This window comes from Pseudopodoces humilis, chromosome 3, assembly GCF_049639895.1.
Source record: "Pseudopodoces humilis isolate 2021_Gansu_Grassland_sample_001 chromosome 3, ASM4963989v1, whole genome shotgun sequence".
NCBI lineage: Eukaryota > Metazoa > Chordata > Aves > Passeriformes > Paridae > Pseudopodoces > Pseudopodoces humilis.
This window is the reverse complement of record NC_142202.1, coordinates 112,492,263-112,635,561: the sequence shown is the minus strand read 5'-3', so window position 1 is coordinate 112,635,561 and position 143,299 is coordinate 112,492,263. Positions and strand designations below refer to the sequence as shown.

Sequence of the window (143,299 nt, the reverse complement as noted above, 5' to 3'; positions counted from 1 at the left end):
GCGGCAGCGGCAGCGGGAGCGGGAGCGGGGACCCCGCGGGGGCGGCGATGGCGGCGGAGCTCGGGGAGGGATCGCAGCTCGCAGCTCGGGGAGGGATCGGAGCTCGGAGCTCGGAGCTCGGGGAGGGATCGGAGCTCGCAGCTCGGAGCTCGGGGAGGGATCGGAGCTCGGAGCTCGGAGCTCGGGGAGGGATCGGAGCTCGCAGCTCGGAGCTCGGGGAGGGATCGGAGCTCGCAGCTCGGAGCTCGGGGAGGGATCGGAGCTCGGGGAGGGATCGGAGCTCGGAGCTCGGAGCTCGGGGAGGGATCGGAGCTCGGGGAGGGATCGGAGCTCGGGGAGGGATCGGAGCTCGGGGAGGGATCGGAGCTCGGGGAGGGATCGGAGCTCGGAGCTCGGGGAGGGATCGGAGCTCGGGGAGGGATCGGAGCTCGGAGCTCGGGGAGGGGAGCTGGGGGACAGGACAGGGCCGGAGCTCGGAGCTCCGGGAGGGGACGGAGCTCGGGGAGGGGAGAGCACAGGGCCGGAGCTCGGGAAGAGGAGCTCGGGGAGGGGACAGGGCCGGAGCTCAGGGGCAGAGCACAGGGCAGAGCTCGGGGAGGGGACAGGGCCGGAGCTCGGGGAGAGGAGCTCGGGGAGGGGACAGGGCCGGAGCTCAGGGCCAGAGCACAGGGCAGAGCTCGGGGAGGGGACAGGGCCAGAGCTCGGGGAGAGGAGCTCGGGGAGGGGACAGGGCCGGAGCTCAGGGCCAGAGCTCGGGGAGAGGACAGGGCCGGGTCCGGAGCTCGGGGAGGGGAGCTCGGGGAGGAGGCCGGAGCTCAGGACCAGAGCTCGGGGCCGGAGCCGGAGCGGGGCCGGAGCTCGGAGAGGGGATCTCGGGGAGGAGGCCGGAGCTCGGAGAGGGGAGCTCGGCGAGGGGCCTGAGCTCGGTGAGGGGAGCTCGGTGAGGAGGCCGGAGCTCGGGGAGAGGGGAGCTGGGTGAGGGGAGCTCGGGGAGGAGGCCGGAGCTCGATTAGGGGTGCTCGGGGAGGGGGCTGGAGCTCAGTGAGGGGGCCGGAGCTCGGTGAGGGGACAGGCCCGGACCTCGGGGCCGGAGCTCAGTGAGGGGCCTGAGTTCGGTGAGGGGAGCTCTGTGAGGAGGCCGGAGCTCGGAGAGGGGAGCTCGGAGAGGAGGCCGGAGCTCGGAGAGGGGAGCTCGGTGAGGGGATCTCGGCGAGGGGATCTCGGCGAGGAGGCCGGAGCTCGGTGCGGGGAGCTCCGTGCGTGGGCTGGAGCTCCGTGAGGGGGCCGGAGCTCGAGGAGGGAACGCAGCCGAAGCCGGAGAGGGAGGAGGCGCCGCCATGGCCGGGCGAGCTCGGCGCTCGGCCCCGTGACAGCTCCGTGAGGCGCGGGCCCGGCTCCGCCCGCGGGCCCCGCTCGCTGCCGCCGCCGCTGCCGCACTCACCTGCAGCCGAGGCCGCGGCGCTCCGCGCTCCGCGGCCGCTCCGAGGCACCGCGGGGCTGTCGGCGGGGCAGGCGGCCCCGCTGCCGCTCAGGGCTGGCCCCGGGCCGGCCGGGGCCCCCGGGCTGCGCGGAGGCTGCGGGGCTCCGGCTCGGGCTGGCCGCGATCCGCCCTCCTCCCGGCGGGACGGGGCGGAGCTCGGCATGGAGGGAGGACGGGGAGGGGAGGTGGGGATGGGAAGGGGGGAGGGAGGGAAGGAGCTTCCTCCTCCTGCTGCTGCTGCTGCTGCTGCTCTTCCTCCTCCTCCTCTTCCTCCTCTTCCTCCTCCTCCGCTTGCCGAGGTCTCGGAGCTGCTCCGCGCCGCCGCCGCCGCCGCCGCCATCTTCGGCCGCCAGCCCCGGGCTGGGGAACGGGAAAAAAGGGAAAAAAGGGGAAAAAATGGGAAAAGGGGAAAAAAAAGGGAAAAGGGAACGGGAAGGGATGGAGGGAAGGGAAGGTGCGGGAAGGTGCGGGAAGGTGCGGGAAGGTGCGGGAAGGTGCGGGAAGGGAAGGGAAGGGAAGGGAAGGGAAGGGAAGGGAAGGTGCGGGAAGGTGCGGGAAGGGAAGGGAAGGGAAGGGAAGGGAAGGGAAGGGAAGGGAAGGGAAGGGAAGGGAAGGGAAGGGAAGGGATTCCGGGAAGAGATTTATGGATGGGATTTAGGGATGGGATTTTGGGAAGGGATTTTGGGATGGGAATTCCCTTTTCCTTCTCCCTGTCCCCATCCCGAGCTCGCTCCCGGCGCTGCCCCGGCCAGGCCCGAGTTGGATCCTGAAATTCTGGGATTTGGGAATGATCCCCGTGGGATTCCTGGAGCTTCCAACCCCATCCCGACCCTGCCAACTTTTCCTTGGGTGCTCCCAGGGATTCTCTGGGAATTCCTTCCCAAATTTCTCCCCAATTCCCAGGGAATTCTCTCCATTCCCAGCCTGGGGTTGGATCCAGCCCCATCCCAAGGGAAGGGATTTTGGGAATTCCCTGGGAATTGGGGACTGCAGGAAGGGTCTCCCTATCCCAGAATTCCATAAAAATCCCTTGGGATGGATCCTGAGCCTCCCGGATCCCGGAATGACTTCAATAATTCCCAAATAATTTCTGAATAATTCCCAAATAATTCCCAAAAAATTCAAAAATAATTCCTGAATAATTCCAGAATATTTTCCCAGTAATTCCCAAATAATTCCCCAATAATTCCAAAAAAAATCCCAAATAACTCCTGAGTAATTACCAAATAATTCCCGAATAATTCCCAAATAATTTCAGGTTCATTCCGGATCCAATCCCAGGCTGGGAATGGAGGGAATTCCCTGGGAAAACGGGGAGGGATTTGGGATTTGGGAAGGAATTCCTGGGGTATCCCAAAAAAAAACCCCAAATCCCAGAAAATCCCCGGATTTCCTTTCCAGGGATTCAGGTTGGGATTAGTGGGAATGGGATGGGATTGGGAACCCATGGATCCCATCCCAAGGAATTCCGGGATTCCATCCCGAGGGATTTTTATGGAATTCAGGGAAAGGAAATCCAGGGATTTTCTGGGATTTGGGGTTTTTTTTGGAATACCCCAGGAATTCCTTCCCAAATTCCCGTTTTCCCAGGGAATTCCCTCCATTCCCAGCCTGGGATTGGATCCGGAACGAACCTGGAATTATTCTGGAATCAGCCAGGAATTGTTTGGGAATTACTGGGGAATTATTTGGGAATTATTCTGGAATTATTGGGGAATTATTTGGGAATTATTCTGGAATTTTTCAGGGATTATTCTGGAACCATTTGGGAAATTTTTCTGGAATTATTCTGGAATTATTGGGGAATTATTCTGGAATTATTTGGGAATTACTGAAGCCATTCCGGGATCCAGGAGGCTCAGGATCCATCCCAAGGGATTTTTATGGAATTCTGGGATAGGGAGACCCTTCCTGGAGTCCCCAATTCCCAGGGAATTCCCAAAATCCCTTCCCTTGGGATGGGGCTGGATCCAACCCCAGGCTGGGAATGGAGGGGATTCCCTGGGAATTGGGGAGAAATTTGGGAAAGAATTCCCAGAAAATCCCTGGGAGCTTCCAAGGAATTTCGGGAATCTCAGGATTAATTCCCAGCACATGAAAAAAAAATTCTGATTTTTCCCTTTTTTTTTTTTTTTTTCCCAATCCCGATTTTTTTTTCCAGGATTTTTTTTTTTTTTTTCCCCCGGAAAATTCCATGGAAAGTTTTGGTGGAAAAGCAGGGATTGGATGGGAGGGAGCCGGGATTGTGCTGCCCTCTGCAGAGATTCCCGATGGATTCACGGGCGGGGAGCGGGAAAACAACGGGAAAATAACGGGAAAACAACAGGAAAAACAATGGGGAAAAAAATGGGAAAAAATGGGAAAAACAACAGGAAAAAAATGGAAAAAACAACGGGAAAAAATGGGAAAAACAACGGGAAAAATGGGAAAAACAACGGGAAAATAACAGGAAAAACAACGGGAAAAAAAATGGGAAAAAACAAGAAAAAATGTGAAAAACAACGGGAAAAAAAACAGGAAAAAAATGGGAAAAGCAACGGGAAAAACAACAGGAAAAAATGGGAAAAACAATGGGAAAAAATGGGAAAAACAACAGGAAAAAAATGGGAAAAACAACGGGAAAAACAACAGGAAAAAAATGGAAAAAACAACGGGAAAAAATGGGAAAAACAACGGGAAAAATGGGAAAAACAACGGGAAAATAACAGGAAAAACAACGGGAAAAAAAATGGGAAAAAACAAGAAAAAATGTGAAAAACAACGGGAAAAAACAGGAAAAAATGGGAAAAGCAACGGGAAAAACAACAGGAAAAAATGGGAAAAACAATGGGAAAAAATGGGAAAAACAATGGGAAAAAATGGGAAAAAACAGGAAAAGATGGGGAAAAAATCGGGAAAAAACGGGAAAAACCGGGAAAAACAACGGGAAAAAACAGGAAAAAATGGGAAAAATTGGGAAAAGCAACGGGAAAAACAACAGGAATAAAATGGGAAAAACAACGGGAAAAAATGGGAAAAACAACAGGAAAAAAATGGAAAAAACAACGGGAAAAAATGGGAAAAACAACGGGAAAAAATGGGAAAAGCAACAGGAAAAAAATGGAAAAAACAATGGGAAAAAATGGGAAAAACAACGGGAAAAACGGGAAAAACAACGGGAAAATAACAGGAAAAACAACGGGGAAAAAAATGGGAAAAAACAAAAAATGTGAAAAACAACGGGAAAAAACAGGAAAAAATGGGAAAAGCAACGGGAAAAACAACAGGAAAAAATGGGAAAAACAATGGGAAAAAATGGGAAAAACAACGGGAAAAAATGGGAAAAATAACAGGAAAAATGGGAAAAACAACAGGAGAAATAATGGGAAAAATAACAGGAAAAATGGGAAAAAAAAAAACGGGGAAAAAAATGGGAAAAAAAACCGGGAAAAAACAACGTGAAAAAACAACGGGAAAAAATGGGAAAAAATTGGGAAAAGCAACGGGAAAAACAACAGGAATAAAATGGGAAAAACAACGGGAAAAAATGGGAAAAACAACGGGAAAATAACGGGAAAAACAACGGGGAAAAAAAACAGGAAAAAATGGGAAAAGCAACGGGAAAAACAACAGGAAAAAATGGAAAAACAACGGGAAAAAATGGGAAAAACAATGGGAAAAAATGGGAAAAGCAACGGGAAAAAAATGGGAAAAACAATGGGAAAAAATGGGAAAAAACAGGAAAAGATGGGGAAAAAAACGGGAAAAAACGGGAAAAAACAACGGGAAAAACAACAGGAAAAAATGGGAAAAACAATGGGAAAAAATGGGAAAAGCAACGGGAAAAACAACAGGAAAAAAATGGGAAAAACAACGGGAAAAAAATGGGAAAAACGACGGGAAAAAATGGGAAAAACAACGGGAAAAAACAGGAAAAAATGGGAAAAGCAACGGGAAAAACAACAGGAAAAAATGGGAAAAACAACGGGAAAAAACAGGAAAAAATGGGAAAAGCAACGGGAAAAACAACAGGAAAAAATGGGAAAAACAACGGGAAAAAAATGGGAAAAACAATGGGAAAAAATGGGAAAAACAACGGGAAAAAAATGGGAAAAACAATGGGAAAAAATGGGAAAAACAACGGGAAAAAAATGGGAAAAACAATGGGAAAAAATGGGAAAAACAACGGGAAAAATGGGAAAAACAACAGGGAAAAAATGGGAAAAAACAGGAAAAAATGGGAAAAAAAACGGGAAAAAAAGGGAAAAACTGGGAAAAACAACGTGAAAAAACAGGAAAAAATGGGAAAAATTGGGAAAAGCAACGGGAAAAACAACAGGAATAAAATGGGAAAAACAACGGGAAAAAATGGGAAAAACAACGGGAAAATAACGGGAAAAACAACGGGGAAAAAAATGGGAAAAAACAAAAAATGTGAAAAACAACGGGAAAAAACAGGAAAAAATGGGAAAAGCAACGGGAAAAACAACAGGAAAAAAATGGGAAAAACAACGGGAAAAAATGGGAAAAACAACAGGAAAAAAATGGGAAAAACAACGGGAAAAAATGGGAAAAACAACGGGAAAATAACGGGAAAAACAATGGGGAAAAAAATGGGAAAAAACAGGAAAAAATGTGAAAAACAACAGGAAAAAAATGGGAAAAACAACGGGAAAAAATGGGAAAAACAACGGGAAAAAATGGGAAAAACAACGTGAAAAAATGGGAAAAACAACAGGAAAAAATGGGAAAAACAACGGGAAAAAATGGGAAAAACAACGGGAAAAAAATGGGAAAAACAACGGGGGAAAACGGGAAAAACAACAGGAAAGCAATGGGAAAAACAACAGGGAAAAAATTGGAAAAATCAGGAAAAAATGGGAAAAACAACAGGAAAAAAATGGGAAAAACAACGGGAAAAAATGGGAAAAACAACGGGAAAAATATGGGAAAGGAAAATGGGAAAAGAGATGGAAAAGGAGAAGGGATTTAGGGAAGGAAATCAGGGAATGGATTTAGAGAAGGGATTTGGGGAGGAAATCTGGGAGGGGTTTGGGAAAAGGGATTTAGGGAAAGGAAGAGGAGAAGGGATTTGGGAAGGAATTTAGGGAAGGAAATCTGGGAAGGGATTCAGGAAAAGGAATCTGGGAAGGGATTTGGGATGGGATTGGAGAGGGAAATCTGGGAATAGATTTGGGAAGGAAATCTGGGAAGGAATTTAGGGAATGGAATCCGAGCCAGGGAAGGATCCGGGCCGGAGCAGGAGCCGGGATGGACGGGGATCCCTGGGAAGGATCCGGGACAGAGCGGGATCGCGGATGGAGGAGGGAGCAGGGGAGAGACGGGAATTTGGGATGGACGGGAATTTGGGATGGATGGGAATTTGGGATGAATGGGAATTTGGGATGGATGGGAATGTGGGATGGATGGGAATGTGGGCCAGGCCGGGATCCGGGAGATCTGGGATGGATCCAGGACAAGCACAGATCCAGGAGGAGATCCCGGATGGATCCGGATCCAGGACAGGATTCCGGGATGGACTGGGATCCGGAATCTGGGACTGAGATCCAGGATCGGGATCCAGGACAGGGATCAGGATCTGGGACTGGGATCCAGGATTGGGATCTGGGACAGGGATCCAGGATTGGGATCTGGGACAGGCATCCAGGATCGGGATCCAGGACAGGGATCAGGATCTGGGACTGGGATCCAGGATTGGGATCTGGGACAGGGATCCAGGATCAGGATCCAGAATCTGGGGCAGAGATCAGGGATTGATCGGGATCCAGGTCAAGGATCAGGGGTGGATCTGGGATCCAGGACAGGGATCCGGGACAAGATTCTGGGATGGATCAGGATCCAGGACAGGGATCCAGGATGGATCTGGGATGGACCCGGAATCGGGACAGGGATCCAGGATTGGCACCAGGAAAGGACTGGGATCTGGAACAGGGATCCAGAATCCAGAGCAGGGATCCAGGACAGGATTCCGGGATGGATCTGAGATGGATCTGGGATCAGAGATCCAGGACAGGGATCTGGGACATGGATCAGGATCAGGGATGGATCTGGGATCCAGGACCAGGATCCAGGACTGGGATCTGGGATGGATCAGGGATGAATCCGGGATCAGGGATGGATCCGGGATTAGGGATGGATCTGGGATCCAGGACTGGGATCCAGGATCGGGGATGAATCCAGGATCAGGGATGGATCCGGGACAGGGATCAGGGATGGATCCGGGATCCAGGACTGGGATCTGGGATCCAGGACTGGGATCCAGGATCAGGGATGGATCCGGGATCCGTGAATCCCCCGAGCGCCGCCCCCGTTGCTGTGGCGATTCCGGAGCTCCCGTTTGGCGGTGCCGGATTCCTACCGGGAATTCGGGAACAGATCCCTGCATTTCTTTGGGATCTGGAGGGCAAATCCCAGATCCTGGGGGGGTCAGGGCCGGGGGGATTCCCAAATATCCCAAAAGGATCCCGGGAATGCCGAGCCACGGGCGGCACAGCCGGCTCGGACCGAATTCCGGGATTTGGGATTGCAAAGTTTGGGAAAAGAGGCTGGGATGGGAGGAGGAGCTGGAATTTTGGGATTTCCTCAAAGAGGGAATGGGTTTGGGGGATCCCGGTGGGAATGGGGTGGGAATCTCATCCCAATCCCAAATCCCATCTCAATCCCATCCCAATCCCAAATCCCATCTCAATCCCATCCCAATCCCAAATGCCATCCCAATCCTGAATCCCATCCCAATCCCGAATCCCATCCCAATCCCAAATCCCATCTCAATCCCAAATGCCATCCCAATCCCAAATCCCAATCCCATCCCAAATCCTTCCCAATCCAATCCCAAATCCCATCCCAATCCCATCCCAATCCCGTTCCCTCGGGATGATCCCGTTCCCAGGGATGATCCCGTTCCCAGGGATGATCCCGTTCCCAGGGATGATCCTGTTCCCTTGGGATGATCCTGTTCCCTTGGGATGATCCCGTTCCCAGGGATGATCCCGTTCCCAGCCGATCCCGTTCCCATGGATGATCCCGTTCCCATGGATGATCCCGTTCCCAGGGATGATCCCGTTCCCATGGATGATCCCGTTCCCAGGGATGATCCCGTTCCCAGGGATGATCCCGTTCCCAGGGATGATCCCGTTCCCAGCCGATCCCGTTCCCAGGGATGATCCCGTTCCCAGCCGATCCCGTTCCCAGGGATGATCCCGTTCCCAGGGATGATCCCATTCCCTCGGGATGATCCCGTTCCCAGGGATGATCCCGTTCCCTCGGGATGATCCCGTTCCCAGGCGATCCCGTTCCCAGCCGATCCCGTTCCCAGGGATGATCCCGTTCCCAGCCGATCCCGTTCCCTCGGGATGATCCCGTTCCCAGCCGATCCCGTTCCCAGGGATGATCCCGTTCCCTTGGGATGATCCCGTTCCCAGCCGATCCCGTTCCCAGGGATGATCCCGTTCCCAGCCGATCCCGTTCCCTCGGGATGATCCCATTCCCAGCCGATCCCGTTCCCGGGTGTGTCCGGGTGCGGGGTCCGAAGGTCCCGGCCGATCCCATTCCCGGTTAATGATTTCCCGGGAAATCCTCGGGATTGAGCTCCAGGAATCTGCAGGACTTGGAGAACCCCAAAAGGAAAAAAACCAAACCCAAAAACCCCAAATGGACAAAAACTGAACCCCAAAAATTCCTAATGGGGAAAAACTGAACCCCAAAACCCCAAATGGACAAAAACTGAACCCAAAAACCCCAAATGTGTCTGGAACAGGAACCTCGGAACCCCAAAACCCAAGTGGGGCTGGAACGGGAACCCGAGAACCCCAAATGGGCCCAGACTGAACCCCAGAACCCCAAATGGGGCTGGGATTGAACCCCAGAACCCCAAATGGGGCCAAACCCCAAATGGGGCCGGGGCTGAACCCAAACCCCAAATGGGGCCGGAACAGGAACCCTAAAACCCCAAATGGGGCCGGGGCTGAACCCAAACCCCAAATGGGGCTGGAACGGGAACTTCGGAACCCCAAATGGGGCCGGGACAGGAACCCCAGAACCCCAAATGGGTACAGAATGGCAGCCCCATAACCCCCAAAACCCCAAATGGGGCTGGAATGGGAACCCCAAACCCTAAATGGGGCCAAACCCCAAATGGGGCTGGAACAGGAACCCCAGAACCCCCAAAACCCCAAATGGGGCTGGAAGGGGAACCCCAAACCCCAAATGGGGCCGGAACGGGAACCCCAAACCCCAAATGGGGCTGGAACGGGAACCCCAAACCCCAAATGGGGCAGAACAGGAACCTCAAACCCCAAATGGGGCAGAACAGGGACCCCAAACCCCAAATGGGGCAGAACAGGAACCCCAAATGGGGCAGAACAGGAACCTCAAACCCCAAATGGGGCAGAACAGGGACCCCAAACCCCAAATGGGGCAGAACAGGAACCCCAAACCCCAAATGGAGCCGGGACAGGAACCCCAAATGGGGCTGGAACGGGAACCCCAAAACCCCAAATGGGGCCGGAACGGGAACCCCAAATGGGGCTGGGGCTGAACCCCAAAGCCCAAATGGGGCTGGGATGGGAACCCCAAACCCCAAATGGGGCTGGGATGGGAACTCCAAACCCCAAATGGGGCAGAACAGGAACCCCAAACCCCAAATGGGGCAGAACAGGAACCCCAAACCCCAAATGGGGCAGAACAGGAACCCCAAACCCCAAATGGAGCCGGGACAGGAACTCCAAACCCCAAATGGGGCTGGAACGGGAACCCCAAACCCCAAATGGGGCAGAACAGGAACCTCAAACCCCAAATGGAGCCGGGACAGGAACTCCAAACCCCAAATGGAGCTGGGACGGGAACCCCAAACCCCAAATGGGGCCGGAATGGGAACCCCAAATGGGGCAGAACAGGAACCCCAAACCCCAAATGGGGCCGGAACGGGAACCCCAAACCCCAAATGGGGCTGGAACGGGAACCCCAAACCCCAAATGGGGCCGGGGCTGAACCCAAATAGGGCCTGAACCCCAAATGGGGCCGGGGCTGCAGGAATTCCCTTCTCCCCATCCCACTCTTCCAGAATTATCCCTAAAATCCAGCAGGGAAATCCCAAAATTATCCCCAAAATCCAAAACAGAAATCCTAAAATTATCCCCAAAATCCAGAACAGAAATCCCAAAATTATCTCCAAAATCCAGCAGGGAAATCCCAAAATTATCCCCAAAATCCAGCACAAAAATCTGGGATTTATCCCCAAAATCCAGCGGGAAAATTCCCAAATTATTCCCAGAATCCAGCAGGAAAATCTGGGATTTATCCCCAAAATCTGGGATTTTATCCCCAAAATCCAGGACGGAAATCCCAGAATGATCCCAAATATTTTCCCATTAAAAAATCCCAATTAAGAATAAAATTAAATAGAAAATTTAAATTTCGATGTAAATATGGAAATATAAAATGTGAATATAAAATTAATTAATAAATTGTATTAACTAATAATTAGTAAGTTAATAATTTGTAATTAATCATTTCTAATAATTACAATGAAATTTAATAGGAAATATAAATTTCGATGTAAAAATAAAAATATAAAATGTAAATATTGAACTAATTAATAAATTCTATTAAATAACAAAATAATTTCTAATTAATAATTTATAATTTATTAGCATGAAATTTAATAGAAAATTTAGATTTTATATAAATGTAAAATGCGAATATAAAACTAATTAATAAATTGCATTAAATAATAATTTATAATAATAATTTATCATTAATAATTTATAATAATTAGAATTAAATTAAATAGAAAATTTAAATTTCGATGTAAATATATAAATATAAAATGTGAATATAAAACTAATTAATAAATTGTATTAATCATTTATAATTAATCATTTCTAATAATTTATTAGAATTAAATTTAATACAAAATATAAATTTCAATGTAAATATATAAATATAAAATGTGAATACAGAACTAATTAATAAACTGCATTAAATAATAATAATTTATAATTAATCATTTCTAATAAATAATTATAATGAAATTTAATAGAAAATTTAAATTTCATGTAAGTATAAAATGTGACTATAAAACTAATTAATAAATTGTATTAAATAGTAAATTAAAATATAGTTTATTTTAATAATTATATTATTAAAATAATAATGAAGTTATTAAACATTGTTAAATTTAATTATAAACTAAAATATAGTTTATTAATAAAATGTATAGAATGAAATCTAATAGAAAATTTAAATTTCGATGTAAATATATAAATATAAAATGTGAATGTAAAACTAATTAATAAATTGTATTAATCATTTATAATAATAAATAATTTATAATTAAAAATTTCTAATAATTAATGAAATTTAATAGAAAATTTAAATTTCATGTAAATATAAAATGCAAATATAAAACTAATCAATAAATTGTATTAAATAATAAATTAAAATATCGTTTATAAAAACAATAAATTATTAAACTAATAATTAAATTATTAAACTAATTAATAAATTTCATTACAAACTAAAATGGAGTTCATTTATTAATACAATTTATATAAAATATTTTTTTATAAAATGTTTTGTAAATATAGAATCAAATATTAACAATTCTATAAAATCCTATAAAATAGAACAAAATCTAATAATAAAATAATAATAATAAAAAGTAAATAATTCTTTAATAATAATAATTAATATAAACTAATGTGCATTATAAATATTACTATAAATAATGATAAAAATAAATTTAACCTTGTCTATAATAAATAAATAAATAAATAAATAAAATAATAAAATAATTCTATTAAATAATAAAATCAAATTTAGCAAAAATAAAATATATTAATGAATCTATTAATGATAAAACTTTGTAAATGTAGAATAAAATATAAATTCTATTTATTCACTTAATAGAATTTATTACTTTATCATTTCAATTCTAAATATTTTTATTATTTAATTCTCAATATCATCTTACCAATTTATAATTTTTATCATTAATCATTTTAATGATTTTTTTAATGATTTATCCTTTAATACTAAATATTAATTCTAATTCTAATTAAAATCAAATAATAATAAATTTTAATCAAAAAATCATAGAAATAAGTCACAAAATAGGATGAAATGTGTGGAATAATAATTAATAAAATAATAATTTTAGAAAATCATAAAAATAATTAGAATATTATTAAAGTAATAATTAATCTAAGAAATAGATAAGAGATAGAATAAATTATGTAGATTAATGACTAATAAAATAATAATTAATCATATAAAATAAACACTAAGAAATAGGTAATAATTAATTCTAGAAAATAATCGAAATAATTATAATATTAAGATAATTAATGAACTGTTAATAAAACTGAATAAATTTGATATAATAATAAGAAATAATTAATAAAATAACAATAATTATTAATGAACTGATAATTGATGAATAGGTAACAAAACTGAATAAATGATGTTGAATACTAAATAGTAAAATAATTAATTTTTAATAAAATAATTAATTTTAAAACTCATCAAAATAATTGCAAAATTATTAAAGTAATTAATAAATAGGTAACAAAATGGAATCAATTATGTAGAATAATTAATAAAATCATTAAGTCTGTAAAATAATAAAAATTGTTATTGAAGTAATAATTAGCTAATAAAATGGAATCAATTATGGAGAATAATAATAAAATAATAATTCTAAATAATAATATTAATAATTATAATGATAGTAATACTAATAACAATAATAATTTTATTAAATAAAATAGAGAATTACAGGATAAAAAATTCCAGGATTTCAGAGGAATTCCCGGATTTTGGAAGAATTCCCTGATTTAAGAGAAATTCCAGGACTTTGGAAGAATTCCAGGATTTTACAGGAATTCCCAGATTTAGGATAAATCCCAGGATTTGAACAGAATTCCCGGATTTCAGAGGAATTCCCAGATTTAGGATAAAAATCCCAGGATTTCAGAGGAATTCCCGGATTTCAGACCTTTCCCGATGGACGCCGTTCTCTCCCATTTCTCCCATCCCGCTGAAAATTCCCGGATTTTGGGAAGAATTCCATGGATCTGTGAAGAGAGGAAGGAGCTCCGCTGGAAGTGCTGCGGGATCGGGAAATTCGGGATTGGTTTTCCCGGAATTTTTTCCCAGGATTTTTTTTCTGGAAATTCCCAGAATTTTCCTGGGATTTTTTTTTTCCCGGAAATTTTTCCTGGAATTTTTTCCCTTTGATTTTTTTTTCCACAAGGAGAGAGGGGAACCCAGAGCCCGGGAACGAGGGGAATTCGGGAATGACGGGAATTTGGGAATGACGGGAATTACAGGGATGAGGGGAATTAGGGAATTATGGAATGGGGAAATGAGGGAATTACAGGAATTTGGGAATTATGGAATTGCAGGATGATGGGAATGAGGGAATTAAGGGAATTGTGGGAATTAGGGAATGAGGAATGAAGGAATTGGGGAATGAGGGGAATTAGGGAATTTCGGGAATTATGGAATGACAGGAATTAGGGAATTACGGGAATTTGGGAATGGGGAATGAGGGAATTACGGGAATTACAGAATGAGGGAATGACAGGAATGGGGGAATGACAGGAATTGGGGAATGGGGAATTATGGAATGACAGGAATTAGGGAATTACGGGAATTTGGGAATGGGGGATTCATGGAATTACGGAATGAGGGAATTACAGGAATGGGGGAATGACAGGAATTGGGGAATGAGGGAATTACGGGAATTTGGGAATGGGGGAATTATGGAATTCTGGAATGACAGGAATTAGGGAATTCCGGAATGAGGGGAGTGAGGGAATGAAAGGATTGAATGGGATCAGGGGAGTGGGGGCGTGAGGGGGAGGAGGGGAGTGAGAGGGATGGGAGGAAAAACGGGATGGGGGGAATGGAGGGAGGAGGAGGAGAAAGAGGGAATGCAGGGAATCGGGGAATGGGGGGAAAAGGGAATCAGGAATGAGGGGGATGAGGGGAAGAAGGGAATGAAGGGAATCGGATGAGGGAAGTGAAGGTGAAGAAGGGAATCAATCAGGGATGAGCGGAATAAAGGGAATTGGGGAATGAAGGGAATCAGGGATGAGGGGGATGAAGGGACAGAGGGGCTGAAGGGATGAGGAGGCTGAGGGGGCTCCAGGGCTGGAAGGCCTGAGGGGACCAAAAGTGCTGAAAGGCTGAGGGGGTGAGGGACAGACAGAGGGACAGAGGGACAGACAGAGGGACAGACAGAGAGGGACAGACAGAGGGACAGACAGACAGAGGGGCTGAGGGACAGACAGACAGAGGGGATGGGGGACAGACAGAGGGGGCTGAGGGACAGACAGACAGAGGGGATGGGGGACAGACAGACAGAAGGACAGAGGGGCTGAGGGACAGACAGAGGGGCAGAAAAGCTGAGGGATCGAGGGGAGGGAGGGACTGAGAGGACTGAAAGGCTGAGGGCGCTGAAGAGCCGAGAGCGCTGAAAGAGCGCGGCGGCCGCTCCGGCCCTGGGGGCACGGCAGACTCACAGAGCCGCTGAGAGCACGGCAGACACACAGAGCCGCTGAGAGCGCTGCAGACTCACAGACCTGCTGAGGGCACTCAGAGCACTGCAGATCCATTGAGGGGCACGGCAGACTCACAGAGCCGCTGAGGGCACTCAGAGCACTGCAGATCCATTGAGGGGCACGGCAGACTCACAGAGCCGCTGAGAGCGCTGCAGACTCACAGACCTGCTGAGGGCACTCAGAGCACTGCAGATCCATTGAGGGCACTGAGAGCGCTGCAGACCCGCGGCCTCTCTGGCCCTGAGGGCACCGAGCGCTGCAGATCCATTGAACGGCACTGCAGACCCACTGAGGCACTCAGAGCACGGCACACCCGCTGAGGGCACTGAGGCACTCAGAACACTGCACACCCGCTGAGGGCACTGAGGCACTCAGAACACTGCACACCCGCTGAGGGCACTGAGGCACTCGGAACACTGCACACCCGCTGAGGGCACTGAGGCACTCAGAGCACGGCACACCCGCTGAGGGCACTGAGGCACTCAGAACACTGCACACCCGCTGAGGGCACTGAGGCACTCAGAACACTGCAAACTCGCTGAGAGCGCCGCAGACCCGCTGAGGGCGCTGCAGACCCGCGGCCGCTCTGGCCCTGAGGGCACGGCACACTCACAGACCCGCCGAGAGCGCTGCAGATCCATTGAGGGGCGCTGCAGATCCACTGAGGGCACCGAGAGCACTGCAGACTCACAGACCCGCTGAGAGCAGAGCAGACCCATTCAGGGCACCGAGAGCACTGCAGACTCACAGACCCGCTGAGAGCACTGCAAGACCCATTCAGGGCACCGAGGGCGCTGCAGACCCGCGGCCTCTCTGGCCCTGAGGGCACTTCAGAGCACTGCAAACCCGCTGAGAGCGCCGCAGACCCGCTGAGGGCGCTGCAAACCAGCGGTTGCTCTGGCCCTGAGGGCACTCGGAGCACTGCAAACCCACTGAGGGCACCGAGGGCGCTGCAGCCCCACTGAGGCACTCAGAGCGCTGCAGCCCCGCTGAGAGCGCTGCACACCCGCGGTCTCTCTGGCCCTGAGGGCACCGAGGCACTCAGAGCGCTGCAGACCCACTGAGGGCACCGAGGGCGCTGCAGACCCGGGGTCTCTCTGGCCCTGAGGGCACCGAGGGTGCTGCAGACCCGCTGAGGGCACTGAGGCACTGAGCACTGCAGACACATTGAAGGGCACTGCAGACACACTGAGGCACTGAGAGCACTGCAGACACATTGAAGGGCACTGCAGACACACTGAGGCACTGAGAGCACTGCAGACACATTGAAGGGCACTGCAGACACACTGAGGCACTGAGAGCACTGCAGACCCGCTAAGGACGCTGCAGACCCGCGGCCGCTCTGGCCCTGAGGGCACTGCAGACTCACAGAGCCGCTGAGAGCGCTGCAGACCCATTGAGGGGCACTGCAGATCCACTGAGGGCACCGAGAGCGCTACAGATCCATCGAGGGCACTCAGAGTACTGCAGATCCATTGAGGGGCACTGCAGATCCACTGAGGGGCACCGAGAGCACTGCAGACTCACAGACCCGCTGAGGCACTGAGAGCACTGCACACCCGCTGAGGGCGCTGCACACCCGCGATCGCTTTGGCCCTGAGGGCACTGAGGCACTCAGCTCTGCAGCCCCGCTGAGGGCGCTGAGGCACTCAGAACACTGCAGACCCGCTGAGAGCGCCGCAGACCCGCTGAGGGCGCTCCACACCCGCGGTCTGTCCGGCCCTGAGGGCACCGAGGGCGCTGCACACCCGCGGTCCCTCCGGCCCTGAGGGCACTCAGAGCGCTGCAGACCCGCGGTCTCTCCGGCCCTGAGAGCACCGAAAGCGCCGCAGCCCCGCTGAGGGCACTGAGGCACTCAGAGCGCTGCAGACCCGCTGAGGGCGCTGCACACGCGCGGCTGCTCTGGCCCTGAGGGCACAGAGGCCGCCGCAGCCCCTCTGAGGGCACTGAGGGCCCCGCCCTCCTCTGACGCCGCTCGCGCCGCGCCGCCGCCACGGGCGGCTGCGGGGGGCGGAGCTTTCCCAGCTCCTCCCCTCGCCATTGGCCGGAGCCGCCCCGCCCCCTCCCATCTCCCCGGCGGGCGGGGCCGCGAACGTGCGGCGCGAGCCGTTCCCGGGAACGTGCGGCGCGAGCCGTTCCCGCGGGCGGGGGGCGCGCGCGCAGCCTCGTGGGGAACTGCACGTAACCGGGGCGGGCGCGCGCCGTTCCCGCCAAGGCCCCGGGGAGCGGGAAAGGGAGCGGGAGAGAGGGGGAGCTCTGAGGGGAGATCCGGGGAGGTTTTGGGAATGGCCGCCATGATTGGGAAATCATGGGGGTGTGAGGGGTGTCCATGAGGGGAGATCATGGAGGAAGATGAGGGGTGTCCATGAGGGGAGATCATGGAGGAAGATGAGAGGTGTCCATGAGGGGAGATCATGGAGGAAGATGAGAGGTGTCCATGAGGGGAGATCATGGAGGAAGATGAGGGGTGTCCATGAGGGGAGATCATGGAGGAAGATGGGAGATCATGGAGGAAGATGAGGGGAGATCATGGAGGAAGATGAGGGGAGATCATGGAGGAAGATGAGGGGTGTCCATGAGGGGAGATCATGGAGGAAGATGAGGGGTGTCCATGAGGGGAGATCATGGAGGAAGATGAGAGGTGTCCATGAGGGGAGATCATGGAGGAGATGAGAGGTGTCCATGAGGGGAGATCATGGAGGAGATGAGGGGTGTCCATGAGGGGAGATCATGGAGGAAGATGAGGGGTGTCCATGAGGGGAGATCATGGAGGAAGATGAGGGGTGTCCATGAGGGGAGATCATGGAGGAAGATGAGGGGTGTCCATGAGGGGAGATCATGGAGGAAGATGAGGGGTGTCCATGAGGGGAGATCATGGAGGAAGATGGGAGATCATGGAGGAGATGAGGGGTGTCCATGAGGGGAGATCATGGAGGAAGATGAGGGGAGATCATGGAGGAAGATGAGGGGAGATCATGGAGGAAGATGAGGGGTGTCCATGAGGGGAGATCATGGAGGAAGATGAGGGGTGTCCATGAGGGGAGATCATGGAGGAGATGAGGGGTGTCCATGAGGGGAGATCATGGAGGAAGATGAGGGGTGTCCATGAGGGGAGATCATGGAGGAAGATGAGGGGTGTCCATGAGGGGAGATCATGGAGGAAGATGAGGGGTGTCCATGAGGGGAGATCATGGAGGAAGATGAGGGGTGTCCATGAGGGGAGATCATGGAGGAAGATGAGGGGTGTCCATGAGGGGAGATCATGGAGGAAGATGGGAGATCATGGAGGAAGATGAGAGGTGTCCATGAGGGGAGATCATGGAGGAAGATGAGGGGTGTCCATGAGGGGAGATCATGGAGGAAGATGAGAGGTGTCCATGAGGGGAGATCATGGAGGAAGATGAGAGGAGATCATGGAGGAAGATGAGGGGTGTCCATGAGGGGAGATCATGGAGGAAGATGAGGGGAGATCATGGAGGAAGATGAGGGGAGATCATGGAGGAAGATGAGGGGTGTCCATGAGGGGAGATCATGGAGGAAGATGAGGGGTGTCCATGAGGGGAGATCATGGAGGAAGATGAGGGGTGTCCATGAGGGGAGATCATGGAGGAAGATGAGGGGTGTCCATGAGGGGAGATCATGGAGGAAGATGAGAGGTGTCCATGAGGGGAGATCATGGAGGAAGATGAGAGGAGATCATGGAGGAAGATGAGGGGTGTCCATGAGGGGAGATCATGGAGGAAGATGAGGGGAGATCATGGAGGAAGATGAGGGGAGATCATGGAGGAAGATGAGGGGAGATCATGGAGGAAGATGAGGGGTGTCCATGAGGGGAGATCATGGAGGAAGATGAGGGGAGATCATGGAGGAAGATGAGGGGTGTCCATGAGGGGAGATCATGGAGGAAGATGAGAGGTGTCCATGAGGGGACATCATGGAGGAAGATGGGAGATCATGGAGGAAGATGAGGGGAGATCATGGAGGAAGATGAGGGGAGATCATGGAGGAAGATGAGGGGAGATCATGGAGGAAGATGAGGGGAGATCATGGAGGAAGATGAGGGGAGATCATGGAGGAAGATGAGGGGTGTCCATGAGGGGAGATCATGGAGGAAGATGAGGGGTGTCCATGAGGGGAGATCATGGAGGAAGATGAGGGGAGATCATGGAGGAAGAGGAGGAGAGATCATGGAGGAAGATGAGGGGCACCATGGTGCTGGTTTGGAATATTTTTTCTCAGGTGTGGCAGCAGAACCTGCTTCCTCCCAAGGTGAGATCTCAAGGCAGTGGATTTCACAGGCACCTCCTCTGCCTATTTAATAACTCAAATTAAAAATTAAATTAAAATTTTCATTTTAATTTTCATTCCAGCACCTAACGAGCCGACTGAGAAACCAAAGCCTGAGGAGCTTGGGAGGAAATTCAGGAGCGCTTCTGGAAATAGATTTTTTTCTCCTGTTTGAGTGCACTGGAGAAGGTATTTGGTTTAAAAATTTAAAAATAAAAATACAGATTTTTGGGAAATGGCATCAAATTTCATCTTTTAAATCACAACTGGGTTGAAACCCCTTCTTTTACCTCAAAGGAAAAAGGGAGTAAAATCCCACTTTTGGGGGGTTTGTGTAAATTCCCTGGTAGTAAAAATAAGCATTTTTATTTTATTTTTATTTTATATTAGGGCCCGGTGTTTGTAGAGCAGCTCTGCCTTAAGGGGCTGGAAAAGGGAAAAACACCAAAATTAGGGAATTTTGTCACGGTGACAAAAAGCTGAAGGGGTTGAAGGGAGGGGAAAAACAACGCCCTGAAGTGAAATAAACCCCAAAAGGAACGTTTCCTGGGAATGGGGGAATTCCTTGGGAAAGGGATCACAGGGATCCCAAATCCTTGGGAAAGGGATCATGAGGACCCCAATCCCTTGGTAAAGAGGTGCAAGAAGATTCCAAATCCTTAGGAAAGGGATCATGGGGACCCAAATCCCCTGGGAAAGAGGAGCAGGAAGATCCCAAATCCTTGGGAAAGGGATCATGAGGACCCAAATCCCTTGGGAAAGAGGTGCAGGAAGATCCAAATCCCTTGGGAAAGAGGTGCAGGAAGATCCCAAATCATTGGGAAAGGGATCATGAGGACCCCAATCCCCTGGGAAAGAGGTTCAGGAAGATCCCAAATCCTTAGGAAAGGGATCACGAGGATCCCAAATCCTTGGGAAAGAGGAGCAGGAAGATCCCAAATCCTTGGGAAAGGGGATCACAAGGATCCCAATCCCTTGGGAAAGGGGTGCAGGAGAAGGGGGTGGAAACTCCCAGCCCCGCACAGACAGAAAAGCCCAAATTTAACCCATCACTAAACCCGGGGCTTTTTAAACCTCAAAAAGCCACGCAGGAAGCGACAAAACAGCGGGAAAAGGAGCAGCGGGAAAAGGAGCAGCGGGAAAAGGAGCAGAGGGAAAAGGAACAGAAGGAAAAGGAACAGCAGGAAAAGGAGCAGCAGGAAAAGGAACAGAGGGAAAAGGAACAGAGGGAAAAGGAACAGAGGGAAAAGGAACAGAGGGAAAAGGAACAGAAGGAAAAGGAACAGAGGGAAAAGGAGCAGAGGGAAAAGGAACAGAGGGAAAAGGAACAGCGGGAAAAGGAACAGAGGGAAAAGGAACAGAGGGAAAAGGAACAGAGGGAAAAGGAATTGGGGGAAAAGGAACAGTGGGAAAAGGACAGGGAGAAGGAGAAGAAGGAGGGGGAGGACAAGGGGGAGAAGGAGGAGGACAAGGGGGAGAAGGAGGAGGACAAGGGGGAGAAGAAGTACAAGAGGGGGAGAAGGAGAAGGAGAAGAGGGGGAGAAGGAAGAGGAGGAGGACGATGGGGAGAAAGAGAAGGAAGACGGGGAGGATGAGAAGGAGAAGGAAGAGGAAGGAGGAGGATGAGAAGGAGAAGGAAGAGGAGGAGGATGAGAAGGAGAAGGAGAAGGAAGAGGAGGAGGATGAGAAGGAGAAGGAAGAGGAGGAGGATGAGAAGGAAGAGGAGGAGGATGAGAAGGAGAAGGAAGAGGAGGAGGATGAGAAGGAGAAGGAGAAGGAAGAGGAGGAGGATGAGAAGGAGAAGGAGAAGGAAGAGGAGGAGGATGAGGAGGAGGCCCCGCAGCAGCCCCAGGCCGGGGGCAGAGCCAATGCGCGGGAAGGGGCCGAGCACGGGGAGAGTTTCTTTACAGCAGCCCGGCCCCGGGAGCTTTAACCGGGCCAGGGGAGCCCCGAGCGAGCGCTCGGCTGCATCCTTGTGTCCTCTTGTGTCCCTTTGTGTCCCCTTGTGTCCCCTTGTGTCCCCTCCTGCAAATGGAACATCCCAAATGGAACATCCCAAATGGGAAATCCCAAATGGGAAATCTCAAATGGGAAATGCCAAATGGGAAATCCCAAATGGGAAATCCCAAATGGAACATCCCAAATGGGAAATCCCAAATGGGAAATCCCAAATGGGAAATCCCAAATGGGAAATCCCAAATGGAACATCCCAAATGGAACATCCCAAATGGAACATCCCAAATGGGAAATCCCAAATGGGAAATCCCAAATGGAACATCCCAAATGGGAAATCCCAAATGGGAAATCCCAAATGGGAAATCCCAAATGGGAAATCCTGGGAATGGAACATCCCGAATGGAACATCCCGAATGGAACATCCCAAATGGAACATCCCGAATGGAACATCCCGAATGGAACATCCCAAATGGGAAATCCCAAATGGAAAATCCCAAATGGAACATCCCAAATGGGAAATCCCAAACGGGAAATCCCAAATGGAACATCCCAAATGGGAAATCCAATCCCAAACGGGAAATCCCAAATGGGAAATCCTGGGAATGGAACATCCCGAATGGAACATCCCAAACGGGAAATCCCAAATGGAAAATCCCAAATGGAACATCCCAAATGGGAAATCCCAAATGGAACATCCCAAATGGAAAATCCCAAATGGAACATCCCAAATAGAACATCCCAAATGGGAAATCCCAAACGGGAAATCCCAAATGGGAAATCCTGGGAATGGAACATCCCGAATGGAACATCCCAAATGGGAAATCCCAAATGGGAAATCCCAAATGGGAAATCCCAAATGGAACATCCGAAATGGGAAATCCCAAGTGGGAAATCCCAAATGGAAAATCCCAAATGGAACATCCCAAATGGGAAATCCCAAATGGAAAATCCCAAATGGAAAATCCCAAATGGAACATCCCAAATGGGAAATCCCAAATGGAAAATCCCAAATGGAAAATCCCAAATGGAAAATCCCAAATGGAACATCCCAAATGGAACATCCCAAACGGGAAATCCCAAATGGGAAATCCCAAATGGGAAATCCTGGGAATGGAACATCCCGAATGGAACATCCCAAATGGGAAATCCCAAATGGGAAATCCCAAATGGGAAATCCCAAATGGGAAATCCCAAATGGAACATCCGAAATGGGAAATCCCAAGTGGGAAATCCCAAATGGAAAATCCCAAATGGAACATCCCAAATGGGAAATCCCAAATGGAAAATCCCAAATGGGAAATCCCAAATGGGAAATCCCAAACGGGAAATCCCAAATGGGAAATCCTGGGAATGGAACATCCCGAATGGAACATCCCGAATGGAACATCCCAAATGGAACATCCCAAATGGGAAATCCCAAATGGAAAATCCCAAATGGGAAATCCCAAATGGAACATCCGAAATGGGAAATCCCAAGTGGGAAATCCCAAATGGGAAATCCCAAATGGGAAATGCCAAATGGGAAATGCCAAATGGGAAATCCCAGGAATGGCAGATCCCAAGGAATGTCTGGGATTTTCCAGCAGTGGCAAAGCAGAGACGGGGCTGGGATTCAGGAATTGTGACAGCAGCGAGGAGGCCACCGGCATTCCCTGGGAATGGGGATTTCCTGGGAATGGGGATTCCATGGAAATGGGGATTCCCTGGGATTGGGGGATTCCCTGGGAATGGGGGTTCCATGGGAACGGCGATTCCCTGGGAATGAGGATTCCATTGGAATGGGGGATTCCCTGGGAATGAGGATTCCATTGGAATGGGGGATTCCCTGGGAATGAGGATTCCATTGGAATGGGGGATTCCCTGGGAATGAAGATTCCATTGGAATGGGGGATTCCCTGGGAATGGGGATTCCATTGGAATGAGGGATTCCCTGGGAATGGGGGATTCCCTGGGAATGGGGATTCCATTGGAATGGGGGATTCCCTGGGAATGAAGATTCCATTGGAATGGGGGATTCCCTGGGAATGGGGATTCCATTGGAATGGGGGATTCCCTGGGAATGGGGATTCCATTGGAATGAGGGATTCCCTGGGAATGGGGGTTCCATGGGAATGGGGGATTCCCTGGGAATGAAGATTCCATTGGAATGGGGGATTCCCTGGGAATGGGGGATTCCCTGGGAATGAAGATTCCATTGGAATGAGGGATTCCATTGGAATGAGGATTCCCTGGGAATGGGGATTCCATTGGAATGGGGGATTCCCTGGGAATGGGGGATTCCCTGGGAATGGGGGATTCCCTGGGAATGAAGATTCCATTGGAATGGGGGATTCCCTGGGAATGAAGATTCCATTGGAATGGGGGATTCCCTGGGAATGGGGATTCCATTGGAATGAGGATTCCCTGGGAATGGGGGATTCCCTGGGAATGGGGATTCCATTGGAATGAGGATTCCCTGGGAATGGGGGTTCCATGGGAATGGGGGATTCCTGCTTCCTCTTCCTCCTGCTCTTCTTCCTGGTTTTCCTGATTCCTGATTTTAAAGCATCAGAATTCCTGATAAAAAAAGGGGGAAATCAAATGTTGGGAGAATCCAAAATCGGGAATCTCAGCCAGGCCTTGGAATTCTTTTCTCGTGGAATTTTCTGGGAAATTCCCTCACTCGGGAATTCCAAACCTTTTGGAAATCGGGGATCGAAGCAGAGCACGGAAAAACGGGGAGGGGAAAAAGGAGAATTTTTGTTTTCCTCAGATTTTGTGTCTTTCTCCCTGGGATTCAGGGATTTTATTCCGTGTTTTTCGTGGCCCACATGGATCCGGCTCCTTTTTTCCTACTTTTTTCTCCTCCTTTTTTCTTCCCTCTTTTTCCCTCTCATTTTTCCCCCTCTTCCTTTTTTCCCTCTCCTGTTTTTCCTCCAATTTTTCCTCTTTTTTCCTCCTTTTTCCCCCTTTTTCCTTTTTCCTCTCCTTTTTCTCCTTCATTTTTCCCATCCCTTCTTTTCTTCCTCCTTTTCCTACCGTTTTCCTCCCTTTTTCCTCTTTTTCCCCCTCCTTTTTCCCTCCTTTTTTCTCCTTTTTCTCTTTTTCCTTCTCTTCTCCTTTTTCCTCTCCTTTTTCCTTCCTCTTTTTCTCATTTTTTCCCCCATTTTTCCTCTCCTTTTTCCCTCGTTTTTCTTTCCTTTTCCCCTCCTTTCCCCCCTCCTTTTTTCCTCCTTTTTCTCTCCCTCTTCCCTCCTTTTTCCCTTCATGTTCCCTTCGTTTTTCTTTCCTTTTTTCTCCTTTTTCCCTCCTCTTTTCCTCCTTTTTTCCTGTCCCCCATTTACTTCTCCTTTTTTCTCCTCCCCACCCTTTTCCCTCCCTTTTCCCTCCCTTTCCCACTTTTTCCCCCTCCTTTTTTTCCCTCCCTTTTCCTCCTTTTCCCCCATTTTTTCCTCCTTTTCCCTCATTTTTTCCTCCTTTTCCCCCTCTCTTCCCCTCCCTTTTTCCCGCCTTTCCCCCTCCTTTTTTCCTCACTTTCTCTCCCTTTCCCCCCTTCTTTCCCCTCCCCTTTTCCCTCCCTTTTCCCTCCTTTTTTCCCCTTTTCCCTCATTTTTCCTTCCCTTTTCCCTCTCCTTTTCCCTCCTTCTTTTCCCTCCTTTTCCCCACATTTTCCCCCTCCTTTTTTCCCGCTTTTTCCCTCCTTTTCCCTCCCCTTTTCCCTCCTTTTCCCTCCTTTTTTCCTTCCCTTTTCCCTCCCTTTTCCTTCCTATTCCCTCATTTTTCCCTCCTTTCCCTTTCTATTTCCCCACCTTTTCCCCTCCTTTTTTTCCATCCCTTTTCCCTCCCTTTCCCTCCTTTTTTCCTCCCTTTCCCTCATTTTCCCCTCTCCCCTTTCCCTCCTTCTTTTCCTTCCCTTTTCCCACCTTTTCCCTCCCTTTTTCCACCTTTTCCCTCATTTTTCCCTCCTTTCCCCTCTCCTTTTCCCTCCTTCTTTTCCCCTTTTTTTCCCTCCCTATCCCTCCCTTTTTCCACCTTTTCCCGACTTTTTTCCTCCTTTTCCCTCATTTTTCCTCACTTTTCCCTCCCTTTTCCTCCTTTTTTCCTCATTTTTCCTCCTTCTTTTCCCTCCCCTTTCCCCTCCTCCTTTCCCTCATTTTCCCTCCTTTTCCCTCCTCTTTTCCCTCCTTTTTTCCTCTTTTTCCCTCATTTTTCCCTCCTTCCCCTCCCTTTTCCCCCTCCCCTTTTTCCCCCCTTTTCCCTCCCTTTTCCAGCTCCTTTTCCCTGTTTTCCCTCCCTTTTCCTGCCTTTTTTTCTTCCCTTTTCCCTCCCTTTCCCTCCTTTTCCCTCATTTTTCCCTCCCTTCCCCCTCCCCTTTTCCTGCTTTTTTCCTCATTTTCCCTCATTTCCCCCTCCCTTTTCCCTCCTTCTTTCCCCTCCTGTTTTCCCTCCTTTTCCCTCATTTTCCCTCCTTTCCCCTTCTCTTTTCCCTCTTTTTTTCCTCTTTTTCCCTCATTTTTCCCTCCTTTTCCCCCCTTTCCCTCCCTTTTCCAGCTCCTTTTCCCTGTTTTCCCTCCCTTTTTCCTTTTTTTCTTCCCTTTTCCCTCCCTTTCCCTCATTTCTCCCTCATTTTTCCCTCCTTTCCCCCTCCCCTTTTTCCCTCTTTTTTTCCTCCTTTTTCCCTCATTTTTTCCTTCCCTTTCCCCCCTTTTTTCCTCCTTTTCCCCTCCCTTTTCCAGCTCCTTTTCCCTGTTTTCCCTCCCTTTTCCCTCTGGAATTCCGCTGTCTCTCCCGGCTGTGGCCGCCAGGCCGCGGTGTCCGCCCGCCGCTCCCTCCTTCCCTTCCTCCTCCTCCTCCTCTTCCCGCTTTTCCTTATCCCAAAAGAATCCCCAAACCCAGCCCTCAATCCCGGAATTTCCTGGGAAGGAATTCCGGGATGGGCCCTTTTGGGAATTCCCAAAATCCAAACCCCATCTTCTCCCATCCCAGGAAATTCCCGAGGGGAGAATTCCCGAAATTCCCTCTTTTCTCCGGGCTGAGCCCCTCCGGCTCCGTGGCCTTTCCCAGTTTTCCGTCCTGGAGAATTCCGTGGGAATGTGGGGACAAAAATTCCGGGATTTGGACTTGGAAAAGTCCCATGGATCCGACCTGTCCTGATCTCTCTGGAATTCCCAAATCCCACAGATCCAACTTGTCCCCATCCCTCCGGAATTCCCAAATCCCATGAATCTGATCCCTCCGGAATTCCCAAATCCCATGGATCAGACCCATCCCAAATCCCAGGGATCCGATCCCTCTGGAATTCCCAAATCCCACAGATCCAACCTGTCCTGGTCCCTTCAGAATTCCCAAATCCCATGGATCCAGCCTATTCCAATCCCTCTGGAATTCCCAAATCCCACGGATCCAACTTGTCCCCATCCCATGGATCTGATCCCTCTGGAATTCCCAAACCCCACGGATCAGACCTGTCCTGGTCCCTTCAGAATTCCCAAATCCCACGGATCCAATCTGTCACTGATCCCTCTGGAATTCCCAAATCCCATGAATTTGACCAGTCCCAAATCCCAGGGATTCAGCCTATCCCAATCCCTCTGGAATTCCCAAATCCCACAGATCCAACTTGTCCCCATCCCTCCGGAATTCCCAAATCCCATGAATCTGATCCCTCCGGAATTCCCAAATCCCATGGATCAGACCCATCCCAAATCCCAGGGATCCAATCCCTCCGGAATTCCCAAACCCCATGGATCTGATCCCTCTGGAATTCCCAAATCCCATGGATCCAGCCTATCCCAATCCCTCTGGAATTCCCAAATCCCACGGATCCGACCTGTCCCCATCCCTCCGGAATTCCCAAACCCCATGAATCTGATCCCTCCGGAATTCCCAAATCCCATGGATCAGACCCATCCCAAATCCCAGGGATCCAATCCCTCTGGAATTCCCAAATCCCACAGATCCAACCTGTCCTGGTCCCTTCAGAATTCCCAAACCCCATGGATCCGAACCCTCTGGAATTCCCAAATCCCACAGATCTGACCTGTCCCTGATCCCTCCGGAATTCCCAAATCCCATGGATCCGATCCCTCTGGAATTCCCAAATCCCATGGATCCGATCCCTCTGGAATTCCCAAATCCCACAGATCCAACCTATCCTGGTCCCTTCAGAATTCCCAAATCCCATGGATCCGACCTGTCCCAAATTCCACGGATCCGATCTGTCCCTGATCCCTCTGGAATTCCCAAATCCCATGGATCCGATCCCTCTGGAATTCCCAAATTCCACAGATCCAACCTATCCCCATCCCATGGATCCAATCCCTCTGGAATTCCCAAATCCCATGGATCAGACCCATCCCAAATCCCAGGGATCCAATCCCTCTGGAATTCCCAAATCCCACAGATCCAACCTATCCTGGTCCCTTCAGAATTCCCAAATCCCATGGATCACACCCATCCCAAATCCCACGGATCCAATCTGTCCCGATCCCTCCGGAATTCCCAAATCCCATGGATCACACCCATCCCAAATCCCACGGATCCAATCTGTCCCTGATCCCTCCGGAATTCCCAAATCCCACGGATCCGACCTGTCCCAAATCCCAGGGATCCGATCTGTCCCGATCCCTCCGGAATTCCCAAATCCCAGGGATCCGATCTGTCCCGATCCCTCCGGAATTCCCAAATCCCAGGGATCCGATCTGTCCCGATCCCTCCGGAATTCCCGAATCCCACCCGCCTCATCCCATGGATCCAAGCTGCAGGAGAATTCCACGGGCAGCAACATCCCAAAACCCAAAATCCCTGGAATTCCCTCTGGAATTCCCTCTGGAATTCCCTCTGGAATTAACCCACGCTGGCCCGGAGCCCTCTGGACGCGGGGATAAAAACCGGGAAAATTCCGTTGGATCGGAGTTTTCAACGGATGCCGAGGACGGAACCGGGAAAGGGGAGGGAAAAGGGGGGAAAACCGGGAAAATCCCTTCGAAATCCCAGGGAAGGCCAAATGGACGGAATTCCCAGAATTCCTGAGGGGCCGGGAAGTGCCGGAATCTCACCCCAATCCCAAAACTCCGGGAATTTCATCCCGATCCCAAAATTCGTGGAATTTCATCCCAATCCCAAAATTACAGGAATTTCATCCCAATTTTGGGAATTTCATCCCAATTTTGGGAATCTCACCCCAATCCCCAAATCTTTGGAATTTCACCTCAATCCCAAAACTCCGGGAATTCCATCCCAATCCCAAAACTCCGGGAATTCCATCCCAATCCCAAAAGTCCAGGAATTTCACCCCAATTTTGGGAATTTCTCCTCAATTTTAGGAATCTCACCCCAATCCCCAAATCTTTGGAATTTCACCTCAATCCCAGAATTCCAGGAATCTCACTCCAATCCCAAAATTGTAGGAATTTCTCCCTGATTTTAGGAATTTCATCCCAATCCCAAAATTATAGGAATTTCACCCCAATTTTGGGAATTTCACCCCAATTTTAGGAATCTCACCCCAATCCCCAAATCATTGGAATTTCACCTCAATCCCATAACTCCGGGAATTCCATCCCAATCCCAAAACTCCGGGAATTCCATCCCAATCCCAAAATTCTCCCCAATTTACGGAATCTCACCCCAATCCCAATTTTAGGAACCTCACTCCAATCCCAAAAATCCCCTCCCAGCCTCTTTTCCCGATCAATTTTCAACCACCAATCCCAAAAAAAAAAAAATCTGGGAATTCCGCCCCGTCTTCCCCTTCCTAAAATCCCTCAGAATCCCGAATTTCCAGCCGGAAAATTCCCGTTTTTCTCCCTCCAAACCCTTGGATTAATCCCATTTTTTTCCCCCCCTCGCTCCGTAAATCCCGGAATTTTTTTTTTTCCCGGAATTTCCCATTTTTCCAGCCGTTAAATCCCGGGAATTCGGGGACGCAATCAGGTCGTAGAAAGCGTAAACCGATTTATTTTCCGATTCTTTTTTGCTATGTACAAGTTTAATGGAGAAATCTTGGTAGGAAACAATTAAAAAAAAAAAAAAATTGGGATTATCCTGGAATTTTTTTTCCCTGTTTTTTTGTTTTTCCGGGTTTTTCCCATCGGGATCATCGCGGCGTTCGGGGGTTTTGGTTTTTTTGGGAGTTTTTACCGACGGCGGCGGCGGCGGGAACGAGAATTTTGGGGATTTTATTGGGGATAAATCGGGAAGGAGGGAACGGTTCGGGTTGGGATTTTCCTCCTTGGGAAAAACGGGAAAATCCCGCTTTTTTTTTTTTTGGGATTTGGGACGCGACGGGCGCGGAGCGAAGGAGTCGAACCCGGAGCGGTTCCGGAAATTCCGAGGAAAACGCTCGGAAAACGGCGACAGCGAAACGAAAATGAAAGGGGAATTCAAATAAACGTCCGGAATTCTGGGAGATTTTGGGACGCGAACCCCGAAATTCGGGAACGAATCCTGCGGGAAACCAAAATCCTCTCGGAGACGCTGAAAAAATTCTTTGGGAATTTGGGATTTTTTTGGGGGGTTTTTTTTGGCCAAAAAAAAAGGAAAAAAAAAAAGCCCCAAAAATCCAAATTTTTTTCTTTTTTCTGGCAAAAATTCCGGGGTTTTTTTGGGATTTTTCCCAAATTTTACGTCGATTTTTCCGCCCATTCCGCGCGGATCCCTCCCGGCGCCAAAAAAATTCTCTGGGAATTTGGGATTTTTTTGGATTTTTTGGCCCAGAAAAAGAACAAAAAATGCACCAAAAATCCGATTTTTTTTCTTTTTTTTTCTGGCAAAAATTCCGGGGTTTTTCTGGGATTTTTTCCCAAATTTGACGTTGATTTTTCCACGCGCGGATCCCTCCCCGAGCTTCTCGCCTCGCGAAGCCGCCGAAAAAAACTTCTCTGGGAATTCTCGATTTTTTTGGGGGGTTTTTTTTGGCCTAAAAAATGCCCCCAAAAATCCAAATATTTTACTTTTTTTCGGCAAAAATTCTGTGGTTTTTTTGGGTTTTTTTCCCAAATTTTGTGTCGGTTTTTCCTTGCGCGGATCCCTCCCCGCCCTCCTCGCGTTGCGATGACGACGAAAAAATTCTCTGGGAATTTGTGATTTTTTGGGGTTTTTGGCTCAATAAAAGAACAAAAAATGCCCAAAAAAATCCAAATTTTTTTCCTTTTTTTTGGCAAAAAATCCGGGGGTTTTTTTGGTTTTTTTGGGGGTTTTTTCCCAAATTTGGCATCGATTTTTCCACGCGTGGATCCCTCCCTGCGCTCCTCGCCTCGGGATGACACCAAAAAATTCTCTGGGAATTCTGGATTTTTTGGGGGGTTTTTTTTGGCCTAAAAAATGCCCCCAAAAATCCAAATTTTTTACTTTTTTTCGGCAAAAATTCCGTGGTTTTTTTGGGTTTTTTTCCCAAATTTTGTGTCGGTTTTTCCTTGCGCGGATCCCTCCCCGCCCTCCTCGCGTTGCGATGACGACGAAAAAATTCTCTGGGAATTTGTGATTTTTTGGGGTTTTTGGCTCAATAAAAGAACAAAAAATGCCCAAAAAAATCCAAATTTTTTTCCTTTTTTTTGGCAAAAAATCCGGGGGTTTTTTTGGTTTTTTTTGGGGTTTTTTCCCAAATTTGGCATCGATTTTTCCACGCGTGGATCCCTCCCTGCCCTCCTCGCCTCGGGATGACACCAAAAAAATTCTCTGGGAATTCAGGATTTTTTTGCCCAAAAAATGCCCCAAAAATCCAAATTTTTTACTTTTTTCGGCAAAAATTCCGTGGTTTTTTGGGAGTTTTTCCCAAATTTTGCGTCGGTTTTTCCGCGCGCGGATCCCTCCCCGCCCTCCTCGCGTCGCGATGACGACGAAAAAATTCTCAGCAATTCTGGATTTTTTTTGGCCCAAAAAAAGAACAAAAAATGCCCAAAAAAATCCAATTTTTTTTCCTTTTTTTGGCAAAAATTCTGGGGTTTTTTGGGAGTTTTTTTGGGGTTTTTTTGGGGTTTTTTCCCAAACTTTGCGTCGATTTTTCCGCGCGCGGATCCCTCCCCGCCCTCCTCGCGTCGCGATGCGTCGGCTCCGGGGTAAAATGAGGATTTGAGAGGGTGAAGAGCAAAGAGAAATTTTTTTTGTGTGTTTTTGGAGGTTTTTGGTGGTTTTTGGAGGTTTTTTTTTTTGTTTTTTGGAGGTTTTTTGGAGATTTTGGAGGTTTTTCGAGTCGGAAGCGCTTTGGGGTCCGGCAGAGAGGACGGAGCAGGAGCTGGAATTTAATTTTGCCTGTGCCGGGCTGGGAAGCGGTGCCGGAACGCTACAAAAAAATACAAAAAGAAAATGGGGAAAAGAAAGGGGAAAAAAGGAAAAAAAAAAGGAAATTTTGGGAGGGAAAAAAGAAAAAAAAAGGAAATTTTGGGAGGGAAAAAAAGGAAAAAAAAGGAAATTTTGGGAGGGGAAAAAGGGAAAAAAAAGGAAATTTTGGAAGGGGAAAAAGGGAAAAAAAAGGAAATTTTGGAAGGGGAAAAAGGGAAAAAAAAGGAAATTTTGGGAGGGAAAACGATTGGGATGGAGGGAGGGAAAAATGAGAAAAAAAGGAAATTTTGGGAGGGGAGAAAAGGAAAAAAAAAAGAAATTTTGGGGGCAAAAAAGGAAAAAAAATGGAATTTTGGAAGGGATAAATGAAAAAAAAAAGGAAATTTTGGGAGGGGGGAAAAAGGAAGAAAAAGGAAATTTTGGGAGGGAAAAAAGGGAAAAAAAAGAAATTTTGGGAGAGAAAAATGAAAGAAAAGGGAATTTTGGGAGGGGAAAAAGGAAATTTTGGGAGGGAAAAAGATTGGGATGGAGGGTGGGAAAAAGGAAAAAAAAGGAAATTTTGGGAGGGAAAAAGGAAAAAAAAAGAAATTTTGGGAGGGAAAAATGAGGAAACGTGGAATTTTGGGAAGTAAAAATGAAAAAAAAATGGAATTTTGGGAGGGAAAAAAGGAAAAAAAGGAAATTTTGGGAGGGAAAAATGAAAAAAATGGAATTTTGGGAGGGAAAAAAATGGAATTTTGGGAGGGAAAAAAGGAAAAAAAGGAAATTTTGGGAGGGAAAAATAAAATGGAATTTTGGGAGGGAAAAAGGAAAATAAAAGAAATTTTAGGAGGGAAAAAGATTGGGATGGAGGGAGGGAAAAATGAAAAAAAAAGGGAAATTTTGGGAGGGAAAAATGAAAAAAAAGGAAATTTTGGGAGGGAAAAATGAAACAAAAAAAAGAAATTAAATAGAAAAAATAAAGGGGAAAAGGGAATAAAAACGAGGAATGGAAAGGGAAAATTTTTAAAAAAATGAAATAAAATGGAAAAATGAGAGGGGAAAAATTAAAGTAAAATTAAATTAAATAGAGGAAAGAAAGGGAATAAAAAGGAAATAAAATGAAGGAATGAAAGGGGAAAAATGAAAATAAAATGAAATTAAATAGAGGGAAAAAAGGGAATAAAAAGGAGGAAGAAAAGGGAAAAAAATTTTAAAAAATGAAATAAAATAGAAAAAAAAGGGGGGAAAATGGGAATAAAATGGAGGAAGGAAAGGGGAAAAATTAAGAAATATAGGAAATAAAATGAAGGAATAAAAGGGAAAAAATTAAAAAACCCAAGAGGAAATAAAGAAAAGAAAGGGGAAAAAAATAGGAAGAAAAATTGAGGGATGAAATGGAAAAAATAAAAATAAATCCAAAGTAAAATAGAGGAAAATGGGGAAAATTTAAAAGAATAAAAAATAAATGAGAGGAAAGAGAAGGGGGAAAAAATAGGAAATAAAATAGAGAAAAGAGAGGGGAAAATGAAAAGAAATAGAAAATAAAAGGGAGGAAAGAAAGGGAAAAATAAAAAAATGCAAAATAAAAGTGGAGAAAAATGGGGAAAAAATGGGGGAAAAAGGAAATAAAGAGGAAAAAATTTTAAAAAATTTAAAGAAAGGCAAAATAAAGAGGAAAAAAATTTAAAAAAAGGGGGAAAAAGGGGGAAAGAAAAAGGGGAAAAATAGGAAATAAAATAGAGAAAAGAGGGGGGAAAATGAAAAGAAATAGAAAATAAAAGGGAGGAAAGAAAGGGAAAAAATATAAAAAAATACAAAATAAAATGGAGAAAAATGGGGAAAAAATGGGGAAAAAAAGGAAATAAAGAGGAAAAAAATTTAAAAAAATAAAAAAAGGGGAAATAAAGAGGGAAAAAAAATTTAAAAAAGGGGGGAAAATGGGGAAAAAAAGGAAATAAAGAGGAAAAAAATTAAAAAAGGGAAATAAAGAGGAAAAAAAAATTTAAAAAATTTTAAAAAGGGGAAATAAAGAGAAAAAAAGTTTTAAAAAAGGGAAAAAAGGGGGGAAAAAAGGGGAAATAAAGAGGGGGAAAATATTTAAAAAAGGGGGGAAAATGGGGAAAAAAGAAAATAAAGAGGAAAACAATTTTAAAAAATTTAAAGAAAGGGAAATAAAGAGGAAAAAAAATTTAAAAAGGGGGGGAAAAAGGGAAATAAAGAGGAAAAAAAATATTTAAAAAGGGGGGGAAAAGGGAAATAAAGAGGAAAAAAATATTTAAAAAGGGGAAAAAAAAAGGGGAAATAAAGAGGGGAAAAAAAATTGTTTAAAAAAGAAGGAAAAAGCAAAACCAGCTGAGCCGAGAGCGGAGGGAGAGGGAATCTCGATCCCAGGAATCGGGACGGAGGCGAATCCCGGAATTTTGGGAGACGCCACCCGGGGAGGGGCGAAAAAAAATGGGAAAAAAAATAATAAAAAATAAAGGAAAAATGGGAAAATCCTCCCAAATTTGGAATTTTTTGGGGGGACCCAGGGGGGTCTCGGCGGCTCCCACGGCCCGGCCCGGAGGAGGGGACGCGGAATTCCGGAATTCCCGAATTTCCTTGGGAATGGCGGAGAGTTCTGGGCAGGAATCGGTCGATTTCTCAATGGAGAAATTCATTATTTCAAATGTTTAATCCAGATTTCTTTTATATTTCATTTTATTTTTAATTTAATTCACGGTTAAAGCTGATTTTTAATATTTTATTTCCTTTTATTTTAAATATTTTCGCTCTTTTTTTTCACCTTTTAAATAATTTTTGATCCCTCTTTTATTTCTTTTAAATAATTCCCATGAATTCTTTATTCCTTTAAAATATTTTTATTTCTTCAGAATATTTTTCAGATCTATATTTTTTTTTAATTCCTTTTAAATATCTTGGAAATTTAATCTTTATTCCTTTAAAATGTTTCTGAAAATTCTTTATTCCTTCTAAAATATTTTGGGGGGGATTTCTCTTTTATTTCTTTATAATATTTTTAAATTTTATTCTTTATTTTAAATACTTTTCAACTCAGTTTTTTATTTTTTTAAAATATTTTCCCTTCGTCCTTTTGAAATTATTCACTTTTAACTTTAACATTTTTGTTCCTTTTCCCTTTTATTTCATTTTTATTTAATTTTAATTTTTAAAGTTTAAATCTCCTTTTTTTTAAAACCCTTTTTGGTTTGATTTAAAACAAAAAACTCGATTTTTTTAAAGACTTTTCCCGGATTTCTTTGGAATTTTGATTGGGTTTTTCCCGCTTTTTTTTTTTTTGTTTTATTTGGGGGGAACCGACCCGTGCTGGACGTGGAGCGGCGACCCCTCGGTCCCTCCTCGCTGGCCGGGGGGTGACCTTGAGGTGACCCCGAGGTGGCCACGGGGTGACCCCAAAGTGACCTCAGGGTGACCCTAAAATGACCTTGAGGGTGATCCTGAGGTGACCCCAAGGTGACCTCAAAAGTGATCCCGAGGTGACCCCAAAGTGACCCCAGGGTGACCCCAAAGTGACCCTGAGGTGACCTCAAAGTGACCCTGAGGTGACCCCAGGGTGACCCTAAAATGACCTTGAGGGTGACCCCAAGATGACCTCGAGGTGACCCCAAGGTGACCTCAAAGGTGACCCCGAGGTGGCCACGAGGTGATCCCAAACTGACCCCAAGGGTGACACCAAAGTGACCCCGAGGTGACCCCAGGGTGACCCTAAAATTACCTTGAGGGTGACCCCAAGGTGACCCCAGGGTGAACCCGAGGTGACTCCAAAGGTGACCCAAAGGTGACCTCGAAGGTGACTCCGAAGTGGACCCTGAGGTGACCCCAAGGTGACCCTGAGGGCAACCTTGAGGTGGCCCCAAGGTGACCCCAAGGGTGACACCAAAGGTGACCCCAAGGGTGACCCTGAGGATGACCATGAGTGATGACCCTAAGGTGACCTCGAGGTGACCCCCAAGGTGACCTCGAAGATTACTCCAAAGGTGACCTCGAAGGGTGACCCTGAAGGGGACCCCAAGGGTGACCATGAGGGGGACACTGAAGGTGACCCCAAGGGTGACCCCAAGGGTGACCCTGAGGTGTCCCCAAGGTGACCCCAAGGGTGACCACAACGTGACCTTGCAAAGTGGACCCTGAGGTGACCCCAAGGGTGACCTCAAGGATGACCCCAAGGATGACCTCAAAGATGTCCCCACGGGTGACCCCCAAGGCTCCCTCGCCGTCCCTTCCCGCGTGGCCCCCGCGTCCCTCCCCGGCCTCGGCGCTGCCGTTCCCGCGCCGTTCCCGCGCGGTTCCTCTCGGTGATGGCCCCCGTGTGGGATGGCACCCATGGGATGTGGCGGGCGGGGTGGAGGGTGGCTCAGATCCCGCTCAGATCTCGTTGTTCCGGCCGGCGCCGCCCGGGCCGTACTCACTGGAGCGCGGCGCCATGCCCAGGTACTGCTTCAGGAACTCGCTAAACCTCTTCTGGTTGTTCCACTTCCGCGCCGACTTGCGCACCCCGATGAAGCCCCCGTACCGCTTCTGCACCCCCTTGGCCGCCCGGCCCGCTCCCAGCCGCCGGGAAATGTCCTCCCGCTCTTCCTCCTCCTCCTCCTCCCGGCGAGGCTGCGGGAAGGCGCCCGGCGCGGCCCTCTCGGCGTCCGGGCGGCGCGGCCGCGGGGCGGCTCGGCCGGCGGTGGCCGCGCACAGCTCCCAGGTGGCCCTGGGCACCGCTTGGCCTTCGCACTCCAGGATGCAGATCTGCGAGGGAAAGGCGGACGGACGTCAGGGGATCGGTGGGGTCGGATCTCCGGGAGATCTCTGATGGCTTCCCAGACCATCCCGACCCATCCCGGTCCATCCCGACCCATCCCAGACCATCCCGGTCCATCCCAGACCATCCCAACCCATGGGGAGGTGCCAGCAGCTCGTGGTGAGCGTTCCCCGGCCTCGCCCCGGAGGTGTCACCTCCCAAACCTGGTCACCCAGAGGGGCTGAAGGTGCTGGGGACGCTCAGCGTGGCTCTCCGGCCTTGCCCAGACTGGATTTGCTAATCCCTGCCCACATTCCTGTTTTCCCGTGGAATTCCAAGCTCCCGCTCCAACATTTCCAGCTCTGCTGGGCCCTTCAAGCCAGAAATCATCCGGTGGAGCTGGGAGGGGATGGTGGAGCTGGGATGGGATGGTGGAGCTCAGAGGGGATGGTGGAGCTGGGACAGGATGGTGGAGCTGGGATGGGAAGGGACGGTGGAGCTGGGACCGGACAGTGGAGGTGGGACGGGACCGTGGAGGTGGGACGGGACCGTGGAGGTGGGACGGGACCGTGGAGGTGGGACGGGACCGTGGAGGTGGGACTGGATTGTGGTGGGACAGGACCGTGGAGGTGGGACGGGACCGTGGAGGTGGGACGGGACCGTGGAGGTGGGACTGGATTGTGGTGGGACGGGACCGTGGAGGTGGGACGGGACCGTGGAGGTGGGACGGGACCGTGGAGGTGGGACGGGACCGTGGAGGTGGGACGGGACCGTGGAGGTGGGACGGGACCGTGGAGGTGGGACAGGGCCTCTGGCCCATTCCCACAGCAGGTCCTGGTGCCTGGAGCGTCCCTCCCCAGGGATAGAACTTTGCTGTCCTTGCTGCTCTTCCCAAGGTTTCTCCAGCTGGGAATGTTCCTCTGGATGGCAGCAGAGCTCCGTGGGGTCCCACCAGCCCTGTGGCACCCGCTGAGGTCCTCCTGCCCCTTTATCCTGAGCAAATCCTGGTCCTCCGGGTTCATCCACCCCAGGATTGTCCTCCAGGATGCCACGGGACACCGGGATGAAGATCAAAGCCACGAGCACCACTTCTCCTCCAGAAACCCACCCTGGCTGCTCCCGGTGACCTTCCCGTCCCCCACTCCTTTGGAACGGCGCTGAGGATGAGGATGGGAATTCTCCACACTCCAACACCTCTCCAAAGATCCACGGGAAGCTTCCAGATCCTCCTCCGTCCTTCCTGGAAGGCAGGCGGGACCTGCGGCTCCTCCCAACCCCAGGAGCGGCCATTCCCACCACGTCCCTTCGTCACCTCCGGCTCCCGCGAGTTCATCCCACCGCGGTCATGTCTCATCCCTTTCCCAGCCGGGATTTGGTGCCACCAAACCCATCCAGAAGAAAATCACGGAAGAACCGAACGGGATAAACGTCAGGTAGAACCACGGGTGGAAGGCCCAGAAGGGAAGGGTTGTCCTCCTGCAGGTGGAATCATCTCCATCCTGACTTCTCCCTCACGGTGGGGTCGTTCCAACGCTGAGCCCCAGCTGGGTTCATCAGAGCCAGGTGGGAATTCCCGTTCTCAGACCCTAAAACCCCATTTTTTATCCCTTTTTCCCCTCACCCCACCCCTCGCTCCATCCCGTTCTTCACAAGGGGTTTGTCCTTCCTGCGGCTCTCCGTCACGAGAACAAATTCCGGATTCATTCCTGGAAATGCACCAAAACCTCCTTTCTTCACCCCCTAAATCCAAGGAATTCCCACGGGATGGGACAGCGGGGATCTGCTCACACCCAAGCCAGCTGGAGAACATCTGGGGGAGGTCTCATGGCCACCTGTAGGTCCCAAACCTCTGCAGAACCTCTCTTCACCTTGGGAACCATCGCCTTGGCCAGCCCGGAGGTGCCACCAGTCCCGGCGTGGTCCCTCAGGGCCGCAGCTCCGTGGGTTCTTCCCAATCCCAAGAGCTCCGTGGGTTCTTCTCAATCCCAAGAGCTCCATGAGTTCTTCCCAGTCCTGATGGCTCCATGGGTTCTTCCCATCCCTGAGGGCTCCATGGGTTCTTCCCATCCCTGAGGGCTCCATGGGTTCTTCCCAGTCCTGAGGGCTCCATGGGTTCTTCCCATCCCTGAGGGCTCCATGGGTTCTTCCCAGTCCTGAGGGCTCCATCAGTGCTTCTCATCCCTGAGAACTCCATGGGTACTTTCCGACCCCGATGGCTCTGTCAGTTCTTCCTGACCCCAACAGCTCCACCGGTTCTTCCCATCTCAAGGCTTCCATTGGTTCTTCTCAATCCTAAGAGCTCTGTGGGTTCTTCCCGGTCCTGAGGGCTCCATCAGTTCTTCCCGACCCCAAGAGCTCTGTGGGTTCTTCCCAACCCCAACGGCTCCACTGGTTCTTCCCGAGGTCTCCATGGGTTCTTCCCAACCCTCATGGCTCCATCAGTTCTTCCTGACCCCAATGGCTCCATCAGTTCTTCCCGACCCCAAGGTCTCCGTTGGTTCTTCTCATCCCTGAGGTCTTCATGGGTTCTTCCCAACCCCAAGAGCTCTGTGGGTTCTTCTCATCCCTGAGGGCTCCATGGGCTCTTCCCGACCCCGAGGTCTCCGTGGGTTCTTCCCAACCCCAATGGCTCCACTGGTTCTTCCCAAGGTCTCCATGGGCTCTTCCCGACCCCGAGGTCTCCGTCGGTTCTTCCCGACCCCAATGGCTCCTCCGACACAGAACCCAGAAGAAGGAGAATTGTCCCCAAGCGAGGCGGTGCCGAGGGTTCTGTGGGATGTGGAGACCCCCTGTGCCGAGCCGAGGTCCTCTCCCGGCATCTCCAAGGCTTTGGAAGGGGCTGTGCTGCTGGAAGCGATGGGTCCCATGGAGGTGACAGCTCCAAGGCCATCTCGGGCTGTGGTGTCCATTCTCCTGGAAGCAGTGGAAGGTGGCACCAAATCCCACCAGGAGGCTCCTTCCAGGCCAAGCCGAGCCTTGGGAGACCCCAAATTCCGGTTCTATCTCCTCTGGCTTTGGGATTGGACCTGCCGTAGGATCCGTGGGCCACCGACCGTCCCAGCTCCTCTCCAAGGATCCGCTTGGAGCTCCAGGAGCGGGAAAAGGGGACCCCACAGAGATTCTGGTGCCTTCAAACCGACATTTTGGGGCCCAACCAGGGTGGTGGCACCCCAGATCTTGGCGGCAGTGACGTGCCTCGGTGGCACTGGGGTGGCTCCAGCATCTCCTGGAAGTTTCCGGTTCCTCCTGGGATTTTTTTTTGGGATATTTCCCACCCCTGGGAGCTTCCAAGCTGTCGGCTCCTCTCAGGGAAGGGGAGGAACGGAATCCAGCGGGATTTATTATCCCAAATAAACGGGGGAGGTGATGGATGATTCCCTGGGAACACCGGGACACGGCCACGGCTCAGCGGAGGGGAAAAGAAAGGATTTAGGAGCTGGAAAATTCCGGTTTGAGGGCTCTTCCCGTCCCGTGTGGGATGCAAACGGAGACCCGGAGGAGCTGGGGGTTCTCCGAGCTCATCCCACAAAATCCGAGCGGGATTTTGGAGGCTCCTCAGGAGTTTTGGGCTTGGGATGGGTGAGGCAGTGATGGGGGATGGAGGTTGGGGATGGTTTGGGGTCTTGGGAGCATCCTGGTTTGGGATCTTCACCCTGATTTGGGACCTTCACCTTCCCTTGGGACCATCCTGGTTTGGGACCTTCACCTTCCCTTGGGACCATCCTGGTTTGGGACCATCCTCTCCTCAGGACCATCCTGATTTGGGATCTTCACCCTGATTCGGGACCTTTGTCCTGACATGGGACTGCCTTGATTTGGGACCTTCACCTTTCCCTTGGGACCATCCTGGTTTGGGACCTTCACCCTGATTTGGGATCTTTGTCCTGATTTGGGACCGTCCTGATTTGGGACCTTCACCTTCCCTTGGGACGATCCCAGTGCCCATTCAGGACCATCCTGGATATCCCCAGCACCCATTTGGGATCTTCACCTTCCCTTAGGACCGTCCTGGTTTGGGATCTTCCCCTCCTCAGGACCATCCTGGTTTGGGACCTTCACCCTGATTTGGGATCTTCCCCTCCTCAGGACCTTCACCTTGATTTGAGATCTTCACCCAGATTTGGGATCTTCCCCTCCTCAGGACCATCCTGGTTTGGGATCTTCACCCTGATTTGGGATCTTCACCTTCCCTTGGGACCATCCCAGTGCCCATTCAGGACCATCCTGGATACCCCCAGCACCCATTTGGGATCTTCACCTTCCCTTGGGACTGTCCTGGTTTGGGATCTTCACCCTGACTTGGGACTGCCCTGATTTGGGATCTTCCCCTCCTTAGGACGATCCTGATTTGGGATCTTCACCCTGATTCGGGATCTTTGTCCTGATTTGGGATCTTCACCTTCCCTTGGGACTGTCCTGGTGTGGGATCTTCACCCTGACTTGGGACCTTCACCCTGACTTGGGACCATCCTGATTTGAGATCTTCCCCTCCTCAGGACGATCCTGATTTGGGACTTTCGCCCTGATTTGGGATCTTTGTCCTGATTTGGGACCTTCACCCTGATTTGGGACCATCCCCTCCTCAGGACCATCCTGGTTTGGGACCTTCACCCTGATCTGGGACCTTCACCCTGATTTGGGACCTTCACCCTCCCTCAGGACCATCCCGGTGCCCCCCAGGGGTGCCGGTGACAGCGGTGGCACCGTCCCCTGAGACCCCCAAACCCCTCCAGGCCCCACAGAGGGACACGGGTGCCCCGGGGCGTTGGGGACACGGGGCGGTGGCGCTGGTGGCACTCACGAGGACGTCGAAGCTGTCGCGGTAGAGCTGGCGGTCGCAGTGCAGGCAGTCGCCGCGGCAGTCGCCGCGCGCGCGGGCGAAGAGGCACAGCAGCAGCAGGTCCCAGAGCACGGCCCTCATGGTGCCACCGGCGCGGCTGCGGGGACAAAGCCCTCAGGAGCCCGGGAAATCCCACAAAACCACGGGAAAGCCCAGAAAATCCCAGAAAATCCCATAAAACCCTGCAAAATCCCACAAAATCCCGTAAGAACCCCACAAAATCCCATAAAACCCTGCAAAATCCCGTAAGAACCTGTAAAACCTCGCAAAATCCCATAAAACCCCTCAAAATCTCACAAAATCTCATAAGAACCCCTCAAAACCTCGCAAAATCCCACAAAATCCTGTAAGAACCCCTCAAAATCTCACAAAATCCCAGAAAACCCTGCAAAACTCCGTGAAACCTCACAAAATCCTGCAAAATTCCATAAAACCCTGCAAAATCCTGTGAAACCCCACAAAATCCCATAAAACCCCATGAAATCCTATGAAATCCCACAAAATCCCATAAAACCCTGCAAAATCCTGTGAAATCCTATGAAATCACACAAAATCCCATAAAACCCTGTGATACCCCAAAAAATCCTGTGAAATCCTACAAAACACTGAAATCCTGTGAAATACCACAAAAATCCCATAGAACCACCAGAAACCCCTGGAAAATCCCATGAAATCCCACAAAATCCCATAAAACCCTGTGAAATCCCACAAAATCTCATAAAACCCCCACTAAACCTCACAAAACCCTGCAAAATCCTGCGAAATCCCACTAAATCCCACAAAAACCCCACAAAATTCCACAAAACCCCCACAAAATCCCATAAAACCCTGTGAAATCCCACAAAATCTCATAAAACCCCCACTAAATCCCACAAAATCCCACAAAACCCTGCAAAATCCTGTGAAATCCCACTAAATCCCTAAAACCCCCACTAAATCCAATAAAACCTCACAAAACCCCCACAAAATCCCATAAAACCCCCACTAAATCCTGTAAAATCCCACAAAACCCCCACTAAATCCCACAAAAACCCCACAAAACCCCCACAAACCCGCACAGCACCCGCACCAAAACGTTCCCGGCCGCTCCCTGCCCAAATTATCCGGTGGGGAAAGAAAGGAGCTGATCCCGAAAGGAGCCGATCCCAAAAGGAGCCGATCCCAAAAGGAGCCGATCCCAAAAGAAAGGAGCCGATCCCAAAAGAAAGGAGCCGATCCCAAAAGGATCCGACCCCAAAAGGATCCGACCCCAAAAGGATCCGACCCCAAAAGGAGCCGACCCCAAAAGGAGCCGATCCCAAAAGGAGCCGATCCCAAAAGAAAGGAGCCGATCCCAAAAGAAAGGAGCCGATCCCAAAAGAAAGGAGCCGATCCCAAAAGAAAGGAGCCGATCCCAAAAGAAAGGAGCCGATCCCAAAAGAAAGGAGCCGACCCCAAAAGGATCCGACCCCAAAAGGAGCCGATCCCAAAAGAAAGGAGCCGATCCCAAAAGAAAGGAGCCGATCCCAAAAGAAAGGAGCCGATCCCAAAAGAAAGGAGCCGATCCCAAAAGGAGCCGACCCCGAAAGGAGCCGACCCCGAAAGGATCGGGTGCGTCCCGGGGGAATTTTTCCGGGAGGGCTCCTGGCGCAGGTCCCGGGATTATTTATGGACGTGCTGGGGCAGAACATTCCCAGCTGTTCCCGGGATAATTCCGGACAATTCCCACCCTCCGCTCCGGCTCCCAGCTGGGATTTGGGATCTGTCACCCCCTGTCCCCGTCCCGGGTCGGTGCTGCCGGAATCTGAGCCCGATTCCTGGAGAATTCCCGGAGAATTCCCGGAGAATTCCCGGAGAGTTCCTGCAGAATTCCCGCAGAATTCCCTGTCCCAGCTGGCTTGGCCAACAGGTTCAGGTGACAATTCAGGGACCAGAGGTGACAGAGATGGGGACAGAGATGGGGACGTGGCTCCAGATTTAGGTGACAATTCGGGGACAGGATGAGGATGTGGCACCGGGATCAGGGGACAATGACGGGACAGAGGGGACACAATGGGGACATGGCACCAGGTTCAGGTGACAATTCGGGGACCAGAGAGAGGTGACAGAGGGGACACGACAGGGACGTGGCTCCAGATTCAAGGGACAATTCAGGGACCAGAGGTGACAGAGATGGGGACGTGGCACAGGTTCAGGTGACAATTCAGGGACCAGAGGTGACCAGGATGGGGATGTGACACCGGGATCAGGTGACAATTCAGGGACCAGAAGTGACCAAGATGGGGACGTGGCACTGGGTTCAGGTGACAATTTGGGGACCAGAGAGAGGTGACAGAGGGGACAGAGAGGAGGATGTGGCACCAGATTCGAGGGACAATGAGGGGACAGAGGTGACAGAGATGGGGACGTGGCACAGGCTGAGGTGACAATTCAGGGACCAGAGGTGACAGATGTGACCGAGATGGGGACACGGCACCACAGGAGAGGACCCCAAATCCCCCATCCCCACTGTCCCACCGTGTCCCCACGGGTCCCCAGGGTCACCTTTTGTCACCAGCGGGTGTTTGGTGACACTTTTGGGCTGTCACCCGCTGGGGACCCGATGAGAGCCGGGGGAGCCGTGAGGAGCGGCCGGGAGAGTCAGAACCCCCCAGAACCCCCCGGAACCGCTCGAGCCAAAATCCCGCACCGGGAACGGCGCCGCCACCTCCTGTCCCTCTGTCCCCATGTCCCCGTGTCCCTCTGTCCCTGTCCCTCTGTCCCATGTCCCTGTCCCTCTGTCCCTGTCCCCATCCCCCTATCCCTGTCCCCCTGTCTCCATCCCCATCCCCGTGTCCCTGTCCCTCTGTCCCCATCCCCATGTCCCCATCCCCGTGTCCCTGTCCCTCTGTCCCCAGGTCCCTCTGTCTCCGTCCCTGTCCCCCTGTCCCCCATCCATTTCTCTGTCCCCCTGTCTCCATCCCCATCCCCATGTCCCTGTCCCTCTGTCCCTGTCCCCATCCCCATGTCCCCATCCCTGTGTCCCTGTCCCTCTGTCCCTGTCCCTCTGTCCCTGTCCCTCTGTCCCTGTCCCCATCCCCGTGTCCCTGTCCCCCTGTCCCCGTCCCCATGTCCCCGTCCCCATCCCTGTGTCCCCATCCCTGTGTCCCTGTCCCCATGTCCCCATCCCCATGTCCCCATGTCCCTGTCCCCCATCCCCATCCTCCTGTCCCATGTCCCTGTCCCCCTGTCCCTGTGTCCCCCTGTCCCCGTGTCCCTCTGTCCCTGTGTCCCCCTGTCCCCATCCCTGTGTCCCTGTCCCCCTGTCCCCATCCCTGTGTCCCTGTCCCCATGTCCCCATCCCCATGTCCCTGTCCCCATCCTCCTGTCCCATGTCCCTGTCCCCCTGTCCCTGTGTCCCCCTGTCCCTGTGTCCCTCTGTCCCTGTCCCTGTCAAACGGGACCGGGAAGCGCTGAAACCCCCCGGGGGGGTCCCGCAGCCCCCACCCCAAAATTCAGGCCGATTTTAGGGGCTTTTCTGGGGGGTCCCAGCCACAAATCCATAAAAAAATTGGGATGAGTTTCCTCCAATCCCCCAATATTTGTTTTCTCCATTTTTTTTCCCATTTCCCCACGGTTTTTTCTCATTATTTCCCATTTTCCCTCAGGTTTTTTTTTTCCCTCCCCCCCCACTCTTTTCTCTCATTCTTTCCCATTTTTCCCTCTCATTATTTCCCTTTTTTCCTCTCATTCTTTCCCACTTCCCCCCACATTTTTCCTCCCATTCTTTCCCATTTTTCCAACATTTTTCCTTCATTCTTTCCCATTTTCCCCACATTTTTTCCTCCCATTATTTCCCTTTTCCTCCCACTTTTTTCTCTCATTCATTCCCATTTTCCCCCTCATTATTTTCCTTTTTTCCCCACTTTTCCTCTCATTATTTCCCTTTCCCCCCTCTCATTATTTCCCTTTTTTCCCCTCATTCCTTCCCATTTTCCCCACTTTTTTCCCTCTCATTATTTCCCTTTTTCCCCCACTTTTTTCTCTCATTCTTTCCCATTTTCCCCACTTTTTTCCCTCTCTTTATTTCCCTTTTTTCCCCTTTTTTTCCTCTCATTCTTTCCTATTTTCCCCACATTTTTTTCTCTCATTATTTCCCTTTTTTCCCCTCATTCTTTCCCATTTTCCCTCTCATTAGTTCCCTTTTCCCCCCACTTTTCCCTCTCATTATTTCCATTTTCCCCCACATTTTCCTCTCATTCTTCCCCATTTCCCCAACATTTTCCCCTCTCATTATTTCCCTTTTTTCCCAACATTTCCCCCTCTCATTATTCCCCTTTTCCCCCTCATTCTTTCCCATTTTCCCCACATTTTCCCTCTCATTATTTCCCTTTTCCCCCCACTTTTCCCTCTCATTCTCCCCCATTTCCCCCACTCATTATTTCCCTTTTTTCCCCCACATTTCCCCTTATTCTTTCCCATTTTTCCCCATTCCAAAATCATTTTTTCCCCACCAACAAAACCCAACCCGGGCCCTCTTTCCCAAAGGATTCTCCCACCTCTCCCTGACCACACCACAACCTCCTCCGAGCCACAAAATCTTCCTTTTCCTCCCCAAAAAAAAAACAAACCCAACCCACCCATCCCCGCTGCCCCGAGGTTAAAAAAAATCCCAATTTTTAATTTATATTTCTATTTTTTTTTTTTTTTTTCACCCGGTTGGAATTCCCCTCATTAATTTCAGAGAGAGGAACAATAAATAAGAAATAAAAAAATAAATCGGGGTGGGTTTTTTTGTTCTTTTTTTGGTTTTTTGTGTGTGTTTTGATGGAAATCCAGCCTGCGCTGGAGAGAAGGGCGGGTTTTTTTATGGGATGAGGTGGGAAAAATCCGGCGGATCCATTGTGGGAGCAGCGGGAATTGGGAATAAACCCCGGGAGAGGAGCTGGGAAGGGGCAGCAGGTGCTGCCTCAGATGGGAATTTTTATCCGCTCCATCGGAGACGATCCCAGCCCTTCTTTCCCATGGGATTCTCCCTCCTTTGGGATGGCCACAAACACCCCAAAAATTCCCGCTTTGGGATCATTCCCATCCCAAAATCCCAATTTTTTTGCCCGAAGCCAAGGCCTGATCCAGAGGGAAGGATCCGAGGGAAAGCTTTTCCCACCCCCCCTAAAAAAAAAAAACAAACAATCAAAATAAAAATCAAATTATTCCCCGAGAGTACCGCTAAAGCCCCCGCCCCGAATCCTGCCGGGATTTTGGGGGGATTTTAGGGAAATCAGAGGGATTTGGGAATGCTGGAGGGGGAGGAAAAAAAAACCAAACCAGCGCTGCCTTTTCGCGGTGCCCCTCAATCAGGTAATTGGCCATAATTGGCCAAAATGAGGCGCCGCGGTGTGACTGGAAACGCAGATGGGAGCCGGGAAAAAAAGCTGCTTGGAGGTAAAAAATAAAAATTCCCCCCCAAAAAACCGGGAATAACATTTTTTTCCCCACAAAAAAAAAAAAAAAAAAAAAACCGGGAATAACATTTTTCCTCCTCAACCTCTCTTTCCTGATTTTTTTTTTTGGTGTTTTTTTATATTTAGGGGGGCTCTAAACCGAACAAAGCAATAAAATAAGATAAAATAAAAATATTTCAGTCTTTTTTGGGGGGTTTTTTTGGTGATTTTAAGGGAAAAATCCCGGCCAAGTCGCGACTGGAAGGGAGAGGAGTGGGAAAACGGGATGGGGAAAAATCGCGGCGTGGCTGCCGCCTTCCAAAAAAAAAAAAAAAAAAAATAAAAAATCCCAAATCCCGATAAATTCCCGTTTATCCCGGAGGAAAAGCGGGCTCCGGGCAGGCCACGCCGCCTCTTGTTGCATCCCTGCGGCTCCGCTCCCGGGATTTTGGGGCTGGAGAGCGAAACTTTTCCTCCGCCGGGATAAGAGGAGGAAAACCGGGCTGAGGTTGGAGATTCAGCGGGGAGAGAAGAGAGGGGCTCAGCGGAGGGTTGGAGAGGGGGAAAAAAAGCAGGAAAAAATGGGGAAAATCCCCCCAAAAAAAGAGGCATTTGTGAAGAGGGATGGATGGAGGGAAGGATGGAGGGAAGGATGGAGGGAGGGATTCCTACCTGCGCTGAGCTGGCGGCTCCTCGGCTCCGCGCCCTGCCCGGCGCTGCCGGAGCCGCCGGGGTTTTATAGCCGGGATCGCGCCCCCCGCCCCGGCCACGTGCGCGCCTGAGCCCACCCACCCCCGGGGCCGCTCCAACCGCCCGCCCCCCGCGCCTTCCCCGCCGCCCCAAAATCCCGCAGCGTCCCCCGAAACACACGGCCCCAATGTTCCCGGCGTCCCCGATCCCAAATCCCGCACCCCGAATCCTCCCCGCAGCCCCAGTCCCAAATCCCGCACCCCGCATCCCAAATCCGGCACCCCACATCCACAATCAGCCTGAATTTTACCGGCGTACCCAATCCCAAATCCCGCACCTCTAATCCACAATCCCGCACCCCGCATCACAAATCCCGCACTCCACATCCTCCCTGCAGCCCCAATCCCAAATCCCGCACCCCGCATCCCAAATCCGGCACCCCACATCCACAATCCCGCACCTCGAATCCCAAATCCCGCACCTTCCCTGCAGCCCCAATCCCGAATCCCGCATCCTCCCCGCACCCTGAATCCATAATCACACACCCCCCACCTTCCCTGCATCCCAAATCCGGCACCCCGAATCCCAAATCCCTCACCCCGCATCCGAAATCCGGCACCCCAAATCCATAATCCCTCACCCCGCATCTTCCCTGCAGCCCCAATCCCAAATCCGGCACCCCGAATCCACAACCCCGCACCCCGCATCACAAATCCGGCACCCCGAATCTTCCTGGCACCCCGAATCCCAAATCCCGCACCCCAAATCCATAATCTCGCACCCCGCATCTTCCCTGCAGCCCCAATCCCAAATCCCGCATCCTCCCCGCACCCCGAATCCATAATCACACACCCCGCACCTTCCCCACATCCCAAATCCCGCACCTCGAATCCCAAATCCCGCACCTCGAATCCCGAATCCCGCACCCCACATCCACAATCCCTCACCCCAAATCCATAATCCCGCACCCCGCACCTTCCCTGCAGCCCAAATCCCGCACCCCGAATCCTCCCTGTATCCCGAATCCACAATCCCGCACCTTGAATCCCAAATCCCGCACCCTGAATCTTCCCTGCAGCCCCAATCCCAAATCCCGCACCCCGCACCTTCCCTACAGCCCCAATCCCAAACCCTGCACCCCGAATCCACAATCCCTCACCCCGCATCTTCCCCGCACCCCGAATCCACAATCCCGCACCTCAAATCCCAAATCCCTCATCTTCCCTGCAGCCCCAATCCCAAATCCCGCATCCTTCCCGCACCCCGAATCCACAATCCCGCACCCGGCACCTTCCCCGCATCCGAAATTCCGCACCCCAAATCCATAATCACACACCCCGCACCTTCCCTGCATCCCAAATCCTGCACCCCGCATCTTCCCTACAGCCCCAATCCCAAATCCCGCACCTCAAATCCACAATCCCGCACCCCAAATCCATAATCCCTCAGCCTGAATCTTCCCGGCGTCCCCAAATCCCGCACCCCAAATCCCTCACCCCGAATCCTCCCTGCAGCCCCAATCCACAACCCCGCACCTCAAATCCCAAATCCTGCACCTTCCCTGCACCCCCAATCCCAAATCCCGCACCCCGAATCCCAAATCCCGCACCCCGAATCCATAATCCAGCACCCCGAATCTTCCCTACAGCCCCAATCCCAAATCCAGCACCCCGGATCCCAAATCCCGCACCCCAAATCCATAATCCAGCACCCCGAATCTTCCCCACATCCCAAATCCCGCGCCCTGAATCCATAACCCCTCACCTCACATCTTCCCCGCACCCCGAATCCCAAATCCTGCACCCCGAATCCCAAATCCCGCACCCCAAATCCCAAATCCCACACCCCAAATCCCAAATCCCGCACCTCGAATCCCAAATCCCGCACCCCGAATCCATAATCCAGCACCCCGAATCCATAATCCGGCACCCCGAATCCATAATCCGGCACCCCGAATCCATAATCCAGCACCCCGCATCTTCCCTACAGCCCCAATCCCAAATCCTGCACCCCGAATCCCAAATCCCACACCCCAAATCCCAAATCCCACACCCCAAATCCCAAATCCCGCACCTCGAATCCCAAATCCCGCACCCCAAATCCATAATCCCGCACCCCGAATCCATAATCCAGCACCCCGCATCTTCCCTACAGCCCCAATCCCAAGTCCAGCACCCCGGATCCCAAATCCCGCACCCCAAATCCATAATCCAGCACCCCGAATCTTCCCCACATCCCAAATCCCGCGCCCTGAATCCTAAATCCCGCATTCTTCCCGCACCCCGAATCCATAATCCAGCACCCCGAATCTTCCCCACATCCCAAATCCCGCACCCCAAATCCATAATCCCTCACCTCACATCTTCCCCACACCTCGAATCCCAAATCCTGCACCCCGAATCCCAAATCCCGCACCCCAAATCCCAAATCCCACACCCCAAATCGCAAATCCCGCACCTCGAATCCCAAATCCCGCACCCCGAATCCATAATCCAGCACCCCAAATCCATAATCCAGCACCCCAAATCCATAATCCAGCACCCCGCATCTTCCCTACAGCCCCAATCCCAAATCCTGCACCCCGAATCCCAAATCCCACACCCCAAATCCCAAATCCTGCACCCCGAATCCCAAATCCCACACCCCAAATCCCAAATCCCACACCCCAAATCCCAAATCCCGCACCTCGAATCCCAAATCCCGCACCCCGAATCCATAATCCAGCACCCCGAATCCATAATCCAGCACCCCAAATCCATAATCCAGCACCCCAAATCCATAATCCAGCACCCCGCATCTTCCCTACAGCCCCAATCCCAAATCCCACACCCCAAATCCCAAATCCCCCACCCCAAATCCCAAACCCCGAATCCCAAATCCCACACCCCAAATCCCAAATCCCACACCCCAAATCCCAAATCCCGCACCCCAAATCCCAAATCCCGCACCCCGAATCCATAATCCAGCACCCCAAATCCATAATCCAGCACCCCGCATCTTCCCCACATCCCAAATCCCGCATCCTGAATTTCAAATCCTGCATCCTTAAATTCCAAATCCCACATCCTGAATCCCAAATCCAAAATCTCACATCACTCACCCCGCATCCCACATCCTGCCCAAATCCCAAATCCCAAATCCCAAATCTCAAATCTCAAACCCGGCATCCTCCCCACATCCCAAATCCCAAACCCCACATCCCAAATCCCAAACCCCACATCCCAAATCCCGCATCCTTCCCAAATCCCAAATCCCAAATATCAAATTCCAAACCCCACACCCCACACCCCAAATCCCAAATCCCAAATTCCAAACCCCACACCCCAAATCCCAAATCCCAAATCCCAAATCCCAAATCCCAAATCCCAAATCCCAAATCCCGCATCAATTCCAAATCCCAAATCCCAACAGGATGAGATGAGAGCCTGGATTGGGGGAATTTTTTTTGGAAAATAAAGTGAGATGAGAGATTGGATTTGGGAATTTTAGGGAAAATAAAGTGGGATGAGATCCTGAATTTTGGGAATTTTTAGGGAAAATGGGATGGGATGAGAGCCTGAATTTTGGGAATTTTTAGGGAAAATAAAGTGGGATGAGATCCTGAATTTTGGGAATTTTTAGGGAAAATGGGATGGGATGAGAGCCTGAATTTTGGGAATTTTTAGGGAAAAAAAAAGGATTTATTTTTTCATTTTAAAAATCAGATTTTTTAAGAAAAATGTCGCTCTGGTCTCTCCTGGGATATTCAGGAATATCAAGAATTCCCTGGATTTTAAGAGGTTTTGTCCTTTCCCGGGATAATTTCCCAAACTTTCAAGGTTGGAAAATTTGGGTGGAAAATAAAATTTTAATTTTTTTTTTTTTTTTTTTTGAAATGGATTTTTTGGGTGTTTCTGTCCCAAATCCAGGTCTGAGAATCAGGAAAATTCCAGGAAAATTCCAGGAAAATTCCAGGAAAATTCCAGGAAAATTCAGGCAAATCCAGGAAAACTCAGGAAAATTCAGGAAAAATATAGGAAAATTTAGGAAAATTCAGAAAAAGTTTAGTAAAACAGGAAAACTCAGAAAAAATCAGGAAATTCAGGGAAAATTAAGAAAAATTTAGGAAAATTCAGGAAAATTTCAGGAAAATTCTAGGAAAATTCCAGGAAAATTCAGGCAAATCCAGAAAAATTCAGGAGAATTCGGAAAAATTCAGGAAAATTTAGGAAAATTTCAGGGAAATTCAGGAAAATTCCAGGAAAATTCAGGGAAATTCAGGGAAATGTGGATTTCCCAAGCTGGGAAAATCGGGAATTGTTCCCCTGGAATTTTTCATTCCCAAGGATTCGGAGCACCCTGGGATCCCATCCCAAGGAATTCCGGGATCCAGGAGGCTCAGGATCCATCCCCAGGGATTTTTATGGAATTTGGGAAAGGAAATCCAGGGATTTTCTGGGATTTGGGGTTTTTTTTGGGATACCCCAGGAATTCCTTCCCAAATCCCAAATCCCTCCCCGTTTTCCCAGGGAATTCCCTCCATTCCCAGCCTGGGACTGGATCTGAAATTATTCTGGAATTATTTGGGAATTATTCTGGAATTATTTGGGAATTATTCTGGAATTATTTGGGAATTATTTGGGAATTATTCTGGAATTATTTGGGAATTATTCGGGAATTATTGGGGAATTATTCAGGAATTATTTGGGAATTATTGGGGAATTATTGGGAATTATTCTGGAATTATTTGGGAATTATTCTGGAATTATTTGGGAATTATTCTGGAATTATTTGGGAATTATTTGGGAATTATTGGGGAATTATTCTGGAATTATTGGGGAATTATTGGGGAATTATTCTGGAATTATTTGGGAATTATTGGGGAATTATTGGGGAATTATTGGGGAATTATTCTGGAATTATTGGGGAATTATTCTGGAATTATTTGGGAATTATTCTGGAATTATTGGGGAATTATTTGGGAATTATTTAAACCATTCCAAGGAATTCCGGGATCCAGGATCCATCAGGATCCATCCCGAAGGGATTTTTATGGAATTCTGGGATAGGGAGACCCTTCCTGGAGTCCCCAATTCCCAGGGAATTCCCAAAATCCCTTCCCTTGGGATGGGGCTGGATCCAACCCCAGGCTGGGAATGGAGAGAATTCCATGGGAAAAGGGGGAGAAATTTGGGAAAGAATTCCCAGAGAATCCCTGGGAAAATCCAAGGAAAGGCTCCCTCCGCTCATCCCGTTATTCCCAGCTCCGATCCCGCCTGAATTCCCCGAAAATAAAAAAAGAATCCCCAAAACCGGAGCTTTTTGGGGCTTTGGGAGAGCAAAAATTTTAACCCGATTTAATGAATTAAATTTAATTTTATTTATTTATTTAATGTATTTAATGTATTTAATATATTTAATTTATTTAATCTATTTAATTTCTTTTATATATTTTATTATTTAACTATAATCATAATTACAGTCACAATTGCAATTATAATTTATAAATCAAATTTAATTATTTTAATTGTAATTTAATGAATTGAAATATTAATTTAATTTATTTAATATTTATTTTTCATGTTTTTAATTGTAATTATAATAACAATTATAAAAACACAATTCTAATTATATAAAACGTATGTTTATTATACTATTATTTATGCTGTATTTATAGATTATATTATATTTATATCATATTAATATTGCATTATATTTATTTTATATTTATATTATATTATATATATTTTATATTTATATTACATTATATTTATTTTACATTTAATTTAATATATATTTATATATTTATAATATATATTTATTTTATATTTAATATTTTATATACTTACATTATAACACCTTATAATTATACATGATTTTAAACATAATCAGAATTATAAAATTATAACCCGATGAATTATCATTTGAACCCCCATTAATTATTATTAATTAATTAATTAAGTATTAATAATTATTATTTTTTAACCCAAATTCTTTGTTATTTTAGCCCAAATTTTCCTCCCCTGAGCCAGGAGGGGATCTGAGGTTGTTTCTCCATCAGGGATAGGGAAAGGAAATTCCCAGAAATCTGGGAAAGGCTGGAAAAGTTGGGAAAAATCCCCTCAGGCGGAACCAAAAAAAAAAATCCAGGCACGATTGGGAATGGAAAATCAGGGAATTGCTCCAATCCCTGGGAAAACGGAGGAATTAAAATTAAAAATTTGAATTTTTAAATCTGAAAATATTGATTTTTGAAGTTGTGCTGGGGACCCCTCTCTTCTTCCCAACAAAAAACTTCGGGAAATTTGGGAACGGGGTGGAAAAATCTCATTTCCAAATCCCCAAAATCCTGGGATTTAAGGGAGGAGCTGGGAATTCCCAGGGGCTGGAAATGGGGAGGGATGATCCAAATTTTGGGATTATGGGATTGGGATGAGATGAACTTTGAGTCCAAACACCCCAAAATTCCAGGATTTGATGATTTTTGACATCACCTCTCCTCAGGGTTATCCACCGGAATTAAATTAATTTAGAAATAGGAATTTTATTTGGTTTTTAACTCGTTTATTGATTTTTTTTAATACATTTATTGAATTTTTAATACATTTATTGAATTTTTTAATACATTTATTGATATTTATAATTTTTTTAAATTTTTTTTTTTAATAAACCGGCTCTACGGAGCCAAGCCAAGGCTACATTTTCCTGCAGTTCCAACCATTCCCGTGGTTGGACAGAGGGACAGAGGGACAGAGGGACAGAGGGACAGAGGGACGGACACACGGACAGACGGAGCCCAGCGCTCCCGCACGCAGCGCGTTTCGACGAGTTTTGCCTTCAGCATGCACCCGTAGCCGGCCGCAGAGGCTGCTGGGAGTTGTTGTTTCTCCCCGTTCGGTTGCACCGCCGCGCATGCGCAGCACTGCCCCTTTCCGGCGTGCGGGGGAGGAGGCTTTCGATGATTGGTAGAGAGCGGTCGGTGGGCGGGGCCAGAGGCCGTGGCGGGAATTGTGGCGGTCGGAGAGTTCGGCGCGAGCGGCACCGGTGGGAGAGGAGAGGAAACGGCTGAGGGGGAGCGCGCTGAGGGGAACGGAACCGAACCCGACCGAACCCGACCGAACCGAACCGAACCGAACCGAACCGAACCGGGTGGCTGCGGCAAGTGGCTGTGAGTGTCGGGGCTGAGGGGAACCGAACCGAACCGGGCGGCTGTGAGTGCCGGGGCTGAGGGGAACCGAACCGAACCGGCCTGAGGGGCTGTTAGTGTCGGGGCTGAGGGGAACCGAACCGAACCGAACCGAGCGGCTGGTTGTGAATGCCGGGGCTGAGGGGAACCGAACCGGCCTGATGGGCTGTGAGTGCCGGGACTGAGTGGAACCGAACCGGCCAGAGCGGCTGTTAGTGTCGGGGCTGAGGGGAACCGAACCGAACCGAACCGAGCGGCTGGTTGTGGATGCCGGGGCTGAGGGGAACCGGTCCGGTCCGGTCCGGCCCGGCCCGGCCTGAGGGGCTGTGAGTGCCGGGGCTGAGGGGAACCGAACCGAACCGAGCGGCTGGTTGTGAGTGCCGGGGCTGAGGGGAACCGAACCGGCCTGAGGGGCTGTGAGTGCCGGGACTGAGTAGAACCGAACCGAACCGTGGGGCTGGTTGTGGATGCCGGGGCTGAGGGGAACCGAACCGAACCGTGCGGCTGGTTGTGGATGCCGGGGCTGAGGGGAACCGGTCCGGCCCGGCCCGGCCTGAGGGGCTGTGAGTGCCGGGGCTGAGGGGAACCGAACCGAACCGGGTGGCTGGTTGTGGATGCCGGGGCTGAGGGGAACCGAACCGAACCGAACCGGGTGGCTGGTTGTGGATGCCGGGGCTGAGGGGAACCGAACCGAACCGAACCCGGTGGCTGGTTGTGGATGCCGGGGCTGAGGGGAACCGGACCGAACCGAACCCGGTGGCTGGTTGTGGATGCCGGGGCTGAGGCGGCCGAGGGGCTCTGGCTGAGGGCGCGGAGAGGGCTCTGGGGTGCGTGGGGAGCCTCAGGAAAGAAGCCGGGAAAGGCTGGAAGTGAGGGAATGGTGGAAGGGAGCGGGGGATGGTAAAAGGGGCTGAGGTGGGGAAGGGGATGAGGACTTGGCTGGGGAGGGAAAGGGAAGAAGCCGGGAAAGGCTGGGAGTGAGGGAATGGTGAGGGCGGGGAAGGAGCTGGAGCTGAGGTGGCCGAGGGGTCTTGGGTGGGAAATGGGGAAGAGCTGGGCCTGGGGAAGGTGGTGGTGGAACGGCCTGGAGTGGGGCAGAGGGTGGGAAAAGGGGCTGAGGTGGAGGTGGGAAAGGGCTCCTGAGATGTTGGGAGGAGCGGAGGGGCGTTGGGATGGGAAAGGGAAGGGGGAAGGATTGAGGGGGTGGTATTTTTATCCAAGTGGGTGCGTGGGGAGATCGGGGTTTGGAGCCGCTCTGAGAAAGAGTGAGGGGCTGGGAATCAGCTGGGAGAGGGCAGTGTGAAAAGATGGGATTTGGGAAAGGAGCTGGGAGAGCTGGACCGAGGCTTTGGGGAGGGAGGGGGATTTGGGAAGGGGAGCTCTGAAGGCAGCAGCAGCAGCAGGTGGGGTAGGAAGTTTGAAGGGGGAAGGATTGAGGGGCTGGGGAAGGAATTAATGTGGTTTAAGGGATAAATTTGGGACGGTGTCAAGGAGCACAGGGAGAAGGGGGATGAGGGGCTGAGAAGGAAGCGGCAGGGAAAGAGGGAGGTGTAGGATTGCAGTGGGAATTTGTACTGGATAACGGAGAAATAACCTGGAATGGGGAGTTTGGGAGCGGGACAGGGAGCTTTGAGGTGAAGTTCGGGGTCAGCTTGCCAAGGGCTGGGGAGAGGGATGAGGAGCAGGGCACGGAGCAATCGGGAATTGGAGCTGGAAGTGCAGGAACACGATGCCGGGCAAGAAAATTCCGAACAGGGAAAAGCTTCAGTGCCAAACCGGCACTTGTGGCCAACTCCATTAATTGGAAAGTCAATCCCGGGGACCCAGGAGGTCTTGCCTTTCCTCTGCCCTCCGCGCAGGGAACGTGCCCACAGAGCCCTTTCCCGTCCTTAGGCAGCTCCCCGCGCCGGGGACGGATCGATGGCGCTTCCCGGGTGGTCGGATCCCGCCGGGATTGTGCCGGAGAGCGGCTCCGAGTTACCATGGATATGGCTTGGGCCGCCTCTCCTCAGGAAACCGTTCCGTTTAGAAGGAGTTTGGTTTGGGTTTAGTTTGGAGTTTAAAAGTTGATTTATTTTTTAAAAAAAAAATTTTAATGCTCTCCCAGTTTTCCCTGCCATGAATCTGAAGCAGCCCTGATTCCTGGGAGGAATGGCCGAGGAGGGAAGGGTCAGGAACTCCTCAGAGACTTTCCAGGAGTTGGAAATGTTCACCTGGAGAAGGGAAGGGCCCTTAAAACCCTTCCAGGAGCTGGGAATGTTCACCTGGAGCAGAGAAGGGTCAGGAACTCCTCAGAGCCCTTCCAGGAGCTGGGAATGTTCACCTGGAAGACTCCAGGGAAACCTCAGAGTCCCTTCCCGAGCCTCAAGGGGCTCCAGGAGAGCTGGGATTTGGGAAAGGGTTGGAGCGCCAGGAGCCAGGGAATGGCTTCCCTCTGGGAAAGGGGGTCTTGGGAAGGAATTTCTGCCTGGGGGGTGGGGAGGGGCTGGGCTGGAATTCCCAGAGAATCCCTGGGAATGTCCAAGGAAAAGCCGGAACACCCTAGGATATCGGGATGGAATGGGATTGAAGGTTCACCCAAACCATTCCGAGGTTAAAAACCCCCAAAATGGGATTTTTTCCCATGAATTTAAAGCCCAGGACATGGAAAAATTTTCCCAAGGGAATTCCCTGCTCTCTTCCCTAAATTTCCAGCGTTCCCACGGATCCGGGATAATAAATATTGAATTTTGGATTTTTTCCTGGTTTTATCTCAGCAGGGATCGAGTCCCACAGGGATCTGGAAGCTTTCCCAGGAGCTGAGGAGCTCCATCCACTTCTGGAATTCTCTGTCAGAAAATTCCTGAAAATTACCGGATTCGTTTCCCGGAACGGTTTTATTTCAATGGACAAAACTTCATTTATTTGTACAGTCACTTTTTGGGAAAAACTCCCAAAAAATCTCATTTTATCCCAAATTTTGGTGGTTTTCCATTTCTGTTCCTTATCCACGGGGATGAACCTCGAGGAATTTCGGTTTTATCCGGGAGGAATTTCTCCATTCCCTCTTTTCAAGTGGTTTTTTGTCCCCGCTCTTCCTGAAAAAAACCCCAGGAGAAACCACCTGGAAATGGAATTTCCAGCCCTGGATTCTCCCTCGGTGGAGAATTTAATTGGAGTTTAATTGGAGATTTTGGGGATTTAATTGGAATTTTTTTGGTGTTTAATTGGAATTTTTTTGTGGTTTATTGGGGGCTTTTTTGGGGTTTAATTGGAAATTTTTGGGATTTAATTAGAATTTTTTTGGGGTTTAATTGGAATTTTTTTGGGAGTTTAATTGGAATTTTTTTGGGGTTTAAGTGGAGAGTTTTGGAGTTTAATTGGAATTTTTGGGGGGGGTTTAATTCGAATTTTTGGGGGATTTAATTAGAATTTTTCTGGGGTTTAAATGGAATTTTTTGGGGGTTTAATTGGAGATTTTTGGGGTTTAGTTGGGGATTTTTGTGGTGTAATTGGAATTTTTTAGGGGTTTAATTAGAATTTTTTTGGGGTTTAACTGGATTTTTTTCGGATGTTGAACTGCAGTTTTTGGCGTTTATTTCGGGTGTTGAACTGCAGTTTTTTGTCTTTATTTTGGGTGTTGAACTGCAGTTTTTGGTGTTGATTTTGGGTGTTGAACTGCAGTTTTTTGTCTTTATTTTGGGTGTTGAACTGCAGTTTTTGGTGTTGATTTCGGGTGTTGAACTGCAGTTTTTGGTGTTTATATCGGATGTTGAACTCCAGTTTTTGGCGTTTATTTCGGATGTTGAACTCCAGTTTCTGGTGTTTATTTTGGGTGTTCAACTGCAGTTTCTGGTGTTGATTTAGGGTGTTGAACTGCAGTTTTTGGTGTTGATTTTGGGTGTTGAACTGCAGTTTTTGGTGTTGATTTTGGGTGTTGAACTGCAGTTTTTGGCGTTTATTTCAGATGTTGAACTGCAGTTTCTGGTGTTGATTTTGGGTGTTGAACTGCAGTTTTTGGTGTTGATTTTGGGTGTTGAACTGCAGTTTTTGGCGTTTATTTTGGATGTTGAACTGCAGTTTCTCGTGTTGATTTTGGGTGTTGAACTGCAGTTTTTGGTGTTGATTTCGGGTGTTGAACTGCAGTTTTTGGCGTTTATTTCAGGTGTTGAACTGCAATTTTTGGGATTTATTTTGGGTGTTTAAATGCACTTTTTGGCATTTATTTTGGGTGTTGAACTGCAGTTTTTGGTGTTTATTTTGGGTGTTTTACTGCCATTTTTTGCCATTTAATCGCAATTTTCTGTCCGCGCCCCAGCTCCATCTCTACCTCCCCTCCCAACCCTTCCGCCAAAACTCCAGGCGGGATCAAAATCCGCATTTTCTTCAATATTCTCCCAGATCGACCCAAAACCTTTCCTAAAATAAACCTGGAGAGTTCTCAACCCTCGGATGCGTCAGCGCCGCCGAGGGAATTGCGCTTCCCGCTGTGTCCCGCCTGCTTTTCCCGGGAAAGCGCCGAGCCCGGGCTGCAATCGTGGCAGGTAAATGGGGGAGCCCAATTTGGGTGGAAAAATGGCTTTAATGGATTTTTAATGGCTTTGGCTTCCCGCCAGGGATGGATCCGACGGCGGCTCTGCTTTTCCAGAGGGAAGGGAGGAGAATCCCAGAAATTCCGTGCAGAGAGGGCAGGAACGCGGAGATTTTGGTTGGAAATTCGGGTTTTCCCCTCTGCTGCAGGTTCTGATTGAAGCAGTGGGGCACAAATCCATGGAGAGGATTTTCCTTTTCCTTTTCCTTTTCCTTTTCCTTTTCCTTTTCCTTTTCCTTTTCCTTTTCCTTTTCCTTTTCCTTTTCCTTTTCCTTTTCCTTTTCCTTTTCCTTTTCCTTTTCCTTTTCCTTTTCCTTTTCCTTTTCCTTTTCCTTTTCCTTCTTTCCCTTTTCTTCTTTTCTCCTTCCCCTTTTCCTTTCCCCTTTCCCTTTTCCTTCTTCCCTTTTCCCTTCCTCTTTCTCCTTTCCCTTCCTCCTTTTCCTTTTCCTTCCTTTTTTCTCCTTTCCTTTCCCTTTTTTCTTTCCCATTTTCCTCTCCCTTTCCTTTTTCTCCTTTCCTTCCTTTTTTCTCTTTTCCATTCCCATTTTCCTTTTTCTTTTCCTCCTTCCTCTTTTCTCCTTCCTCTTTTCCTTTCCTTTTCCCCCTTTTTCCTCTTTTCTTTTTCCCTTTTTTCATTTTCCCTTTTCCCTTTTTCCTCTTTTCCCTTTCCCTCCATTTCTCACCCCTCGCTCTCTGTCCCTGGAACTCCTGGCAGGAATTCTCCCTGGGAATCGCTGCTGTGGGAACAAAACTCATCCCGGAATTCCGGGGGATCACAACCGGATCCGTCTGCTGGGGTCCCCCCTTGGCTTTCCCACCCTCAATTAGGATTCCCCAGCCTTTTTCCCATCCTTAATTAGGATCTCCCATCCTTAATTAAGATTTCCCAGCCTTTTTACCATCTGGAATTAAAAATTTCCATCCTTAATTAAGTTTCCTCATATTTTTTTCCATCCTGAATTTAGATTTTCCATCCTTAATTAAGATTTCTCCACCCTTTTTCCCACCCTGAATTTGGAATTTTCCATTCTTTTTCCCACCCTTAATTAAGATTTTCCCATCCTTAATTAGGATTTCCCATCCTTAATTGGATTAAGATTTCCCCATCCTTTTTCCCCACCTTGAATGAAGATTTTCCATCCTTTTTCCTTTCTGAAATTAAGATTCCTCTGTCCTTAATTAAGATTTCCCATCCTTTTTCCCACCCTGAATTTAGATTTTCCCATTCTTTTTCCCCATCTGGAACTAAGATTTTCCATCCTTAATTAAGATTCCTCATCCTTTTTTTCCATCCTTAATTAAGATTCCTCCATCCTTAATTTTACGATTCCTCCATCCTTTTCCCCATCCTTAATTAAAATTTTCTGTCCTTAATTAAGATCCCTTCCACCCTTTTTCCCATCCTGAATTTAGGTTTTCCCCTCCTTTTTCCCATCTGGAATTAGAATTTTCCATTCTTTTTCCCACCCTTAATTGAGATTTTTCCATCCTTTTTCCCATCTGGAATTAAGATTTTCCATCCTTAATTAGGATTCTTCCATCCTTTTTCCCACCCTTAATTAAGATTTCCCACCCTGAATTTAGATTTTTCCATCCTTTTTCCCATCCTTAATTAAGATTTCCCATTTTTAATTAAGATTTCCCATGCTGAGCTTAGATTTTTCCATCCTTTTTCCCATCTGGAATTAAGATTTTCCGTCCTTAATTAAGATTCCTCCATCCTTAATTGAATTAAGATTTCCCATCCTTTTCCCATTCTTAATTAAGATTTCCCATCCTTAATCAAGATTTCTCCACCCTTTTTCCCACCCTGTATTTAGAATTTTCCATCCTTTTTCCCCACCCTTAATTAAGATTTTCCCGTCCTTAATTAAGATTTCCCACCCTTAATTAAGATTTCCCACCCTTAATTAATATTTCCCATCCCGAATTTTCTCCACCCCTTTTCCCATCCGGAATTAAGATTTTCCCATCCTTTTTTCCCCATCCTTTTCCCACCCCTGACCATCCCGGAGCTCTCCCGGCCCCCGTTTTTCCGGGATGTTTTTTGGATTTCCCACATGAGAGAATTCCAGGATTCAGGAATGGTTTTTTTTCCTCCTTTTCCTCCTTTTTTTTTTCCCCACTCAGCTGCTGGATTATTTTTATTTTTATTTAATTTTATTTAATTTTATTTAATCTATTTAATTTATTTAATTTATTTAATCTATTTAATTTTATTTAATTTTAATAAATTTATTTAATTTAATTTTGTTTAATTTTATTACATTTATTTAATTTTATTTAATTTATTTAATTTTATTTAATCTATTTAATTTATTTAATTTTATTAAATGTATTTAATTTTATTTAATTTATTTAATTTTATTTAATCTATTTAATTTATTTAATTTTATTAAATCTATTTAATCTATTTAATTTTGTTTAATTTTATTAAATTTATTCAATTTTATTTAATTTATTTAATTTTATTTAATCTATTTAATTTATTTAATTTTAATTTTATTAAATTTATTTAATTTTATTTAATTTATTTAATTTTATTTAATCTATTTAATTTATTTAATTTTGTTTAATTTTATTAAATTTATTTAATTTTATTTAATCTATTTAACTTTATTTAATATATTTAATTTTATTTAATTTTAATAAATTTATAAATTTTATTTAATTCATTAAATTAAATTAAATTAAATTTTTAATTCCACTAAACTCCACAAATCAACAAAACTTTGGGAATATTTTTTTATTTCCCGCTGGGAAAAACCGCTGAGCGTTTCCTTGGAATTCCTGACACCTCTTTTTTTTCCTTGTTTTCCCAAGTTTTTTGGGGTTTTCCCCCTTTTTTTCGCTCCAACAACCCCGTGAATTGGAAAAAGGAGCGGATGGAATAATTCCGAGGGAAAGAATTCCTGGATCTCCCTGGGAACAACTCCGGGAGCCGGAATCGCTCCAGAGGCTGAAGGGAGCGGGATAAAAACGGGAAGAGGAGATGATTCCCTGGGATTTTCCCTCCTTCCAGCAGCTCAGGAGTAACAATTTAACCGGGAAAAAACAAAGGGAAAATCCAGGGAAATCCGAAAAATTTGGGAATGGCGGATAGGAAACCTGGAAAACGACGGATTTGGGAGGAAATTCCCAGCTTTTCACTTCCAGAAATCCCAAAAATCAGCCGCGGCCTCAGGAAGCGGAGGAAGGCGTTTCCCAGCGGGATCCGCTCCCGGAATTCCGCGCTTTGGGATGAGAGCGGTGCTGCCGGTGAGTGAAATTCCGATTTTTCCCGGGATGTAATTCCATATCTTTATCCACAGCCTCGCCTCTCCCGAAGGAAAAAGAGGGATGTGGCTCGGTGATTCCTCGAATTCCCAGGTGAAGGCGGGGAAAAATCCCCTAAGTTTTCCGTTTTTCTGTGGTTTTTTCCTGCCTCGGAGCTTCCCGGAATGCCGGAGCTGTGATTCCTCGGATGCCTCAGACCTTTCCGTGTTTTTCTGTGGGACAAATCCCATGGCTGGCAGAGATCCAGGGGCTGCGTTTATCCAGGGAAAGGCAAAAATCCCAGCTGGATCCGCTCCCTCAGTTCCGTTCTCCTCGGAAATTCCGTGTTTGTCCCCAAAATCGTTCCGGGAATCGGAAATCCCGGCTCAGCCCAGGCGGGAAAAGGGATTTTTCCATGTCGTGCTCCTCCGGAAGTGGGGGATTTTTGGGAATTCAGTAAATCCTGGAAGGAGGAGGTTGCCTATGCCAGCTGGGAATTCCTTCCCAGGATCCCACCCTGTTTCCCAGTGGGAAGCCATTCCCAAATCCCAAATCCCAGCTCTCCCGGAGCCCCTGGAGCCTCGGGAAGTGGCTCCGAGGACTCCCTGGATCCTTCCCTGATCCAGCTGCACATTCCCGGCTCTCCCAGCCTGGGATTGGATCCATCCCCACCCCGAAGGAATTTCAGGATCCAGGGGATTCATTGGGAATCTTGGGGCTCCAGGAAGGGTCTCCCTTCCCTTTTCCACCCCTTAATTCCATAAAAATCCCTCGGGATGGATCCTGAGCCTCCTGGATCCCAGAATCCTGGAATTCCTTGGGATGGGATCCACAGATCTTCAGTCCCAGCCTGATCCCAACCTGCTCCGACTTTTCCTTGGATGCTTCCAGGGATTCTCTGGGAATTCCCAGCCGGGAATTCCTTCCCAAGATCCCATCCCAAGCTCCCCTTTCCCAGTGGGAAGCCATTCCCTGGCTCCCATTTTCCCAAATTCCAGCTCTCCTGGAGCCCCTGTGGAAGATTCCTGCCATTTTCCACCTCTGGAATTCCCTCTGTGCCGGGATTTGTGGCTCTCCCGCTCCGTTTTCCTCGGATATCCCGGATTTATCCCTCCCATTCCCACTGTTTGGCTGCTCCATGAATCCCAGCATGAATCCCCGATTCCCGAACCCTTCCCCCTCTGGAATTGTCTCTGCGTGCTGAAATTCCCGGTCCCGCTCCGACATTCCCGCTCCTCTGGCTTCTCCCAAAGCCACGTGGAAACCTTGGGAATTGTCAGCTCCTCATCCCGGGATATCTCCTGATCCCTGTGGATCCCAAGGCCGGATCCGGGATCCAAACCCATCCTTGGACACTCCCAAGGATTCTCTGGGAATTCCAGCCGGGAATTCCCTCCCAAAATCTCACCCGTCCCTTCCCTCTGGATCTCCATCCTCATCCCAAACTCCCGCTGGCGACAGAGACGGAATTCCCAAAAAAAGACAGAAAAATTTGGACAAATCCTCATTTTTCCGCCCCGCGGCGCTGGCTGCGGGGATTTTCCCGAAACCCGACGGATGTGGGGAGGACACGGAATTCCAAAAGAATTCCAGGTGGGAATGAGCCACCGGCTCCAATCCGCTTCCTCTCCAGCAAAATTCCAACAGCAAAATTCCCGAGGAAATTTGTAACTTTTATTTTTAATTTTTTATTTTATTTTTTAAAATTTTTAATTATTTTTAATTTTCAATTTTTAATTTATAATTATTTTTAATTTTTTATTTTTAATTATTTTTAATTTTTCCTCATGGGAATCCGGAGATCTGGGAGGAGCCGGGATCCCAAATCCAGGAGAATCCGGATGGGATTAGAATTCCATCCTTCCCGTTTTCCAGGAATGCCACAGGAATTTGGGTTAAAATCCCCTCTTGTTCTACCCCAGAATATTTTGGGGTTATTTTTTTTTTTTGGGATTTGCCAAAATCTGGAGTTTTCCCCCCAAGAAAATGAGGAGATTTTTCCACAAAAATTCCATAAAAATCCCTCGGGATGGATCCTGAGCCTCCTGGATCCCAGAATCCCGGAATTCCTTGGGATGGGATCCCAGGGTGCTCCAAATCCGTGGAGGATTTCATTGTCCGAGCGGGACGGAGAAGTCCGGAATTCCAGCCGGGAGAAAGGGATGGATCCTTGGGAGAAGACGGAATTCCCATCACCCTGCACTTCCTTGGATACCCGACCTCACCCCAGCTCCCTCCCGGTGGTGCTTGGAATTCCTGGGAATTTTTCCCAGTTTTTCCCCCTGTTCCAACCTTTATCCTGGAAGTTTTGGGTCTTCCCAGCCCCAGGTTTCTCTTCCACAGGCTTGGGATTGGGCAGATCCCGGGATCCGTTGGGTTTTAGGGACAAATTTGAGGTTTTTTTGTCTTTTTGGATGTTTTTAATTAAAAAGTCGTGAAAAATCAACTTTTTTCCATCGGGAAGGGAGGGGGAGGGGCTGGAATTTGGCAGCTCCGAGCTGATTATCCTATGGATTCCTAAGAGTGGGAATTCTCATGGAGCAAGAACCTGAAATTAATCCCCCAAAATTCCAGAGCGCTGGAAAAAACCAAACCAGCTGGAAAATCCCTTGGAGCGGCCCCGGAGCAGGATGAGAGGAAAAAAGGGAATAATTGGGAATTTTCCCAAATTTTTTCCCCGGGAAGAGTTTTTCCAGCTCTGCTCTCCCAATCCCAGCACACAAAACACCGGGAACAACTCAGCGGCCTCGATATCCCAAGGAATCCGCGGCGCTTCCGAAGATCCCTGAGAACCCAGGAAGTTTCTGCGCGGCTGAGCCCGGAACGAGCCGGGAAACAAATGGGAAAAGCTAAAAATAAACCCCCGAGGGCAAAACTGCTTTGTTTCCCGAGCCTGTCAGCTCCCAACAGATCAGCTTCCGACAAAATAAAAAAAACAGGGAATGGATCCGACATTTCCCGGTTTTGCCAGAGGGCTGAGCTCCCAGGGAAGCGTGAGCTTGGCCGGCTCCGGAAAAAAACCGGAGCTGTCACGGCTCCGACGTCAGCGCCGTCCGTAATTGTGTCAGCGGTGACAGGACAACCAATTTTCCGGGAAATTTCACCCATTCCCAGCAGGAATTGCATCTCTCCCAAGGCAGACTTTGTCCTTTGATGGTGTCGACAGCTGAGCCTGGCCCTTTTTTTCCAGGGGATGGAAAAACCCAGTTTTCCTTGGATCATCCCAACTTTATCCCGGGATATTTTGGCGTCTCTCTGACCCTGCGCTCCGGATCACCAAAAGCCTTCCTCATGGAATTCCTCCTCCTCTTCCCCGCTCTTCTGAGCCCTTGGCGCCGGCAAAGCTTCCGAGGGCTCCTGACGGGATTCCAGCCCCACTTTTGGTTGAAATCCCACAAAAAACAGGCGGAAAAGGTCGGAGCTCCGGGCGCTCACTCCCGGATTGAAGTTGAGCTTCCGGAGCTCTGGAATTGCCCATGTCCAGGGACACTCCAACTTCTCCTTGGACACTCCCAGGGATCCAGGGATTCTCTGGGAATTCTCTTTCAGGGCCTCCCCACCCTCCCAGCCAGGAATTCCTTCCCAAGATCCCACCCCAAGCTCCCCTTTTCCAGGGAATTCCCTCCATTCCCAGCCTGGGATTGGATCCAGCCCCATCCCAACTCCTCTCTGGGAAGGAATTTCAGGATCCAGGGGCCTCACTGGGAATTGGGGACTCCAGGAAGGGTCTCCCTTCCCTTTTCCATCCCCGAATTCCATAAAAACCCCTCAGGATGGATCCTGAGCATCCTTGATCTCAGGATCCCGGAATGATTTGGGTGGGATTCATGGACCTTCAATCCCACTCCCTTTTTTTTCCCAAGGTGAAAAAGAACGGGATCGTTTGGGAAGCAGGAGGCTGCAGCAAAGTTTGATCACGATGGGCTCTGCTCCTCTCTCCTGGGATCCGCCGCAGGCGGGCGGTGCCGGAACATTCCCGATTCCCGCTGGGATGAGACGATGGCGGCACCCTTGGAGATACTCCGGGATCACAACCCTGGCCCGACGGGATCAGCTGGGAGAGGGGAGCTCCGAGCTCCCTCAGCTCCTCCCTGGTGGTGTCATCTCAGAGGGACAATCTGGCTTTTCATCCCGATCCCTCCCGATCCCGGGATTTGGGATCGCTTGGGATGGACAGAAGCAGCCGGGCCCGGAGTAAATAAATAAGCATGGAATTTATTCGCTCTTAAAAAGCCGACAGCATCGGAAAAGAGGCGTTTTTCCCACCAGGCCACTCCAGAGGGTCCCCAAATCCTGAAATTTCACCCCTCAAATGCGGCTGTTGGAGCCCATCCCGAGGACTGAGACACCTGGAATGTCCCCGGCTTCTCCGGGGAGAACGGGATGATCCCAGGGCTGCTCTAAAATCCTGAAATTTTATGGAATTTAGGGACCACCAGCATCATCAAGCCCACCTCTGGAGCTCTGTGCGGCCGCGGGCTTTGGCAGAAGCGAGTCCTGGGCTTTATTCCCGGGCCAAGTGTCATTCCCGGGATAATCGCCGTGTCCTTCCCGTTCTCCCAGGATCTCCGGGAACATCATTCCAGCCTTTTCACCATGTAGGGCCCTTCCAGCTCGTAACCGATCTTCCTGTAGTAATTCCTGGTGCCGACACCTGCCAAGAGGAGGAGAAGAACGAGGTTTAATTCCATGGGGACAAAGCTGGAAAAGCCAGGACAGGCCCTTCCATGCAGGAATGGCGCTGGAAGGAGCTCGGCCTCTCCAGGCTCGGCCGCTGTGCCGGAGCGGGGGCGGTTGCTCGTTAACAGCCGGACTAATTACGGTGTTGTTCAGGCAGGAGCTGCAGCTGCTCCATCCACCCCGGATCGTGGCCCCCGTCCTTTGTCTCGGGAGAGGAACCGGCGCGGAAAACCGGGAAAAGCCAACCCCGGGCACAACAAAGCCCAGACAAGGGCCCAGGTGCGGGATCATTCCCAGGAACCCAAGAGCCCTACAACCCCCCGGACTCATTCCAGGGGCTCTGGGAATGAGCTCGGCTCCACTCCAGGTGCTCGAGTGGGCACAATCCAATTTCCTCCTCTGAGCCTCCTCCAAGAACCTCTTCCCTGTCCTTCCTCCCTGGAGGAGCTTTCTCCCGCTGGAAAGGCGGGACGGGCCCGGCTCCGCATCCTTCCCACCTTGGCTAATTAGTCACAGATGCAGTAATTACTCATCAGGGAGGGAGGAGGGATTCGGCATCACCGGCGGCACTGGATGGAGAGGACTCGCCTCTCTGGCAGAAGGAGCAGCCCCTCTTTGCTCCGATATGTCTCCAGCCTTCCTGGAAACTCCTGGAATTGGCTGGAACGGGCAGGGAATGACCCCGGTAACCCCTTCCTGCCCATGGGATTGGTTAAAGCGATCCTCGGCCGTTTCCGAAATGCACATTCCGGGAGTTCCTGAACGGGTTGAGATCCCAAAAAATTCCTGTCCAGCATTCCCGTGTCCCTGGATGGTCTTTAAGGTCCCTCCCAACCCCAACCACTCTTTGATTCATCCCACAATTTCAAACTGGATCAATTCGAGGGCACCTGAAGCCCAGAAATGTCCTTGTGCTCCCCATTCCAGCAGTTGGGAAAACCCTGGAAAACCACAAGGAGCCCCAAACTGGGGAACAGCCGAGCAAATTCACTTGGAATTTTGGAACCTGAAACCATGGGAGAGCCCAAATCTGCTGCAAACATCCGTTCCCCGCTTCCCGATCTCTGCCTGGAAGGATTGGGATCTCTGGCTTGGAGTAAACCATGACCTGAACCAACAGCTTGGCCAAAATAAAAACATTCCCTGGGTTCATCAGCAGAGCAGATGAGGAATTCCGGCTCTGGAAGATCACGAAAACATAAAAGATCATGAAAACGGGAAAGATCAAAAAACCATGAAAGATCAAAATACGAATTTTGGCTCTGGAAGATCACGAAAACACGGAAGAGCAGGAAAATTAAATATCCAAACATGGATTTGGCTCTGGAAGATCACGAAAACATGAAAGATCATGAAAACATGAAATATCAAAAAACCACGAAAGATCAAAATACGAATTTTGGCTCTAGAAGATCACAAAACCAGGAGAGCCCAAAACAGATTTTGGCTCTGGAAGATGATGAAGACACAAAAGATCACGAAAACAGAAAAGATCAAAATGTGAATTTTGGCTCTAGAAGATCACAGAAACACGAAACAGGAAAATGAAAGATCAAAACATGGATTTTGGCTCTGGAAGATCACAAAAACACAAAGGATCATGAAAAATTAAAGATTAAAATACGGATTTTGGCTCTGGAAGATCACAAAAACATGGAAAATCATGAAAAATTAGATTAAAATATGGATTTTGGCTCTGAAAGATCATCTGTGACCCCAAACAAGTCGGATATAAAGAGTCAGCAACACCTCGAGCTGAAGAACAACCGGATAATTCCAGGTGACGATTTTAAAACCATCACCTCCATCCCAGTTCAACAATTCCCCTTTTGAGTTTATCCCTCGGAAAACACGAGGGGTTTGAAGGCAACACCTGCGGTTGCTTCCATGAATCTCAGAGTTCTGAAGAGACGCGAGTTGGTGCCAGGTCTTCTGAGTATCCCGAGGTTCCGAGGGTCTCCCTCATCGTCCCATAAAAAGTCCTTCAGTGGGAAAATCTTCCCATGGACAAGAGCCTTGGGATGCCCAACACTCCTGGAAGATCTCCACAGATAAAGATCCCTTCCCAAATCTTGGCCGATCCGAGCTGCACCCGGCGTTTTCCAGGGAAAAGAAATCCTCCCAAAAACATCCCGAGAGAACAATCCAGCAGGATTGGAAGACTAAAACCAAAATCTTGGCTTTCCAAGCCGGACCTGGCCGATTTCCCCACCCTGCGGCTTTGGGATTTCACGCTAAATATTCCGGATCCAGCCGTGCCGGAGCAGGATTCATCCAGATCCAGATCCAGCGGAAGGAATGGAATGGATGGGAACCCACGGCCAGGTGCCAGGGGAGGATTTTTGGAAGCGATTGCATCCTCTGACAAGTGCGAATTCAATCCCCTTCTGGCAGCACGGGAAAGCTGGAATAACCCTCCAAAAAAAAACCTGGAATTTGCATCCCAAAAATTCATTAAATACATTTTTGGAGCCTGCCTGGAGCAGGGAACGGAGGGAAGTTGCTCAAGCACCAGGGATAAACACAGAGGGACTGGCACGGACACGGGAGCGCAGCAGAACCAGCCCAGAAATCCATAAATCCATAAATTCCCATCTTTGATTCAGCCCTGCCGCGCTGGAATTCTGACACGGCGTCCGAGCGTCCTCCGAGATCCTTCTGGCGTGGCTCACCGGGCACGGAAACGAGTGAAAATGAGGTCGTTCTCAGCAACGTTAATGACCCACTAATAGTTCATTAAATTTCCACGGTGATGACTCGCGGAGACACACGAGGGACTCCGTCTCCGCATCTTCCACCGGAATGTTCTCCCGGGATGAGGAGTCTGGGCACATCCTGACTTACCAGCTGTGATTTTCCAGGTTTTTTTTTTGGGAATAACCACCTGGATCGGTGTTTTGCCTGTGGAAAAGGGAGCCTGGACATCCCAGGTGGGATCTCCGGTGAGTAGGATTGTCCTTCAAGGGTGCTGGGAAAAGGATTGGACAACAGGACAGGAAATGGAGAATTTTTCCAGAGAATCTGTGGATCTCTGAATTTTTCCAGGGAATTTGTGGATTTCCTCATCCCTGGAAATGTTCCAGGCCAGGCTGGATGGGGCTTGGAGCAGCCTGGGATGGTGGGAGGTGTCTCTGCCCACAGAACTGGGCGGGATTTTGGGTCCTTTCCCACCCAAACCATCCTGGAATTCCATGGGAGAATGGTGTGAGGGTCACCAAAACGCTACGGATTTCACCCAGAATGAGCGGCGAGCATCAAGGCAGACACGGGGATTTGGGATGGTCATGGGAATTCGGGATGGTCATGGGGATTTGGGATATCCACAGGAAATTGGGGTATCCACAGGGATTTGGGATATCCACAGGGATTTGGGATATCCACAGGAAATCAGGATATCCACGGGGATTTGGGATATCCACGGGGATTTGGGATATCCACAAGGATTTGGGATATCCACAGGAAATCAGGATATCCACGGGGATTTGGGATATCCACAGGGATTCGGGATATCCACAGGGATTCGGGATATCCACAGGGATTTGGGATATCCACAGGGATTTCGGACATCCACAGGAAATCAGGATATCCACAAGGATTTGGGATACCCACAGGGATTCGGGATATCCACAGGGATCTGGGATGGCCAAAGCTGTTTCTCTTGGCCCCGGGGACACCGCGTCGGTGCCATACGAGCCGAACGTTCTGCCGCAGCCGGAATTCCGCTTTTCATGGAAAAGTCACGGAGAAGGAAGTGACAAAAGCTTTGTCCGTCACCTCCGGCATTCCAAGGACATGGACAACACCGAGCCAGGCAGGAAGAGCAGCATGGAACAGAAACTTTCCATTTTTAACCCAAAAAGGGAAGTTTTGGGTTTGTTTTAACTCCTTGATCTCCACAGAATTCGTGGTGACGCAGGAACGGCTCGTTGGGAATCCCACCGGTGTCCCCAAGCCTCGACTCCCAAAGGAAGCCGGCACCCGTGAAAATTCCAGCGTTTCCTTCGGAATGAGACGTCGCTCTTCAAGCTGAAGGGTCAAATCCAAGCTTTCAATCCATGGAAAATGCAGGAAAATAGGAAGAGGGAGGGGTTTTTTCCTTTGTTGTGTTCTGGATGCTGACAGAGGAACCCGTGGGTTTGGGAATTGGGAATGAGCAGCAGCTCCATCCACGATCTTCTATGAGTTTCCTTTGGCATCTCCGCTTCCCACAAGGCTGGGATTTATCTCCGGGGAAAACACGAAGCTGTTTCATGTGAATCCCAATAAATCCCTGGGAACGGGAATAACGGGAAGCAGGAAAAGGATCCGAGATAACCAGAAACTGCTTTACCAGCACTGAGGAAATGGGGGAAAATCCCGCTTTTCAACAGTGCCGAGAAAACCGGGACACGTCGGAGCAATCCCGGAAAAGTTCCGAGTTTAAGGAATCAAGGAATGATCCCTCTAGTGAAGATTTTAATCTGACATCAGAGAATTGGCAGAGTGTTTTCAGGAAGTTCCTGGAGATACCGAGGAGATAAAAATCCTTGGGAAATGAGAGGATTTTTGGGAATGTTCCCCAGTATCCCAGAGTGATTTGGACTGGGAGAGACCTCAAAGCTCATCCAGTTCCAACCTGTCCTTGGACACTTCCAGGGACGGGTCCAGCCCCAAATTCTGGGAAACCTGGGCCAGGACCCTCTGAGAAAATGGGAATCCGATATTATTAATTTCAAAGTTAATTAAAAACTCATTGAACGTTTCTGAATCTGCGTCAAATCCGAGCTCTGGAGGCGATTTTGGATATTTTTTCCTAACTCGTGAGCGCCGGCGTCTGACACGCTTCCCTGTGGAGCCGCTCTCAGCGGGATCGACATTCCCGGAGGGATTGAATCCAGGGATGGGAGAGCTGAGTATTCCATGACCGGCTCCCGCCGCAGCAGCCACCGGGAGCCGCGCGATCACCGAACGACGATCCCAAAAATGAGAATCCTCCCTCAAACCCCAGCTGTGCCCAACCCCCATCCTGCTGTTTGTTGGACCCGTGGGACGAATCCACCCCTGAAATCCTCCGGTTTTTAATGCCGAACACCAGTTGGCATTTTGGGGGTTTTTTCCCCCTTTTTTCCTGGCTGGAATGCTTCCCGGAGATTTTAAATTACTGTTTTCACAGCCCCTGTGTCTGGCAGCGAGGTTCTGTCACGATCTCACAGCTGGGTGATTTGAAATCACAAATGTGCGATGAGAAAAGGAAATCTGCGAAGTCTGGGAGCCTCTGGTCGGCGAAACACCGCCGGCCTCGGAGAGCCGGGACGGGATCATCTGTGACCCCCGATCCGTGGGCAGGAAAACTGGGAGATGCCTGGAATTGCCCTCTGGAATCTTAAAATCCAAAATGCTCCCAAAAATCTTAAACACGGAGTGGATTTGATGGGAATATGGAGATGCAGAACATTCCCGATGGGGCTGGATTTGATGGGAATGCAGAACATTCCTGATGGGGCTGGATTTGATGGGAATGCAGAACATTCCCGATGGGGCTGGATTTGATGGGAATACGGAGATGGAGAACATTCACAATGGGGCTGGATTTGATGGGAATACGGAACATTCCCGACGGGGCTGATCCGACTTCTCAGCCGGAGAAATAAAAACCAGGGAAGAAACCACAGCAGCTGAACAGAATTTTTGGGGAAAAAAGCCTCAAGGAAATAATGAAAATTGGAATCACAGAACTGACTTTTGAAGGCCAAGTCAGGAATCCCAGAGATTCCGGATGGGGAAAATTCCATCTCCTTGATCCCTTTAGGATGGAAGCCACGTCCCCTGAATTCCCACCTGGCCCTGCGCTGACCCAGCAAACCCCGGCTCCGGAGCCAGGAAAAGGCGGAGCTGGCGGATCTCCCACTTCCAATCCCAGCAAAATGAAACATTTCCAAGTGAATTCCGTAACTTCCATCAGGATTTAAGGAATTGCGTCTGCGGAGCATCGGGAGAGATGGGGACAGGGAAATGTGTCTGCTCCTCACCCCCGAATCCATCCTTGTCCAGAGGTGGTGGTTGGAATATCCAGCCTGGGAGATGGATTTGGGATGAGTCACGGAGCGTGTGAGACATCCATGATTCGTCTTTATCATCCTGTGGGCTCCGGGATGATAAACCCGGCGATCCCGAGAGCCAGCCCATCTCCTCCAGCAGGGAATCACGGGGTTGGGATGGACCTTGGAATGTCCTTATCCATGGCCAGGGACACCTTCGCTGCCCCAGGTTGCTCCAGCCCGACCTTGGACACTTCCAGGGATGGGACAGCCGCAAATTCTCTGGGAATTCTGTGCCGAGGATCCGCTTCAGGTGGCTCAGAACGCTCAGAGAAATAAGGGAGCGAGGAGCAGGAGGGGGAAAACGCTCCAGAATTCCTCCGTTTCTGTTTCGCCATCCCTCTTGGCAGGGCTCCTCCTTGGACTTCCCATCCCTGGAAGTGTCCAAGGAAAAGCTGGAACAACCTGGGACACCGGAAGGGGGAACCTCATCCATGCCACGGGGGGCTTTAAAGTCCCTCCCAACCCAAATCATTCGGGATTTGGTGACGCTCCGAGGAGAGGGGCAGGAAGCAGCAGCTCCACTTGGATCCCTGCAGATCCCTGGGAAGCTCCGATGTGATGAAGCAGGAATTAATGGAGTTAAATTAATCCCAGCTCTGGACGGTCTTTCCCAGCTTTTCCCAGCTCCTGGGATGATCCCAGTGAAGGAGCTGGAGCTGCCTGACAAAGCAGGAATTCAGAGATTTAAAACAAATCAATCCCAGCTCTTCCAACTTCCTGTTCCAAGTGGAGCAGGTGGGGAGCACCCAAGCTCTGGATGATTTTTCCCAGCTTTTCCCAGCTCCTGGGATGATCCCAATGAAAAAGTTGGAGCTGCCTGACAAAGCAGGAATTCAGAGATTTAAAACAAATCAATCCCAGCTCTTCCCAATTTCACCTGCTCCACCGCTCCGAGCAGAGCACCAGGGTCTGGATGGTTTTTTCCCAGCTCCTGGGATGATCCCAAGCTGGAGCTGCCTGACATCACCAGGAATTCACAGAATTAACATAAATTGATCCCAACTCTTCCGAATTTCTGTTCCGAGCGGAGCAGGTCACAAAAAACCCTGGATGTTTTTTTCCCAGCTCCTGGGATGATGCTGGGGATGGAGCTGGAGCTGCCTGACATCAGCTGCTCCTCCCGCCTCCCATCGAGGAATCCATCCCGCCTTCCCCTCCCGGCGCACTCAGCCGTGAAACATCCCTGGCCCGCGGCCACGTTAATTTTCTCCTTGACAGCCCCCGAATGGCGGCCTGGGCCGGGGGAAACGCCGTCATCATCCCCATCATCATCATCATCATCCCCAGCATGGAAATGAGCTCCTGGCAGGGATCAGACACCGCTCCGAGCCTCCTCGGGAGGCCATCCCGGCTGGAAGGGATAAAAGGCGCGATGCCGAGGGGCAGGCGAGGAAAGGGTGCTGCTGGTGGCCGGGGATCGAGCAGCCGCGGGAGGGGAATTCAATCCCGGCCCTTCTGCGGGAGATAAGGACACAAAGCTGTTGGAACAAGCCGAGGCCGGCTGCTCCCGCTGGCAGCACAAACAGATAACGCTGACGGACGTCAGTGCGGTGCCGCCGCCCCGAGAGCTCTTCCCGGGATTCACAGAGCTGGATTTCAGTGCTGGAGAAGGAATTTGCAGTCTGAGGCCGTCCCTTGCCCTTGGAGGAGCCCCAGCAGCTTCTCCTGCTGAATCCCAGTTTGGATTCGCTGAATCCCAGTCTGGATTTGCTGAATCCCATTCTGGATTTGCTGAATCCCATTCTGGATTTGCTGAATCCCAGTCTGGATTTGCTAAGTCCCAGTCTGGATTTGCTAAATCCCAGTTTGGATCCCCTGAATCCCAGTTTGTATTCACTAAATCCCAGTTTGGATTCTCTGAATCCCATTCTGGATTTGCTGAATCCCATTCTGGATTCGCTAAGTCCCAGTCTGGATTTGCTAAATCCCAGTTTGGATCCTCTGAATCCCAGTTGGGATTCTCTGAACGAGGGGAGCCCAGGACAATCCGAGGGATAAAATCAGAGATGGTTTGGGCTGGAAGGGGCCTCAGGGATTGTCCCATTCCCGACACCTCCCACTGTCCCAGGCTGCTCCCAGCCCTGTCCAGCCCGGCCTTGGACACCTCCAGGGATCCAGGGACAGCCACAGCTCCTCTGGGAATTCCATCCCAGCCCCTCCCCACCCTCACAGACAGGAATTCCTTCCCAAGATCCCACCCAAATCCCCCCTTTTTCCACTTCAGAGCCATTCCCTGTGTCCTGTCCCTCCATGCCTTGTCCCCAGTCCCTCTCCAGCTCTCCTGGAGCCCCTTTAGGCTCTGGAAGGGGCTCTGAGCTCTCCCTGGATCCTTCCCCTCTCCAGGGGAACATTCCCAGCTCTCCCAGCCTGGGAGCTGAATCCCTCGCTGGGGGAGGGGCGGCTCATCCCAGGACCAGCCTCGGAAAATCCCTGAGCGGAGCTGGGGGCGATTCCTGGGACGGGAGGAGCTCCAGAGCCCGGCAGGAGATGTCGGACGCGGATCTCTCACATCCCGGGATCGTCCCCGTGACCTCCGGATATTCCAGGTGGAATCGGCCACCGAGCCTCACCAGGAAGGACAAAGCAGCGTCCCTCAAAAACAAAAAACAAAAACCCCAAAGGTACCAGATTTGTGTTTTCATGGAATTTTCAAGGAATTCTGGATCCCTCCGGATCCCCAGAATCCGAGGGTGACGACAGAACCCTCGGGTGCTGCTCAGGGATAACACAAAGAATATTTGGAATTGTGGGAGCACATCCACTCACCCAGGAGAGGCAGAAGCCAGCATTCCCGGGATTTCCCCGGTGCCGGTTTTAAGGGAACAGCTGGAAGTGTTTGCTCCGGGATTTGGGTCAGGTGGGGTAATTATGGGATGTGAAACCTCAAAGCAGCGGCCAGAGGAGCCGACAGGAAAGGTTTTAGGGACGGAGGATTGTCCTTTGTCCACCTTCAGCCGGATCTGGGGGTTATTCCCTAACTCCTCCTCCCCAGCTCCCAGAGGGAAATCTGCGGGAATTTCATGGGAAGGGGTGAGGAGGGAAGCTCGGCAGCTGTTCTGTAGGAAGAGAAATCCCTGGAAAACGCTCAGAGCTCTGATTCAACTTCCCAATTCCGACTGCTGGGAATTCCAAATCCCCAGGAGGGAAGGGAAGGGAAGGGAAGGTGCGGGAAGGTGCGGAAAGGAAAGGTGCGGAAAGGAAAGGTGCGGAAAGGAAAGGTGCGGAAAGGAAAGGTGCGGAAAGGAAAGGAAAGGTGCGGAAAGGAAAGGAAAGGAAAGGAAAGGAAAGGAAAGGAAAGGAAAGGAAAGGAAAGGAAAGGAAAGGAAAGGAAAGGAAAGGAAAGGAAAGGAAAGGAAAGGAAAGGAAAGGAAAGGAAAGGAAAGGAAAGGAAAGGAAAGGAAAGGAAAGGAAAGGAAAGGAAAGGTGCGGAAAGGAAAGGAAAGGTGCGGAAAGGAAAGGAAAGGTGCGGAAAGGAAAGGAAAGGTGCGGAAAGGAAAGGAAAGGTGCGGAAAGGTGCGGAAAGGAGAGGAGAGGAAAGGAAAGGAGAGGAGAGGAGAGGAGAGGAGAGGAGAGGAGAGGAGAGGAGAGGAGAGGAGAGGACCCGAGGAGAGGAGAGGAGACGCGAGGAGAGGAGACCCGAGGAGACCCGAGGAAAGGAAAGGAAAGGAAAGGAAAGGAAAGGAAAGGAAAGGAAAGGAAAGGAAAGGAAAGGAAAGGAAAGGAAAGGAAAGGAAAGGAAAGGAAAGGAAAGGAAAGGAAAGGAAAGGAAAGGAAAGGAAAGGAAAGGAAAGGAAAGGAAAGGAAAGGAAAGGAAAGGAAAGGAAAGGAAAGGAAAGGTGCGGAAAGGAAAGGAAAGGAAAGGAAAGGAAAGGAAAGGAAAGGAAAGGAAAGGAAAGGAAAGGAAAGGAAAGGGAAGGGAAGGGAAGGGAAGGGAAGGAAAGGGAAGGAAAGGAAAGGAAAGATTCCCCACATTCCTTATATTTTCAGCACCTTTTGGACACCAGAAGAGCAAATTTGGGAATTGTTTCATTGAGGGTTGGTGGGGGCGGTTTGAAAAGGGCAAAAAAGCAGCAAATTCAGAGCAGGTAAAACCAAAACTCAAAACCAACCCCAAAAAACCCCCAAAGAAAGGCAGAGTGAAACCCCGGCAATTCCAAAGGGAAAAGCAGCGATTTCAGAGCTCGGGATAACGGGGCGATGCCCCCAGGGGATTCCCAGCTGGAATGGCGATCCCAAGCTCCCCGCCCTGCGGCACAAAGGCGCCGCTCGAGCAGAAAATGACCTGAAATGAGCAACTAAAGAAACAAAATCGCTGCTGCTGAGCAGGGGAGGGGGCACCTCCTGCTTCCCGCTGGAACAGCTCAGAATCCCGGGAAAAGCGCCCCCATCCCGGCTCCTCGCTGGGAATGTTCATCCTCAGTGGGTCCGGGAAAGAGCCGGATGTGTTTTGGGGGAAGGACGGGCCTTGAGATCTAAAGAAGTTCGAAATATCCAGGGATAGCGGAATCCAGGGAAAACAGCGCCCTGGGATAGCGGAATCCAGGGAAAACAGCGCCCCAGGATAGCAGAATCCAGGGAAAAGAGCATCCAAGCTTTATCCACGCCACTGGCATCAAACCAAAAGCCCTGGCTGATCTCAGTTCCCATCCCTAATTTCCCTGAATCCCAAATCCTTCCCAATCCTCATTTTCCCTCCAAAGGGGCTTCGAGCCCATCTGTCACCACTCCGGGGCCCAGCACCGGAAATTCTCCCAGTGGTCCTCTCCTGGTGATGGGATGTTTAACTGGGAGCAGCTGGGATGGCTCCAGGAATCATTCCCAGCTCTGGGAATCATTCCTGGCTCCGAGAATCATTCCTGGCTCCGAGAATCATTCCTGGCTCTGGGAATCATTCCCAGCTCCGGGAATCATTTCTAGCTCTGGGAATCATTCCTGGCTCTGGGAATCATTCCTGGCTCCGAGAATCATTCCCGGCTCATTGCCTGAATCAGGGGATTCCTGCTATCCCTTTGTTTGGAAGTGCCTTTCCATGGGTTCCAAGGAATCCTGGAAAATCCTGCTGCGTTTTTCCCTCTTTTCTCTCCCCAAATTAAAGAACCGGAAAAGCAAAGCGGCTCTGGAATCTCTCTGGGAGGAGATTCCGATGGGAACAGCTGGAGATGCCAGGAAATGCCAGGAAATTTCCCTTTCCTTCCCATTTTCCATCCAAATTTCCCTCTGGATTCAGGAAAAGGCATTTCCAAACCGCAGCAAATCCGAGGTCGTGCTGAATGATCAGCCGGAAAATCCCGGATTTTTCTGGAAGCTTTTCCAGCTTCCCAAATTCATTCCCTAAAGGTGAGCAGGACCCGACCAAGCCGCAGGACTTGGAGTTGGAAAAGATCTTCCAAGATCTTGGAATGATGATTTCAACCCCTCCACGCCCCCCTGTCCCAAAATTCCGTATTTTTCCTTTGGGAAAAATGATTTTTTGTTGGAAATGTAACTTTGAGGGCTCCAAAATTAAAAAAATTCCATCTCGGACCCCCCAGATTCCGCCCTCTGACAGAGGAAAAACTCCTGGCTGCGTTTTTATCCCGGATAAAACCTCTGGGAGAACTGGAATTCAGCATCTCCAAGGAAACAGCTGGAAAACCTGTGGATCTTGGAGAAATTGCAGGATATTGTGCTTGGCACTCCAGGGATACAAATGGAATCCGGGTGGAATTCCCAGATCACACCGACACCGAACAGCAGCAGAAATTGGGAAAGGACTGGGAGACGGAATCACGGAATTCTGGAATCCGAGTGGAATTCCCAGATCACACTGACGCCGAATAGCAGCAGAAATTGGGAAGTGACTGGGAGACAAAATCATGGAATTCTGGAATTTGGGTGGAATTCCCAGATCAGACTAACACCCAACAGCAGGAGAAATTGGGAAAGGATTGGGAGACGGAATCACGGAATTCTGGAATGGTTTGGGTGGGAAGGGACCTTAAATCCCATCCCACTCCAACCCTGACACCTCCTGCTATCCCAGGTTGTTCCAAGATTTCCCTGGACACTTCCAGGGATGGAACAGAATCCAGAAAATCCAGAAAAATCCAGGAAATTCTCTTGGGCACGTTGTCCCCACTCTCACTCTGACCCTCATCCATGATCCATGAAAATCCCGGGATTTTGCAGCTGGAAGCACACGGGGTTCCAAGCTGCGGATTTCTGCTTTTTGGGGTTTTTTTTTGGTGGGGCAGCAGAAAATGAGGAATTTTTTTCCCAAAAAAAAAAAAACCCCTCTAGATCAGAGCTCTGCTGTTAAATCCCCTGGAATTCTTATGGAAACAGGAATTCCTCTCCGCGTCATTCCCCAATAATTAATTTATATTAAATTATTATAAATATAAAATCTTATATATATAAATTTATAATTTTTTGTATTTTATATTCCCGCTCCCCAGGCCACATTCCCAAGTCTCCCAGGATCCAGCAGGGATTCCTGGATCCCGGATATACCACACTTCCATCCACCTGGAAAAACTTCCCTTGAGCTTCCCAAAATCCCATCAATTCCAACCCAAAGTTTTCCCTTTGCTGTCCCCACCCAACATCGGGGAAAAACGGGAATTTTTCCCATTTTTTTTTCCCCCAGCTCCTTTCTCCGGGATAATTCCGGATGCGTCCTCCCTGCCCCGAGGAGCGTTATTTTGGGATTAAGATAAAAATATTCCCAGAAATCCCCAAGGGATGAAGCAGGAATACCTGAAATGACGGCAATTTTCCGTGCCCCGTGCTCCTCCCTGGCAATCCTTTCCGCCTCCTCCATCAGCAACATTCCAAATCCCTGGAATGGCAGAAAATAACGGGGAGGAAAAAAAAAAAGGGAATTTCTCTGTCAAAACAGAAGAAGATCGGTTCCGAAGGATCCGGATGATCCCGAGGTTGGGAATTTTGAGGGATTGAGGTCAGCATTAAATTCCTCGGGGGATTTTTAACTCGTGGAATTCCTCGCTGGAATTTCCAGTGTCTGAGTGGTTCTCCGGGATGGGGTTAAATCCCCCGATGGGAAATCATCCTGGAATTTTAAACTGGGAATTCCCAGTGCCAGAGGGCAGGGATGGGTGGGATATGGGGAAGGAATTCCTGGCTGGAATTGCCAGGGAAGCTGCAGCTGCCCCTGGATCCCTGGGAGTGTCCTGCGATCAGGGAAGGTGTCGGGGCTGGGAATGGGATGGGATTGAAAATCCATGGATCCCACCCAAAGCATTCCGGGATTCTGGGATCCGGGACACTCAGGATCCATCCCGAGGGATTTTTATGGAATTTGGGGATGGAAAAGGGAAGGGAGACCCTTCCTGGAGTCCCCAGTTCCCAGTGAAGCCCCTGGATCCTGAAATTCCTTCCCGGAGAGGAGCTGGGATGGGGCTGGATCCAATCCCAGGCTGGGAGAGCCGGGAATGGAGGGAATTCCCTGGGAAAAGGGAGCTTGGGGTGGGATCTTGGGAAGGAATTCCTGGCAGGGAGGGTGGGGAGGGGCTGGTCTGGAATTCCCAGAGAATCCCTGGGAGTGTCCAAGGACAGAAATTGGGGCGTCGTAATTCCAGACTGGTTTGGGAAGGGACCTTAAATCCCATTCCCATTCCAACCCCGACGCCTCCCACGATCCCAGGGTGCTCCAACCTTTCCTGGGACACTCCTGGGAATTCTGATCCAGCAGGAAGAACCCATCCCACCAAAGTCCCTTGGAAAGAAACCCAGGCAGCGCCAAATCCAACCTCCCCTTCCCAAGGGAACCGCTGAGGATTCCAGGAGCGGAATTCCTCCTTCCAGGAGCGGGAATTAATTAACGAAGGAAATCCAAAGGCAAATCGGCACTGGGAATGGAGCGGCTCCGGGAGCATCCCGAAAGGAATTGTTTCAAATCTCAAGGAATTTTGTTTAAAATCTCGGAGCTGGAATGTGATCCCACGGGAGAAAACCGACAACGAAAACGCGGAAGCGACGGGATTCCAGCCAAAAGGAGCTCCAATCCCATCCTGGTCCTATCCTAACTCAGAGTGAAATGAAACAAAATTCCCGTTTTTTTTGGGGAGGGGAGAGAGGGAACGAGGAGCAGAGGGAAATCTGGGAATGCCCGGAGTACCTGGTGCTGGAATTTGGAGGGATCCCGGCTGCTGACGGGCACCACGCTGCCGTAGACGTGCAATTCCCGGACAATGGAGACGCCGCCCTTGAGCTCCGGGCGGAAAGATTCCGGGGAGCTCTTCCGGAGGCGCAGGAGCCCCACCAGGATGTCCTGCTCGGGATCCTCGTAGGACAGGAACGTCTCCCAGCCCCCGTTGGCCACGTAATCCCGACGGATCAACTCCACCTGGTCCAGGAGCGGGAGGAAAAGGAGGGGGAGAAGGAAAATCCGAGAGTGAAGCCGATTCCGTGGATCCGTAAATGGAGAACGGGAAGGGATTCCCTAAAAACCAAATTTAATTCCAGGTGGGAGTTTGGAATTGGCTCGGGATCGACTCCACCTGATCCAGGAGGAGACGGATGAGGAGGAAAAGGAGGGAATAAAGGAAAATGTTCCACGGATTCATTGAATATTCCTCGGAGCAAAGAGGAAGAGATTCCCTAAACCAAATTTAATTCCCGATGGGAATCCCTGGGATTCCTGGGATCCCCCGTGGTGACCTCCGGCTCAGGATCTTGGAATGGTTTGGGTGGGATTCCATGGATCTCCAATCCCATCCCGTTCCAGGGACAGCTTCAGCCATTCCAGGCTGCTCCCACTTTTCCTTGGACACTCCCAGGGATTCTCTGGGAATTCCAGTCTGGCTCCTCCCTCCCAGCTGGGAATTCATTCCCAAGATTCCTCTTTCCCAGGGAATTCCCTCCATTCCCGGCTCTCCCAGCCTGGAATTGGATCCAGCCCCATCCCAACTCCTCCCTGGGAAGGAATTTCAGGAATTCCCTGGGAATTGGGGACTCCAGGAAGAGTCTCCCTTCCCTTTTCCATCCCCAAATTCCATAAAAATCCCTCGTGATGGATCCTGAGCGATCTGGATCCCAGAATCCCGGAGTGGTTTGGGATGGGATCCACAGATCTTCAATCCCATCCCATTCCAACCCCGACAATTCCCGTTATCCCAGATTCCTCCAAACCCCATCCAGGCCCAACTTTGGGAACAATTCCCATCCCTGAATCCTCCCTGGCCAGATTCCCCTTTTCCCTGTGAAATCCCATTAAACCTCCAGTGCCTCCTCGGAACTTTGAGCCTAAAACCTCCTCCCACCTCCCGTTTATTCCCGGTTATCCCGACTGAATCCCTGTTTTTCATGGATCGGGATCAGACCCCTCGGGATCCGTCGCTTCCGACGTCTCCTTGCAGCCGTAATTCCACTTTCCGGCCTTTCCCACACCTCCCTCTGCACTCCGGGGAAGCCCAGCCACCGGAAACCGCCTCAAACCAGCCCCGAAAAATCGGACTTCTGCCCCAAAACCCCAGGCGGGAACGCGCGGAGCCCTTAATTAGGCTGATTAATTGGAGTAATTAATTAATGAATTAAACCGGGATCGCGGCTCTCGGGGCTCTCCGGTCGGGGGGACGTTGTTCATTTGCCAAGCCCCAACGAAGATCCATGGAAAACGTTTTTCCCGGGATTTCTGCTCGTTCCGCCGGAGACGAACAAAGGGAATTTTCCGCTTGGAAAAGCCCGGGATGAGTGATTTTAAATTTACAATTTAAATCAGATCCAACAGAAACTCGGGAAGAGATTCCCAGGAATCTGGGAAGCCTCGGTTCCTCCAGGAAGGCTGGGAAGGACGGGACGGTTTTTTGGGAATTTTTTTTGGGATTTCTACAGGAACGGGGAATATTTCACTCATCGTGGAGGAGAAAATTCCCTGGAATGTTCCCCAAAAATCCCGGGAATGTTCTCCAAACTCCTTGCAGCCTGAGGAATCGGAGGAATTCCAAAGCAGGAGTAAGAGGAACTTTAGGAATTTCCGGCACTTCCCGAGCCCAGGATTGGTGGCTCGGTTTGGGAATCGGGATCGGGAGAGGGGTTTGGAAGCTGCTCCCTGATCCAGCTTTTCCCCAGCACCCAAAAAATTCCTGCGGGAATTTGATTTATTGGAAGGACAAAATCCAGGAGCGTTTCGGTCCTGCCGGAACGTCGGCAAAGGAAGAGGGAGAGGAAATTCCCAGGATCTGGACATTCCCAGGATCTGAACATTCCCAGAACATGGACATTCCCAGGATCTGGACATTCCCAGAACATGGACATTCCCAGGATCTGGACATTCCCAGGATCTGGACATTCCCAGAACATGGACATTCCCAGGATCTGGACATTCCCAGGATCTGGACATTCCCAGGATCTGAACATTCCCAGGATCTGGACATTCCCAGGATCTGGACATTCCCAGGATGGGAACATTCCCAGGATCTGGACATTCCCAGGATCTGGACATTCCCAGGGTCTGGACATTCCATGGATCTGGACATTCCCAGGGTCTGGACATTCCATGGACATTCCCAGGATCTGGACATCCATGGATCTGGACATTCCCAGGGTCTGGACATTCCCAGGACGATCCCTCCCAACCCAAATCATTCCAGGATTCCGGCACTTCCCGATCGGGACGCTCCGATCCATCCGCGCACGTTTTCCTTCCTCTCCCACGAGCCAATCCCGCTTTTTTTACGGACGATTCCGGGATTTTGGGAACGGAAAGCGAAATAAATGGAATGTTTCAGTGAACCTCCTTTGCCTAAAACCCGTGGAAATTCACCCAAAAAAGCTCCAAATTCCCAACGATTTTAATCGGGGAAAAAAATGGGGAAGGCGGGAATTTCACCCCAAACCCCCTGCGGGGTTGGTTTATCCGGGAATTTCCTCCGATATGAGAAAAAAAACCGGGAATTTTTTACCTGGTACGGCCTCACTTTGTGGTGGATTTCCTGAATTCCGACCTCTCGCGTCCTCACGTCGCGGCACTGCGGAAAAACGGGAATGGGAATGGGAAGGAGTGAGCACGGAAAATTCCGGGAAATCCCTGGGAAGAGCTGAAGTGATGAATCTGAATCCTTGGATAATGGGGGTTTTATTATAAATATAAATTATAAAAATACTTTAAATAATCCTTAATTATGATTATTTTTTAATTCCTATTTTTTTCAAACCAAGTTATTAAGTATTTTATTACATTCTATTATAAATAAATAGGAATTATCTATAAAACCACTTTAAATAATAATTAATTATGGTTATTTATTAATTTACCTGTGTCCCCAGTTATTACATTTTATTATAAATATAAATTATAAAAATACTTTAAATAATCATTAATTATCATTATTTTTTAATTTTTTTTTCAAACCCAGTTATAAAGCATTTTATTACAAATAAATAGATATTATCCATAAAAATACTTTAAATAATCATTAATTATGGTTATTTATTAATTTACCTGTGTCCCCAGTTATTAAGTATTTCATTACATTTTATTATAAATATAAATTATAAAAATACTTTAAATAATCATTAATTATCATTATTTTTTAATTTTTTTTTAACCCAGTTATTAAGCATTTTATTACATTCTATTATAAATAAATAGGAATTATTTATAAAACCACTTTAAATAATCATTAATTATGATTATTTTTTAATTCTTTCTTTTTTCAAACCCAGTTATTAAGCATTTTATTACATTCTATTATAAATAAATATAAATTATTTATAAAACCACTTTAAATACTCATTAATTATCATTATTTTTTAATACTTCTTTTTTTCAGACCCAGTTATTAAGCATTTTATTACATTCTATTATAAATAAATATAAATTATTTATAAAAATACTTTAAATACTCATTAATTATCATTATTTTTTAATTCTTCTTTTTTTTGACCCAGTTATTAAGTATTTTATTACATTTTATTATAAATAAATAGGAATTATCTATAAAACTACTTTAAATACTCATTAATTCTGGTTATTAATTAATTCACCTGTGTCCCCAGGTCCTTCATCCTGGCCAGGGCGAGCTCCCGGAGGTTCCCGTGCTCCACCCCGGAGCTGACCAGCGGCATCGGGATATCCCTGCCAAAAAAACGGGAAAATCCCAAACTTTCCAACATTCACCCAAAATCAGCATTATCAGGCCAAAATCATAAATTCGCTGAATTCCTCTGGTTTTCAAGGGTTTGGGTTGAGGTAGAAATGAAAGAAAAAGAAATAAAATTACAAATAGTAAAAATATAAATATATATAAATATAGGTAGAGATATAGGTATAAATATAAAGATATAAATATAAATATATAGATATAAATTTAAATACAAATATAGATATGGATATAGATATATAGATATAAGTAGAAATATATATATATATAAATATATAAATATAAATACAAATATAGATATAAGGAGATACAATTATTAATATTAATATAAGTATACAAACATGAATATTATAGAAATATAAAGTATAAATATGAATGGAAATATCAATATCAATAAATATCAGTATCAATATAAATAAATTCTAAATGTAAATATAAATACAAATATATATATACATAAAATAAAAATAAAATATAAATACAAATATAGATAAAGACATAGATGTAAGTATAAATAGATATAAATATAAATATGAATATGGACATGGATAAAGCATATAAATATTAATATTATATAAACACAGATATAATAATAATAATAATAATAATAATAATAATAATAATAATAATAATAATATAGATATAGATATAGATATAAATATAATATAGAGATAAATCTAAATACGGATATAAATATAGATGTAAGTATAGATATAGATATAAATATACATAGGAATATATATATGTAAATATAAATAATATAAATGTAAATATAAATATAAATATAAATAATAAAAATAAATAATAAAATAAAAGGAATAAAAGAATAGGGAAAAAATAAAGGGAAAACAAAAGGAAGAAGTCCCAGATTTTATCAGAGTGAAAAATCAGAATTTAAATCTTTACCAATCCTAAAAAAATGGGATTTTCCTCTCAGGGATTCCCTTGGGAATCCGTGAGAAAAAAGGGATTTTCCAGATGTTCCTCACCATCTGCTGCTGGAGGCTCGGGAAATTTGGGAAAAATCCATCAGAACGACAAATTTTCCACAGTTTTGGTGTTTCACTTAAAAAGTGGGAAAATTCCGAGCAGCAAAGTCCTGCCGGGAATTCCCGGGATTCCCACGGGGATGTCCATCCCAGCCTGAGGCTGGCAGGAATCCGAACATCTCCAAGGGAAATCTGGGAGCCGATTTGGCCTCCCAGGTGGTTCCCGAGTTTGTCCCATGGAGATGAGGAAATCGGGATCCCTCTGTTTTTTAGGGAAAGGAGGATTTCTGTGTCGGGATCGAGCTTGGAATGTTGGCTCATCCCGCCCCACTGACAAAATTCCAGCTGTTTATCCAAAATCCCTCCGCTTTCCAGGGAAATCCAGACCGGTCCCAAACATTCCTGGGTGGGTTCTCCTCCTTTTCCTCAGCTGGAGATCCCAAAATCCCACCCGGAGCTTGGGGCTGTAATTAATTAATTCATCCATTAATGAATTAATCTGCGCTGGTTTTCCATCCAGCAGCTCTGTGGAATGAATTCCTGGATCCCTCCCACCATCCCAGGCTGCTCCGAGCCCCATCCAACCTCCCCCGGGACAATTCCAGGGATGGGGATTCCCAGCCAGGAATCTCATCCCAAAATCCCATCATTCCCGCCCTCCGCGGGAAGCCATTCCCTGTGTCCTGTCCCGCCAAGCTTTCCCTGGGAGAAGGGAAAACGGGAAATCCACAGGATCCAAAGCCCCGAGATCACCGAATCCAACCGTTCTCCCACCCCTGATCCGTGTCCTGGATCCCACGGATTTGAAATCCCGGCGGGAATGGGAATTCCGCGCCCGTCCTGGGCAGCATTCCCGATGCCGAGGTGGGAATGTGGGAGCCAAGGAGATTTTTTTGGGATGGGTTTGGATGTGGGAATGTCCTGAGCACCGGGACGGAAACGGATCCAACCTGAAGGAGGAGAATCGGGAAAAGAGGGATTTTGGGACCGCTTGGAATTCCGCTGAGGGATCCAAACACTCACTCCGGTGTATTCCCAAAATCCCTCTGGGCTCCGGAGGTCTTGCCCGGAACTCCAAGGAAAATTCCTTATCCAGGGATTTCTCTGAGCGAACAAAGACCCTGCAGAGGCGACAAAATTCCCTCCAAAAAGCCGCGATTTTGGGGAAAAGCGAGCGCTTCACGCGGTGACCGGAGAACGCTCGGATCCACAGGGATAATCCAGGGAACAACAATTCCCGAGCAGCTCCAAAACTGCCAGGCTGGGTGGATTTTCCCTCCAGGAACACAGATAAGAGAATCCTGCTGTGCTCTCATCCCGGGATTTTAGCTAAATCCAGGGAATTTTAACCCAAACCCCGCAAATAAAAGGTGGATTACAACCCAGAGCCGGGGAGCGAAGGAAATGAGGACACGGATGGGGGAAAAGCGGATTTTGAAGGAAGGGAAAAGCAAGGAATGGGGTTTTCTGTGCCCACTTCGGATCGCCGGGAGCATCCGGACCAATCCCGGCCACCGGTGATTTGGGGACTCGTTAAAATGCAAAATAAATTTGGGATGTAGGGGACGAAATGCTGATTAAAGTTAACGAGCAATTTGTCAGCAGCTCCAGACAGGTTTATTTAATCTCCCAATTAATTAATTCGTGTTTCTTGTGGAGCAGCTGATGGGAACTTTTCCAGGGAAATTCCGGGTCTGGCTCTCGGCTCCGCCCCACTCTCAGGAAAAGATTCGATTTCCTCGTTTTTCCTCATCATCATCAGGAAAATCCATAAAAACACCGAAATCCAAGGAAAAATGGAACTCTCCTGTGGTTTTCCACACCCCACAGCCACCATGGGGATGAGGAGGATCCCAAATATTTGGGATAAATGGGATAAGGATCAGCCTGAGAGGTGCCTCCTCCTCCAAGCACTCAATTTTTTTAAAAAAACCCAATTTTCAGGTTTTTTTCATGGTATCACAGAATTATTAAGGTTGGAAAAGCCCTTTGGATCATCAACAACGGGAATTAAATCCCAGCCTCAAGGGCCACGTCCACAGGATTTTAAACAACTCCGGGGATGGGGATTCCACCTTTTCCACGCCATTTCTCCGGATTTCCGGGAGCAGGAAGGATTTTTATGGTGTTCTGTCAGTGGCGCCTCTCCCGCTCAATGAACTGATTATTTTGGGCTTGGGATGGACACAAACACAGGGAGTTCCTGGATTTTCCTCAAAATCCGGAGCCAGGGAACGAGGATCACCAAGGGAGGCTCTCAGGGCTTGGGATCGTGGGATCCTGGATGGGTTGGGTGGGAAAGGACCTTAAATCCCATCCATTCCAACCCCAACACCTTCCACCATCCCAGGGTGCTCCAAACCCCGCCCAGCCCTTCCCTGGACACTTCCAGGGATGGAGCAGCCTCAGTTTCCCTGGTGCGGTGGAACCGTGAGCGAGATAAAGGTAAAAACGAAAGTGAAGACGTCATGTCTGGTGATGTCATTATCCATCATATGACCCATCCCATTAATTATCCACCATGGGATCCACCCCATTAATTATCCACCAGGGGATCCATCCCATTAATTATCCACCAGGGGATCCATCCCATTAATTATCCATCATATGATCCATCCCATTAATTATCCACCATATGATCCATCCCATTAATTATCCACCATGGAACCCATCCCATTAATTATCCATCATGGGATCCATCCCATTAATTATCCACCAGGGGATCCACCCCATTAATTATCCACCAGGGGATCCATCCCATTAATTATCCACCATGGGATCCATCCCATTAATTATACAGCAGGGGGTCCATCCTGTTAATTATTTACCATGGGATCCATCCCATTATCCACCATGGGATCCATCCCATTAATTATTTACCATGGGATCCATCCAATTAATTATCCATCACAGGATCCACCCAATTAATTATCCATCATGGGATCCACCCAATTAATTATTTACCATGGGATTCATCCCATTAACTGTCCATCATGGGATCCATCCCATTAATTATCCACCATGGGATCCACCCGATTAATTATCCACCATGGAACCTATCCCATTAATTGTCCACCATGAGATCCACCCAATTAATATCCATCACAGGATCCACTGAATTAATTATCCACCATGGGATCTACCCAACTGATTATCCATCATGGGATCCATCCCATTAATTATCCATCATGGGATCCACCCAATTAATTATTTACCATGGAATTCATCCCATTAATTATCCATCACAGGATCCACCCAATTAATTATCCACCATGGGATACATCCATTAATTATCCATCATGGGATCCATCCTATTAATTATCCACCATGGGATCCTATCCCATTAATTACCCACCATGGAACCCATCCCATTAATTATCCATCATGGGATCCATCCTATTAATTATCCACCATGGGATCCATCCCATTAATTACCCACCATGGAACCCATCCCATTAATTATCCATCACAGGACCCACCCCATTATCCCTCAGGATCATCCCAGCCCTGGATGTTGGCCCCGGCCGGAGCTGAAAGTGGCGCCTCCAGAAACTTCCGGGCGTTTCCCACCTCCCTGGCCCCTCATCCCGCCTCATTCCCACCTGAACGGAGAGCAGCAGCTCCAAGATCCTTGCTTAATTAATGATTAAGGCTGGGAGATAACGAAGCCATAAGGAGACAGCGGAAGAAGCGAAGCCGAAATCCCTCCCCGGAGCAGGGTGGGGACGATTCCAGGAGGGAATAATTACCTCTGGACACGGTAGACGCGCGTCCACGGCGGCACCAGGGCCAGGATCCTGGCCACCAGATCCACCAGGGTGCTGGGGGGGTAACTCCGGTATCTCCCGCTTTTCCAGAGCTCGTAGAGCCCGGTGCCGCGGATCACCAGCGTGGGGTAGAGCTTCATCCCGTCGGGGCGGAACGCGGGGTTCTCGAAAAACTCCTGAAAAATAAAAATAAAGAGTCAAAGCAAAAAGAGACAAAAAAGGAGTAAAATAAAAAAAAAGGGGAAACGTTTCCCGGGGTTGGGAGCTTTGGATGAACTCGCTTCCAGAGGAGTTTTGTGGTTGTAAATTTGGGAAGTACTGAGAATTCCCAGCTTAGGGAGAGCTGTGAGTATTTAAGGGCTGACAGCGTTTTTGGGAATGGAAAGTCTGCTCTAGATTTGCAGAGAAGGCCACGGGAGGAAAAAAAATCCGCACAACACCGGGACGAGTCAAATCCGTGTTTTCCTTGTATTTTTCAGCGTGAATTCAATGGATATTGCCCCATTTATTGTCCCAGAGGACAATAAATGCGGGACAATTCCCGCTCAGAATTGGGGCAATAGGGATGAGTGAGAGCTTCCATCTCGGCAGGCCCAGATTAATCGACGTCGGCTGGGACATGGCACTGGAGCAGCAATGGAGAAAAACAGATTTATCCTGGATTTCTGCTCAGATTTATTCTGTTTCTCCGTGTCATTCTCCGCTCCGAGCGAGCCCGGAGAGCGGGAGGATGAAGCGCGGCTCCGATTTCCCTGCCTGAATCCCAGGCGGAGCACCCGGCTTGGGTTTTTCCCAGATGGAATTTCGGGAATGACGATAAAAATAAAACCGTTCCGACAAAGGAAAAGTAAAATCAGGAGCCAGGCAAGGATTAAACTGATTGAAGTGACGACACGGCCGCGTTACGCCGGATCCGGTCCTGGGGTAGAGCCTGGATTTATTCCTGGGATGCTCCCCTGATATCCAGGGCCTGGTCCCTCTCAACGCGGTATTCCCGCAGGAAAAGGAATTCCCACTTGGATAAGGTGAGTTAATGGCTGCTGTGACCCCACCAGCTGCGGCCCCAGGGCTTTGCTGGAGTCCTTCACACACTGTCATGGAATCCTGGAATCCTGGAATCGTGGAATCGTGGAATCCTGGAGTGCTTTGGGTGGGAAGGGACCTTCAATCCCACCCCATTCCAACCCCGACACCTCCCACAATCCCAGGGTGCTCCAGCCTTTCTTTGGACATTCCCAGGGTGCTCCAGGGATTCTCTGGGAATCGCAGCCCAGCCAGGAATTCCTTCCCAAGATCCCGGCCCAGGATTCCCTTTCCCAGTGGGAAGCCATTCCCTGGCTCCGGGCCCGGCAGCCCTTTCCCACAGTCCAGCTCTCCTGGAGCTCCTTTAGGCTCTGGAAGCAGCTCCAAGAATTCCCTGGATCCTTCCCTTCTCCACGTGAACATTCCCAGCTCTCCCAGCCTGTTCTCCCCACAATATCCCAAATTTTTCCGCTTCTGTGCAGCGTAGAAAGACCTCTCTGCTACCAAAACCCCACCCTTGGCCTTTCCTGATTTAAACTCGACCCTAAAAGTCTCCCAGCAGCCCTGCTGGCTCCCCGTGCCTCCCAAACCCAAAACTTCTCCCGGATAAAAGCCCCAGAATGGATCAGCTCAGCTCCAAGGCCCACCAGATCCAGTGCCAGGATGGGAAGAAGGTCAGGGATCACAACAATCCAGGTTTTTTCTGGCTGATTCCCTGGCTGGATCCAGCCTGGAGCTCCTGTTCAGCTCCGGGGAAACAGGAGGTGGAAAACGGAGCCTGGAAAATGTTTTTCCAGTCAGCTCAGCCTCCAGAGTCACCCAGACACAACCTGGGGTCAGTCTGGGAGATAAAACAAGGTCTGGAGAGGCAGAAATTCCACGTAAAGACGTGGAATTGGAGTGGTTTGGGTGGGAAGGGATCTCAAAGCTCATCCCATTCCATCCCCAATGCCTCCCACGATCCCAGGCTGCTCCGAGCCCCGTCCAACCCGGCACTGGGCGCTTCCAGGGATCCAGGGGCAGCTCCAAGGCTTCTGCTGGATTTACGGATCAATTCAACTTCTCCTCAGCGAGCCCCTGGATGCAAAGAGAGAGGAAAAACCCAACTCCCCGCGCTCCTTCCGGAGCAGGAGCCAGGAAATCCATCCTGGCTGTCCTCAGCCAACCCAAAAGGGGCCGAATTCCACCTTTTGTGGGCGGTCAGTGGAAAAGGCGGAGAAGGAACGAGGAGATGCGAGCGGCACCGAGGCAGGGGAGGCAGGCATTCAGGGGTGAATCAACCACTCCAGGCAGAGCCTGGGTTAACGTTCCCCGTCATCCCGAAGCGGGAATGATTCACCAACATTCCCATCTTTTTCCGCTCAGCCAGCAAGGCCGAGGTCACCGGTGGAGGTTGCTCTCCCCACCCCAAATTCCGTCCCTTCGCCCCCTCTGCACCTCTGACGTCAGAGCACGAACCCGGCCGATGATTCTGCTCCCCGCTGGCTTTTAAAAATCCACAGATCTCCCTGTTAATTCCTCAAGCTCTTTCTCAAAACACTCCTGGAGCCGATTCCCCGAGTAATTAATTCCAAACGAGATAAGGGAGCGGCGGCGGCGGCGCCGTTCTTCCCCAGCTCCTTTTTTTCCCTGTAAATCCCAATATTTAAAGGCTCAACCTTTCCCCATTCACAAACAGCTTTGGATGAAGTTCCTCCTGAAACAAAGGAAGCAGAAAATGCCAGCACGTGCCAAGCTTTAAAGGAAGAATTGTAGCTTTTTCTTGTGTTGTTGGTTTTTTAGATTTTTTTTTTTTTTTAATTAGACACCTTAAAAGGTGTCTGGGGCTGATAAAAACCCTTCCCAGCCGTTTCCTGCCAAGACAAATTGAATCCTGAAAATATTTGTTCCGGAGGCCACCATCCATAGCAGCTCTGGAGGTTTTCCATCAGCTCCTGGCTGAGTCAGGGCTAATCCACGTGAGAGGTTAAAGATGACCCAGGAAGGGCAGATCCCAAATTTCCAAATCCCCGGGGGACTCAGATTATTCCAAATGGAAGCAGGACCAACTTCAAAGCTGCTAAACCAATCCTCCTTGAAGTTTTCCCCCCCACCTCGAGGCAATTAACAGGTTTTAGATAATTAAGATGGACGCTGAAGGAAAATGTAAATTTGGGGGTGTGGTCAATGGGCAGGACATGAGAGATTACTGCAGCAATTTAACTGAGGTAAAAATTTAAATTTAAATTTACATTTAAATAAAGTTAAAATAAAAGGTCAGCTCAAATCAGCTGCAACTCAAACCTGGAGGTTCACATGGACTCCTCCGTACCTTGAAATAACATTTCCCAGAACAGAATTTCCTCAATTTATGGGATATTAGGGAAAACCTGAGGATTTTTTCGCAGTAAATAATAACCGTGGATGTTTTTTCTTCAACTCCCACCAAAAGCTTTCTGTGACATTGAAACTGCTGTCCAGGAAAACCGGGATTACGGGCAACCAAAAGCCAACCTCTGCCAGGTCAGAACGCAACCCCAAAATCGTGGAATGGTTTGATTTGGGAAAGATCCTCTCGTTCCAAGGAGGTAAAACAGGAGACGGAATCGGGAGATGTCGCCCTGAATTTCAATATTTTCCCATCCCCGCGCTCTTGCAAAAACCTTTTAAATCAGGAAACCCTTGGGTGACCCAAGGGAAAGGTCAGAGGACTTGGGATCCCCATCCCTAAATTCAGCATCAGCCAATATTCCAAGCTTCCACCTGGAGGTTTTAATCGGATTTTCCTGACCGTGCAATGAACGAGAATCCTGCTTCAAAACCACCCCGAAAAGCTGCAGCTCTCCGAAAGGAGAAAAACGAGGTGATTTCGTGGGATTCCATGTGAACATTTCCCAGCCCCAAGATTCACCTGCCACCTTTAATCTCCTCGCTCTCCAGGTGTCCGACTGCCGGAGGAGATACCGCTTCGGGGATAAAAGCAGCAATTTTTGAAAGCAATTTACTGAAACCTCGGGATTTGTTCAGAGTAAAGGTCACCAAAACCTCTTTTTGAATGAGCGGCACGGCCACTGCCATCGGAGACGGACTCTGCCCCTCAACCCGATCCCGCAATCGGCTCCTTCACCGCAGCCCCCGTGTGAAAAGAGATGATTAAATTCAAATTCTGAATAAGACGAGCATTATCTGAGCTCTCCATACCCCATCCCTTATCTCCATCAGCTGGATTATTTATAGCACTTGAAAGCTCCTGCCTTGAGTGACACTTCCAACTCCGCGGGGAAGGAACAATCACTTAGCGCTTTAATTACGTGCATTAACAGCAGCTCGTGCCTCCCGAACGCGGCTCCATTTTCCCTCCCCGATTTGCATTTCCCCCTCTCTTCCCCCCATCAATGCCGGGCTAATTAAAACCCTGACGATAGGATCTGCATTCAGCGGCGCAGACAATGGCCCAGTGACCGAGAAATGCAGATTCCAGGGTGCCTTTGCCGTGCCTTTGGAGCAGCCCGGGAACACCCAGGGCCTGGAGCGGCGCTCGGCACCTGCCGGGCTGGAAATGGACATTTCAAAGTCACTCAACTCCAGGATCTCTCAAGGATGCCACCTCGGAGGAGTCGGTGTTTTCAGAACAGAACGCAGAGGTTTCATCTGGCGGGTTTATACGGAGGCGGAGAGTTGATTTTGTACCATTTTATCTTTTTTTCTGCCCTCAAAGAGCAACACTTCCTGCCCATTCCAATGTTTCTGCTAATGTTCCCACCAGGAGAGCGAGACAAGAGGGGAGGAAGCCTCAAGCTACACATGGGGAGGTTCAGGTTGGATATTGGGAATAATTCCTGCTTGGAAAGGGTCTTCCAGCCCTGGGGAGCGGTGGAGTCCCCATCCCTGGAGGGATTTAAATCCACGTGGATTCGGTGGGACACAGATCCCTGGTGGAGTCCTCATCCCTGCAGGGATTTAAATCCACGTGGATTTGGGGGGACACGGATCCTTGGTGGAGTCCCCATCCCATCCCTGCAGGGATTTAAATCCACATGGATTTGGGGGGACACGGATCCTTGGTGGAGTCCCCATCCCATCCCTGCAGGGATTTAAATCCACATGGATTTGGGGGGACACGGATCCCGTCCCTGGAGGGATTGAAAATCCCTGGATCCGATGTTTGGATTCAATGATCTCCAGGGGCTTTTCCAACCTGAAGAATCCCAAATCACTTCCTCTTAATGTCTGTGCTCACAGCAGAACCTCCTGCGGACGTGACCGAGGGGAGAAAACTCCTAAAGATCCAAAAATTTCCATTTCCTGTAAAATATTCCGTGCCCAAGGGAGGGGAATTGCTGCAGCTTTCCTGACCATCCACGGTCACACAACAAAACCCGTTCAAGCTGCCAAATTCCCCGTTACAGAAACCACCGAGGAAAAAGTGACCCTCGGTTCTCTGAGGGTCACCAACACCTAAAACACCTCAGACTCTTCCGGAATTCCCCAGATTTTGAGTGTCGGGTAAGAAAACCTTGGAGCTGCAGGAAGCTTCTCCATCTCCTCCCTTCCCTGGCAGCCTCAAAATCCTCAAACCCACGGATCGAAGGGAGTTTTTCCAAGTGAATCCTCACCAGCCTCAGCTCCAGGGGAACATTTCCCACACTAAACCCAGGAATCTCCCCGCAGACCAGGAAACTGCAGGGAGAGACGCTCCTGCCTCCCATCCCAGCCCTTCCACGGCTTGTTTCCCCATGGAATATCGGGATCCGCAGCGGCCGACGCCGCCAGGGAGTTGTCTCCAAAACCAGGAGATCCTGGGCCTGCCGGGACACAACCCAATAACCAGGAGAGACACGGAAGGCTTGGAAAAGTCCTGGAGCAGGAGCAGGCTGACCTTGGAGCGTGGGTTTGGCCGCCGAGCCCCAGACAGATCTCTCCAGATTGTGCTCAGCGCCCCGAGCAGCCCCATCTGCCCGTCGGCGGTGCAGGTGCTCCGAGCCAGCCTCCATCCATCCCGCCAAAAACCCGGGAGAATTCCTCCATCAATCTGCTCTCAAGGTCCACCTTCGCTTTTCCCCTGCGTGCCGACTCCCGGTTTTCGCCTTTCCGGGAGGGTCAGCGTTCCCCTCGGGCGCAGCGCAGGAAATAAAGCATTTTTCATTGTCTCCAACACGCTGTTTCTGCAGCGTGGATCCTCAAAAGTCTCACAAAATAAAAAAAAAGTTCCATCCTGCTTTGGATAACCCAATCCTCCTTCACCAACCTCGTGCTCTCCCCCCACCTCTCTCGGCAGCCCCCAAATGCTCGCAGCAAAATCATTCTGCTTTTTTTAATTTAAAAAAAAAAAAAATATACAAATCCACGCAAAACCAACAATTAAGCCCTCAGAAATTTAATTTGGCCCTCGTGGTTTTTCCACTCAGTGATCTGCACTGAAATAGGTGTTTTACTGAGTGATGCTCTCTTTGCATAAATGCCTGGGAAATTTGCACTCTCTACCCCTTTATTCCTTTATTTTGGCTGCCTGATCCCAGCCATATGTTCATTATTGACTTCAGCAGCAAGGGGCCTCAGTGAAAAGAAAAACAAACAAGAAAAAAAAACCAGAAAACAATTTCTGATTGGTAAAAAAAATATATATTCCTGGCTTTTTCTGGTGTAAAAAGCCCCAGAAGAGTGTGGCTGAATGAGCCTGAGCAGCCCGCAGGGTCTGGGGGCTGCAAAGTGCAGAAATCATCCCTCGGTTTGGGTGGAAAAAGGGTCAGAACTGCTCCTTTTTACTGAGCAGGAGGTTTTTGTGAATGGGAGGCTGCTGGCAGGTGGTGATTGGCATTATCATAACTCTGATGGTTCGTGTGCCGCAGGAAAATGGGTGTGAGAGGGAAAAAAATCCTGATTTTTAGCAACAAAGGCAGCAACCCGAGAGCAGAATAAAGGCAGCTTTTCCCACACAGCAGTGGAGTTTTTCATATCATGGAATTGTGGAATGGTCTGGGTGGGAAGGGACTTTAAATCCCATCCCATTCCAACCCCAACACCTTCTCCAGCTTGCTCCAGCCTGGCCTTGGACACTGCCAGGGATCCAGGGACAGCCACAGCTTCTCTGGGAATTCCATCCCAATCCCTCACAACCGTCACCGGGAAGAATTCCTCAATATCTCACCCGAATTTCTCCTTTTCCCATCTGAAGCCACTCCCTGGTTCCTGCCTGTCCAACCCTTTCCCAAATCCCAGCTCTCCTGGAGCCCCTTTAGCATCCGGAAGTGGCTCCAAGAATTCCCTGGATCCTTCCCTTCTCCACGTGAACATTCCCAGCTCTCCCAGCCTGTTCTCCCCACAAAATCCCAAATTTTTTCTGCTTCTGTGCAACGTAAAAAGATCTCTCTGCTACCAAAACCCCACCCTTGGCCTTTCCTGATTTAAACTCGACCCTAAAAGTTTCTGAGCCCGCAATTCTGCGGAAGTGGGCACAGACCGGGGCTTTCCGTGGGTGTTTTATCCACAGAAATATGAGAGCAATTAGGTGTGAAAAGAGTTTCCAGAAATAGCCTGCTCCTTCCTACCACCATCCTCATTAACATAAAAATTACCCCGGCTTTGGTCACAGTTCACGGACCCCGAATTGTTCCTGAACTGAGGCAGCTTCTGAGCAGGGAGATTTCCTGAGATTCCAGAAACTTGAGGAATGGCAGGACCGAGCATTAAACAGCCTCTCATGGATGTGCCCACCAAAAATAAATAAAAAAAAACAAAAAAAAAAAACAACAAGGGAAAAAGCCACATTTTCAGACATAAAACCACCTGCAAATCACAGCTTTTCAGTGAGATGTTTAGAAGGAGCTGAAAGGAAAATCGTTTACCCCACTAAACACTTCAGAGCTATATTTAAAAACACAGGGAACTGTCTTCCCACAGGAGGAAAAATCAATGCAGATCAGCACTCTAACTGTCTTTTATTACAGTTATTAAAAGCTCCTGATAGAGGTGCAATATTTTAGTTTCGTTATGAATTTCATCTCCTTGAGAAAAACCAGAGCCCTCAGGAAAAGCCAGGCCTTATTTACAGCTGGAAATATTTGAAGTTTTGAGGTAACGTCACCCACTTTGTAAAAAGAAAGGACACTCAGATCATTTCACCATCATTTTTTCCCCTCAGATGATCTCACCCTCATTTTTCCCCTGAGATCATGTCACCCTCATTTTCCCTTCAGATTATTTCATCTTTAGATTATTCCACCCTCATTTCCCCCTCAGATCATTTCCCCCTCATTTCCCCCCCCGAGATTATCCCATCATTATTTTCCCCTCAGATTATTCCGCTTTAGGATTATTCCACCCTCATCTTTCCCCTCAGATTATTTCACCCTCAAATCATTTTCCCCTCATTTTCTCCTCAGAGTATTTCCACTTTGGATTATTTCACTGCCATTTTCTCCCCCAGATCATTTCTCCCTCATTTTCTCCCTCAGATCATTTTCCCCTCATTTCCCCCCCAGATTATTCCACCCTCATTTTCCCCTCAGATCATTTTCCCTTCAGATTATTTCCCCCCAGATTATTCCACCTTCAGATTATTCCACCCTCATTTTCCCTTTTGGATTATTTCACTGCCATTTTTCCCCTCAGATCATTTTCCCCTCAGATAATTTCACCTTCATTTTCCCCTCAGGTCACTTCCCCCTCATTTTTCCCTCAGATCATTTCTCCCTCATTTCCCCCTCAGATTATCTCACCATTATTTTCCCTTTGGATTATTCCATCTTCAGATAATTCCACCCTCATTTTCCCCTTTGGATTATTTCACTGCCATTTTTCCCCTCAGATCATTTCTCCTTCAGATTATTTCACCCTCATTTTCCCCTCAGATCATTTCTCCTTCAGATTATTTCACCCTCATTTTCCCCTCAGATTATTTCACCCTCATTTTTCCTCGCAGTTTATTTCACCCCCAGATAGTTTCCCCCTCATTTTTCCCTCAGACCATTTCCCCCTCATTTTCTTCTCAAATAATTTCCCCTTCATTTTCCCCTCAGATTATTCCACCATCATTCTCCCCTCAGATTATTTCTCCCTCATTTTCCCCTCAGATCATTTCCCCTTCAGATTATTTCACCTTCATTTTCCTCTCAGATCATTTCCCCCTCATTTTCCCCTCAGATTACCTCATCCTCATTTTCCCCTCAGTTTATTTCACCTTCAGATCATTACCCCCTCATTTTCCCCTCAGATCATTTTCCCCTTCAGATTATTTCACCATCATTTTCCCCTCATATTATTTCCCCCTCAGATCATTTCCCCTTCATTTTCCCCTCAGATTATTTCACCCTCATTTTCTTCTCAGATCATTTCCCCTTCAGATTATTTTTCCTCATTTCCCCCTCAGATCATTTCCTCCTCATTTTCCTCTCAGATCATTTCCCCCTCATTTTCCCCTCAGATCATTTTCCCCTCGTATTATTTCACCATCATTTTCCCCTCAGATCATTTTCCCCTAGTATTATTTCACCATCATTTTCCCCTCAGATCATTTTCCCCTCGTATTATTTCACCATCATTTTCCCCTCAGATTATTTCCCCCTCAGATTATTTCCCCTTCATTTTCTTCTCAGATCATTTCCCCCTCAGATTATTTCACCATCATTTCCCCCTCAGATCATTTTCCCTTCATTTCCCCCTCAGATTATTTCCCCCTCAGATCATTTTCACCTCAGATTATTTCCCCCTCATTTTCCCCTCAGATTATTTCACCATCATTTTCCCCTCATTTTCCCCTCAGATCATTTCACCCTCATTTCCCCCTCAGATCATCTTCCCCTTGTATTATTTCACCATCATTTTCCCCTCAGATTATTTCACCATCATTTTCCCCTCAGTTTATTTCCCCCTCAGATCATTTCCCCTTCATTTTCCCCTCAGATTATTTCACCCTCATTTTCTTCTCAGATCATTTCCCCTTCAGATTATTTTTCCTCATTTCCCCCTCAGATCATTTCCTCCTCATTTTCCTCTCAGATCATTTCCCCCTCATTTTCCCCTCAGATCATTTTCCCCTCGTATTATTTCACCATCATTTTCCCCTCAGATCATTTTCCCCTAGTATTATTTCACCATCATTTTCCCCTCAGATCATTTTCCCCTCGTATTATTTCACCATCATTTTCCCCTCAGATTATTTCCCCCTCAGATTATTTCCCCTTCATTTTCTTCTCAGATCATTTCCCCCTCAGATTATTTCACCATCATTTCCCCCTCAGATCATTTTCCCTTCATTTCCCCCTCAGATTATTTCCCCCTCAGATCATTTTCACCTCAGATTATTTCCCCCTCATTTTCCCCTCAGATTATTTCACCATCATTTTCCCCTCATTTTCCCCTCAGATCATTTCACCCTCATTTCCCCCTCAGATCATCTTCCCCTTGTATTATTTCACCATCATTTTCCCCTCAGATTATTTCACCCTCATTTTTCCCCTCAGTTTATTTCCCCCTCAGATCATTTCCCCCTCATTTCCCTCTCAGATCATTTTCCTCTCATTTTCCCCTCAGATTATTTCCCCCTCAGATCATTTCCCCTTCATTTTCTTCTCAGATCATTTCCCCCTCATTTTTCCCCTCAAATCATTTCCCCCTCATTTTTCCCCTCAGTTTATTTCCCCCTCAGATCATTTCCCCCTCATTTTTCCCCTCAGATCATTTCCCCTTCAGATAATTTTCCCCTCATTTTTCCCCTCAGATTATTTCACCATCATTTCCCCCCCAGATTATTTCACCACCATTTCCCCCTCATTTCCCCCTCAGATCATCTTCCCCTCTCCCCCACGGAGGCCTCTGCATCGCTCACATCCCAGATGCATCAGGCCTGCCACTAAAATTAGCTCATTTCTGGGAAATCGCTTATTTTGCAATTCCTCCAGAAAAAAAAAAATAAAATTAAAAAAAATAAAAATAAAATATCCCATCTTGACACATGACTAAGAGAAGGAATTTTCATGCTGAACTCATTCAGTGATTGTGTTTTATTTAAAGAACACGGGAGCGGCTCTGCAGATGGGAATCCAAAATCTCCTTTGCCAAATCCTTGTCCCCACGAAACGGCCCTGACTGCGTTTTTGCCCTCATAATTTTATTTATGTCAGACTTCAGATGGACACACAGGATCCCCTCAAGGGGAAAAAAAAAAACAACTTTTCACCAGCTGAGGGTCCATCTGATGGGTCTGGGCAGCATCACCAGCTCCTGGGACACTTCAAATTCCCAATCTTCCGCCTCTCTTCCCTGTTTTCCTTTTTCCCAGATTTATTTCACCTCTGAGGGGGCTGCTGGAGGTGGGCTCAGAGCCAGGAGGAAAAGCACCACACTCCAGCAAACCCCATAAAAATAAAATATTTTTAAAGGCAGGCACAGCTATATTCTCTCCATTAATAAATCTGTTATTTGTAACGTATAAACGTTTATTTTAATTAGATTATTAACAGGTTATAAATAACAGATATATACAAATTCCTAAGAATTATTAGGGTTCCAAAAGCTGCGATCCTCCTATTACCACGGAGCGAGGAATTAACACCGGCGCCCCGGGAATTCTCCAACCTCCCAAAGTTTTGGGTTGGTTTTTGTTTGGTTTGGTTTGGTTTTTTTGCTCCAATCCAAAGTTCTGCCTGGCAAATGTGATTCATGAATCCTCCCAAGCATTCCCCCCCCCTTCAGAGCCACCTCATCCCTCTCCCGGGGCAGCGGCGGAGCCGAGCGTTTATCGCGTTCCGCAGGATGAGGTGTCTGCTCCGGTAACAATTCCATTATTCCCGCTGAGTCTTTGATTTATCCTGACCATTATTCTAATTATTTTCTCCGACCACCTGCCTCGTGAGGCTCTGCTGGGCTCTGCCTGGGTTTTTTTGGGTTTTTTTTTTTAGTGTTTGTGTCCGTTGGCGCTTTCCGGGAGGAAGCGGAGCGCGTTCCCTGCTGCCCTGCGGTGTTTGCCCGTGTGCGGAACGGGGTGGAGAAGACCTGGAGTAGGAAGGAAATCCTCCCAGGCTATAAAAAGAATCAATAAAAAAGCACGGTGGAACTGGGACAAAAAAAAAGGGAACTGAAATTCCACAGTGGAGGCAGGGAACAGGCCGAATTTTTCTGTGGAAAGAGCACGGAATCGGAGAATCCCGGAATTATTTGGGTCGGAAGGGACCTTAAAGCTCATCCCATTCCCATGGGTGGGGAGACCTTCCACTGTCCCAGCTCCAAACCCTGTCCAGCCTGGCCTGGGACACTTCCAGGGGTGGAACCCACTGGGATGGGATCCACAGGGATGGGATCCACTGGGATGGGATCCACTGGGATGGGATCCACAGGGATGGAACCCACAGGGATGGAACCCACAGGGATGGAACCCACAGGGATGGGATCCACAGGGATGGGATCCACTGGGATGGGATCCACAGGGATGGGATCCACAGGGATGGAACCCACAGGGATGGGATCCACAGGGATGGGATCCACTGGGATGGAATCCACAGGGATGGAACCCACAGGGATGGAAACCCACAGGGATGAAAACCACAGGGATGGAATCCAGAGGGATGGAATCCACTGGCATGGAATCCAGAGGGATGGAATCCACAGGGATGGGATCCACAGGGATGGAATCCACTGATATGGAATCCACAGTGATGGAATCCACAGGGATGGGATCCACTGGGATGGAATCCACTGGGATGTAGCCCACAGAGATGGAATCCACTGGGATGGAATCCATGGGGATGGAATCCACTGGGATGGAATCCAGAGGGATGGAATCCACAGGGATGGGATCCACAGGGATGGAATCCACTGATATGGAATCCACAGTGATGGAATCCACAGGGATGGGATCCACTGGGATGGAATCCACTGGGATGTAGCCCACAGAGATGGAATCCACTGGGATGGAATCCATGGGGATGGAATCCACTGGGATGGAACCCACAGGGACGGAATCCACTGGGATGGAATCCATGGGGATGGAACCCACTGGCATGGAATCCACAGGGATGGAACCTACAGGGATGTAACCCACAGGGATGGAATCCAGAGGGATGGAACCCACAGGGATGGAATCCACTGGGATAGGATCCACTGGGATGGAATCCACAGGGATGGAATCCATAGGGATGGGATCCACTGGGATGGAACCCACTGGGATGGAATCCACCGGGATGGAAACCCACAACCTCTCCGGGCAAAACCAATGAAGATAAAACCCCCACAGACGATACATTCACCCTTTCCTATCACAACATTTTGAATTATTACCAACAAAACCACAACATTCTGAATTATTACGAGCAGCTGCTGAGCACGCAACAGCCCGGAGAGGCCTGGGAGAGTCACTGCTGGGAGAAAAGCGGGAAATCGATAGGTCGGAAGGGACAGAAGGAACGTTCCTGCCGGAGCTGTAATTACCTGCCCCGGTTGAAGAAGCACCCGGCGCTTTCCAGGCCAAGGTCAGCACCATCAGCAGTTATTCCCTTCCCAGGAGAAACCCCGGGATTTATTATTCCAACTGGCGCTGAAGGTGCTCAGAACTTCTAAAGTCAACCGGGCTCCTCTGTGTCCGACCTTCTCCTGAGCTGGAGAGGAGCAGCCAGAAATGGAGTTATTTCGTCCAAAGTTACTCAGAACTACCCCAAAATCCAAGATTTTATAAAGATTCCTGGGGAGCCACAGGTTTGTGGGAAGACAAAGAGCTGGGAGAGCTGGGGGTGCTCACCTGGAGAAGAGAAGGATCCAGGGAGAGCTCAGAGCCTTTTCCGGAGCCTAAAGGGACTCCAGGAGAGCTGGAGAGGGATTTGGGATAAAGGACGGAGAGACAGGAAACAGGGAATGGCTTCCCAGTGGGAATGCGGAGCTTGGGCTGGGATCTTGGGGAGGAATTCCAGGCTGGGAGGGCAGGGAGGGGCTGGGATGGAATTCCCAGGGAAGCTGCAGCTGCCCCTGGAACCCTGGGAGTGTCCAAGGAAAAGCTGGAGCAGCCTGGGATGGTGGGAGGTGTCAGGGTTGGAATGGGATGGGATTGAAGGTCCCTTTCCACCCAAACCATTGCAGGATTCCGGGATCAAGGACATTCAGAATTCATCTTGAAGATTTTTATGGAATTCGGGGATGGAAAAGGGAAGGGAGACCTTTCCTGAAGTCCCAAATTCCCAGTGAAGCCCCTGGATCCCAAAATTCCTTCCTAGAAAGGAGTCAGGATGGGACTGGATCCAATCCCAGGCTGGGAGAGCCGGGAATGGAGGGAATTCCCTGGGAAAAGGAGAATCTTGGAAAGGAATTCCAGGCTGGGATGGGCTGGGCTGGAATTCCCAGAGAACCCCTGGATCCCTGAGAGTGTCCAAGGACAGGCTGGAACAACCTGGAAGGGCGGGAAGTGTCCCTGGGATGGGACTGAAGGTCCACGAATCCCACCCGAACCATTCCGGGATTCCAGGATTGTGTCAGAGGATTTCTCCACTCGGTTCCTCGCTCGTTCTCAGCAGATGAAAAATGTGAATTTTTTCCAGCCTGGAGTGAGATTTCCACAGCCCAAAATGGACAAAAGTTGTTTTATCAACCCGAGACAAGGATGTAAAATTGGAATTTTTACTGAACCCTCCAGCTGAATCCTTGGAATGATGGAATTCCAGGGATTCACCTGGATATTTCTGTTATCTTCACCAGGAAATGAACCAATCATTTGGGTTTGGTATTTTATTCTCTGGTATTTAGAAGGATATTTGATAATATTGTTATTTTATAAGGATATTATAAATTATTATTTGTTAAATAAAGATTATTAAATAAATTTTTATATTATAATATATAATATATATTACATATTATATTGTTATATTATATATGATATAATAACGTATAATATGTAATATAAAATATGTTGTATATTATTGTTATATTATATTACAATATAATATAATATAATATAATATAATATAATATAATATAATATAATATAATATAATATAATATATATTATATATTATATAATAAATATATTATATTATATTGTATTACATTGTATTATATTATATTATGTTATTTAATATTATATAATATATAATACTGTATTATATAATATTGTATAATATACTGTACTATGTTATATATCGTGTATTCTATCATTATATTATATTTATTATTATAAAGGATATTATAAAGGATATTTAAAATTGATTAAAAAACGAATTCTAAAGCGTTTAAATGAGGATGAGAAAGGAGTAATGACCCTTTTTCCTTCTGTTCCTTTTCCATCCTCTTCTCCCCACCTTTTTTTAACTCCTCCTCTCCCAATTCCAGCCTCATCCCTGTCCCGCAATTCCGAAAACTCCGCCTCCCGCCTCTCCAATTTCTGGGAAAGCTGTCGTTGACGCAGCCAGGATGGCACCACCCTTCCCCTCACAACTCAGAAATTCCCAAAAGATTCCCAAATTTCCTCCAGTGAATCAGGAGAATTTCCTGCAGTGGAATTTCTTTAACCTCTCATCACCAATAAGCAGCAAAGGGTAATTATTATTAAATTAATTAATTACAGAAACTCCTCGGTTTTCCACCTTGCAAATATCTCGGATTTTGGGTTGAACCTGCCTGGGGTTGGCTCTTTCCAGGTTTTTTTGTCATTATTCCTGTTTTTCCACCCCAAATTCCGGCCCAATCCCACAGAACTCCCACAGAATCCATGAATTCCGTGAGATGTGGAGGGAGAGGACTCAAGGTTTCGCTGTGAAGTAATTCCATGAAAATTCCGTGCCACGTCCACAATCTACAGAAATCCGCAATTCCCAGAGCACGGGAAAAAAATAAAACTAAACTAAACTAAACTAAACTAAACTAAACTAAACTAAAATAATATATATATTATAAACATAAAAATAAAATAAATAAAATAAATAAAAATAATAATCCAGGAGCAGAACCTGGAGCTGGAATTTGGGAGTTTTGTGCTCCTCACTTCCAGTCTTCTCCAAGAACCAAGGAAATTCAGGAAAAACTGAAGGAATTCTGCACAAAATCCCCCAAACAAGGTTCCTCTCCCAGGTTTCAGGATTCCCTCTACAGCTGCCTTTCCCAATTTTTTTCCAGATGTGCCTTTTTGCTTTCTGCCTGTTATTTTTAATCAATATGTTTCATTACACTGATGTTTTTTAGCACCAGCCCGACCTTCCCCAGGAATCCCCCTGGGATTCCTCTGTCACGACTCCAATTTCTACACTATTTAAAAAAAAAAAACAAAACCACCCAATTTTGACTCAGGGGGAAAAAAAAAAAAATAAAAAAAAAATAAACCAGACTGAAAATCTACCAAATTGCTGAAATCCTTGCACTGTTCACCATTTTCTCTTTATTCCTCTCATTCCAATCTTCTCCAGGAATAATTTTATATTTCCTTCCACATTGCTGACAAACTGAACAGCCGAAACGTTTCGTAACGCGCGCGCTCTTAATTTTGGGATTAATTACCTTCCAGGGAAGGATCTTTTTAACTTGGAATTGTGTCCTGCTCTAAATCCGAGAGGGAAAAACCACCTTGGGGAAAAAAGCAGAGCCCCGGTAAATACCGGGAAGAGCTGTTTTCCACAGGGATCTGAGTGACTCAGGCTTGCATGAGACAGGGATATAATTTTCTGGATGAAGTAGTTCAACAAATCTCTTTTTTTTTTTTTTTTTTATTTTTTTCACCCTCTTAAGGGGAAAAAAAAAATAATAAAAAAAAAAGTTTTAAAATTGTTTGTCCTTTGGAAACGAATCTGGGAACTGAGACAAAAAAAGCTTTCCGTGGAGGGGGGTGGAAAAAAAAAAAAAAAGTGGGAATTGATGAATTTTTTTTTTAAGGAATTTTTTTTGGAAGGAATACTCACATAAAACTGGTCCATGTCCCTGTCCAGCCCCATGTTGGGCAGGTCTGGCATCATGTGGGCCACCACCTTAAATCCAGCGTCCTTGGCCAGGTGGAAGGACTCGCACACGGCCTTCACCGTGTGACCCCTGGGAAAAGAGGGAAAAGGGGTCAGGAAAAGCGGGAAGAGATGTTTTTTTATGGGGATTATCTGTTATTTTTTGGGAGGTTGAGTTTGGAGGTAAAGCTGAGCCTAAAAGGGGTTTGTTAAACATGGAAGTTGTTTGTCTGCTGCGAGGCTCCGGGTTTTCCGGAGACGGAGTTTGGGAGTGGGAATTTCCAGGTGGGAAACGCGGGTTGGTGTCATGGCAGGAGGACGGGGCTGCGCCCTCAGAATAAACCGGGAATGGGAACAAGGGAAATCAGACAGAAATTCCTTCAGGAGAAACTCCCCCGGCTTTTGGGAGGTGCCAAACCTGGGCTGGATTGGGATTCCAGGAGGATTCCGTGTTCTCCCACACTGACACCGAGCCTGGGGGGATTCGGAGCCCAAAAAACGCTGAATTTCCCACAATTCTGCAGAAAATTCCTTTCCCCTTCCGCCTCCACGGCTGGCTCCAAGCTGAAGATTCCCACCATGGGAATTTCCTCACAATCCTGGCTCTCTCCCACATTCCTGGACATTCCCTGGGCACTTCCACCCCCTCCCATCCCAGTTTTCCTCCCAATTCCTGGAATTCCTGGCACCCAGATGAGCTCTGCAGGTGATTTTTTTTTTTTTCCCCCCCTCCTCCAAATCCCTTGGGATAATAAAAAAAAAAAATCCAACTCCCTTTGGTCATCCCTGTGCTCATTTCCCCTGAATTCCAACCCTCACGGAAACCAAACCAAGCTGCTTCCCGTTTTTCCAGGGTTTTTTTGGGATCTTTTCCTCCCTCTCTCCCAGAGGATCCAACCCCTCCGTGCAGCTTCCAACCCAGCCTTATTTACGATTTTTTAAATTTTTTTTTTTTATTTTTTCCAGGAGTTTCAACCGTGTTTTTCCGAGCCTGTTCAAGGACAGCATCACTCAAAGACCTCGAGCAGCCCGAGGGGAGCAAACGGGAGCTTTGCTTCATAAATAAAAATTATTTTCCTATTAGGAGCGGGATCCGAGCCGCATCAATAACTCGATTATTTGATGCCTTAGCTCCGCTCTTCAGCATTTTTCTGCCTCACGGCCGCCGAAAGCGCTCAGAACCCTCACTAATGACTTATGGAACATAATAAAAAGTCATTTACAAACAGTTACCATAATTGGTTCTAATCTTGACATTTCCCTACCAGCGAAATATTAAAAAGTTTCGAGCCCAAAACGCGTCTCCTCCTCCCCCCGCCAGACGCAGAGAAAAGCAAAATGAGGTCGTCTCGACGGAGAAAAAAACTTGAATTTTGCCTTTTCCTTGGATTTTTTTTTCCCTTTGGATGCTCCAAAGACCGGGAGAGGTTGAGGAGCCTTTTAGGAACTCTGCAAGGAGCCTTTAAAAATTGAATTTCAGGTGGGGAAAAGGAGTGGGTTTTAAGGGCTGATGAGGAATTGATTGTTGAAATGACAATTGGAATGACTTGGATTGGATCTTTCCCTCTGGAATGCTCTGGCATCCAGAAACCACCCCAAAACGGGAGCTTTAAACCCTAAATAAATGGATTTTCTTGTGTTTTGGGGCCGTGGCTGTGATCTCCAGACCCCAATTCCTTTGGGATTCCTCCTTGGAACCTCTGAGAAGAAAATGCCCAACGTTTTCGGCTTCGCTTCGGTGCCTCTGAGGTGGGAATTAACCAAAATGTGCTTTTCAAAAAATTTTAAAAATTTTAAAAATTTTAAAAATTCAAAAATCTCAGAATTTTCAGGCTTGAAAGAAAGAAAGAAATAGGGATTGGTTTGTATGGGGGGGCGGGTGAAGAAAATATCCCAAATTTTCCTGCAGAGCACAACAGGTCTTTGGGTCGAAACGAGAAGGAATGAATCGCATTTCCTCCTGGAAATGTGTTTTTCCAATCCCTAAGGATTCTGTAAGCTTGGAATGACTTTGGGGAATCTCAACCTGGCCGGTGTTACCTCTCCTGTCCCAAAAAACAGGGAAAAAGGTGAAAAACGCCCCAAAAAACGAGAGAGCGTTGTAAATTGTGATTTATTTGGGCCAGGAAACTCCCAAAATTGAATTTATTGGTGGTGTCAGGAGGAAAAGAGGTGCTCAACACACAGGGAGAGAATGAATATATTAAAAAAAAAATGAGAATGAATATACTAAAAAAAAACAAAAAGAAAGTGGATAATACAGGAAAAGAATGGATACATTAAATAAAAAAGAGTGTGAAACCCAGGGAAAGAATAAATACATTTAAAAACAAAAAAATCAGCGAAAAAGGGAAAGAACAGATACATTAAAAAGAAAAGAAAAGATGGACAATACAGGAAAAAAAAACACGTTAAAAACCCAAATGTAGGACACAGGCAAAAGGATCCGAGTCCCAGCTGAAAGATCCCAATTCCATTTCCTCCTGCTGAGGAACCCACAGAATTCCCACAGAATTCCCACAAAATTTTCTCCATGGAAGGGCCCAAGAGAATCCCCGGAGCCCTGGGAACGTCGGAGGGTGGATCTGGATCACCCTGGGATCGTGGGAAGTGTCCCCGAGGATGGGATGGAGGGTCTGTGAATCCCACCCAAACCACTCCGAGATTCTGGGATCAAGGACGCTCAGGATCCATCCCGAGGGATTTTTATGGAATTTGGGGATGGAAAAGGGAAGGGAGACCCTTCCTGGAGTCCCCAATTCCCAGTGAGGCCCCTGGATCCCAAAATTCCTTCCCGGAGAGGAGCTGGGATGGGAATGAATCCAATTCCAGGCTGGGAGAGATGGGAGTGTCCAGCTATAGGAGGGAAGGATCCAGGGAATCCTTGGAGCCTTTTCCAGAGGGAAAGGAGAGCTGGAGAGGGATTTGGGATAAAGGATGGAGAGACAGGAGCCAGGGAATGGCTTCCCACTGGGATCTTGGAGAGGAATTCCAGGCTGGGAGGGCAGGGAGGGGCTGGGATGGAATTCCCAGGGAAGCTGCGGCTGCCCCTGGATCCCTGGAAGTGTCCCAGGAAAGGTTGGAGCAGCCTGGGATGATGGGAGGTGTCAGGGTTGGAATGGGGTGGGATTGACGGTCCCTTCCCACCCAAACCGGTCTGGAATTCCAGGATTCCATGGCAAGGGAAGCCACCAGAGAAGATGGAAGCCCAGGCTGCAGGAATTGCTTTTCCAGGAAGTTGGATCCGACAGTTTGGGATAGCAGGAAAATTCCGTGCCCACGGAAGGGGCTGGAACGGGAGGAGCTTTAAGGTCCCTGGAGGAGGGGAGGGGGAAGAATTCCCACCCCAAATCCTTCCCTTCCTGACCTTTTCCCAGCACAGGGATGAAGCACCCGAGGGAAAAGTGGGATTTGCAGAGGGGAAAAGCCCCTCTCCAAATTTCAGCGAAAATCCCAACGTAGCTGTGAAAGGGGAACTTGGGGAAGGAATTCCTGGCTGGGCCGGAATTCCCAGAGAATCCCTGGATCCCTGCAAATGTCCCAGGAAAGGCTGGAGCACCCTGGGATGGTGGGAGGTTGGGATGGGATTGAAAGTCCATGAATCCCACCCAAACCATCCCAGGACTCCAGGATTCCACGGAATTCACGGGTGGAGCTCTCAGCTCTCAGCGGCAGGGCCCGGCACGGACGGGAAGCGGGATTTGAGGCGGGATTCCCTGGAATGGCGCTCCCCTGACCTGTTGGTGTCCCTGGCCACGTCCTCGTAGACGCTCTGGACGCCGATCTCCAGGCGGGTGCAGCCGTAGGAGAGCATGGAGCTGAGGTGCTGTCGCAGGCAGTAATCCGGCCGCGTCTCGATCGTCATCCCCACGCACTTGGTCAGGCTCCGCTCCGAGTACCTGCACGTCGGAAAGGCAGAATCAGAAAGAAATTATAATTATGACTCTTTAGCCAGAGAGGTTAAGGAAGAAATACAAATGAAAGCACGGTTTGAATAATTCAAAGAAACCAGAACAAATTCTTCCTCCAATAAAACGAAGCTGGGACCCCTCTCCACAACTTCAGAAGGAAAAGTCCGAAGTACCCTGAGATATAAAATTATGCAAAAGCGGTGATTTCTATAGGTCACACACAAATGTTACTGTATCAGTATACTTATAAAGACTGGTTAGTGAAGGAATAGAATATTCAATGTATAGGTTATATAAACAATTGCAAAGGAGAGCTCGCTCTTCTCGTTCCGCTTTTTCCGGCTCTCTTTCCCCGGCTCTCTCACTTCTGTTGCTCTCTTTCTCAGCTATCTTCAGTCCTGAACTCACGTGTTCATGTTCTACCCCTTTTTGTTCCCTCTGAGCCTGCTTTGAGCTTCATCTGCTGCCTCTCAGGAGATTTTATTTCAGGGCTCTCCCTCACCCACGGCGCCCTGAAATAAACTGCAAACATCCAACTTGACTGGAGAGAGCTCTGTGCCGCGCCCCGAGGAACATCTTACGCCTGCGCCGGGAAAAACCCCGCCCTCCGTTAAAATCCGCCCTTTTCGGGGTTTGGGATAAAGCTGGGGGAGCTCCTGGTGTCTCCCAGGTGAAGGGTTTGGAGGATTGAAGGTTAAAATTCCGGGACTCGGGGGTTTTGGCGGAACGATGCGCCGAGACGCGCGTTGATACGAGCTGGGGCGTGGTCATTAATTGGGGGTATAATTAATACGGTCTGGGGGTTGTTTTGGGTTGTGGAAGCGGCCTGAGGGGGGTTCACAAGGATATCCATGGAAAATCCCGGAAAATCCCTTCGGGAGCGCGCAGTTCCCAACCTCGCCGAAGGACAAAACCAAAATTCTTGGCTGGACTTTTTTCTCGTTTTGTTTCTCATTTGTATCCCTGCTGGTCTAACAAAGACTAATTACTCCAAATGGTAAAAAAAAATCCACTCCTGATCAAAAACGGGATCAAAAAAGGGGCAAAAAAGGGAAAAAGTACAAAAGAACCCAAAGGGAAGCTCACAAAAGGAAAGCATCGATCCCCACCATCACCAGCCAGGAGAAAATTCCTTTCCACAGGGGAATCAATTCCCTGCAGCGTTTTTTTCCTCAACTTTGAGGTGGTTTTGTCGCAAACCAGGATATTTCAGGGGAAATCAGGCTCTTTAACGGCCCCAAATGATGATTTTTGGGAAATGCTGCTGGAAAAGGGGACACCTTGAGGAAGAGAGGGATGTTATTCCCATACCTGCACGCCCAAATCGAAGGGATGACTAAGTTCAGCTCTTTATTAGGAGTCCGTAAAGATTCATCATCCCATTGCTGGAAATTTCCAAATGGAAATAAAAGCTCTCAGAGCAGCATGGAACAAAATTTTCAACCCCCAGCAAAAACAAAATAAATAAAATCAAAATCCTTCAAACCTCCAAAAAAAAAAATCCCAGCAAAAACAAAATTCCCCAAAGTGGGCTCAGACTCATTAAAAAAATATTAACTCCCTTCAAACTGTTGTAATCTATATAAAAACTCAGATATTTGGGGGATGGGCTGTCAAAAGAAACATTTTAAAAAAACAAAATAAAACAAACAAACAAAAAAAACTCAATAAAAACTACGTGAAAACATTTCCAAGTTTGTGGCTCACTAATCTGACAGCCCAATTGTTTATCACGTCAGGGAAAACACTGCCAAAGTGTGATTCATTAACAGCAGACTCCCAAACACCCACTTTGGAAGACGTGATTTGCAAAAATTAAAGAGGGGAAATTGAAGCAAAAGAGGAGGAAAAAAATAAAAAAAAAATAAAAATAAAGTCTTTGGATAAGTTGGGACAAAGGGTACCCGCTCCTATTAACACCTAAAATCAGGGTAGGGATACAGAGGGGAGAGAAAAGTAATTAAACCGCTGTAATTTGCAGAAGAAAGAAAGAGAAATTAGATTTTTTTTTAAATTTTTTTTGGGTGTCTTTTCTCCGCTGGAAAAGGTTCGCTCGGATATTCAACGTTTTCTCCCGTTGGCAAAAGGCAAAGTGGATTTCATTCAACAGACCAAAGGCAGGGGTTTGATTGGTTTTGAAGCCAAACACAAGAAATATCAGAAGTGGACACGAATTAATAGCTTTAGTGGATTTACATAACCCTGCCATTTTCTGCGGGGAATTATCGCAGAGTGCCCATAAAAGCTGAGCTGGGTATTATTACCCAGCACAAAGCTGCATTATACAACTGAATTACATTTGATATTTTATTAAAAAAAAAAATTAAATAAAATAAAAATCTATTTGATGCTGTTTTATATTTAATTTCCACGTTTTCCAGTGCTGGGGGTGAGCGGTAAAACAGAGCTCGGAAAGGCAGGAAACACCGGATGAGGGGCATCTCCTAAATGTGGATTTACATCAGGACAGGCAGGGATTTAAGGGTTTTTTTAACCAAATTGTGACCCTTTTTTAGCTTAAAGCAGGGTCAGATCCAAGACGGGCGTTTTCCAGTCAGCAGAGGGGAAAAAAACCAAAAAAAAAACCCAGGAAAACTGATGTGAGCTTAGGAATAACAACTTCCTCGGTGGGAAAAGCTTCTGGATCCCGAAATTCCCGGAGCGGTTTGGGTTGGAAGGGACCTTAAAGGTCATTTCAGTCCCCTTCCACTATCCCAGGTGGCTCCAGCCGGGCCTTGGACACTTCCAGGGATGTGGCAGCCAAAAATTCCCTGAGAATTCCATTCCAGGGAGGAATTCCTTCCCAATATCCCATCCAAATCTCCCCTTTCCCCGCGGGAAGCCATTCCCCCCATCCCTCTCCGCCTCTCTGGATGAGCCAAGAACCCAGCAGAATTCCCTCCAGGAATCTCCTAAATTTCAGGTTGAGCAATCAGGGAGTCAGACCCGAGGAGCTCTGTCTCCTGCCCGTTAACCATCCCCAAAATCCCAGGATGCTTCAGGTTGGAAGGGCCCTCAAAGCTCATCCCGTTCCCATCCCGTATCCCTGCTCTGGGATATTTGGAATTCTTGCATCATCCCCACCCCTATTCTCAGCTTCCCTCCGGCTTTTTGCGGCCTCCTGCTACCAAAAAAAGCTGCCCGGCTCCGCAGCCGCGCCGCAACTGCATCCAGCTGGGACATGATTTGCCTATTCCCGTCCAATTTCCCACTATTTATGCAGTCAGGGGTAATTTGGTGTCTGAATCATACGGAAAGCTCATGATTCTGTGACTTCAGCCCGGAATATTCTCTTCCAGAGATTTCGGTGCTGCTCAGAATAGAATCCTGCCCTGTTCCTAGAAAAGCTGCCGGACGTTTTTCCATCCTGGCGCAGAAGGGCAGGAATGGGGGTTTATCCCGGAGCTGCCGGGATGGATGGCTGCTGCCAGCCCTGAGAAATGAGGATTTGAACGCGGCTTTAAACACCAGCCCGGAGGCAGAAACAGCAGAATCCCGTCAGAAACCGTCGGGGTCAACCACAGCGATTTTCTGCTTTGGAAATCCACGGAAAGGGTCTAATGTTGTCCTGGGCTCTTTCTGGATGTCAAACACCAGCTCTGGGTCAAATCTCCTGCAGAATTTTAGGGATATTCCGCATTTCTGCCCATCCCCGTGAGCTCAGGAACGGGATCCGGGGGATTTATGCTGGCCATGGACGCGATGGATTTGCCAGCACCGAATCTTTAGAAACAACGCAGCTCCAGCCGCAGATCCTGCAGGAATGCCGAGGAAGAGGGAATTGCCTCCTTCCAGGCAGGAAAATCTGGGAAGTGGAAACGGGGAGCTCTGAAGGGAGGGACTTCAGGATGCCCACACACAACAGGTGATGAAGAATTCCTGACGGAACTTCACCAGCTGGATAGAGAAAACCCGGAGAGCTGAGAGCTCCACCCGTGAATTCCGTGGAATCCTGGAATCCTGGGATGGTTTGGGTGGGATTCATGGACATTCAATCCCATCCCAACCTCCCACCATCCCAGGGTGCTCCAGCCTTTCCTGGGACATTCGCAGGGATCCAGGGATTCTCTGGGAATTCCGGCCCAGCCAGGAATTCTTTCCCAAGTTCCCCTTTCACAGCTACGTTGGGATTTTCGCTGAAATTTGGAGAGGGGCTTTTCCCCTCTGCAAATCCCACTTTTCCCTCGGGTGCTTCATCCCTGTGCTGGGAAAAGGTCAGGAAGGGAAGGATTTGGGGTGGGAATTCTTCCCCCTCCCCTCCTCCAGGGACCTTAAAGCTCCTCCCGTTCCAGCCCCTTCCGTGGGCACGGAATTTTCCTGCTATCCCAAACTGTCGGATCCAACTTCCTGGAAAAGCAATTCCTGCAGCCTGGGCTTCCATCTTCTCTGGTGGCTTCCCTTGCCATGGAATCCTGGAATTCCAGACCGGTTTGGGTGGGAAGGGACCTTCGATCCCATCCCATTCCAACCCTGACACCTCCCATCATCCCAGGCTGCTCCAACCTTTCCTGGGACACTTCCAGGGATCCAGGGGCAGCCGCAGCTTCCCTGGGAATTCCATCCCAGCCCCTCCCTGCCCTCCCAGCCTGGAATTCCTCTCCAAGATCCCAGTGGGAAGCCATTCCCTGGCTCCTGTCTCTCCAGCCCTTTGCCCAAGTTCCAACTCTCCTGGAGCTCCTTGAGGCTCGGGAAGAGGCTCCAAGGATTCCCTGGATCCTTGTGTGAACATTCCCAGCTCTCCCAGCCTGGCTCCACAGGAGACGAATTTTCCCTTCATTCCTTAATTTTACCAACAAACCCCTTGGAATATTTCTCCTCCTCCCCTGGAACACAGAATTATTTGGCATTTGTGGCACGGCACTGCTGAGGATCCCCCGCATCATCATCCAGGAATAATCGGGAATCAAGACAAGAGAACAGCAGGAGATGAGAGAGGGGCAATTTTAATAATAGGCTGACCACAGAGGTTCATTATGCAAATGAGGCAGCTGCTAAGTCATGCAAATGAAGATCCACAGAAGATCTGTGCAGACAGCTTTCGTGAAGTCAGTGATTACAGAACTGTCTGAAACAGGGAGAAATAAAGGTGAGATAATTAATTTTAATCGCCGGCGAATCTTTTGAGCGAATTCGCAGAGAAACCGCCGCCGCACTAAGCAGACCTTCAGATCAGAAGCCTGCCTCTTAAATAAACTCATTTTTCCACATCTAAAAGGCAGCTACTCCTCCACCAGACGCGGGGTCTGGAGCGCTTTCTCCCTCAGAGGAAGAACAGCTCCGGTGACAAAGCCTCTCCATTGAACTCTGCTCTCCAGACAAAAGCCTCGTCAGCTGAGAGACCCCAAGATCAAAGACTCAATTATTTACAGCCAGCTTCCCAAATCCCCAGCCGGGACGGGGATGGCTGAGAGCCAGGAGGAGCACGGAGAACTCCGACTCAAAGCGGGTGGAGTGACATCCTCGCTCCGAGAACCCTCACTCCTGTAAACCTCTTCTTTGGTTTGCTCATTTTGGAGAAGCAGAGAACGGAAAAAGGCCAAAAAAAAACCCCAAAGAGAGCAGGAAGAGGTGCAGGAAGCAGCAGATGCTGCAAGAAGAAGAGGCTCAAAGGGTGAAGCGAAGCGATCACCAGAAAATGTTTAGGGAAAGAAGGATCTAAACCAACTCATCCACCCCGAAAAATTGCCTGCGGGATATTCCAGCGCTACTCCATCCCTGGAAGTGCCCAAGGCCAGGCTGGGCTTCCACCTGGTCCCGTGGAAGTTGTCCTTGCCCACAGCAGGGGGTGGAATGGGGTGGGCTTTAAGGCCCCTTCCCACCCAAACCGTTCCATCATTTTATGATTCCTGAAGGCAAAGATGGAATAAATGACGGGAATTGTTGGCAAGAATGTTCCTGTTACTGTTGTTGGTAATGGATTGGGTTCCAATTCCCATAAAAAGTGGTGCTCCAAGCCCAAATCCAGCACGGTGAGCGGTCACAGCCAGGCAGGGGAAGGCCCTGCTGCTCATCCACCCTTGGCCTATCCCAGAAAAACCCCGGACAAAAACAAACCAGCAAACATTTGCGAGCTTAGAGTCACAGAATTATTTCAGTTTGAAAAGACCTCCGGGATCATCGAGTCCAGCCATTCCCCACCACTGACCCCTGTCCCCAAATGCCACATCCACAGGGATTTTAAATCCCTCCAGGGATTCCACCACTCCCTGGGCAGCTGTGCCAGGGCTGGACAGCCCTTTCCAGGTAGGAATTGTTCCCAATATCCAACCTGAACCTCCTCTGGTGCAGCTTGAGGCCGTCTCTTCTCATCCTGGCCCTGTTCCCTGGGAGAAATCCCAATCCCACCTGGCTGTCCCCTCCTGTCAGGGAATTCCAGAGAGGAAAATCCCCTCAGGAGCCTCCTCTTCTCCAGGCTGAGCCCCTTTCCCATCTCCCTCAGATGCTCCTGGAGCTCCAAACCCTTCTCTGGACATGCTTCAGCCCCTCCATATCCTTCCTGGAGGACAGAAGTGTCCTTAGAAAAGACCCTCAGAGTCTTGCGGAAAGATTGGAATGCTTGGAGGGTTGGGTGAGAAAAAACAAGAATTTAAATCAGAGATCGAAGGAGCCCTGGGCCAGGAAAGTTCCCGGTCTTAACTTGGGGAAAAGCAAAGATTGGGAACATCCAGCACCACAAACAGATTTAACATGTCACAAATAAACCCCTCCTGGAGCCCTCGAGCAGCAGCAGCAGCACAGTGACATCTGTAATTGCAAAATTAAACCCAAAAATGACCCCACAGGTTTCTGAAGGGTAAAACGTGTCACTAAAACCCACGAGGATCTCGTGTGCCACATCCTCATCCATTGCTTAAATTACCTCCTTGATCTTGATCTTTAACAACTCTGCTTTATCACAGGGCAGTCTGTGCAACACAGCCAGCAAGAATTCATTCAGCATCCACAATTTCCTGTGAATAACCCCAGAATCAGGGAATATTCTGACAAAGCAGGTGGCATCTTACTCAGCTGACACGTCTCAAAAGCTGCAGGTTTGATGATTGCCCAGAGCAGCCATTTCTGAAAGCTCAAATGCCAATTATTTGACTTTATGCTGCTCCCTTTTTATTACAACATTTTTATTACAACGTTTCAGTGCTTTCTTTATCACCAGCACCAGGATTACGACGCAGTGGTTTGGTTTCTTAGCAGCATCAGCTTCCCAAGGTTCAAGCTTTCAAATCCTGAAAAAATTCACTAAAAATACACCCATTTATTGACTGAAACACCATTTCCCAATTTTGATAAGGCAACAGTATCTATGCCTGCTAAAAGATAAGGGAGAACAATTTTTTTCTCCGTGAGATGCCATCAAGAGATAATTCTGATTCCTCTTCCTGTCACTTGGTTCAAAATCCACAATGGGATCCTTTCTGAGGTAAAAATCCTAAACCACACCCATTTTCTCCTCTTTCTCAATGTTTTTACCACATTTTAACCCTAAGGAATGGTCCTGCCACCTGAAATCACTCCCAAGAAGGAAAGGCCCAGCGCAAGCACAAGCAGCTCAGCTCAAAGATACTTCAGGCCAAATCATTCTGAGGTAAAAAACCCAGAACACTCCCATTTTCTCCCCTTTTTCAGTATTTTTACCATGTTTTAACCCCAAGGAATGACTCTACCACCCAAAATCCCTCCCAAGAAGAAAAGGCCCAGCAGGAGCACAAGGGGTTCAGTTCAAACACACTTTCAGGCCAAATCCATTATGAGGTAAAAACCCTAAAACACACTGAAAACACATTTGCTTCTCTTCTAAAACCCTTAAAACATATTTGCATATATTTCTCAGTATTTTTACCATGTTTTAACCTCAAGGAATGGCTCTACCACCCAAAAATCTTACAAAAAAAAGGCCCAGCACGAGCACAAAGCAGCTCAGTTCAAAGATACTTTCAGGCTAAATCCATTATGAGGTAAAACCCCTAAAACACACCTAAAACACATTTGTTTCTCTTCTAAAACCCTTAAAACGTATTTGCTTCTCTTTCTCAGTATTTTTAACATGTTTTAACACCAAAGAAATGGCTCTACCACCCAAAAATCGTCTGAAATAAAGGCCCAGCACGAGCACAAAGCAGCTCAGTTCAAAGACACTTCAGGCCAAATCCATTATGAGGTTAAAAACCCTGAAACACACTGAAAACACATTTGCTTCTCTTCTAAAACCCTTAAAACATATTTGCTTCTCTTTCTCAATATTTTTACCATGTTTTAACCCCAAGGAATGGCTCTACCACCCAAAAACCCTCTGAAACATAGGCCCAGCACAAGTGGCTCAGTTATGAGATGCTCCAGACCTAATCATTCTGAGCTAAAAACCCCAAAACACCCCCGTTTCCTCCTCTTTCTCAATATTTTTACCATGTTTTAACCCCAAGGAATGGCTCTATCACCTGAAATTGCTCCCACAAAGAAAAGGCCCAGCATGAGCACAAGTGGCTCTGGTCAGAGACACTTCAGGCCCAATCCATTATAAGGAAAAACCCTAAAACACACTGAAAACACATTTACTTCTCTTCTAAAACCCTTAAAACATATTTGCTTATATTTCTCAATTTTTTTACCATGTTTTAACCCCAAAGAAATGTCTCTACTACCCAAAAATCATCTGAAAAAAAGGCCCAGCATGAGTACAATTGGTTCAGTTATGAGATGCTTCAGGCCTAATCATTCTGAGGTAAAAACCCCAGAACTCCCCTATTTTCTCCTCTTTCTCAATATTTTTACCATGTTTTAACCCCAAGGAATGGCTCTACCACACAAAAATCTTACGAAAAAAAGGCCCAGCATGAGCACAAAGCAGCTCAGCTCAAAGATACTTTCAGGCCAAATCCATTATGAGGTAAAAACCTTAAAACACACTTAAAACACATTTGCTTCTCTTCTAAAACCCTTAAAACATATTTGCTTATATTTCTCAATATTTTTACCATGTTTTAACCCCAAAGAAATGTCTCTACCACCCAAAAATAATCTGAAAAAAAGGCCCAGCATGAGCACAAGTGGTTCAGTTATGAGATGCTTCAGGCCTAATCATTCTGAGGTAAAAACCCCAAAAATCCCCTGTTTTCTTCTCTTTCTCTATGTTTTTACCATGTTTTAACCCCAAGGAATGGCTCTACCACCCAAAAACTCTGATAAAAAGGCCCAGCACAAGCACGAGTGGCTCAGTTAAGAGCCTCTTCAGGCCTAATCCAAGCAGGACTGTTTGCATGGACTAATTAACCGCCTGGCTGTAACGAGGAGCAGGAATGGCAGCTGCCAGAGAGGAAAGAGCTGTTTGGTTTATTTTTATTTCCCTCACAGCTTCCATCGAGGACCTCTGGGCAAGGTCTGTAGGGATCCTGCCACTCCTGCCAAGCAGGCCGGAGCCGCTCCTGCCACTCTGGCTGATAAATGCATAATTATCCCAAAAGCCGTAATCACTGCCTGCTCTCAGAGACATCCAAGCAGGTCCTGAAAGCTCTGTCTTAGCTCAGGAAGCAAAATAAATAATTAAAAAATAAAATAAAAAAGACACTGAACAGAAAAACCCTGACAAGACCTTCTCACACTGCTGGGTTTTTCGAGCCTGCGGTGTTTTCATCCATCAAGTTCATGGCAACAACAATTCAGAGAACTTTTTATTTTTTTCCCCTTTCCCAGCAACAAATTATTAGCCAGCTGTAACTGCAAACACCAGGATGAATTAACATATGCTGGAGTGAAATATTTCCAACAAGGAAAATGCGTGGCTGGAACAAGAGCTGAGTTGAAACCTCTTTTTTTTTTTTACCCACCACCATAAAAAAATAAATGTTTAGAGGGGGGGAAAAAAAGCCCCAAACAAGGCTAATTTAGGCAAAGCAGTGCTTATCTCCTCCTCCCGTATGTGAGCTCTCTGCTTTTCCCAGAGAGCAGAGCCAAATTACAGCTTGGAAATTACGACTTCACGTTTCTCCCGGCAGAGAAGCAGCAACACCAGGTCCCAGACTCCTGGCACTGAAATTCAGGGAAACCCGAGTCTGGAATTGGACTCCCTGATGTTTTTAGTGGCTGTGGTGTTCCCAGGATCACAGCTCAGTGTTTGGTCCCTCTCAGCCCAACCACAGCCTGCAAAAGGAAATTATTCCTTTGGATTTAATTCCCATTTCACCAGATACCGCCAGTTCTTGTTGTGTCAGAGAAAAACCAACATTTACCCTTCTTTTCTCTTCTCTGTGCCACCCAGGACCTCATAAATCTCTCTTATATCTCTCTCAAATATCTCTTCCCTGCTTCCACAGCATCATTTTCCTCCTCCCTGATTTTTAAAGGGAAGAAATGAGCAAAGTTCAAGCTGTGAACGAGGCGGCTCCATGACACCATTTCCCACTTTCCTCTCTATTCCCATCACTGTAATTCCTCACACTGAGCTGGTTTTTTAACTAACACCAAGCACCAGGGCTGTGCTTCTCACAGTTATCAACTAAAACTTTAAAATCTTACTCATGAGTGGCATCAGCCAACTTGGAGATGGTTGTTTTGTGGTGAAAACAGGAAAATCTCTTTTATAAACAATATTTTATATATATTTTTATATATATATATACACTGATTTTCTCCAGCCCTTTCACAACAGGTCAAAACAACCTGTTCCAGCCCGGGGACACAGCTAATGATGGCTGTTGCGTTAATTAATCATTTAATCCATCTCTTAGTATCTTTCAGTAATTTCTGCACGCAAAAACCTCCACTCTCATTGCCACAATCCGGTGAAGGGTTTTTAGAAGCCCAGGCAAAGTGACAGAGATTTGTCAAATGCTTCAGAGAAAGCCACGAGCCGAATGTGTTGTTGAAAGCGTTTCTCGTAGCCGGAGGGCAGGAATTCATCTGCCACACGACGGGAACAAGAACCTCTCTGTGCTCAATCTACGTAAAGAAGGAGGCGCTTTGGGGTTTCAGCAGCTGAAGGAAAACAAAATCTTGTCCTGATAAATAAAACCCAGGCCCGACGCATCAGCAAAACGCATTTCGCAATGTGTCTGGAAGAGGAAAACGCACAATGAAATGTAAAATGTGCCATGTTTGATTTATCAGGTGAGGAGGGATCACGCTTTGCTTCACCGCGAGCTTCCATCTCAGATCAACGCGTGAATGTCGGTAAAAGAAAGCCGAGGATTCATCTCAGATATGGGGAATCCAGCACACCACCGATCATCCCAGCTTGGGTTTCCTGCAGCTGGGACGAAGAGATGATGGATGAAACCGTCCCAAAGCTCCTGTCCCACAGATTTCCCGTCTCCTTTAATTCCCACTAACGGCACCTGGCGATGACACCCGAGGAAAAGAAGCCACGGAAGTCATCCTGAAAGATGTGACAAAGCTACGAAAAAGGGAAGGAATGGTTCAGAGGATCAGAAGTTTGAGAGGCCTGTGAAGATCCGGGCCTGCTACAGGTGAGGGTGAGGTTCCCTGTGCCAACCTGCAGCTCGTCCCCCATACACAATCACAGAATTAGGAATTTATTACGCTTGGAAAAGACGTTTAATTCCAACCAGCATCGCCAAGCCCGGCACCCACCCCTGTCCAAAGCACTGCTAAACTGATTTCTTTTTAAAAGTAATGACCAGCCCTGCCAGGCTACCAAACCCACGCTGAACTGGGAGAAATCCCATTTCTGAGGGATAAAATCCCATTTCTGAGGGATAATAACCCTGACAGGGATGATTTTCCAAACCAGTTTTCGGCTGGCAATGCAGGAGGAGAGCTCAGAACAAAGCGATGCACAGCACGAAGAGAGAAAATTGGAGACACTTGGAGCCCTGGTGTTTCTGAAAGAACCGAATGCTTTTCTCAGGAACCATTTGGGGATTTCACAGAACCACACAATCACGGAGCGGTTTGGCGTGGAAGGGACCTTAAAGGTCACCCTGTCCCCACCCCCTGCCACGGGCAGCGACACCTTCCACCACCCCAGGTGGCTCCGAGTCCCGTCCAACCTGGCCTGGAACTCTTTTAGGGATGAGGCAGCCACAGTTTATGTGGGAAAACTCTGCCAGGGCCTCCCCACTACGAGGGAGGAGCGATCCAAGGAGTGATTTCCATGCAGTAATCCAGGATAAACGCTCACGAGCGTCTCTTCGCTTCGAGCTTCTCCTTTCAGGGAGCGAAAAAGCAGGAGGTTTGGGCAGCATTCAGTCAAATATTTCATTTTGGTCTCTTGCTCAGCTTTGCCAGCTCTTAGCCACAGTGAGCACGGAGCACTCTCAGCCTGGAGAACAAAGCCTGGCGGAAAACTTCCACGAGGAGAGGCCCCCAACATTTGTCCTTGGTTTTTCTCATCTCTGCGGCGCGATTACTTCGGGAAAAACTTGAAAGGAAAACCATTCTGCCTGTTGCCAAATCAATACAATCAACCATTAGGTCATAATTATACAGACAAGCTTCCCAGGGAACAGTCAATACAGAGTTGCAGGCGTGGGCTAATAAAGGATGCAGGAAGTGAAAAAAAAAAATACAACAATCTCCTTACATCTAAAATTACGGAATAAACAACACGACAGCCTCTTTTATTAAATCCGCCCTGAAATTCGAGTTTTTTCCTGCTGTGCTTGACGAGAGAGACGGAGCTGGGTGAGACTGACACCGACTCTCAAAAAAACCCAGCTCCAATTTCAGCTCTGATATCGACTCGCTGCAGCCTAAGGAAAGTTGCATATTCTCAGGAACAGCCACTTCTCAGCTTTTCCTGGGGAAAAACACTGCAAACTGAAGGCCCTGAAAGTGCTGCTGCATAAACCAAGCGTCCAGCCCAGCCCTTTGCTCTTCTGATTTCTTTATCCACCTCTTAAATGAGATTGAGCTCGTCCCCATCTGACTCCACCAGAGAAAACATTTAGCTCGAGGAAGGAAAACAGCTTGATTGCTGCTTTGAGGAAACGAAGGAATTGTATCCATAAAATTATAAAGAGAGCTAATAAAAAGCAGCCATCAGCCAGAATTGCCAGTGGAGATGCCGTGGTTTAGCTCATCTTGATCTCCTGCCAAAGCAAGTCCCTCACCTACAAAGCTGCGATAGGATGGCGCTCGAAAAAGTGGAAAATGTGAAAATCCTCGTTTTCCCCACAAAAACACTCCTGGGCTTGCTGCAGCAGCTCCAGGAACTCCTTTTGCTCCCTCCTGCAGCTCCGAGGTGCCCACAGCTCCTCCTCCTCGGTACGGGGCTGGAAGGAGATGAGCTTCAAGGCCCTGGCCGAGCCGATTTTATGATTTTACTCAACTTTTAACGGTGGTTGAGTCATTGTTTGGGAGATGATTTCAGCTTTCAGCTGCTGCATCGTCCTCGGGCACAGCCATCCCTCACAGCCCCAGGGACCATGTGTTGTCCCAAGGAGAAACTTCCCGGGATGGGCGGAGGTGAAATAATTCCTGTCACGGCTAAAAGCCCTTCCTCAAACGGCAGAACCAGGATTTTAATCAGAAATGCACAGAGAGGAGACAGCCAAAGGTGAGCGACCGCCCGTGTCTTCCCCGAGGCGGGGAAAAGCAGGGACTGTGGGTGCTGGCCTCTGCTCCCAAGGAACAAGGGATGGGATGACAGGGAATGGCCTCAAGTTGAGCCAGGGGTGGTTTCGATGGGATATTAGGAATAATTTCATCCCTAGAAGGGCTGGAACGAGCTGCCCAGGGCAGTGGTGGAGTCACCATGCCTGGAAGTGCCCAAAAACATGGATGTGGCACTTGGGGACGTGGTTTAGCGCTGCTGGCTGGACCTCATGACCTCAGAGGTCCTTTCTAAACTGAATTATTCCATGATTCCATGGTCTGGAAAAGAGAAGGGAACCAGAGACTGGAAGGTGCAGGAGGATCTTCCATAAAGCAAGGATTGGAGAGGCTCAAGGAGCCAGAAATGGGAGCTGGAGCTGGAAACTCCTCCTGTCCCAGCACTCCTTGGGGTGGGATTCCCTCACCTCCCCAACAATCACAGCAGGAGCTGATTCCCGCTGATTTCACCTCTTCCAAGGGTTCCTCAGGCACCCAGGAACACTGGAGCCGAGCTCTGAACCCGCCAGCTGAACCCACACCTCACCCCAGAGCTGCCAGAGGAAAAAAAAGGGAGATTATTTTCACCCAGGGAACCAATTCTCGCTGATTTCCAAATTTTCAGAGCAGCGTGCCGACCGTCTCCGCAGACAGAGCAGGCCAAGGTCGCGCAGAGGGAGTTAAAAAACGAGGTCACCGCACACCCCAGACAGAGGGTGAGCAAACCAAGGCTGCACAAACACCCTCCAGCTTTTGAGCATCCCAACTTCCCGAACTTCTGAGCCGTGAGAAGCGCAGGACTCCCGCTGCCACGCGTATTTCAAATCAAACAGCCCCTGCTTTGCCGCAGCAAAACCCCGACGCCCTCCCGGAAAAGTATGAAAATTAAACCCGTTTTTTTTTTGTGTGTGTGCTTTTTTCCCTCGTTCCACACCGATTGCGCCCACCATGTCACCAGAAAATGAGTTTTCTTTCAAATTAATTTAGCGCCGTTGAAAGGCGGCGGCTCTGGGTTTACAGCGTCAATGAGGCGAGCAGAGCACAGCTGAGGGAACCATAAACCACATCTCCCCGTTTCACCAGCTCGTTTTCATCGGGGCTGCAAAGCAATCTCTGCGGGAGAAGGGGAGCGTGGGTCCCCCGGCAGCGCCGCAGGGCTTGGGATGATGGGTTTGGATCGCTCGCGTCCTTCTGCGGCTCAGAGAAATTGGTGATATTCGAGTTGGTGCCTGCTCGGAAAATCAGAATACGGCAGCGGCCGCTCCTGTGAGCCGCAGGATGGGGTGAAACACGAGGGGATTCACCCAAGGGTGGTGTGAACAACGAGGGGTTTCACCCAAGGGTGGTGTGAACGACGAGGGGATTCACCCAAGGGTGGTGTCAGTGATGAGGGGATTCACCCAAGGGTGGTGTGAATGATGATTCACCCAAGGGTGGTGTGAACAATGAGGGGATTCACCCAAGGGTGGTGCAAATGATGAGGGGATTCACCCAAGGGTGGTGTGAACAAGGGGATTCACCCAAGGGTGGTGTGAACGACGAGGGGATTCACCCAAGGGTGGTGTGAACGATAAGGGGATTCACCCCAAAATCTCATTTGTGTGCATCACCCCGTTCTCTCTCTGACATCACCTCTGGATCAGCAGCACGATGGGAATTACGACCGCGTGATCGCCGGGCCAGGTTCAGACTCCCACAGGTGGCCGAGCCCTTAATAAAGCTCCATCTCCAGGCACCCACCCCAGCTGGCCACTCGGATCCCATCCCACCATTAACGTTTTAGCGCGGGTCACCGGAGAACTCGTGGTGCTCTGCCAAATTACACAGGCGCGGCGGCAAAAGCGAGCAAAGTATTCCCTCTGGCAGGTGTTCAGCAGTAATTTGCTGAAAACCTACAGGAAGAAGCAGGGAAATTCATTATTTAGCTCTGACAATGTCATGACCGCTAAGGCCGATGCTGCTTGCAGCGGCGCGGGATAAAACGCGGCTTTACGAATATCGCTGATTTTGGGGTGGCTCCAGTTCCTGAGGAAACGCCTGGGAATCCTTGGAGGAAGATGGGTTTGGTTCCAGCATCCCCCTCGGAAAACCCAAAACCACACAATATCGTGGGGCCACAAGTGTGGGTTTGGCTTCTTCGCGTGTTCGGTTCCGAGTTGGAATGTTTCACAGGCAGGAGATAACGGGATAAGCAATCCCATTCCACGGCTGAGGAAGGAAATGGAAAGCTCCCCGCCACGAGATTAGGATCTGATGAAATTACTTTTTGCTTAGAGAGCTTCCAAATAACATCAACTCCAGCAGTTAAAAGTTGGAAAATGCAGCAGGAAATCAGCAGCACCAAGGGCAACAAAGGCCAGACAGCTTTGGGGTAAAATTCCCTAAATTCTGCAAAACTCACGAAGGCATTTAGGGATTAAACACTCGGTGACAAACAGGTTTTAATGGGAAATATCGAACGGTTTGGATGGGAAGGGACCTCAAAGCTCGTCCCATTCCAACCTCGGCACCTTCCACTACCGCAGGTCTGGGACACTTCCAGGGATGAGGAACCGCAGCCTCCCTGGGAAATCTGTGCCAGTGCCTCACCACATCCAAAGCTGGAAACAAAGAAAACCTGTCTGTTTTCCCAGAATTATTAGGAGCTAGGCTCCAAATCTCTGGGAACAAAAGGAAATTTAGGCAGATTTTCTGCTGTAAACGATCTGGCACTAAAACAACAGCCACTTATCTCTTGCCTGGCCCGCTGGGATGTCCGGAGGGATTTGACAGACAAGCTCTGATGGATCCAGCCACAGCAATTTCCAGTGCCGCCGCCTCTCGCTATTCCCTTCCTCCTGCCAGGAGGGGACACGGGGCCGGTGAGTCCCCACATCCCGAAATTGCCGCTGGAAACGGGGCTGGAATTGGAGCTGAACCCGGCAATTTGGAGCTTCAAGAGCCTCCCTGTCACTGCACCCACTCATTATGGCAGGGCGAGGGGTGGGAGCTGACTGTCAAACCCCGGCAATTTTTAATTTCCCACTCCCCCCCGGGCAGAGAAGGAGCTCCTTAAATCGCTCTCCTCCCCAGAATTCCACGGATTTGCCCCGGGGTGAGCCGTGGCAGCTGAAGGGCGAGGAGCTGCCTGCTCTGGAAGGGGTCACCTGGAGCAGAGGGTCAAGGTAGATAAAAGGAGAACAGCATGAATCACTGCAGAGTGAGTCAAAGCCCGGCTTGTTTTTTTTCTGCTGGAGTCACAATTAGCACTCGGCAAGCTCAATTAAGAGACATTAGCGGAACGAGCTCCGTATGGCAACGGAGCCCTGGAATTGCAGGGCAGCTTCTTCCCTGCCTGCAGGAGGCACGAGGTGAAATGGGTTTGCTCTGACCCCTGGCCAAGAGGGTTTCTCGCTCCGGGGTCAGTGGAATACAGGCACGTGCTCAACGCGCTCGTCCGTTACCCCACGGATTTCAGAGTGCCCTAAAAGCCGAGCAAAAAGGCTGAATTTTGGTTAAAATGCAGCAACAGCAAGCCCAGGCTTCCCAGCAGGAACCTGTCTCCCAGAAAAGGCACAAAGGTCTTTTTTGGGGGAATTTAGATCAGACTTTAACTTTATAAAGCGCCGTTTTTTAAAAGCAGGTTTGTTCCTCAGTATTGAAAAGCAAATTCAGGCATTGCTGAGTTGTGAACCTTCAAAAAAAAAAAAAAATCACAGAATTCCAGACTGGTTTGGGTGGGAAAGGACCCCAAAGCTCATCCAGTTCCAGCCCCAACACCTTCCCCTATCTCAGGTTACTCCAGCCTGGCCTTGGACACTTCCTGGGACCCAGGGGCAGCCACAGCTTCTCCGGGAATTCTGTGCCAGCCTCACAGCCAAGAATTCCTTCCCTAAATCCCATCTATCCCTGCCCTCTGCCTCCAGCCACCACGATTCCCTGGAGCAACTGCAGCTTCCGCCAGGAGAATCGCTAGTGCCTGAAATTAACCTGGGAATTTGGGAATGGTGGGGGTTGGAAGGGGCCTCTGGAGACCACGCAGCCGCCAGCAGGTTCAGGATCACATCCAGGTGGGATCTGAGGATCCCCAAACCCCAGAACCTCTCTGATCCGTCATCCTCCAAGCAATTTTCCTTTCACACACAACACAAACCCCACCATCTGATAAGTCACACAAAGCACATTTGTCACTGCTCTGATCCGGCCCCCTCGGATTTCCAGCTGGGATTTAAAAAGGAATCTGGAGCTCCACATCCCAAACCAAGCACTGCAGGAACTGTCACGGTTCGGGGTTGGCCATTCTCCCTCAGTGGATTAATCCTAAACTCTGATTATTTACAACCCGTGTCCTCTCCTCCAGCAGAGCTCGGATTTGTCCTCTTCCCAAAAAAAATCAATCCGGCTTCTGGGATACCTGAAGGAAACTTCCCTCCCCACCAGGATAATTGTGGATAACTGCTCCCCAGCTCAGGGGGAGACACAGATAATGCTGGAACACAGAAGGACTCCTGGCACCGGCAATCGATGGAAATCCGAGGAAAAGCTGGAGTTGGGAGCTGCAGTTGCTCCAGCAGGAATCAAGTGCAGCAACAGCTGCTCAGAGTTCTGGGATTTAACGTGGGAAATGAGCTTTTTGAGGGGCTGATTGGATCTGTTTTGGGAATAATTGTGTCTGCTCTGCTCCTGGATGTTGTCTCACCAGCGTCAGGTGCACCAGACACCTGAACTGCATCTCCTTACTTGGTCACACACAGCCTTATCAGATATCAGGCAACACAAAACACAAAGATAAAAATTATCAATTACTCCCGTGTCTCACAAGATGCTGAAATCACGGAAATGGTAAAAATCACGGAAAGGTTTGGAGTGGGAAGGGACCTTCAAGATGGCCCAATTCCAACCACCTGCAGGCACCTTCCATTGGATCAGGCTGCTCCAGCCTGGCCTTGGACACTTCCAGGGGATCCAGGAGCAGCCTCGGCTGCTCTGGGAATTCTATCTAAGGGCCACAGACAGGAATTCCTTCTCAATATCCCATCCATCCCTGCCCCCTGGCAGTGGGAAGCCATTCCCTGTGTCCTGTCCCTCCATCCCTTGTCCCCAGTCCCTCTCCAGCTCTCCTGGAGGTCCTGGAAGGGGCTGGGAGATCTCCCTGGATCCTCACCAGGTGAACATCCCCAGCTCTCCCAGGCCAGAGCTGCTGGTGCAGTCCCAGGAGCTGCAGATTCCTGATTTCCCTGCTTTTTCCCAAAGCTCTCCTTGGGCCTGGTTCCCTCATTAGGAGTCAGCTCCCGGCTGCGGTGACTCACGGTGGCAGCTCAATAAGCCCAACACCCCTCATGACTCACGGGTCAGGTGAGAGGAGCAGCAATTCTCATTTGCATCTGCATTTTTACACCTTCCCGGGCTCTGATTGTCCTCAGCAAAGAGCAAAAGCAGCCGCAATCAACTCAACGCTCCAGGCCTTGATGGGAGCGGCTCCCAGGGAAAGATTCTCCAGAGGGAGAAAAAATCCATCCTGCAGCGCTTCTCCGGCGATTGCAGAATTCTTAATAATTCCAGACCTGCTCCTAAAAAAAGGGAAGCTTATCTCCAAGCCCACAGCCCCGCTTGATGGGCGCCCAGAAGGGCCCAGAAATTCCGAAGCGGTGCTCTCTTGGTGAGAAAAATTAAAACTTCTCAGTCTTCTCGCGCACAGAAACAAAGATCCCCCCTGGCTCTGCAATTCTTCACCCACTCCTTGGCCAAACTATTTCTCAAAGCAAACCCAAGCACCTCCAGCAAAGATTTCTGTCTGAAAGGTCTAAAAAAGCGTTTATTACCCCAAAAGGGAGGTGCTGCAGAAATATTAAAACCCAGCAATGCTTTCTCAGGGAATTAATTTCCTTCCTCTCCGTGAAAAGCCTCGAAGTTTCCCTGTTTATCTTTACCCCCCAAAAAAAAAAATCACACTTTTGGGCGATGAGTTCATGCATTTATCTGCAAGAGAAACCAGAAGGGAACTCGGGATTTCAGCTGGAATCCAAGGGCCGAGGCGGTTTGAGGGATAATTTCTTTATCTGGCTGGAAGCGGCCGTCCCCAGTGAGGGACAGGCTGGACCTCCAGGGCGGGCTCTGCTCCGTTCTGCTGGGAACCGCACGGAATCACATCCTTTTTATCAGATTAGCTGCGAGCAGCAGCCTCAGAGGGCTGATCGAGATGAAGCACGGCAAGAAGAAAATTGAAAATTACGTCGGGAGGAGGATGGATGCCAGATTGATGGTCCCTCAGGTCGGGTCGGCGCGCCGCCGCGACGCGGGTTTGTGACAAAAAACGGCAATTGTTGGGTTAAAAACCGGTTTTACTGGGTAAAAAAGGGGAAAAATGGGGTTTGGAGCAAGCTGGGAGAGTGGAAGGGGTCCCTGCCCATGGCAGGGGGTGGGATGGGATGAATGAAGGTCCCTTCCAACCCAAACCTCACCAGGATTCTGAGATTCTCTCCTGGCTGAAGGGCCTTTCCCATGTGAAAGTTCCCTCTGTACAAAATCTAAATTAAATAATGATTTACCCAAGGAATAAAGCCTCCACAATCCCATTTGGAACAAGGGCTGAGAGAGGCAGATCCCAAGGTCCTGCTGAGCACAGAACAGGGAAAACACTCCCAGAACTCCTCACAGCCCCTGCTGGAATTGGTGGAGGAGCTGAAACCTCACCAGGATTCTGAGATCCTTTCCTGGCTGAAGGGCCTTTCCCACGTGAAGAAATCTCTGCATAAAACCTAAATTAAATAATGATTTACCCAAAGAATAAAGGTCCAGAATCCCATTTGGAACAAGGGCTGAGAGAGGCAGATCCCAGGGCCCTGCTGAGCACAGAACAGGGAAAACACTCCCAGAACTCCTCACAATCTCTGCTGGAATCGGTGGAGGAGCTGAAACCTCACCACAAAAAGAAATAAATTCAACCTTGACTGCTCATTTCAAGTGTCACTGACCACCCCAACCAACGCTGCAGCCACACAGGGCAACGACCCCGCTCCAGCAGCACAAGAAGCACCAGCTCTGATTCATCTCCAAGCCCATCTTCTCCAACCCGCAGGAAAATGCAACTCGGGCGACTCCCACAGAACTCCATTTACCGAGCACTCGGCGTCAGTTTCATGTCACAAATCTAAAACAAACCTTTATTTATCTGCTGAAGAGCCCACGCGCTGCCAGGGCAGGCTTTTTTGTCTGCTCTGACTCTGCGGGCTCCTTTTGGGGTTTAAAATTGCCGTGGCAGAAATAGTTCCCTTATAATCTGCAAGAGCAAAGGCCAGGCTGCTTGAAATGTTATTTTAATATAAAATCAGCTTAAGACACCTGCAGCAAAGGGGAAAAAAAGAAAGAAAAAACGGACTTCCCACACCGTGAATCACAGCAGTAATTGGAAAGGACAACCTGCAACCTTCCTTTCCCTGAGGAGCTGTGTCCTTCAGGAACTCTTTGCCCAACTTGTTTGATATTTTATCTCCGTAAAAGCCACTCGGAAAGAGCAGCAGGGAGCTTTTTGTTCGGTCTTTGAGCGACGAGAGGTGGGGAAAAAAGGAAAAGGAAAAAAAAAGAAATAAAGCAAGGAAAAGCAGCCGAAGCGTTTGGTGCCCTCCAGAGGAAAAACCAAATTAAGTCGCAGCTTTGAGATACAAAGGACTGGGTCTGAAATCGCTTCTGTTGGAGATCACAGTTCTAAAATCACTTCTGCTGGAGAGAAAAGTTCTAAAATCCCTTCCCTCGGAGAGAACAGCTCTAAAACCACTCCTCTTCTCGACAACAACATCACAAATAAAAAACCCACCACCACAAGGCAGCAGCAAACCGAACCCACCCAAGGGGGGGACGCTCATTTGTTCAACAACACCAAAAACACCAAACCTCTGCTTTTTTTTCCTTTTTGTTGTCGTTGTCCAAAAAGCAGAGAAAATTCGGTATTTGAATGGATCTGAATGGATGATGAGATTTTTGGGGCTGGAAGGGGCCGGGAGCGCTGACGCTCTGCGGGGCTGAGTCATTCCTGACGTCCCAGCTCCCCCTCCCCAGCTGCAGGGGATAAATGAAGAATAAATCCCGTGGCCGCCGCGTTCGTCACAACTCCGGAGCGAGGTGACGAGGCGTGACGGGGCTGGCTGCAACGCCAAAAAAATCGGGATGGGGTGGGGTGGGGAGGAAAAAAATTTGGATTTTCCTGCGTTTCCAGGGGGTCTGTTTGTTGCTGCTCTGCAGAGCTCGAAATATTCTGTGCCCAAAAACATACTTAGATGAACGTTCCCTTCAAAAATAGGATTAAAGAATGAAATATTACCCCCCCAAAAAAATTAATTATATGATTAAAAAAATGTAAAAAATTTATAATAAGAAGAAATTTCGTTCTCCTGGGTGTTTTCAAAGCATGAATTGATTTAAAGTCTAGAAGGAACTCCCCACCTGACGGCCTCCGCCACGCTGTTGGAAGTGTGACCCGACAAGGCGTCGTGCAGGTTCCTGATGAAATAATCTCTGTAATCCTCAGGTAAAGCCATGAAAGTCCCACCCATCACGATAAATTCCACTTTGTCCACGCTGTGGCCCAGCTGCTTCAGCTGGGAAATTAAAAATATCAGGGGAAAAAACATCAGTTGGGGATTTGTCTGGGAGATTTCTTGATTTTCTTGTGCTGTGTTTCATTCTTTTGTTGTTTTATTGATGAGAAATTCATGTTTTTGTATGGGTTTTTTATAATCACTTCCCCTTGCAAAAAAAAAACCCTCAAAAGTCATTTTTTTTCCTCTACTTTTTTACTCTTTTTTTTACTTTTTAACTCTACTCAGTGCAGGTATTGAACCCAGTGTGGAGGATTTTCCTGAAAAATCAGAATTATTTGGGTTGCTGGTTCCACTTGGAAACAACCTAAATTTGGCCAAAAAGGCAAATTAAACCTCCTTGAACCTCTTTCAATCCATGTACAACAAACTCTCCTTAAAATCTCCAGGGAGAAAAATACTGAATTCATGGAGAATTTTCCAATGGATTTGGAGATAAAGAGATGCATAAAATAAAAATTAAATAAATTACATTAAGCAAATAAGTATTACTATTTATTATTTAAATTAATATTGATTTAACTGATCACAGCAGAACAGGACTGAGAAACTTTTCACATCCAGCTCTCCAAGAAACACCCAAATAAAGCAATTTTGGAATTATTATTAAAAATCAGGTCTTATTATTCTTTTGGAATTTTTATTTATTTATCTATTTGCTTATTTATTTGCGTATTTATTATTTTGGAATTATTAAAAATTATTAAAATTATTTAAAAATTCTGCACAGGAGAGATCTCAGGAGAGGTTCAAAACTCACCACTTATTTAATGGAAATGAGAGCGGGAAAATTACACATTTAATATAAATAAATATATATAAATTATATATATTATATTTATATATAAATTTATATATTTAAATGTATATTTATATATTTATAATATATATATTTATATATATTTATACATTATATTTACATGTAAATTATATATTTTTATAACAAATATTAAAAAAATTTGAAATAATTCTCTCTTTTTTTTTTTTTTTTTATTTTAATTTATTTTTAATTTTAATCCTGAGGAAAAATGTAAAAATGTACCTGCTCCACTCTGTGCCTTGTCTGGAGGTAAGGATCGTACCGAGCCCGGATGGCCCTCATGGATGTTGGCTGAAAAAAACACAAAAAAATTTCATTTTAGAAACCATTTTTCCCCCTAAAACAGCACAAAAGAACAAAATCCAACTTTCAGCATGCTGAAAACTTCAAATCCTGACTGACCCAAAGCCTCAAAACCCGCAACCCGAGACTGTAAAATTGTAAATACGAATTTGGCTCCTTAAATTCTTAAAAAGAAACAACATTGTTACCCTCAGATGGCCTAAAAACACCAAAATTATTCCATTTTTAGTGTTCCCCAACAGCTAAAAAACCTCAGCAGTGAGTCACAAAAGCCTTACAAAAATCACAAAGTGTTTTTACAAATTACTCGGGCGGCATCCTCTAGACTCAGTCTGGGCTTCAAATATTCCCTAAATTAAACTTCTTCAACTGAAATCCCTCAAAAACTCATTTTTCCTATCCCCAGTTATTATTATTATTATTATTATTATTATATTATCATTATCATTATCATTATTATCATTATTATCATTATTATTAATAATAATAATAAGTTAATAAATAATAAAAGCCTATTAATAACATTTTTAAATAAAATTTTGTATCCTGGATTCGCTTGGTACTTCCCATTTTTTTTTCCTTTATTTCCTTCACGAGACAAAATTTAAATCGCTGAAGTAAAATTCCAATTTGAGAGGAATTTTCACCAAATTAATCCAAAATTGGGTTTCACCTCATTTCCCTATTCACATCCCTCCCACAGCTTTGCGTTTTTTGGTTAAAACCAGTGAAAATAATTCAATCACAAAGTGATTTTAAACTTTCTCCAGACGGCGGGGAGGAAATGTTTTGGAAATGTAAGAAAAAAAGAAAAAAAGGGAATTAATGTCATTTCAGAGCCATTAACAGCTAAAAAATGGGGATTTTTATACCCAAATTTATACTTTTCTTAATCCTGTAGGAACTGGATTAAAACCACATCTCTGCTCCAGTGTTTGAAAACCCTTCTTACACGATAATTTTAACTCGTTAATTTTAATTAAGAATTTTGCTCCTAGACCTCGAGCTGCCTCAGAACCTTTGAAGTTTATGAAAATCTGGTTTATATTGGTATTTATTTATTTGTTGGGTTTTATTTTTTTTTGCATTTATTTTTTGGGTTTGTTCTCGTCAATAAAAAATAAAGCCCGGCCTAAGGCAAAGCCGGGTTTAAGGAACGCTGGAATTCCCATCCGTACCTCGTATCCCGTGTAGGACTGGGTGGAATATTCAAAATCAGAGTCAGGACCCCCTGGGCAGTACCTGCAGGATAAAAAACAGAGAAAACAGGGATTAAACTCTCAGAATTCCAAGGATTTCCGTGATATCCAGGAATGCTGAGCCCACCTGTGCTCGCAAACGCTCCACGGACAGCGCAAAAAAAAAAAAGGAATTTTATTTAATTTTTACCAAAATGGGATGTTCCAAAACCAGCTCAGGCCTGGCCAAATCCCTAAATCCACCTCAAACAACCCAGTGAGAAGCAAAATCCATTTTCTGGAAGCAAAATCCATTTTCTGGAAGCAAAATCCATGAATATTTCTGGGATGCTTGCATCATTTTAGGGAGCAGCCATAAAATTTTGGGGCAGCGGTTACGTGCGGATGAATTGATTTCTAAAAAAAAAACAATCTCACAGTTTCAGTGTTTTTTGTGATTCTCTAACTTTATTCGAGGCAGAATGTGATTTTTTTTTTTTGGCATGGAGAGATGTAAAATTGGGATATCCCCCCGTCCCACCACCCCTTTTTCCAGAAATTTCGGGAATTTAAATATTTTGATGGTGAGAAAGCTCGGCTGAGTTGTTTTTTTCCCCTGAGTTTGGGGATGTGTTATTGAATAAACAGAATATTCTGAGCCTTCAGAGGAGAATTCCAGAGAGAAAATTCCAGAGGGAATTTTCCTGATGGAGCAGATCCCACCTCCACCCATCCAGCCCCCTTTGCTTCCCGGGATAATCGATTTATTTCCTCCCTGAGTCATCTGCCATCGTTTATAAAGTTAATTATAAGTTAATTATTAAATCACCACGTTAATTTGCTGGCCAAGGGTTGGTGCAGCCCAAGCTGGAATTACCTGGAAAAGCTCTCAGAGGAGCTGAAACAAAACCAGAGTGGAATTCCTGGATTTGTGGTGGGGAATGTCTGGAAATTGTGTTTTTTAAATAGAAATAAAACGTATAAAATTTATAAATATAAATTAAAATTTATAAATATAAATAAAAAGCAGAGAGATGGGAAAAACACAACCAAGATCAGATTTCAGGTGAACAGAGCCGGAAGGAGGAAGAGAATTCGGGGTAAAATTCAATTTTCAGTTTTTCAAATTCAGGTTTTGAATTCAAATTTAAAATTTAAAATTCAAGTTTTCAAATTCCAAATTCAAGTTTTCAAATTCAAATTTCAAATTCAAATTCAAATTTCAAATTCAGGTTTTCAATTTAAATTTCAAATTCAAGTTTTCAAAATTCAAATTTCAAATTCAAGTTTTCAAATTCCAAATTCAAGTTTTCAATTTCAAATTTTCAAATTCAAATTTTCAAATTCAAATTTTCAAATTTCAAATTCAAGTTTCAAATTCAAATTCCAAATTCAAGTTTTCAAATTCAGGTTTTCAAATTTCAAATTCAAATTCCAAATTCAAGTTTTCAAATTCCAAACTCAAGTTTTCAAATTTCAAATTCAAGTTCTCAAATTTCAAATTTCAAATTCAAGTTTTCAAATTTCAAATTCAAATTTCAAATTCCAAATTCAAGTTCTCAAATTCAAATTTCAAATTCAGGTTTTCAAATTCAAACTTCAAATTCAAGTTTTCAAATTCAAATTCCAAATCTAAGTTTATTCAAATTTTGTAATCTGGAATAAAACTGAGCCGATTCCAGGAGGTTTTTGGCAGCTCTCCTCCGCCTGTGCTCCGTCATTCCGGACTCGTCAGGGACGCAAATGCCAGGTGGTCGTTAAGAAATTAACATTTTAATTAAAATAAATTATTTATTAATTATATTTAATTAAAATAAATTGCTAACGAGCGAAGGTGGGGAGCTCACATGGAATGGTGGCTTTGGGTCATGAGAGGAGAAGGTTTTTTCCCTTTTGGCCGAATCACCCCAATAAATCTATGGGGCTGAATCACCCCGATAAATCTATGGGGCTGAATGACCCCAATAAATCTATGGGGCTGAATCACCCCGATAAATCTATGGGGCTGAATCACCCCGATAAATCTATGGGGCTGAATCACCCTGATAAATCTATGGGGCTGAATCACCCCAATAAATCTATGGGGCTGAATCACCCTGATAAATCTATGGGGCTGAATCACCCTGATAAATCTATGGGGCTGAATCACCCCAATAAATCTATGGGGCTGAATCACCCTGATAAATCTATGGGGCTGAATCACCCTGATAAATCTATGGGGCTGAATCACCCTGATAAATCTATGGGGCTGAATCACCCCAATAAATCTGTGGGGCTGAATCACCCTGATAAATCTATGGGGCTGAATCACCCTGATAAATCTATGGGGCTGAATCACCCCAATAAATCTATGGGGCTGAATCACCCCAATAAATCTATCGGGGGGAATTCCAGGCAGGAATTGTTCCCAAAATCCACCCTGCAGCTCCCCTGGCACAGCCTGAGGCCGTTGTTCCCGTGGATCCCGTCCCTCATTCCCGGCTCCTCCCGGGGCAATTCCAGAATTCCAGCAGGAGAACATTCATTCCCCTCCGCAGCTCCTTTCCCCCCTGGAGCAGCCCCTGGGGGCCAGCCCAGGCACATCTGGCACATCTGGCTGCCCATACTCACACACAGATGTTGCCCGTGAAGTTGATGTGGGGGCAGCGGTGGGGTTTGCACATCACGGCCACCACGGCGATCTGCCGGAGAAATTGCAGAAATTCCCGCTGAAATCACCAAAATCCAACAGTTTCCTGCAGGGCTGGGGCTGCTGGGGCATCGTTTTGGGGATAATTGTATTTATTTACTTAATGTTGTGAGTTCTTTAATATTACTTACTTAACGTAGTTTATTTAATTTTGATTATATGTATATTATATAAAATATATTATATTTTAGTATACATTCCACATTATATTATATATATTTTACAATTATTATTTATTCATTGCTATTTATTGTATATTATTATATTTTTCTATTATTATTTATTATATATTACTGTATTTTGCTATTATTTATTATTAATTATTCTTATATATTCTTTTTATTGTTTATTAAACATTGAATTTCATTCTTAAGTTAAATTGCTTATTTTATTATTTATTATTCTCAAGCATTCTTTTTTATTATTTTATTACTTATTAAATATTAAATTTCATTCTTCTTTAAGTTAAATTGTTTATTATATCATTTATTTTATTATTCTCATGCATTATTTTTTATTATTTTATTTTTAAATTTATTTTTATTGTTTATTAACTATTAAATTTCATTCTTCATTAAGTCAAATTTATTAACAAATTATAATTAATTTTGTTATTTGACTCTATTATTATTATTATATTTTATTATTATTTAACCTCTACCAAAATATCTACGGGTTAACTCCTTGAAGGGGAAAACAAAACCAGCAATAGGAATCCTTAATTAATCTTATTAAATATTATTTAATGTTTTCACATTTGAGTGTAAATTGGGGTCTGAAGAATTGGGTGGTTTTAGTGTAAACTGGGATCTAATCAGAAGAATTGGGTGGTTTCAGTGCAAATTTGGGGTCTGATATGAAGAATTGGGTGGTTTTAGTGCAAATTGGGGTCTGATCAGAAGAATCAGGTGGTTTTATTATAAATTTGGGTCTGATCAGAATAATCAGATGGTTTTGGTGTAAATTTGGATCTGATATGAAAAATCAGGTGGTTTTAGCGTAAACTGGGCTCTGATCTTAAAATTAAGTGATTTTAGTGTCAACTGAAGTCTGACCTGAAGAATCAGGTGGTTTTATTATAAATTTGATCCTGATATGAAGGATTAAGTGGTTTTATTATAAACTGGAATCTGATCAGAAGAATCAGGTGGATTCAGTGTAAATTTGGGTCTGATCAACAGAATCAGGTGGTTTCAGTATAAATTTGGGTCTGATCAGAGGAATCAGGTGATTTTATTATAAATTGGAATCTGATCAGAAGAATCAGGTCTTTTTATTATAAATTTGGGTCTGATCAGAAGAATCAGCTGGTTTTGGTGTAAATTTGGGTCTGATCAGCAGAATCAGGTGGTTTTATTGTAAATTTGGGTCTGATCAGAAGAATCAGCTGGTTTTGGTGTAAATTTGGGTCTGATCACAAGAATCAGGTGTTTTACACTGCCTTGGATCCATTGCTCTGCTGAAATGTCCCCGGCAGGGCCACGGACACAACTCCCCTTTTCCCTCAGAAAAATCTCAGGATATTTTGGGTTGGAAAGACCAAAAATCCCAGCCCTGACACTTCCCACCACCCCAGGGTGCTCCAAAGCCCTGTCCAGCCTTTCCTTGGCCGCTCCCAGGGATGCAGCAACCACAGGAAAACCTCCAAGGAAGGAACCTTCCCCCCCACGAGGACACAAAAAAGACAACCAACCCCAAATCCTGCATTTGGGCAGGAATCAAACCCAAATTTTGGGCTGGCAGCAGGGAGGGTGCGGGGGAAAAAAAGGGAAAAATCACTTTTCACTCACCCCACTGGCCGTCCTGATGGGTTTGGCCTTGAGCTTTGGGAGCAGAACCTTCCGGAACTGCGGAGGAACGGCCGCGATGATGTCGACGAGCCGGGGCTGCGCCGGCAGCCCGTACTTGGCTGAGGTCTTGGTCTTCAGCCTGGAACCCAAAATCACCCCAAAAATCACCCCAAAATCACCCCAAAAGCAGCCCTCATTTCCAGCAGACCCACAGAGACCCAGGAAGAAGTGATGAAAAGCAAAATGCCAAAAATGAACCCAAAACCGCCGATTTCTGTATTTTCTGTGTGTTTTCCTTCTCGATTTGGTTTTATCCCAACCTTGTGCAGGCAAGGCTCGTGCTTGTCCATTTTCAGGGGCAACTCCTGATTAATTAGTTTTAATTCCTGGTGGTGATTAATTAGTGTGTTTAACCCTTGCACACCCAGCCTGCAGCTGAGTTGGTCTCCAAGGCAATTCCTTGAATTTTTTTTTCCAGGAAAAAGTTTACAGTTCTGTCAATTGAGTGGAAAAAAGGGGGAAAACTGAGGTTTTCTTGCTCCACATAAATAAAGAAATTTCTATAAACAACAAATTCTGGTTTTCTTACTCCACATAAATAAAGGAGGAAGAAATTCCTGTGGACAAAAAAATTCAGGTTTTCTTTTTCCAAATAAATAAAGGAAGAAATTTTTATAAACAACAAATTCAGGTTTTCTTACTCCACATAAATAAATGGAGAAGAAATTTCTATAAACAACAAATTCAGGTTTTTTTACTTCACATAAAGTAAGAAATTTTTATAAACAACAATTTCAGGTTTTCTTACTGCACATAAATAAAAGGAGGAAGAAATTCCTGTAAACAACAAATTCAGGTTTTCTTTTCCCAAATAAATAAAAATTTTTATAAATAAGAGATTCAGATTTTCTTACTCCACATAAATAAAGGAGGAAGAAATTCCTGTAAACAACAAATTCAGGTTTTCTTACTCCAAATAAATAAAGGAAGAAATTTTTATTAACAACAAATTCAGGTTTTCTTCCTCCTCATAAATAAATGAGGAAGAAATTCCTGTGAACAAAAAATTCAGGTTTTCTTTTTCCAAATAAATAAAGGAAGAAATTTCTATAAACAACAAATTCAGGTTTTCTTGGTCCACATTAATAAAGCAGAAAAAAAAATTCTATAAATAACAAATTCAGGTTTTCTTACTCCACATAAATAAAGGGAGAAGAAATTCCTCTAAACAAAAAACTCAGGTTTTATTTTTCCAAATAAATAAAGGAAGAAATTTCTATAAATAAGAAATTCAGGTTTTCTTACTCCACATAAATAAATGGAGAGGAAATTTCTATAAACAGCAAATTCAGTTTTTTTTGCTTCACATAAATACAGGGAGAAATTTTTATAAGCAACAAACTCAGGTTTTCTTCCTGCTCATAAATAAAGGAGGAAGAAATTCCTGTGGACAAAAAATTCAGGTTTTCTTTTTCCAAATAAATAAAGTAAAAATTTTTATAAATAAGAAATTCAGATTTTCTTACTCCACATAAATAAAAGGAGGAAGAAATTCCTGTGAACAACAAATTCAGGTTTTCTTACTCCACAAATAGGAAGAAAAAAGAAGTTTCTGTACATAAATTTGGGGGTGACACATTGCTAAAAAAAGCGATTTAATATTATTTCTGTATTAATGTTTCCTTTCCCCGATGGATTTGGGACTAGCGAGGGATGGGTAAACATAAAAAAACAACGAGAGTTTTCGGATTTTTTTCAGCAATCCCACCCATTTGAGACCAGGCAGCAAAAGAGCCCATAATTTACAGATCCTGGTGCTTTTACCAGCAGGAAATGTGAGAGAAGCGGCTGGAAATGTCAGCTGGAATCGCGGGACGAGCCCATCCCGCAGGGATCAGCTCCAGAGACACTCACTTGTTGAGATCCACATCTTTTCCCTGCTCGTGGGCCTCCAGCAGCTGCTTTATGATGTCGGCGATGGTCATCACCATCAGCTCGGCCTGGCTGAGCTCCCCTGACACGGCAACGAGGCAAAAACAGAGGGGAAAAAAATCAGATTTTCGCTGTTTGGCACCAGCGGGAATTCCTGGCACGGCTGGGGTTGGAAAAGCGCCTCAGCAGAGCGGGGCCAAGGCCAGGCGTGTCCCCGAGCGCCGCATCCGCGGGGATTTTAAATCCCTCTGGGAATGGGGACTCCAGCTCTGCCCCGGGAAGCTGTGCCAGGGCTGGAGAGACTTTTAAAGGAGGAAATTCCTGCTGTTTTCCAGCCCGAAGCTCTCCCGGCGCGGCCTGAGGACGTTTCCCCTCACGCCGTCCCTGCGAGCCCCGTCCTGTCAGAGAGTCTCAGCCTCCTTTTCTCCACGCTGAGCCCCTCCAGCTCCCTCAGCCGACCGCCCCCAGCTCCATTCCCTCCCCCGGACGCGTTCCAGCCCCTCAGGTCTCTTTTTTGGCTTTTTTTACCTTTCCCATTTTTCCTTTTCTGCTTCATCCCGGCGGATCCCGCGGCCTGGAGCGCCGCGCTGCCGTAAAGCAACGCCGCCCCGAGACGTCGCGAAAGCGCCGTAAAGCGCGAGGGGAGGGGGGCGTAACTAAGGGGGTGCAGTTCCGGCAGCGACCACCGGGGGGCGCCGGAGCGCAACGGAGCGGGGAGCGCGCCCCGGTTTTGGGGGAAAAAACCGGGTTTTGGGGAAAAAAACGGGTTTGGGGGGTTTTGGGGAGAAAAACCCGGGTTTGGGGGGAAAAAAAGGCGTTTTTTTTGGGGAAAAAAGGGAGGTTTTGGGGGGGAAAACCCCCGGGTTTTGGGGGGTAAAACCCCGGGTTTGGGGGGAAAAAAAAAAGGGGTTGGGGGATTTTGGGGAGAAAATCCCGGGTTTGGGGGATTTTGGGGAAGAAACCGGGTTTTGGGGGAAAAAAGGGGGTTTTGGGGGGTAAAACCCCGGGTTTGGGGGTGCTTTTGGTGGGGTAAACCACGAGTTTTGGAGGGGTTTTGGGGGGTTATAAACCCGGGTTTTGGGGAGTAAGACCCAGGTTTTTGGGGGGTTTTTATAGGTAAAACCCGGTTTTTTAGGGGGTTTTGGGGGTTTGGGGGGTAAAACCCGGGTTTGGGAGGTTTTTGGGGTGGAAAACCTGGGTTTTGGTGGGGAACTCCCGGGTTTTGGCGGGAGGAAAACTCGGGTTTTGGGGGGGAAACCCAGGTTTTGGGGGGTAAAACACGGGTTTTGGGGGTGGAAAACCTGGGTTTTGGGGGGAACTCCCAGGTTTTTGGGGGGGAAACCCGGATTTTTGGGTTTTTCGGGGGGGAACCCCGATTTTTGGGGGGTAAAGCACGGGTTTTGGGGGGGTTTTAGGGGTAAACCCCGTGTTTTGGGGTGGAAAACCTGGGTTTTGGGGGGGAACTGCTGGGTTTTGTGGGGGTTTGGGGGTTTTTGGGGTGGAAAACCTGGGTTTTGAGGGTGAACTGCTGGGCTTTGTGGGGGTTTGGGGGGTTTTGGGGTGGAAAACCTGTGTTTTGAGGGGTTTGGGGGAGTAAAGCCCGGGTTTTGGTGGGGTTTTAGGGGGGAAAACCGGGTTGGGGGAGTTTGGGGAAAAAAATGGGTTTTGGGGGGTTTTTGGGGTGGAAAACCTGGGTTTTGGGGGTTTTGGTTGGAAACCCTGGGGTTTGGGGGGAAAAACCCAGGTTTTGGGTTTTTTTGGGGGGAAACTCCATGTTTTGGGAGGTTTTAGGGGGAAAGCCCAGGTTTTGGAGGGATTTTGAGGGTAAAACT

The 143,299-nt window shown here is 47.7% G+C and overlaps 3 protein-coding genes across 6 annotated transcripts in view; all 3 read right to left on the bottom strand.

Annotated features, from left to right (window-relative positions):
- Window positions 1-1,569, bottom strand: part of NCOA1 (nuclear receptor coactivator 1) — a 75,816-nt gene extending 74,247 nt beyond the window's left edge. For 2 of the 3 annotated variants that reach the window (XM_088053820.1, XM_088053822.1), the window contains exon 1: window positions 1,442-1,569. The gene's annotated coding sequence lies outside the window, so the exon portion shown is untranslated. The remainder of the gene's footprint in view (window positions 1-1,441) is intronic. The other variant, XM_088053821.1, reaches the window with a different exon arrangement.
- Window positions 1,570-31,427: 29,858 nt separating this feature from the next.
- On the bottom strand, window positions 31,428-41,201 carry PNOC (prepronociceptin). The gene is made up of 3 exons (XM_005528821.2): window positions 41,082-41,201; window positions 35,961-36,288; window positions 31,428-31,549 (listed from the first exon to the last, which is right to left on the bottom strand). Exons 1-3 carry the CDS (start codon window positions 41,199-41,201, stop codon window positions 31,509-31,511), a joined length of 489 nt encoding a protein of 162 aa, XP_005528878.2. The 3' UTR covers window positions 31,428-31,508.
- Window positions 41,202-66,397: 25,196 nt separating this feature from the next.
- ELP3 (elongator acetyltransferase complex subunit 3) lies at window positions 66,398-142,122 on the bottom strand. Of its 2 annotated transcripts, none has more exons than XM_005528807.3 (15): window positions 141,996-142,122; window positions 141,450-141,549; window positions 139,536-139,674; window positions 137,667-137,737; window positions 135,057-135,120; window positions 133,798-133,866; window positions 132,601-132,755; window positions 110,467-110,628; window positions 106,694-106,820; window positions 89,805-89,998; window positions 84,951-85,041; window positions 83,867-83,932; window positions 81,082-81,309; window positions 79,701-79,782; window positions 66,398-66,856 (listed from the first exon to the last, which is right to left on the bottom strand). In XM_005528807.3, the coding sequence occupies exons 1-15, from the start codon at window positions 142,021-142,023 to the stop codon at window positions 66,780-66,782; spliced, it is 1,653 nt and encodes a 550-aa protein (XP_005528864.1). In that variant the 5' UTR covers window positions 142,024-142,122; the 3' UTR covers window positions 66,398-66,779. The 2 variants fall into 2 exon arrangements, with proteins under 2 accessions (XP_005528864.1, XP_087909691.1); XM_088053565.1 differs by having other exon boundaries at window positions 84,951-85,027; window positions 89,947-89,998.
- Window positions 142,123-143,299: the final 1,177 nt, after the last annotated feature.

What these genes read in the sequence shown, in the direction of transcription:
- PNOC (XM_005528821.2), bottom strand. Translation starts at nt 41,201, where the DNA reads ATGAGGGCCGTGCTCTGGGACCTGCTGCTGCTGTGCCTCTTCGCCCGC. An exon ending in GCGACAGCTTCGACGTCCTC is followed by an intron (nt 36,289 to 41,081) that starts GTGAGTGCCACC and finishes TTTCCCTCGCAG; the next exon opens with ATCTGCATCCTGGAGTGCGA. An exon ending in GGGCATGGCGCCGCGCTCCA is followed by an intron (nt 31,550 to 35,960) that starts GTGAGTACGGCC and finishes ATTTTTTTGTAG; the next exon opens with CGTTCCGGCACCGCTTCCCA.
- ELP3 (XM_005528807.3), bottom strand. Translation starts at nt 142,023, where the DNA reads ATGAAGCAGAAAAGGAAAAATGGGAAAG. An exon ending in CCATCAGGACGGCCAGTGGG is followed by an intron (nt 137,738 to 139,535) that starts GTGAGTGAAAAG and finishes TTTCTCCGGCAG; the next exon opens with ATCGCCGTGGTGGCCGTGAT. An exon ending in TTCACGGGCAACATCTGTGT is followed by an intron (nt 135,121 to 137,666) that starts GTGAGTATGGGC and finishes TTTATCCTGCAG; the next exon opens with GTACTGCCCAGGGGGTCCTG.